This window comes from Lepeophtheirus salmonis, chromosome 1 (assembly GCF_016086655.4).
Source record: "Lepeophtheirus salmonis chromosome 1, UVic_Lsal_1.4, whole genome shotgun sequence".
Taxonomy (NCBI): domain Eukaryota; kingdom Metazoa; phylum Arthropoda; class Copepoda; order Siphonostomatoida; family Caligidae; genus Lepeophtheirus; species Lepeophtheirus salmonis.
Genome location: NC_052131.2, coordinates 9,540,643 through 9,684,821, shown reverse-complemented (window position 1 = coordinate 9,684,821; position 144,179 = coordinate 9,540,643). Strand labels below are relative to the sequence as shown.

At 31.3% G+C, this 144,179-nt stretch overlaps 10 protein-coding genes and 3 long non-coding RNA genes across 33 annotated transcripts; 4 read left to right on the top strand and 9 right to left on the bottom strand.

Moving 5' to 3' along the window:
- Positions 1-43,666: 43,666 nt before the first annotated feature.
- LOC121122351 (uncharacterized) lies at positions 43,667-48,602 on the bottom strand. 2 transcript variants are annotated; one of them, XR_005865789.2, is made up of 7 exons: positions 48,056-48,602; positions 46,232-48,000; positions 46,049-46,156; positions 45,763-45,992; positions 44,858-45,702; positions 44,666-44,803; positions 43,667-44,603 (listed from the first exon to the last, which is right to left on the bottom strand). It is a non-coding gene; the product is annotated as an uncharacterized lncRNA (long non-coding RNA). The 2 variants fall into 2 exon arrangements; XR_005865791.2 differs by having other exon boundaries at positions 44,858-45,586.
- A 13,193-nt stretch (positions 48,603-61,795) lies between these two features.
- On the bottom strand, positions 61,796-66,287 carry LOC121116615 (uncharacterized). 4 transcript variants are annotated; one of them, XM_040710887.2, is made up of 7 exons: positions 65,923-66,287; positions 63,608-63,896; positions 63,367-63,536; positions 63,251-63,304; positions 63,015-63,185; positions 62,645-62,949; positions 61,796-62,388 (listed from the first exon to the last, which is right to left on the bottom strand). In XM_040710887.2, the coding sequence occupies exons 1-7, from the start codon at positions 66,091-66,093 to the stop codon at positions 62,313-62,315; spliced, it is 1,236 nt and encodes a 411-aa protein (XP_040566821.1). In that variant the 5' UTR covers positions 66,094-66,287; the 3' UTR covers positions 61,796-62,312. The 4 variants fall into 4 exon arrangements, with proteins under 4 accessions (XP_040566821.1, XP_071743840.1, XP_040566829.1 ...); XM_071887739.1 differs by having other exon boundaries at positions 63,367-63,512; XM_040710895.2 differs by having other exon boundaries at positions 61,796-62,160; positions 63,367-63,512.
- Positions 66,288-67,259: 972 nt separating this feature from the next.
- LOC121116532 (maternal effect protein staufen) lies at positions 67,260-69,149 on the top strand. Of its 10 annotated transcripts, none has more exons than XM_040710831.1 (2): positions 67,260-67,402; positions 67,862-69,149. In XM_040710831.1, exon 2 carries the CDS (start codon positions 67,869-67,871, stop codon positions 68,922-68,924), a length of 1,056 nt encoding a protein of 351 aa, XP_040566765.1. In that variant the 5' UTR covers positions 67,260-67,402; positions 67,862-67,868; the 3' UTR covers positions 68,925-69,149. The 10 variants fall into 10 exon arrangements, with proteins under 10 accessions (XP_040566765.1, XP_040566746.1, XP_040566739.1 ...); XM_040710812.2 differs by having other exon boundaries at positions 67,267-67,434; XM_040710805.2 differs by having other exon boundaries at positions 67,267-67,434; positions 67,824-69,149.
- On the bottom strand, positions 69,077-74,387 carry LOC121116588 (cytidine deaminase). Of its 4 annotated transcripts, none has more exons than XM_040710855.2 (3): positions 74,249-74,387; positions 69,553-69,802; positions 69,077-69,406 (listed from the first exon to the last, which is right to left on the bottom strand). In XM_040710855.2, exons 2-3 carry the CDS (start codon positions 69,787-69,789, stop codon positions 69,194-69,196), a joined length of 450 nt encoding a protein of 149 aa, XP_040566789.1. In that variant the 5' UTR covers positions 69,790-69,802; positions 74,249-74,387; the 3' UTR covers positions 69,077-69,193. The 4 variants fall into 4 exon arrangements, with proteins under 4 accessions (XP_040566789.1, XP_040566793.1, XP_040566806.1 ...); XM_040710859.2 differs by lacking the exon at positions 74,249-74,387 and adding an exon at positions 71,189-71,338; XM_040710872.2 differs by lacking the exon at positions 74,249-74,387 and adding an exon at positions 70,100-70,230.
- Positions 74,388-78,888: 4,501 nt separating this feature from the next.
- Positions 78,889-82,510, bottom strand: LOC121116525 (bestrophin-4). The gene is made up of 8 exons (XM_040710783.2): positions 82,414-82,510; positions 82,238-82,348; positions 81,082-81,259; positions 80,863-81,018; positions 80,311-80,793; positions 79,550-79,750; positions 79,164-79,485; positions 78,889-79,103 (listed from the first exon to the last, which is right to left on the bottom strand). The coding sequence occupies exons 1-8, from the start codon at positions 82,479-82,481 to the stop codon at positions 79,021-79,023; spliced, it is 1,602 nt and encodes a 533-aa protein (XP_040566717.1). The 5' UTR covers positions 82,482-82,510; the 3' UTR covers positions 78,889-79,020.
- Positions 82,511-89,339: 6,829 nt separating this feature from the next.
- Positions 89,340-93,552, bottom strand: LOC121116516 (uncharacterized). The gene is made up of 3 exons (XM_040710774.2): positions 92,771-93,552; positions 90,827-92,699; positions 89,340-90,762 (listed from the first exon to the last, which is right to left on the bottom strand). The coding sequence occupies exons 1-3, from the start codon at positions 92,897-92,899 to the stop codon at positions 90,611-90,613; spliced, it is 2,154 nt and encodes a 717-aa protein (XP_040566708.1). The 5' UTR covers positions 92,900-93,552; the 3' UTR covers positions 89,340-90,610.
- Positions 93,553-94,085: 533 nt separating this feature from the next.
- On the top strand, positions 94,086-96,290 carry LOC121116510 (uncharacterized). The gene is made up of 3 exons (XR_005863887.2): positions 94,086-94,247; positions 95,822-96,088; positions 96,157-96,290. It is a non-coding gene; the product is annotated as an uncharacterized lncRNA (long non-coding RNA).
- On the bottom strand, positions 94,804-104,385 carry LOC121116499 (uncharacterized). Of its 4 annotated transcripts, XR_011779718.1 has the most exons (5): positions 103,916-104,338; positions 101,088-101,274; positions 96,903-97,053; positions 96,066-96,732; positions 94,804-96,000 (listed from the first exon to the last, which is right to left on the bottom strand). XR_011779718.1 is itself a non-coding variant. In XM_071887726.1 (3 exons), the coding sequence occupies exons 1-3, from the start codon at positions 104,174-104,176 to the stop codon at positions 96,989-96,991; spliced, it is 513 nt and encodes a 170-aa protein (XP_071743827.1). In that variant the 5' UTR covers positions 104,177-104,385; the 3' UTR covers positions 94,804-96,988. The 4 variants fall into 4 exon arrangements, 2 of the variants coding, with proteins under 2 accessions (XP_071743827.1, XP_040566682.1); XR_011779717.1 differs by having other exon boundaries at positions 94,804-96,732; XM_071887726.1 differs by having other exon boundaries at positions 94,804-97,053; positions 103,916-104,385.
- A 2,690-nt stretch (positions 104,386-107,075) lies between these two features.
- LOC121116483 (uncharacterized) lies at positions 107,076-107,508 on the top strand. The gene is made up of 2 exons (XR_005863876.2): positions 107,076-107,209; positions 107,393-107,508. It is a non-coding gene; the product is annotated as an uncharacterized lncRNA (long non-coding RNA).
- Positions 107,509-122,157: 14,649 nt separating this feature from the next.
- Positions 122,158-126,790, bottom strand: LOC121116431 (probable aconitate hydratase, mitochondrial). Its single transcript, XM_040710686.2, has 5 exons — positions 126,456-126,790; positions 123,972-124,873; positions 123,548-123,911; positions 122,573-123,484; positions 122,158-122,513 (listed from the first exon to the last, which is right to left on the bottom strand). Exons 1-5 carry the CDS (start codon positions 126,489-126,491, stop codon positions 122,373-122,375), a joined length of 2,355 nt encoding a protein of 784 aa, XP_040566620.1. The 5' UTR covers positions 126,492-126,790; the 3' UTR covers positions 122,158-122,372.
- A 7-nt stretch (positions 126,791-126,797) lies between these two features.
- Positions 126,798-129,934, bottom strand: LOC121116440 (KICSTOR complex protein ITFG2-like). Its single transcript, XM_040710698.2, has 3 exons — positions 128,817-129,934; positions 127,456-128,758; positions 126,798-127,397 (listed from the first exon to the last, which is right to left on the bottom strand). Exons 2-3 carry the CDS (start codon positions 128,509-128,511, stop codon positions 127,086-127,088), a joined length of 1,368 nt encoding a protein of 455 aa, XP_040566632.1. The 5' UTR covers positions 128,512-128,758; positions 128,817-129,934; the 3' UTR covers positions 126,798-127,085.
- LOC121132100 (mitochondrial inner membrane protease subunit 2) lies at positions 129,297-129,686 on the bottom strand. The gene has a single exon (XM_040727548.1). It carries the CDS (start codon positions 129,684-129,686, stop codon positions 129,297-129,299), a length of 390 nt encoding a protein of 129 aa, XP_040583482.1.
- Positions 129,935-130,333: 399 nt separating the features above from the next.
- ND-ACP (NADH dehydrogenase (ubiquinone) acyl carrier protein) lies at positions 130,334-131,876 on the top strand. Of its 2 annotated transcripts, none has more exons than XM_040710718.1 (3): positions 130,334-130,565; positions 130,911-131,024; positions 131,357-131,876. In XM_040710718.1, the coding sequence occupies exons 1-3, from the start codon at positions 130,359-130,361 to the stop codon at positions 131,534-131,536; spliced, it is 501 nt and encodes a 166-aa protein (XP_040566652.1). In that variant the 5' UTR covers positions 130,334-130,358; the 3' UTR covers positions 131,537-131,876. The 2 variants fall into 2 exon arrangements, with proteins under 2 accessions (XP_040566652.1, XP_040566657.1); XM_040710723.2 differs by lacking the exon at positions 130,911-131,024 and adding an exon at positions 130,772-130,864.
- The last annotated feature ends 12,303 nt before the right edge of the window (positions 131,877-144,179 follow it).

Here is a 144,179-nt window from a genome sequence, read left to right as displayed (position 1 = left end):
GCGCTACTCAATTTTAAACCGAGTCCATCAAGGACTTTTACATTTATAACTCCACATCAAATCTTCAATGTTACTCTTAGTCATTCACGCTCAAGTGATTACTCTATATTTATTGTTCTCTCTTCATATAGCTTAAATCAAAATAATTAATGTAGGTTTAAGCCGGTGGGCAAAAAATCCTGCTATATAGTGTAGCTAGACATAATGAAAGGTTAAATTTTTATTCTCTTTCTGGAGGAAAGGTTGAGAGATACAAATTACCAAAATAGGTATCGGTACTTTAATACTTTTTTTTTTCATTTTTTAAGGCACGGAGTTTTTTTTTTTTGCATAACTATTGTCCCCAATGAGGAATTATATGGCTCTACCAATTCAACCCCCTTCCCCCTCAAAAAGAAAGCAGGGCTCTCTTATGACATTGTTTTAGAAGACAAAAAAATATTCATATAAAATTATTTCTTTGTGAATGTTTTACTTTTAAAGTAAATTTCAAAGAATTTCACCTAATAACGTTGCTTTTTTTTAAATATTAATTTATATTTCTAAACTTAAAATGAGGCATTTTTGTCTTCTGTTCCCTATGACCTCATTTATACCATCTTGACGTAGAGTTTAAGTTGATGTGGATCTTTGCTGACTTACGTAAGGGAAAAGTATCATAGTTCCTCTTCAACATAACTTACATGATAAATTCCAGGGGGTTGCAATCAAGCGAATAAGGAAGCCAAAAAATCTTCAGGATAAAAATGTTCTAAGTTGAGCGCACACTCCAACCAGACAAATTTGAAATTTGTTAGGGAGTGCTCCTTCTTGTTGGAAGCAGAATATAGTTCTTGAAAGGTCCTATTAGATGAATTGCAGTACCTTTGTTTTCATTAAGTCCAGGCAGTTGACCTTGTGGGTCTTAACACTTTCAGGGACACAGAAAAGAGGTTATTTTTGCCCATTCGAGAGCATAGTTTAGGACATACAATGATGGAAGCTGAATTTCAAAGGTTGTTTAAAATTACAAAACTTCAAAAAGTGCATTTTTATCAACTTTTTCTAAAAGAGGAATAGATATGGTGAACAATTTTGCTGTCACGTCATATTTTCTATTTCTATCACAAAATTTAAGACAAAGTCAGTGGAAAGGCAAGATTCGATGTCTCCAACCTTTGAATAATAAGGAAAGAACTTCTCTGAGCGAAATCAAGAATATATTATTCGAGTAGGAGGAGAGGACGCCACACTCTTTCCAGTTATTTGGACAATGAAAATTGAATTCATACCTAGGTCGGGATTCATAGCTTGCAAATCCCTTCCCCATTTTGTGGTGCTAATTCTCCAAATAACTCGAAAGAGTCAAGACCTCACTCTTCCTGCTACAAAAGTATAGGATTTGCTTCGCCTCGCCTAGCAAAGTTATTGCCTTATTATTAAAAGGTGCAATCATTCAACATCAACATTTTGGGTACACTGCCTCGAATTTCGAGATAGAAAAAGAAAACATGACTTGTATGCCATACCAGGGGCGCCGGAACCATAGGGGTCAAAGGGTCATTAGCCCCCACTTTTTTAAACTAATATACATATATTACTCCTATATGAATAAGACTGTAAAGTTGTATAACTATGACGTCACTATTATATAATCCCCCCACCCCTTTTGAAATACATTCCGGTTTGCATATTGATTATACAGTCAATATTATTCTTTGTTTTTTTGCAATGGTATTTAAATAGTTTTAACTTATATGTAAGCTTCTAAAAGACATGATTATAATTAACTATAGTCATTAGTATCTTTGTACAATATTATATAGAGGGGAGTTGATTTTAATCCAGGTCCATTGAGGATTTTCTTTCTTTTTTCATATAAATATAATCATGGAGTGGTAATCCTTTTTCTTCCTTGATTTTAATCTATAAATAATCATTTTCTTATATTTTTCTTGTTCCTTTTGTATAATAGGTGAATTACCAAACGTATGACCCAACAATATTCATAAAATACATTTTGTATCGATATCGCTAGAACACTTAATTTATATAAACATAAAGGTGAATAACTTTTGTAATACTAATTTAATATCTTTTATATCATATATAACCTATTGAGTCAACTGAACACCTTTAAACATTTTATGTAAATTAATCAAGCAACGTTTATCTGTCTGTGTGAAACACAGGCACAGGGTGTACTGTATATGTACAGTGCCTCCTGGTGTATATGATGCATATATTATCATGAAAGAAATAACAATAAGTCGTATTTATAAATTATTTGCATAGATTACGACCCTGAACAATGTATGTATAATAGGCATTGCTGTTTCCTAAGGTTAAAGCTGTTTATCTATTTATAAACATATGCCTATGTATACAGTAATAAAATGAGGTATCATAAAACTTATAAAGGAACGCAGTCCTTTAATTCCTTCCCGCCCTTCCTTTGTATCAGTACCTCGGTTATAGACAGTTGTACTTGTCCAATAAATGAGATGCATCTCGACAGTCATAGATCCTTTTTAAAAGTGCAGTTGCTTTAAGAACAGGTATCTCTATTATTGATATTAAAAAACATTGACCATGCATGACCTTTAAAGCCTTAAATATCTATAGAAAAGATGTTGACAATGCTCTGTTTGATTACAAGTGTGGTCTGTCAACACAAACGTAAGCAATCTTTTTTCTTTTTCTTTTTTCAATGTTGAATGTGAATTATATTTGTATTCTGTAACTAATGATTGTCAATTTCTATCAACAAATTATTCTTATCAATTCTTTAGAGGCGTCGCAAATTGTACTACTTTGAGTAGCAAACGTTTATTGTACCAATGAAATCATTCAAAATTGATAGATTTTTATATTGACCAGGAATATATTTGATTACAGAGGGGGTTAACTTTGAAGTGAAGGTGGTAATTTTTAACCTGTCTCGAGGTTCTACGGTTATTCTATACTAATCAATTATGTGTGGGGTGTAATTTGTAGATTTATTAAAATTATTCAACATCTGCGAGTGGGAAAACTATCAACAGATCCTTAGATGGATCACACCCATCTGTAGATGGAACAAATTGGTAGATGAATCACTATAAATTTAGTATACATAATTGCAGTCAATTTTCTGGTACGAATTTATACTGGACTCATGAAAAGTCTTAAGACTTAAATCAACAAATAAATAATTATACGCCTTAAATAAGGTTTAAAGATATCACTCAACTCAAATACCATTCCTTACGTGAATTTTTTATGGAGTTTTAACCCGTCAGGAAATAACGATAACAAAAATTTGGATTTTACTCTGAATTGCAAAGTAGGGACTTTCACAAAAAAAACTGACCCTATTTTTTAATTGTTCTAAAAACAAATTCCCGAATTGTATTGCGTTTAATAATAATACTCAATATATTGCATAGTATTTTTCAACAAATTATCCGCTCACGGTTTAAATTAAGGACTAAACTATGTATTTTGTATAAAACTTTGATAAAATTTTGTGCTAGACAATGTCAGTTTTCACACAACCTCCAAAAGTGTCTTTTAAACATGGAATACACGAATACACAAGAAAAGGATAAGAACAAGTGGAAACATTTTCTTCATTCTATTCATTAATTGTATGTTCCTGACTCATTTTCTATAACTTAATATAATATTTAATGACTCCATTGATTTTTATATGAATGGATAATTAAAGACTATTTTTAACATTTGTTTAACTCATAAAACTTATCAAATTATATTTTTTTATTTTGTGAGAATGATAGATTATTGTATTGCTCTCGGATACAAAAAAAAACCATCAGAGCTGTAAAAAAAAAATAGAAAACATATTATGTCCACATAAGTTCCAATTAAATTTCAAGAAGAGATAATGATTTTCAAAAAAGTTAGGGCAGCTTAAAGTTATCCTTCAAAAATCAAAAAACCTTTGAATTTGAAAGAGAGTTTTGCACCATCAGAAATATAGTAGTTATATTTGTGAGCAATTTCTATGAAGACATATGGAACTTCCATAATCTCAAAAATTAATTATAAATTTAGAAAGCTATATTGGCGGCTGCCACTACTCAGCAAATGTAGATGAAAGATTTAATACATATAATATCAAAGAAGAATGAAGATTTGTTGATATTTTCTGTATCAAAGCAAACATGATTGCTTGGAAAATGCTCTCAGTATTCATAATACATTATATTATAGAAAATTTGGATCATATTCAGTAAAGTAATTAGCGAAAAAAAATTCGGAAGAAAGGCTACTGACCAAAAAAAATCCAGATTGAATTATGCATGGTAAATATTTCTAAGTAAATAATATATGAAATATAAGTCTTCTATTAATAAAATAAATTTTGTTTCCCAAGTTTTTTCAGTAATTATATTAGTTTTTATGTTAAAAAGTATTATCAACCGTATTATGGATGTCATTTCTCGAAAAGTGTTCAAGATAACCAAATTAAAAAAAATATTGTATGATCTACTTATGTTTAGACGACTAATGTATTTGTTTCTTCTTGTTTTCCAATCCTTGTTTTTGTATCCATTGGTTTTAAATAAGGAACATTAATAATAATATTCAGGAAGTGAAATCAATATCTTATCAAAGACGACAAAGGGACCTTTCCCAAATTTTTCAATTATTTATTTCCATTTTTTACTTATTCACTTGTGTATGTACTCTACAAGTGAGAACCAAGGTTGATAGCACCTATGTGCGTACTACTCCCTGCGGCTCGGCATGAAAGAAAATACTGACTATAATACATCCTAGTAATTGCTACAAAATAACAATAATACTAAGGTGGATTACATATGTATTATGTACATATAATATCCATATAACAACGAACCGACCCAAAGGAAGGTGTCGTCCATAATAGACGATAATAATAAATATAAAAAAGAGAGAGAAAATCAGCATGAGACTAATGTCACTGATTCATGTAGGAATTCTTTTTTTGTTATTTTATTTTCATTTAAGCGCATAGGTATCTCTACAACATGGATACATATTTCCCTTTCAACATGAATAACAACAAACATGGTACACCATTTTCTGGGTACCTACTAGTTTTGAGACTCGGTCCGAGACCGAATATAAATATATTTCTTTTAATTTGGTCTTAAAGGATTTTTTCCTGACAGATATTTCGTGTCAGATTCCAATCTCAAACCGTTTTACTAAAAATTATTAGGGTCTCAGACCGGTCAAAGATTTTCACACCGACAACCAACACTAGTATATAATAATTCCCTTCCAGAATGAAAACAATAAACATGGTACACCATTTGTAGATATATAAGAAAAGAGAGAGAAAGAGTGACGTGTGTCATTTTTTGGGATTTGATTTCGAGGTTCCATGTTTGTTCGTTTGTTTGTTTTGAAATCAGGATGTTCTCATCATTTTATATATTTATTCCTTGATTTTTGTGAAAGTATTCCATAATTAAGGAATGAAAATAACTAGAGATATGAATTTTGTCGAAATCCTTTAAGAACTTTGAGAAATGCCACTCTTTTCAGATATGTAAATCATAAGCATTTTTGGTATATAAAAAAACTGATTATGTTACTGAGCTGACAATTTAAAAAATGTTTGGGGTGAGAACCGCTTAGCTGTCATGACAATTCATTAAATTACCTCTGAGATGCAGAAAATAAAGATATGGCCAAATCTGTATCATGCAAGTACATAGGGAGGATTTTTTAATCCTCAATTCTACTTTTATTCCAACAAGGACTTATAGTTACTCTCCGTCATTAATGAGAAAAAACACTCGTGGTTACACTTCATACTTAAATTATTTATATTCAATAATAAAATCATAATGATAACAGTCTTAGAAATTAAAAAACATTGATCCGTTTGACAACCACAACAAAACTCGAACGTTAAAAAATGCTTAGAATTTCTAACTATTTTCATACCAAAGTGAGCTTAAGTAGATTCCTTAGTTTTATTGGAATATTGGATACTTGCAACATGTCATTTTTATGATACCACAGATGACCTTAGTCAATTGTATTCATTAATGACATATGCAATTTGTTCTTGGTCTGTTGTAGAGATTTGTTTCTAAAGAATTGTTTATTTTTATTGCTCACACAGTTGATATTATGAAAAAAAAGTAAATTATTTATTAAATCAATAAAGCCTTTCCAAAGTTTCATTTACGATTCCCTGAGACACGCTGTGTATAATTATAATAATTAACTAAGACTTATATTATGAAATAATTAAATACAGGATTACTAAGGAAATTTCCCGTAGATGTAAAACCCCAAGAAATATTAAGGAAACGAGATGCCAGAAAAGAAACCCTAGTACATACCTACATAAGTAGATAATTAATTGATGATTCTCAGAAAGGGTATACTCATTGCCCATATAATATGAAGGTACCTATAACTAAAATTAAATGATCCGTTGAAAATGCGTTATTATTACCAACTCAAAGGATCATATGGAGAAGTAAAATAAGAAAGGAAGACTAACACCAAAATTCCAAGTTGAATGTTTTATATCCCAAATCTAATTTGCTGTTGTCAATGAATAATAATAATAATACAAAAAAGTCCATGTGAATAACAATCAATTTATATCCGTTTAACGATGGAATTTCCGTCCTTGTGAGCTTTTTATAACTGAGGAACTTTGCAAATCGGTAGTTACTTTGTAAAAAAGCTACTACCTACATAGTTTGGAAAAAGTTGAGACTTTTACGTGTATGCATATAGTGTTAAAACTCGATCCGAAACATATATTTTTATCGGTTCAGTCTTAGTTCATTTTCCTATAACAATTTATACCAATATTTTGGTCGAGAATAATATTTTTCGGATCATACATCAAAATGTAATCGTTTTTAAATCATAAATCCATTTTTTCGGTATTACTCTATCAACCAATTTTCACCCCGTACCCGTTACAGGAGTTTTTAAGATATGAAACACTTCATATGACGTCATATAATCACACCTATACTATTTCCTTGAGAGATCTCCGTATTGAGGGATTAAAAATCAAGTCATTTAATCATTTAACGTATGGAAAGCATGCATGAATGAGGCTCATTTTCTTAATATCCAACCCTGATTTATTTTTTCTATCATGTAAGTATGTAGTAGATTGGAGACTCATTCCCCCCCCCCAAAAAAAATGGCTTTTTGGTTCGGTCAGTATTGCTTTTGAGATCAATTTGGACTAAAATTTCGGTCGAAACCGTCGAGCCTCAGGCCACATGAACCAACACTCAATATTTTTTCAATGATAGATGATTTTTTAAATCTCCCTCTAGGGACTGATATTCTCCCCCTTTTCAGTGAATCATGTTGTACACATATGAAACACTTAGTATGACGTCATTATACTAGCGATATTCACAATTTAAAAACACAGATAACGTCATAACAAATCCGTCTATAAAATGTGTATTAACATCATTTTAAATTAGACGGGTCTAGACAGACTTTTCTTACATATGAGACTGGTCCATACCAAATTTCTTTAAATACCTAATTATTTCAAAAATTATATAGGTCTCAGACCTGTTTAGGATTTATAGATAGAAGAACAATACTAATAAATATTCGCAGTCACATCTATAGATATTCTGCATTTAAAAAATATTTGCGAAATCAACTATCGAATGTTCGCATCTACTGTTCTCTGGACGACTAAGTTTTATTTTGTTTTGTTGTTGGATTAATATAATGTGCCTTCTATTGTTTTTACATCGATGAATATGAAATTACCGTCATAGCCCAAAAACATTTCTGATGTAGTCTACAAAGTGTTTTTAAACCATTTACATGATATAGTGTTCTAATTTGCATTGAAAATTCCTATAAAAGACAAAAACATAAACTATAGTTTATAAATAGATGTTCAAAAATATTTAATTATTTATGTATCTTGATTTGAATTGGAAAAAATGCCTTGCAAGTATTAAATAAATGTCAAAATTTAACCTCTTCTGTAATAGTCTAATAAATTTATCATTTTTGATCACAATGACAAAAAAGCATAGTATGTTATAAAGTAAAGAGATACAACTTCATTTTTTTTTAAAGAACACTGATATAATTTATTTTTTGTAAAGTGATTTAAGATTTACTGCTCGAAAAAATATTTTTATAAGTATTCAACTATCGAAGTTAATTGACAATTTATGAAATAACGCAATTTTTAGGACACAAAGTAGATTTTTTGTTAATTTTGAAGGTAATATTAATGGTTCGCTTGATATAAGCAATCAGGGGCATACATCTTAATTCAAGGATAAAAATTTTGTTGGCTAGTGTAATCTAAATTTTACAAATATTTATTAATGCAAATATTTGCAAAAGTGGATATTTCCCTCCACTTAAATAAGCGCATTTTTAATACCTCACTAGAAGCCATGTAGTTAATTGATTAAAGCAGTGATAATCATCAAATTATTTATATTTTAAACTACTGAATCATAAGGTGATTTAACCTGAATATGATCCACACAAGCACAGCAAAAAATAATAATAGTTGGCAATGAATAAAACAAAGAACTTTATTTGCAATGAATAAGAAAAAAATATAAGAACATTAATCATTCTGTGAATTAAAGAAACACAATTCAATTTTCTCCTCCTGCATTCTTCAAGACACAGCTATGTAGGTATTTAGGCATATACCTACAAGGTGCATGCATCTTCATAAATAAATACTTAAAATGATGACGATGTTAAAATCAATTTAATACACACATCTTCTTAAAATTGTGTGCTACGATAAAAAGAAAATCAAATCCTCTTTAATCAAACACCATGAGTGTATCTAAGTATTTTTGAATCATCTTTTATTTAATATATTCATCATTGTCATAGAAATATGTGAAAATAACATAACATCCCTACAACAATATATCTACATACATATTATTATGTGAGATATGTAGTCATGTTTGATGACAGACATGTCATTCATGATTCTGAAGAGTTTATTGTTCTTTATCAGCATTACAATATGTCAACCAGAATGAGCACTCGGATGAGCGCAAATCTTACCTTAAATATTTTTGAGTTTTGTATCTCAACTTGCTCAATAATTATGTAGATGTTCCCTAACTCTGTCTTGAATCTTCTTCCTGTTTTGCCTATATATTGGGCGCCATCATTGGGCTTTAAGCAAATAATACAATAGACTATTCCAGTTGTCTGACAGTCAACCAAATGACTAATATGTACAACAGCTTTTGATTTATAGTAGTACAGACTCCTTTGTTAATATTCAGAAATGGGCAGCAATTGTATTTGTCCTTTTTGAGCCCAATATTTGACCTGGTAGGTATATTACGTGAAGGTTCTGGAACTTTGGCATTAAATATCATAGCTTTAAGAATTCCTAGTTGTTTAAATACAACCATTAATAGAAATGGGAAGATATTTTTAATTGTAGGATACCTCACAATAATGTGTTCCAATGTTTCTAAATAATCTGGGAAACACTTGGTAACTGTGGGTAATAAATGATGGGAAATACAACCCCATTACACTACACTTTGACACTCAGTTTGACTGTTTTTTCTCTTGGTATGGTCATATCTATGTTCAAAGAGTCTTCAAAAGTTCTTCTAGAGTAACTTCTACTTATCACAATCTTCTTCAGTTCTACCATTTTTGGTTTTCTTTGTTCAAGGCCACAGCATATCCTAACAATTCTGAGGGTCAGACTGTAAGGAATGCTTTTAGTTTTTTTCAAAGGTCTTGAAATAATTTCTTCAAAAATAAAGTAATAATTTTTTTAAAAAGAATCCCAAATCTTCCTGCAAATTTTGTTTGCAAGTTCGGTTATAAAAGTGATTCAAAAAGTTCAAGAATATATACCATTTATAAAAATTTAAATTATATAAAAAATATCATCTCACACTAGTTTTCCTCTCTAAAAATATTTGTGACAACCCTGGTACCTCATAGAATTAAGAGTACTACTCCTTGGATATATGTCTGGTTACAGTGCTGGTCCAAAGTATGAAAAAAAAATATAGGACATACTAATAGTAAAGTTGACAGAGACTTGAGTTTTGACTGAAAGAAAGAAGAAGAACAGTTGGTACTAGTATCTTTATGAGTATCGTTAATTATTTATTGTCAATAACAAAAAGTTTATAGAATGAAACAGAGGAACCAAATAGCCGTTTCAGTCGTGTTCCCTCTCCACAACTAAAGGCGGAACCCTAATTATATGGTAATATCTTCAATGAAATTAATTTATAATTATGTATGCCCGGTGTCCATCGATCAAAGTGCAAGTTTACACACAAAAATACAAGTTTTGAGTCAGAAATGGCATATGTACGTACATTAGTATACTCAGTCATACATAACGCCTTTTTGGCACATATATTAAATTTTCATGCAGTTGAATAGAATTATATATGTGGATAGGTTGTAACTAAAAAATGAAATAAATTATGTTAAATGAATAACTTATAGTAATAATTATGATGTAATGATTGAAATTCCATTTGATTTTGATGTAATTTTTATCTTCTTTGATGAAAATGACTAATTAATCATTAGGAAGGAATGAAGTTAATTGGGTACAGTTCATTCAGTTGTAAATAAGTAATATTTTTTCTATCAAATTTAAATATTACCTTTAAATTAATAGTTGGTACAAATCCAACTTTCACACAGCGTAGGGGAGACCGTGGACATTGCAAAAATGCTTGCTTTTGCCTCAATTACTTGGAACCCACTCAATCAGAGGCTGCAAAATTTGCCATAACATACCAACGTATGTTTGAGCGGTCATGCATTTCCACGTTATTCTTTTCAGAAGTGATCTTTCTGGTAAATACAGAGCAGCTATATTTTTGCCAGTGGTACAAAGTGAGGAAGTACATAGAACATTCTTCATCTGAAGACTCCGAACTTATATATTAGCATGTCCATATTTATTGTTGTAATTGATTGTTCAAAACCAAAAAAGTATATAATCCAGGAAAATAAAGGTCCTTTGTGGCATTTAGATCTAACCGGTATTACCAGCGTTAAAGATACAAATATATATTTAAGGGACACCGAAGTGATACTGTACATATAAGAAACAAGTTGGAATGATTTTTGCCTGAAAGAGACCTTTAGAAAATAAGTACGCCAAAAAAAGCCTGCTTTAATGAGTGGACATATTGCAAATTTAATAAATAATTTATTAGCTACATTATGTAGAACCCTGCAGAAAAGAATCACACTGAAATTAATAACCACCAATTTGCAATATTAAGAAATTTGTTTGTAATTATCCTACTTTTCTCAAGCCAAATTGATCTAGAACAAAAATCAAGCAGTTTTATGGGATATTTAGTTCACATTAAATTGATATAATCCAAATATCCCTTTTTTTCTTTAGCATCAAATAGTATTCAATTCAGTTATTAAGTCTTTCTTAATATTTTTAAATAAATAAGTTTAAAATGAAGAAATTTCCCATAAATGTTGATTAAACTCCATCTAATGTCTTTAATAATTACAAAAAGACTTAACACCTTAATTGAATAAAACTGGATGCCAATGATAAACACTAATATTTGAATATAATCAAATTAATATGTACTAAAAATCCCAAGTCACTATAAAATGGTTGTGGTAAAAATGTTGGGAACAAAATTGTTGGGGTTATATCTTTGAGTGGTAAAATCGTAGGATACATTATCATTTTGAGACAAAATTGTTGATAGTCATTTCATTGCAAGACAACTTTATGGTATGCATTTGTATTACAATATTAGGACAATTAAAATAATCAATGATAAATAAAATCAACTGCAACCACTTCCCCGATCATCATGGATACCTGCTATTATCCAAAAATACACCCGGTTCTCAGGTTGTACATGTGAACTGCTAGTCTCTGAGGCAAATTAAACTCTACCACTGACATGCTTCTAAGCAACAAGAACCCTTTCTAATACACTACAAAACACCCCAGCCTAGGATTTGTGTTGGTGATCTGCTGGGTCCTGAGGCAGGTTAAACTCCACTGCTGCCGTTTCTATGAGTATCGAGAACACATTCTTATATCCTAAAATACACCCTGGCCCACAGTTAGTGTAGGGGAAATTGAAGATGATATTACCTACAACAATTTTGTCTCGTAATGATAATGCACACCACGATTTTACTACACATAGCAAATATCCCCACGATTTTGTCCGTAATCTTTTTACTACATAAAAATATATAATATAAAATAAAACTAGGCAAAAGACGGATACATTTTTAATAAAAAGTAAGGTATATGTCCTTTTATTTGTTGGTCTAAATCGAAATCCCATAGTTCACTAATTTCCTTAATATTACGAAGAAAGGGTTTTATTTATAAAACACTTGATTATTTAGGTCCCCAAAATAGCCGACATCAATTGACGTCACATGAATAAGCTCTTTTTTTTGTCGAAAGGAGAGGTTATGAAGATTTCATTGTGTGTTGGTCGTTAGATATCTTCCTTTACAAATAAAATAACTTATCAATCTGATCATATTTGTGGGTATCGTTTTTTTTTTTTTTGTTTTTTTTAACCAGACAAAAAAAACGAAAAAATTAAATGAATAGGATTTATATTACATACATATTATAATAACATTAAATAATATATATAAAAGATCCTCGAGATTCATTGCATTTGGCAACACAGTCCTCTTCATAATATGTACTCTCTGTGCTTTTCCAACGCCGTCCCTGTAATTAATTAATTAACCAAATCCATCTTATATTTGTTATTTTGTAAGTGTAGTTTGTTTTTCGTGAAAGAATGATTAAGGAGGAAAGTGAGAAAACATTTAATTTGAATGGAATTACAAAAAGAAACATTTAAGATTGCCAAGAGGAGGTTAGAAATTACTTAAATACATATAGTTATGAGTCCGTCAACACAAAAGTAATCTAGAATTATTTTTGTTCTTTTAAATTGAGTGTAATTACATTTTTATTATTCACCTATAACTATCGTCTATTTCTATTAAAAAATATCCTTATAAACCCTTTAAAGGGGTCACAAATTTCACACAAATTTTTCAAAATTGATCGTTACAACAACTAATGAGAATTTTATAGATTTTATTCGGAAAGCCATATTGGAGCAAATATAAGTTTTATTTTCAATTAAATGAAGGATTTAAACTATATTTAAAACTCTAGGGTATCTGAAATCGTCCCCAAAATTCAAATATAAAGCCTTAATTGTCCGAAATATTCCTTTAAAATATGGGACTGTATATAAGATATTTGATGGGAGAAAATAAATTGGACATTTCTCATTTTCTTGATTCTTATTCAATATTATTTTTATGTTGACCTACTGCACATTTGAATTTTTTAATAAAACCTACCCACCTATACATCATTCAAATTTGTTTTTAAATTATAGGACGTCTTGGGGACTTAGACTCAAGACTTGCAACTCTACTTGGACTCGAGTCCATTTTGTTTGAAAGTTTTGCAACTCAACTTCATCTCACAACGAGATCTTTCTGGCTTGACTTGCACTCCAAAACTAACACTGGACTTGTACTTCAGACTTTATTGGATTGCAGACCCTTTATAATAAATTCTTTTAAATACATTTTTCCATCTTTTTAAAGAAATTTTTTACATACCTCTTTAAAGTGCTATATAAAATAAGTGTCCGCTTTTTATATCAAAGATTTTTTTAAGCAAAGCATATCAAAGCCAGTCGTATATTATTTACTCAAAGGAGTTAAATTAAGTCCATGGCTTGTACAACTCATAATATGAAGCAATATTTCACGTAAAAAAAAACTTAAGTGAACTCATAACTTATGAGTACCAAACACCATCATCAATCCAAGAAGCTCACAAAGTCATTGACTGTTGTCTAACGAGTTAAGTATATTCTCGTAAGAATAAATATGACGTAACTGCTCATTCGACCATATTCATGATAGACTAATTATTTTCAAATTCCTATCTCTGACGTAACAACTAATTAGTAATAGAACGGTAAAGTTCAAAGCGACCACATAAAAGAAAAGTTTCTGTATGGAGTTTCACTAAAATTTCGATAAAAAAAAATCGCTATTCTGTATGGCAGCCCTCCTTGCTATATAGGGAGTGAGATTTGTGTTTATTTCCTTCCTGTCACTGCTCCTTTCAGCTGATCTAATAAAACGTCATAAGCCACTATCCTCCAAACATTCCTCTAATTCCCAGGATTACCACGATAATTTTCGGTTTATTTTAGTTTTATATAGCGGTAAGACATATTTTATACAGCCATGGCTCTGTACAAAGTACTCTTCATAGTACCTTATTCTTCGGAGTTGTTAATACTTTTCTATAATTTATACTGAGTTCAACAAAAGCCTTGATACAATGGACACTACATATATGAAATTTATAGGCTTGAAATGAACTGAGATGATATCTGAGGACTGGATCTAAATTTGATAAAAGTATTTATTGACTTAAACTTATGAGAAAATAATGATATGAATTAATTATTAAATAATAATGATTTACTATATAATTTGTTGTTGTTTTTTTGTCAGAAAGTGTTACTTAATAATAATGGATGATGATATACTTAAAAAATAGATATAAAGGTTAGAATTATATCACCTTATTCCTTTTATCATGATAGACTCTGTATTTGAATATTATTTGTTATTTTTCATTCATTTTTTGTTTATTACTAAGGTTAAAGTCTAAATAAAACCATAATGATAAAAATGAAAAACTTTGGGGTTGTGTAATGGATAATAGGTACACACTTGGATACATAAATATATTCATAAGTGTACATGGATATGAAGAAAAGCTCCGAAGAATAAAATAAAATAGAAAAACGTGCAGAACAGATAATGAATATATACTATAGGTATTATATTTATTTCTTATCAATAACAAAGGAATAAGAGATATATTTTAAGATGTTAGCATTCCTTCTATAATTACATACATTCATACTCGTATCTTACTCCTTTACCCATTTCATAAATAAGTTTTGAATCATTATGTTCGAAATTATGATTCCAATAAGTTCAATAATATATTATACATACCAATTGCTGTTATATCGAATGTACTTCGCAAGAAGTGTTCGGCATTTCATATGATTTTCTGCTCCATATAACATTTTGCCGTGAAATCATAATTCTACATAGATATTAGCTAAATAGGATACAAATTACACACTTTTATTGAATCTCCGAACCTTTCCTCTGAAAAGAAAAAGAAAATGTCCAATATCAGTTGGTAGTAGTTAGCCACAAACTTTTTGCAACTATAAAATTATTATTCTAATAGCCTGAGTACCCAGCATTGCTTGTTGTCATTCGGTACAAATGAACTATCCTATAATAATATAGATATTTAATCACCTTTTCTTGCTTCATTTGTATAGATAATTGTTTGAAATTATTTTATTCTTAAAAACAAGAGTGTATTTGAATTCAAGCAATCAACGTTCAAAACACTGATTTGAAGGAGAAAAATCAACAGCTGACGACAAAAGACAATATAATTTTTTGTGATAGTGAGGTATCACTTTACACAAGCAAATTCTATAAAGCGTTTTCATGTACTGGATATCGGCTATTTTTGGAGTCTAAACAATCCAATCTTATTAGTATAAAAACTCTTTTTCATTCAAATAAAAGAAAATGGTGGTGAACTATTGGAGAGTATTTGGATGTCAAAATGATACTGACAAATAAAAGGATTTACTTCATATCAGCATTCAAAAATATGTTGATCTCGATATTTGAAAATAGTGAAAGAAATTTGTTCTGAAAATCCCTATAAAATGTCTAAAATTGACCGATTCAGGACAAAAGAAAAAAAGGAAAATTAGATAAAAGTATCTTATTCTTTCCATTGCAATAGTTAATTTGTATCTACACTATGGAAATAAAATTGCATAACAATAAATTACGTATTTTTAATCAATATCGGGGCCTCAAACTAAACATAACAAGGATATATTTTTGATAGACTGTAAGATAGAAGCTTTTTTATTTCTTGGTCCCATTTTGACGATTGAAAGTTCACAATGTTCTTTAATATTAATGAAAAAGTATTTTTCTTGTTATAAAACTTGGTTGTTCAGGCCACAAAAATGGTCTACATCAACAATACTGGCGTCATATGAAAATGCTCCATCAACAGAAACCCCCTAACTCCTAAATAATATGCAACAGTCTAGGGTTCTATTTTTAAAGCCATTAAATAAACCTTCCTTTCCATTTTTTTAGAGGGGAAATTTGTCGCTTTTTATAACAACTACATATATACAGGGTTCGGAAGCAAAACGGGGACTGTTAATAAATGCTAATTATGTAATTAAAATAGAGAGGTTTTGTGATTTCCCCCCTGCATATTCATAATCTCCTGTCATTTCTGCATAAGTAAACAATAATAAACATTTATCAAATCTTTTATCATGAGTGAGCAAAAAGCTAAAAAGTAGATGATATCAAACCTTCTAGATGCCAAAATTGAGGTGGCAGAGATTATGGACATTGTGAAATTCTCCAGGAGCCTCATTTTCAAGGTGGCCAATATGAAAAAAGGTGGAAAAGACCTCACAAGGAAAGAAGAAAGTGGGTATTATTATTACTTGAAAAGGGATTCTGAGTTTCCGGGGCACCTGAAGAAGAAGATGAAGGAAGACCCTACAAAATCCATGAATCGCCTCTCTAACAAGTTTGACGTGGACGAGGGGACAATCAGGAGGGCTGCGAAGGAGGACTTGGGGTTGTCCTCTTACATAAGGACCCCACACCACCTATCAGATATTATATTATTAAGTTCGTGCGTAGATCAAAGCAAATGGATCCACAGTAAAAAAATTCTCCGACGAGAAGATTTTCACTGTCAACCAGATACTCAAACGTCCGGACGACCGTTGGCTTGGGGCATCACGAGAGGAGGTCAAGGAGGTGTTCTGTACAAAAAATACGGCCCAAACAATGGTTTTGGTGGGCGTGGCGTCCGACAGCAAGAAGATGTATCCTTTCGTTTTTAAGGCTTGGGAGAAAATCGGTCAGGAGGCCTACTACAAGGTGCTGAGTTTCACCATACTGTCATGGCTCAAGACCACCTACCCAGAGGACAAATATGTTTGAACCCCAGATGGTGCACCCTCATAAACATCACCCAAATGCCAGAAGTTATGTGCAGACAACATGGCTGATTTTTAGCCAAAGGACATGTGGCCATCATCTTCGCCTGATTTGACCTGTTAGACGTTTGTTGTGTGGGGTACTTTGGAAAGGGAGACTACGTGGTCATCTCATCCGAACGTGGACTCCCTGAAGGTCGCCATTGTGAAGGAGGGGAACTACTTGTCCGAGAAGTTCATCATCAACTCTTGCAAGGCTTTCCACCGCTGTGTGGAGGGTGTGATTCTGCTGAAGGCGGCCATATTGAGTGAACATGTTCACAAAAGTCGTGTCTCAAAGTTTTGTAAAAAAATTTCAAAATTATTTGTTAAAAAATGAAATTATGGACATTTTTCTAAAATCAGTCATTCAGTCCATGTTTTGCTATCCGAACCCTGTATATTATCAATTTATTACACAAGAGAATGATAGGAACAAGAGAAAATATTTTTCTGCGTGCTATCCATCAGTCTTCGTTTAGCCTTCTTCTTTTTTATAATTTAATATATTATCTCTCTTGAATGTACTATGAACGGATAGTATAATATAATATTTTTAGGAGCTGTTTCACTTTAGATTTTAATTTTTGTGAGAATACTACCCCGTATATTTCCTCAGGATGTTAAACAAATCATCTGGGTTTTATAACAATCTGAGAATATATTACTTTCACGTAAATTTTCTTCCAATTTCAAGGTGATAAATAAATGCATAAAGGCCATAAAAAAGTTAGGGTCGATTACACTTATCCTTTGAAATACCAATAGACCTACTTCGCTGAATTCCTTCAAATTTATAATAAAGCTCTGAACAATCATAAATGTTATATATACTAATTTTATTTGTAAACAATTTATCCTTCCAGAATTAGTTATAAATTCAAAAATAAATTAATCTTTATTTGCTGCTGCCATAGCTCAACAAATGGAAGTATAAGACTAATAAATATAATATCAAAGGAGAATTAAAAATTGGGCTTAGTTTACAACAAAAACAAATTTCATCGCTTGGAAAATGCTGTCTGTATTCATGACATGATATATAAAAGAAGGATCATATTCTACTAACTAGAAAAGAGAAAATGTTGATAATAAATATTGTAATACTGATCAAAGAATAATATCAAAATTGAATACTTCCTAGTTTAAATAAAATTATTCTAATATAAAGGGTTTTTTATTAGAGATACTTCAAATTTTTTTCCGCAAGGGAAAAAAACGACGCCATATTCCTTTTCTTCCTTTGACATTTAGAGACTTCATTAGTATATATTTCATCATGGAGCCATATACACTTGATTAGTGATTGCAAATTATCTAAACTTATTATCAAAATAACCTTTCAATGCTGACGCTGGTTCTTGCGTGAAGTAATTAGTTTATACCAATAAGCTGGCGGAAAAAAGCTCAGGGAAAATATCGTACACAATATTGCAGTAATATTGGTCAACTTATTGGAAAAAGTAGTAGAAAATTGGGTTCAGCTGTTGGACTTCTGTGAACGTAATCGTGGTCGTCACGCTAGAAAAATCGATTTTCATACATAAATCTTTAACCTTTTTTTTAATATAAATAGTGCTCTCAATGAAAAACCCTTTATGTAATTTAGTAAAATAATTTCTATCAATATTGTTTTCCAGTTTTTTTCCAGTCATTATATTTGTTACAAATCATTATGAACCTTATTATTGCTCTTGTTTTCAAAATTTTCAAATAATTTATACGATTTATTTAGTGCGCGTAGTTATGTTTCTTATACCAACTAATGTATTTGTTTATTTTTGTTGTTCCACCCCTTATATGATATTATTCTAAAGCAATCTTCTTTGTATCTCTTAAACTTTCCTCCTCCAAAAAGAGAAATATAATAATACCAAAAATCAGGTGGGGGGTTAGTCAATTATTCTCAACTGATGGGTTATTATTCTTAATTTGATGAATAATGAATTGTTCGATCACAGGAAAGCAACAGCTAATTATTGTGTATATTTATATTACAGTAATTGGCCCCTCTCAACTTTCAGAAATGATGCACGGAGACTGATTCAGAATCAATAGAAAAACATAACAAAAAAAACAGTCCATTGTTCTCAAAATATATTGATATTTAGACGTTGTTACCTCTCTTGTATCACCAACCTATAACTCGAAAAGAAACCTATATAAAGCCTAAAATCAGTCGGTAGTTAAGCAACTCTTTTTAACTATGGAACCATTATTCAATGACTGTAAGAATTGTTCGCAGCTTAACAAGAACTAATTTTAATTTTGCCCATCAACGTTCAGAACAAGGAAGCAGAAATATTGACAACAAAATACATTGTATATTGAACAAGGTAGGGCAGCAAATCTTTGAGTGTTAATTTTTCATTACTATGAAAAAAGTTTAGTGATTATTTGTTGGTATTCGGTTTCCGCCGTCCTTTTTAAATATAAATAGATGCTGGAGTCCGTGTGATGAAGATAACGGACATTCTTAAGTGTTCCAGGATCCTGGTTTTTAAGTTGGCCAAGATGGTCTTCAGGATATTAGGAAGGGGAGGTCATAATTTAAATAGAAGTAAGAAATTCTTGTTAAGTTTGGGGAAGGTAATAAATGAGGATCCCACTAAGTCGACGAATCGCCTCACCAACGACTTCTCTGTGGCTTCTAGGACCATCAGGAGAGATATAAAGCACAACTTGGGATTAGTTTCTTTAAAAAGGACCCCATGCCACCTTTTCACAGAGGGTATGATATCCAGGGCGCTCGAGAAGTGCAAGGTAATCCTTACATGGATCCAGGCAAATGGGTCAATTATGAAAATTTCTGGAAAAATAGAATTTTTACAGCTGATCAATTCCACCACCGCCAGAACACCCCTGGCTTTCATAAACAAAAGAAGAAGTCTAAGGGGTTTAATATAGCAAATATATGGCCCAAAAATGGTCCTCGGCGTTGTGGCCTCTGATGGAAAGAAGATGTCTCCGTTCTTTTTCAAGGCTGAACAGAAAATCGGCCAGGAGGCCTACAATAAGGTACTTAGGTACAACATCTTGCTAGGGCTGAAAACCAACTATGCAGGGGGTAACTACATAGTGACTCAGGAGTGTGCCCCCTCTTACGCGTCCACCAAGTGCAAAAAGTTCTACAGGGATAACATGGGCTTATTTTGATCCCAAAGAGATATGGCCTCCTTCCTACCCCGATTTGAACCCACTTGAATATATGGAGCACTTTGGAGAGGGAAACCAAGAGGACCTCAAACCCAAATGTGGACTCAGTGAAGTCTTCCATAGTAGTTACATGGGACAACTTGTGAGAGGAGTTTGTCATCAACTCCTGCATGGGCATTGTCTACATGTTTTGTTAACATTATTTTTTGCCTATTATTGAAAATATAAAATTATTGATGTATTTCTAAATCCATCTTTCGAGTCCACGTTTTGCTGCCCTGCCCTGGATATTTTTGTGTGGCCGAAGTAATGCTGTGTTAGAAAATTCCTCCCAAATGATTAAATATTCTTCATTAATTAAATAGAAAACTGTGCAAAGCAATCTCAAAACTCATATGCAACCAATAAAAGTTTAGAACACCAATAATGATTTTATGATATTTTTCTAAATATTTCGTGATTTTTAAAAAAATATACGTATATTTAGTAGTAACTCTAAGCTTTATTTGAGTCTATATTGTATATCTCTATTGTTTGATACCATTGAAGATATATTAACTGTGTACCTCCATGATGGCGTCGCCTTCGATTTATCATTACAAGATTGGCTAACAACATTTTTAATGCACACAAAAACATGCTAGAAACAATATGATATGTTTGATATCACAACTTTATTATTTTGGCCTTAAATTTCCATATAATTATATATATTTCAATTACAGAGAGATTGACTGACTCTAAATCTATATACGTGCATGAGTGAATTATAATTCATGGATTGGTATATATATTTTGACATATTACTAATATACATTAATATTTTCAATCTTTTAAATATTCTTAATGAGTTTTCAACAAGGAACTGCTAAGATAATACTTTGAGGCCTTATTTCTGTACATAATTAAAATACATCTTTTTATTTTTTGCAAACACGCAGCTGGAAAACGACACTCTTCTATAAAAATCATGCCATGTTCTAAATCATAACATAACATACTTAGAAAGGATAGGTTATACATATTTATGAACATACATAAATTGTTTCCAAATATGTATGTTCCTATTCTGATTGGTTTGTTCTCATTATCAACTAACAAACAGGAGTGGTTTCAGGACATAGGTACATATTAGGTATTATATCCCTTAACAACAAATTATCTACATAAATATGAGTAAAGCTAACTAATTTTGCCTATAAAAAGTGAGACATATGAGTTGCTAATATTCAGCTTTTGTTATTTGCAAAAATTGAAAAAATATGTTTAAATAAATGTAAAATCTATTATAGAATTACTTTAAATAATACACACCTGATTGTTGAATCCTTTTTTGTTAGTTTATTTATTATAGTTTTATAATTTATAGTTTTTTTTTATTATAGAATTTTGGCAAAAGTTACAAATCGGTTTTTATCTAACTGGGTACAAAGTTTATATATGGTCAAAGTAAGAGGCCATTAAATTATGAGAGGTCAGTGGCAAGGTAGTACAAAACGTTAAAATACATAATTGGCAATAACTTTGGAAGATTTTCAGTTAACATATGAAGAAAACTGCTGGAGAATTGCATTGAACGATTGTCAGAGTTAACTTCGTAAACCACAGTGATTTGAGTGGATTAAAAATTCTGAAGTGGTAATTTTGACGTTAGAAACGAAGAACGTGGAAAGCCATAAAAAAGTTTGAAGATAGTTAATTGTAAGCATTGTTGAGTGAAAAACTCGCGGATCAATTGAATGTGACATGAAAAGCCGTCTCCATGTGTGAAAAACGACTGGAATACAAAAAAAGTCAAGGCAAAATTATTTTTTTTCATGAAAATTCACCATCACACACAGTAAAACCGGTCATAGAAACGATTGAGATGTTTGGTTGAGAAATACTCTCACATGCGGCACGCTCACAACACTTGGCTCCGTCTGATTACAATCTGTTTGCATCGATGGGACTTCTTTCAAGATGTGCAAAATGGCAAGATGGCTGGTTAAGCTCGAAAAAGCAACGTTTTTTTAGCGTGGTATCGACAAACTGTCAAACCGATGAGGAAAATGTAAAGATACGAGGTCAATACTTCGAATAAAATGTTCTTTATCATTTCATGCAATAAATTTTCATATTTACACACTCAGTATAACTTCTCAAACTTTTAAACAATATAACTCATTCACATATTTAGAACTCTACACAAAATTCCATGAAAATTTACCCCTGAGCTTGAGCAAAACTTTGGAATCTGACCGAATTCCTGCGACTTTCTTATACAAAATAAAAATCGTGCTTTGGTTACATACTACTCGTTGGTTTTGTGGTTTTGCAGTTTTTAAACCATTGTTAGGCTGTGTTCTATTTGCTTGCTCTATTTCAGTTATTTTCGTGGCTTTACAACTGTTTCAAACGAAAAACATAGGGGTCCAAAAAATGAAATAGGAAAACAGGTGTATATTGTTTAATTAAGATTATCTATCTCTGGTTTCAGTTATTTCTTATGGATAAAATTGATTTGAAACTCGACTTCTTTCTTCTCTAGGCTCCTTCTTGAACAGATTTACATCGAGCTCTGGGATTATACTATAATAGGATATTTATAATTATACAAGATTTTGAAAGTTATGTAGAAAAGGATGCATCTATGTATTTAGAGGCAATTTATGTAATAATAATTTACCTCTTTAATGAATCTACATGAAGTGTCTCGCAACTATTGAAATAAGAAGCAAATCATTAGGTGCCCATGTTCCACAAAAGAAAAGGTTAAGTAGGCTTCATTTGATGTCGTTTACTGATGAGTGTTTTTCTTGTGAACACGTTTATACATGCACTAAATAGGTATATATCTTGGTTGTTGACTGATGACTTTAGATTCCAAAACGGCTGATTAGATTAAGATGTTTTTTTAGAATCTGAGTCCATTCGGGCATTAACACAGGCTATTTTTTTCTACACCAAGCGCCAGGACATCATTAGGGGCTCGTTAAATACAATTTATTTCAACTTTGGCATATTGGTGAAAACTTATTTTAGACATAAATGTCAGTCATTAAGCATTTTTCTAAAATATCTTAGTACCTAGCATAAAAAATGACTCGGACTTGACTTGGACTCAAAAATATATGAATTTAGAGTCAAAATTTCAGTAATTTGGGTGTAGTACTCTACTCTGGACTCGGAAGAATATAGACTCGGACCGGAAATGGACTCGGAACCAAGATGGTTTGAATTTTACTTGTACTCAGAACGCGGTGGACTCCAATAGAGCTCTATATTTCTAATAAATATATGCGTATTTGTCAAACATTACGAAACATATAGCAAGAGATCATGACAATCGTCCTTGAATTCAAGTAATAAATAAGTAAATAAACTACACTATGGTAATGAGTATTATACAGAGATGTTTTGGTATAATACCCAAAATATAACGCATAAAGAAGACGATGAAGAATGGGATAATAATGAACTCTGATATCGATTTCCTCAGGTTTGTGAATGCGTATCTATGATCATAGGTATAATTTATATACATATATATATTATGAAAAGATTGGAATAAGCTACAGAAGATGAAAAGGAAGGTTGTTCCCGTACATAGATATTCATAAGTACATGTGAGATACCCATAATCTTATCATTATTACATAATTCATGTAATCACGACTATTGTCAAAGGCATACTATGAATAAATAATGATTCATAGAGCTTAATAATAATTCTAATACTAATAAAACATTTTGACAAAATTAACAAGGGATTTTTTTTCAAAACAGGCAAAGTTTTATCTCTGTCATTTGTATGAAAATAATAAATTGCACAATGTTCATATAACATGTACCTATTCGGTCTTTGATTTATGTACAGTGGACTAGAGATATCAGGACCTATGTTGGATTACCTTTCATACATATATAGATACAATCCATCAAAATCTAATTGCAATTCTCTTATGACCTTATAAGATATACATATACTTCATACTTTGCTCTGTTAAAGAGATAAGTTTTGCTCAAAGAAGATGGATCTAAAAATAGATAGCTACCTAGGTAGGTTGAAGTATTGTTTATTATAAATGTGTTGCACTAGCTATGAATATCAATAGCGTCGGAAATTAAGGGATTGGGAACTATGAGCTATTAATGTTTATTTGGTTTCAATAGAAAATGGACAAACAAATTTGAAAATGAGCGAAATTTTATATAGTATGAACAAGATACTTCTAATGATAACATAATCCGGAGGTTATATATCCTAAATAAGTGTGAAAATGAGTCCTATTGGAGTCCAACCAAATCCTAATATAACAAAAATACACTTACTGTCAATGTTCTATCACTTGAAACATAAAGTTTTAAAAAAAAAACATAAAGACAACTTCTCCTTCCCTTTTTGGATATCAACTTCATAGGAATTCATGAGAATAAAGAAGTCCCATGAGGATTAATCCTTTTTATGGGTACAAATTATAAGCTGGTGCACTCATTTTAGCTCTGTATGTTTTTTATTAAATTCATTCAACATGTATTTTCAATCAATACGGATACATATCATAATTATAGAAATGTTGAGTTTCAAAAATTATTTATTAACACAAATTTCCAAAAAAGGTGGTTTTTATATCCTTTGTATATTAAAAAAATCATGATGTAGTCATCTTTTCAGAAGAATACGGCGAAGGGAAGTAAAGTAGCAAAATCCAAAATGAAAAAAAAAAAAATTAACAATTGCAATGTTTCCGTCTAAAATTTTCAAGAGCAAGATGTACACAACTACAAGTCTTTATTTGCCGATAATAAATTTCCAATTTATTGTCGGCATAATGTATATAAATAATATAGTTTTGATAAAATCTAATGAAAATTTGTGAAGTTGTTGCTAATGATCATTTGTTTTGATTCATTCTATTTAACATCCATCAGGATCAATAACTTTTGTGATAATTGCCCTGAATCGTGTTACAGCCTTGATTAAATGATCGGTTGGGATCACCCTGCAGTTCTGGGTGATGCTAACGTCTAGGCAGTTAACACTGCCGTAGGAGCGTTTGTTAATCTGTTCTTGAAGGATGACTCTTACATTGTGTCGATTAATGTCTACGCTCACCACAAACTTTTTCTCATGGACGTGCACAAAAACTTTTGAGCCCCGCTTGTGCTTCAAATAGTTCAAAAGCTTTGTACAGCAATCAGCTCTTATGGTATTATCCTTCTCTGTAAACAAAGTATCATATGAAATATAGAATGAAGCCAGTCACAAAAATTCAATTTTTAGCGCGAAATACAAAATGGGAGCCGAAATATACCAATTTGAAAAAATCCCAATTTATATTCAAAGCCCATTATAGGTAATGTGAAATATTTGTAACGCAGCAAATAGGTGCACTGTATCTAGTTGTCAACTGTTGGTGCTTCTGTTTCCTTTCCCCTAATCAGAGTTGAGAACGTTGATTGATTGAATCCAAATTAGTTTTTGTTAAGCTTTGAACAATTCCCAACATTTATAAAATATTAATTCCATAGTTGAGAATAATTGTCAAAGTAACAACTGATTTGGAGCCTTTTTCTCTGTTTCTTTTCGGAGGAAAGTTTGGAAGATACAATAAAAGTAATGAGGTAGTAGATTTACTTTGGATATTGGCGATTTAAGTATTTTGAAGTGTAAACAATTATTATAGATAGTAATAGTGTCGAAATGTGAACTAAAAGGGACTTAATACACTACTGCTCTGGACCCAACAATTTGTTCCATTCACATTTCCCCTAAATTTTCTATTGATCATAAGCAATAAACTTGAATGGGCACTCGGTATGGCGCAAAACTCCCCCTTCAAATCTTTTTTCCAAAAAAAAAAAAAAATATTATTCATCTGAGTTATGTATTTGTTCATAAGTTATGGTCAATTTTCTATTTCACACTTTTTGTAACTTTGACCTCTAAAAATTTAATTTGAGTTATTTATCTCAATTTTTTCAAAATTTCTGGACAATTTTGCATTTTTAACATTTTTGTAAACTTGTCATTTTTACTTATAGCATATATAACCTTCCTATAAGGTTTTCCGAAAATCGATTCGTAACTTTTTCTATAATCCTACTGGCACACAGACAAACAAACAAATCGAGGGGAAAACTTAAATTCCGTTTAACTTTGTTATTGAAAATATGGATCTTAAAACATATTTTCGAGTGGTAGCATAAAACACTCAAATTGATTGAATATTGCACCTAAAAGCTAATGGTAATATACATTAGACTTACTTTTTTGCTTAAACACAATGGATTGGTTGCACTTATCCCTCCATATTTATAGTTACTGTTAACAAACACACCTAAATATGATGCAATTTATGCAATTATGTACTCTTGTTGTTTTCCGAAAAAAAAATGTGTTTTTATTATGTTTAATCAAAAACAAAAAAACAATACAAAGCTCATTTTGTAGAATATCACTCTGCAAAAAAAAAAAAGTGGATGATATGTTTTGAAGCAAGTGATTAAGGCCTTCAAAAAGGGTACTGAAAATCCTTTATACTTTGATTTGTAGCATCAGATATGTCAATCTTGAACTTGATAGTTATGTCATTTTTTGCATCTTTATTAGTTAGAAGAAAAATAACCAACCCAAAAAGTAGAATATTTGATTTACCTCAAATAAGAACCCTAATGAGAGATCCAAATTTTATCACATCAATGAAAATGACAGAAGAAAAAGCTTGGAATGCATTTTGTAATGTGATGAAGAATTTTCTAGGGAATGTGTAAGCAGACAACTATGAAGAGATTGTGGAAAATATACAAATGCGTCTTCGAGATCTTGGATGTAGAATGATAATCTTGAGGATGTGAGTAAATAAGAAGTGGAGCGTTTTCGTCAAGACCAATGGAAGAACGGTATTGAGGTTTGTGGACTAACATATGAGGACGGTTTATTGCTGGAGCTTGATATGAGACAACCGTGAAGTTATACATCAGAAATCGGCCAAGAAAGAAAATCAAATAACTGTTATTTACCATTGCTCTGTGCAACATAAATATATTTATATTTTTGATTTTAATTATGCTACAATATTTTTTTTTTTCTATTACTATTTAAATAGAGAATATATAAAATGTAGTATGAAATTTTTTGGAAATTTTAATTTTAACCCTTTGATTGGCTGATGAGTCATTTTCAGAGTAAATTGAAAGATGCTATATCTCAACATCCTGATGTGATAGACAAAACTGAGTTCATATTTTTAATCAATAGCCAAAATTTAATTAGAATTTGTGTTGAAACCTTTTGCCAGAAATATCCTGTTGACCAGTATTATCAATACCTCCCCAATGGAAAAATTTGTTTCCAGTTTGTCAATTGTATCTCTCCTTTTACCAAGATAATCCGTGCTCTTAAAGTTAATAAGTTGAATTCGAATTAGCTCTTACTAAACCGTGAACAATTTAATCATTATTTAATGATAATTCCGTTGTCGGAAAAAGATTGGATAACTACCAACTGTTTTTGGACCTTTTTTGTGTTTTGGTTTTGGAAGAAAGATTGCACGATGTAATAAAGGTAAACACGTGGTATGAGGATCAGTATGTATAATAAATGGACAAAAGTTACCGAGAAAAAATAATAGCCGTATGTTATTATCTTATTGAATTAGTCTACTTTAATTGAAATGTGTGTCTTTAATATCCTCCACCACCCACTTGAATCCATTTTCCATAAAGAAAATATGAATAATAATTAATTTAGCAACACACACAGAGGCTAAATTGCATGCCTTTTTTCTTTATTAATATTGAAATAAATTCCCAGAAAATTTATTAATCCTATTTATATAAATAAAGAAAAACTAATTTTAGAGGCCAATAATTAATTTTCAAAAAAAAAATAATCCAATAAAAATTTAATTATAAATATGATAATTTATTTGATTTGATTCATTTACTCCTTGAGTATAGAAAAATAAACGGCACTCCTCTAATATGGACAAGTAATTTGAGATCTTAATCTACATAATATTAAATTTGAATTTTTGAAAGTACATAAAAGGATCATAACTTATGTTTTATTTCTTTGCCAAATTGAAGGTCACATATTATATACTACCCATATACAAATAGCAAGGATGTAGATAATTCAGGTCAATGGTTTTGGAATCTGTTTTTTCATTTTTACCGGAATATCTAACGATTTTGGTCGTATTTTAGCTAACAATTTAAACTAGGGCCGTAGAATACTACACCATACCCTTTCATATGCCCCAATTAGGCAATATATTTTAGTGGTGTTTTACTTAGCCATGATTACATCTAGATATAACTATAAATAGAAAGAGTTGTATAAAATATGACCTTAATGCGTGCGAGATTTTTTTTCAAGTTAGCATTCTGAATAGTGCTTTATACTGTTCCAATGCTTTCATCATTATTCCTTCATTCTTAACAAAGAGAAAATTTATAACAGTGATTTCTAACCTGGGTTTGATCGAACCCCAGGAGTTCGGCAAGCCCCCTCATCCACTGACGCGACTATCGACCGGGGCGACCTACTTTTTGTACGATTGTTCTGCAACAGCGTTATATCGCTCAATGAGGGGGATACTAACATGAAGTAAAAACGGGGGTGGATCCGCTGTGAGATTCAAAAAAGTTTCTTCTCCGTGTTAGATTACAAATATTTTGTTGTTTAGTTAAAACGTGTTACACAAAAGAAATACAGCCTATTGGTGTTATTTGTGACGTTACGCTCGGCTTGTCCATCACTGGCTACAGGTGATCAGGCCACATTGCTAAGCTTTGATATCCGTGCTGCAGGGAACTTGGTGCTCTTAGTAGCCATCTTGTGGCTGTAGTGATTGTACGTCATTTTATATTTTCTTTTAAAGTGTCAATTCTTCTAATTAACGATGTCAAGCAAAAAAAAAGTGATCTGACGAATACGGATAATATGGATTAACGTTTATAAAGGAACGTGATGGGAGTCAGCATCCTCAATGAATGATTCACCCAGCCTTTTTTAGCAATTCTAGTCCGGCACCGGCAAAACTGAAGCTGCATGGAGATGGGAAATAAAAGAACACAACGCTTGCTGAATTCTAGGTGAAGAGATCCAGCTTCAACAGCATCTCTCCAGAACAACAACTCTCAACATTTTGGTTTCAGCAAATTGTACCATACTCTCTTATTGCAAAGAAAGCCCTGGAGATACTCATACCGTTTGTAACAACATATTTTTGTAAGAAATCCTTTTGGAAGATGGTCGATATAAAAACGAAGAAAAGGAACAGACTCTGAAGCGAAAACGATATGAGAGTGGCACTTACCACTTCTGAACTTTTGTCTGAAAATCAACAGGAAAAGACACTGCAAATATTCATTGAGCTATATTTTTGTTTGAAATTCATGTTTTGTTGGTATTATTCTTTGAACACAGTGGTTTTTTGTTGCAACTGCTGCATGGTTCATTTTGTGCACTAATAAAATATATTTATACCTATGTTCAGAAGAAATTTATGTATATATATATATTATTTTTTGAATTCTCGAACGGGTTCGGTGAATGCACTGATGAAGCTCGCAGGCTTCGGTACCTACAATAAGGTTAAGAACCACTGATCTATAGGTAAAGTCATCGCTAAACGAAAAAAAAGAAGAGTACCAATGAGGAATTGTTGGGAAGCTATAAATGTAAATCCTTTTTGGATTCAAAGTAAAATAGAGGATTGGCATGCGTATCATTTCTGCCTATGTCCTGGTGAAATTTAATTCCTTTATTGAAAGCTTATCTAATAAAACGTAATGACAGCTAAGGTCTCCCAAATACTTTGAAAAATTTTGTCTATAAATCGAATTTGTATATTAAATATGCTTAAAATTGGAAATAATCTACAACTAAAAATTTATAGCCAATCAAAGAGGAGAAAAAAATTATGACTCTTCGTATTAACTTCATATCACTTTGTCCCTCTAGTTCTTTAACCATGATTATTTTTAAATAATATAATATATATACGACAATTTATGTAAGTATTCGGGTGTACTATTTAGTGATTAATATCCTAATTTATAGGATACTATTTACATTTTATTATTTAACCTTTTAGTCATCATTTTACATGCAAATTGTCACCTCCTTCATATAATATGCTATCCTTTTCAAACCAGCCTAAATTATGAAGTGGCAAACTGTAAATTTTTAATGGTGTGGCGAATACAAACCCAAATATAGACTTGAAAAGCAAATTTTAAGACTTTAAATTTATCAAAATATACTGCAAGTCAGCATTTATTGAAATAAATTGAACCAATTATTCTATTAAATGTCATAATTTATTCATTTACATTAATATTTCATCTCAAAATGATTATATCTCAATTTATCGAACTCATAACTGATATTATGAAGATATAATTATTAAAAAAATATATATTTAAGATATTATTATCTCGATTCAAGTTTATCTGTTCCAATTTTAGTATTTTCATAACTGGAATTATGTCAAATTCCTCCAACATCAGTGGTATGTAAATAAAATTGTTCCTTATTTGGTCATACACATTCTAGCAAACGAAAGAATCGAAAAAATTATGGCAAATAGGTTTAATCTTAAACTCTTTGAACCTGAAGACAAGCCCTCATCATCAAGAATGGACAATGACTTTGATGGTGAGGAATCAGAATTCAAATGAAAAAGTTAGCTCAAAGGTTAAAAATATTAAATTGTAATTTGTGTTGATTGTGGAATATAAAGAAATATATTTGTAATTTTTATTGATAATGATTGTAATAAAGAAAATTAGAATGATTATAATCATTTAATTGTTATTCTCAGAAAATTAGTACATGTATCTCTTAAAAGATACAAAGCTTCCTGCCTTAATTTCGGAAGTTCGTCAGAAAAGGATTTAAAACATTTCAAAATCACATAGACTCCTCATTTTGAAGATTCTGCAAAATTCCAGAAACAAAATTACCAGGGAAATTTTTTCGGAAACCTTCCATCCCTTTGCAACTCTAGGTACAACTAAAGATACTCTATGGAAAGAGGTGATAATTACATCAATGGGAAAAAAAAATTATATCCTTGAATTCTGATGGATTAAAAATTGTTTAAGGACGCTTTGTTCATGCTTGGACTTGCGTCATTGTAAGGTATGCTGGGTTTGTTGAGAAAATATACAGTTTCATTCTCCTTGCGCTCTTCAAATGTCACATTTACAGTCATCATTATTATATTTCATTTTAAGGTTGCGTGTATGGGTGAACATAATTTCGATAAATGTTTTTTTTAATTATTATTTCAATTATCTTCTTGCATTTCTTAACTGTCTCTTTAGATACAAACTTTACAAATATTAGAGGTTGAAAAAATATTTTAATATTTTCATCAATTACAGTTCAAGTCTTTTTTTTTTTTTTTTATAACAAATAAAACAATATTTTATTCAAAAACATAAGATAAATTAAATATATTAATTCATATTGACATATGAGATAAAATTATTGGGTTTCTGTACTTTTAAATTTGTAAAACATGCTCTGAATTTTAGCTACTAAATATTTACTTAATCTTTATTAGGACTAGTATAGATATTTATATCAATCTGTAATATTTTGCTTTTAAATAAAATTTTGATTCCGAATAGAATATTCTAGTCTAGTGATTCCGAATTTATTTTGGGAACCTATCATTTAAAACAAATAACACAAAGTATTTATTTTATTTCTACAAAAGTATCTGGTTCTTTTGTTTCGTGATCTACCAAATATGCTCCCGAAAATACGGGTGTTGGTTAAAATCCTGTATTTCATCCTATACAAAGAAAAGTTAAAATTCTTATTTTCTAAGCCTTTTAGTATTCTTTTAGCCGTATTTTACTTTAGTCCCAGTCTTTCTTTCTTTCAGTCTGCCTTAAAAAAAGTGTATTTTACTTTAATAGTAAAATCGACAAAAATCATTTTTCTCGACTAAGAGCTTTTTCAGGCAACTATTGCCCATTTTCTTTAAGTAATTATAAAAGCAATATCTAGGTCCAAATTCTCTCTCAGTTAAAATTTTCTCTTTTTCAAGTATCAGTTCGACTCCTTATATATTTCCATCGAGTCTTTCGGAAATAAAAAATACTTAAAGGAGTACTTTGTATCCAGTGAGTCCAATTCAAGTCTCGAGTCTTGGATTGTCCGATCAAGTTGTGTAGCAAGTACTCAAAATAAAGATTCAACTACCATTTGAGTCACAATGTATCGAGTCCAATTTCCCACCTCTGACAAATACTCAAAATGAGTCCATCCTTTCTCATTTATTATTTTTCAGGTAAAAGAGATACTTTGTAATATGACAACTAGTTCTACCACCATATTATATTATATTTTTTGTTTTCATGGCACAAAGAAATGTTTAGATGTAATAGAATAATCTAACTTTCTACAATTATTTTATTTTTTTTTTTGTATGGTTGAGATAATAACGATATTTCAATTTCTAAATGAAGATTGTCTTCTGCCCCTCTCTTGCTCAGTATTTCCCCCACTATTACTATGATTATGTATAACATATATTTAAGGAAATTATATTAAATTATGGATTTCAAATACAGTTATTAGTAGTAGTACTTTATATCCATTTGGATGTAAGAATATCTGGGGAAATATATACAGGGTGGTCCAGATAAATTGTAAAAATATTTAAAGGCCTTTTATCTAGAATTCATCATTATTATTATTGAAGAGAAAACAATAAGTATAAAATAATCACTAGTGTTTGAACGACAAAGAGTAACTGCAACCAATAACTGCTTGCACCTAATTTAATTAAATGTCATAAAAGCAATGATGTTCTTTTCTCCCTCCCCCCCAAAAAAAAAAAATAAGTTATTAGGTTGAGCACGTTTATTTTCGGGGTTTTTTTTTTACATACCGGTGGATAATATTATTATTACTATTTCTGGCTATGTGAACAAACTAATATTAAGTACACAACGCTCCTGCCCATTATTGAAAGAAAGTATAAAGTAATAACAAGAGGGTGTCATTATAAATGGCAGAACGTAAGATATGGGAATAATTGGAGAGTTATAAGGGTGAGTCCTTCTTGGACTCAAAGTTGAATTGAGGATTGACACCGGAGTAATTCCTACCTATGTCCTTACGAAATGGAGAGTTGGATTTGTTATTTATTTCCTTAATCTAATTGCTGCTTGCAGCTAATCTAATAACACGTCATGACAGGCTAAGCCGCCCAACTCTCACAGATTCTTCAAATTGTAGATTTACCATGTCATTTTTTGGGGTTTTTTTTTTACAACCCGCCTTATAATATATTTTATACAACTCTTTATATTAGTATTACTATTTTGAAAATAAAATATTATGAAGGTGTCCATTTAAGTAGTACAAAAACTTCACTTTAAATCTATTCAAAGTTACCGCGGAATCTTAAAAAAAAATTGGGTTAATTTTTGTATAAGTTTTTTGGGAATATATTGATTTTAGAAATACGCCAAACAATATTTCAATATGTTGATGTGAAAAGGTAAGTAATTCATTGTCAAATTGTCACATAAATCACAAAAAATAACTAATCATTTCTGAATGGTTTGATCACTCACTAATCTTATTTGGATTTCATTTGAAAGACACACGCGAAATGCTTTCCTCTTGGAAAATTTTCAAAGTTTTGTTTTATTTGTATCTCCACAAACATTTGTAATATCAGAAGCAGAAAAAGGCACATAATCAGTAGTTAATTAGGGACTCCTTTCGACTATGGAATTCTTATTCCATAATTGTTGAGAACTTTTCATAATTTAAAAAAAGTGGATTCTTATTCAACTAATTAACGATCGAAATAATCGTTTTGGAAAAAATGCGCAGAAACATCGACAGTTAACAATAAAATCCACTGTATATTTTTGTGTTAGTGAGGTAACGCCGTCTTGACTTTTCCTTAGTTTTTGAAAAGGGAATTTGTAAATGGCCTATCCAAAATCAATATATATATATTTTCTCAACCACTTAGTAAAATTAACCTAATGAGTTTTAAAAAAGACTTAAAATCCAGTCAAAACTATTTATTTTAACTTATAGACACACCACATTCATAATTTCAATTGGCGTTATCATAATATTTCATTTCTAAGTTGTGAGCAATTCAATGCATATACGTACAATAATAAAGAGGGAAAAAATGATTAAATCTTTGAACTTAATCCATTCTAGGTTTCGTGATTTACAAGTCTATATTTTCCGCAAATGTGACGTAAATAGTTTGTCCTGAAATGGTAAATACAGTGACGTACTCAGAATTGATTATATTGGTCAGTTTGGGGGTCTAAACAACTAAATTTTATAAGAATAACAACTTTTTTCGCATATACACTAATGAAAAGGGAGAACTACTTCTTCGTATATTCATCTAAATAGGTGACTGACAAAAAAAAAAATTCAACTAACATATAGCTTTATAATTCATCAGACGCTTATTTAGGTATTAAAAATATCTTATTACATCCTCAGAGATTTTTATTAAATTATTCTAATTTTATTATCTCTGATACTTTCAGAACAAAATTAATTGTAAAAATCTAGTCGTTTCAAAGATATCTAAGATTTAAATTTATTTGATTTAATTCAAATATCCATGTTTTCCTTTATTATCAAGTTGTATTTAATACAGGTGTAAAGTTTATTCGTATATTTAGCCATTTTATAAAGTTTTCAAGAAATTTAAAATTTGTCCATTTTATTAGGTAAATAAAAATATCTCTTATAAACTCGTAGTATGGCGTCCCTATCTATAATTATAATAAAATTTATTAGACAAGTCAAAACGCTCTGTTATTTATATTTGTAAGGCTTATATACGCTTTCGATTATTACATAATTTCCGCCCAAAGATCCAAAATAGGACTTTGATGAACGTAAGAAACTTTTTACTGTATTTTGTATGTAGCTATTGATTTTTTGTTTTCTTTTTTGCCTTATTAGTATTTTGAAGGTTGATTTGTTTAATTTGAATTAGCTCTTCTTAAGCTGTGAACAATCCCAACATTTAATTATTCAATAATAATTTCATTTTTGGGAATAATTAACTAACAGCCAGAGGTGTGAACTTGTACCCGAGACTTGCGACTCGACATAACAAAATAATGAAACACTCGATACCCTGCTTTGGACTTGAAAGATATTTCAATTTTTTCACTAGATATACATTGTCCTTTAGAGTATATTTTATTTGCTAAGGACTTCAACTAAACTCAATAAATACTTTAAGGACTGGAGTTGAACTCGTTGAAAATATTTAAAGACTTGGACTTAAGACTCGAATTGGACATAAAAATTTTCTATATCTGCAGTAACTATTAATTAATTTTGGACCTTAATTCTGTATATTTTATATGAAAAGTTGCGATATACAATAAAGGTAAAGAAGTGTGCTCTCTTTTTTGGAAGAGCTGAAAGATACAAACAATAAAATCACATCGTATTCTGAACATATCTCCTAGATGCTAATAATAGTTTGATGACACAGGGGAATACAAAATTTGTACAAATGAATTCAAGCCAAAAAATGAATTTATCTTTGAGCGCAGAATCCGAAACGGATCTCAGTTTTTCTCTCAGTCATCTGAATTCTGAAATATTCAGAATTATAGCAATTTGGGAATATTATCATTCAGAGTCATTTTTACTCTTAAATAATCCCCAAAATAAAAATAGGATAAATAAAACAAAAATCCTTGGAGACGCATATTTTTTAAATATTTATATTTTTTTAAATATTTTTCTATAATATAAGCTATAATATTCCTCATCCCTACGTATTATGAATAAGTTATAAGGGTCTAAAGAAAAGTGTCGTTTTTCATCCTTTTTCACCCTAAAAATTGAAATATATTGAGTTCAGAAATAGGTATAGAATCTGTAAAAACGCTTTTTAGTTATAAAAAACACTTTTACACAATTTTTATTATCCCAATTATAATTTTGGGGATTGTTTTAAGGGTAAGAATGACTCTGAACAATAATAGTCCCGAATTACTATAATCCCAGATATTTCAAAATTCAGATGACAGAGAGAAAAACTGAGATACGTTTTGGATTCTACACTTATAGATAAATTTGATTATTGCCTTCAATTCATCTGTAACAAATTTACCCCTACCCCTAATTGTGCCCCTGTGTTATTTGCAGGCTAGTTGATCGTAGTTTTTTCTGATCGGCGATCAATTGCAGTATTGCGATATTATATCGCTGATCCCAGCATCACAATTGGTCACACGATCTTTATATCGCAACAGAAATAGCAAAAAATTGCGATTTGATCAATTTCTACAAAATTACATATCATGTAATAGTGCTTTATCTTGAGACTGTTTTTTTTATGGTTTCGGTCTCGTCTCGGTCTTGACACATCAAAGTCTTGGTCTTGGTATTGAGTCTAATACACTCGGTCTTGATTTTTGTTTCAAATTTTAAACCTCAGGCTTGACTTTTTTTTTATCCCTATATATGTCGTGAGAACTGATTTTGGCCGAAATTTATAAATAGGAATTTTTGGCACTCAAATATTTAAGAGCCAATCAGGAAGTGGAAAGATGCCTAACTGATGACTCTGAAGGTCTGGAAATGATCTTGGCATACTGGAGGGTCAAAAAAGTATTTTAAAGATACAATGTCATGTTTCCCAGTAGTCCCAGCAGCGAGCGTTTGTTTTCCAAGGTCAAACAGATAATGAGGAAGACTAGACAGAGGCTGACAGACAACAACTTTGAGAAATAGCTCCTGTTAATGTCGAATAAAGAGGTAGAAGAGAAATAATTTTTGTAGATATTTTATTATTCGTCGCACACTATATTTTCGTTTTTTTCTGCATATATTTTATTAATCGCCTATATTTTAGTGTTTCCCACATATATTACATTTTATAATAATAATAAAATTTTGTTAATAAATACAATGAAAAAGGTGTATAAATCGATAATTTAAGTTAAAAAGGTATATATATAGTTTTAAAGAAATTGTATATTTGAATTTCATCGCAATTAAATTGATCGGATCGCTGATCACAAATCACAAAATATTGCAGTAAATTTCTGATCGCAATTTTTGATAGGATCGCAATTTTTTCCTTGATGGCACACAAGCCTAGTTATTTGTATTTTATGTCATTAATATTGTTTTTTGTAAGTCCCTTTAACATTTCTACAGGTAAATGAGATATGACGTAGGTATAATAATAAGTACTTAGTTGGAAAGAAAGAGAGAAATCACATCATTATATAAAAAGCCAGCTTCATAAATTGAAACATAATATCTACTATTAAGTCAGCAATAGACTTGTGAAGAAATAACAAACAAATAATGGATATATTTATTTTATATTCTTAATACTATGTTATTAAAGCTCATGGTTTCATACAAAAAAAAATGAAGAGAGAATAGAAACCCATAAAAACAACTACCTTAATTTACCTCAACACTTATTAAGCTCTATCATTGACGACCATTTAATGAATCAGAGGAAAATATTTATTTTCCTCCTTCATGACCTCTTTATGATTTAAGAGGCTCCAAAATGCGTGAGAAATTTATTAGTTGCTCAGTCATGTATGATAGAATAAATTCATGGTCGTTTTTACGTTGCCATCTTATTGCATCCCGCAACCTTTCCTTTGTAAAGTAAGGGGAGGAAAGGGGCAAAATTATTTAGCAGTTAGCAAATTCGTTTCAACTGTTTTGTAGTAGGTTGAGCTGTAAACTTAAATAAAAACAAATTTGGTATGCCCATCTACCAAGGCCTTATTTACTAAATGTTCATCTTGACTCTAGTTCCAAACTTTGAACTGGACAGAGCGATAACTTGGAGGAAGAAACTATTCAATATAATCTCCATCCATGTTTCCTAGGGTAACCCCATGGTCAAATCCATGTACTCTAGACATATGGGAATGATATGGTAATTAATATTAAATTGAGTCATTAATTAAAGTATATTCACCCGTGTGGGTAATATATGAAGGACTAAGCCAACGAGGAATCCTCCATATCCACGAACCCCAAGAGATTATTTGCTCCAATCCCGTATTTTAACCCTATTGGCTATCATTACAGATTTTTATTGTTCAGATTTCTCATTAAAAATCGTTTATTTACTTATAAACACCAGACAAACTTTTCTAAGTCGATTCAAACTTGAACATTGGATGTTAATACTGGAACTTTTTTTTAAATTATAATTGATTTTACTAAAATATTATGTACAGAAATTAGAAACAGAAAGACATAAAAAGAATTAGACAAATAAAATCCTGGATAAAAGCTAATAAATGTAACGTTCTTGCTATCACAATTATTTTTTTTCAAAAAATTAAATAGTTAATTGTTAAATTATAATTTCATAGTAGGTAAGAATTGGCCAAATACCAATTGATTTGGGGCTAAATTTTTTTTAGTTTTAGTTTTAAAGGAAAGGTGTCAGTTACAATAATGATGATGAAATATGAATCATTTTTTATTTGATATAAAATAATTGTTCACGGCCGAAAAATAAAATATACAAATTTATAATTTATTTTCAGTCAGCTGTGAATTTTCATCTTCTTTGTTAGTGCTTTAAACATTAATTAATTGGTTTAAGCCACGGATTTCCAAAGTAGTTTATAAAGACCCTTAGGGATTGGGGGTCATTTAAGAAAAATGAAAATTTGGAGGGTTATATATTTTTAGGCATGTTACGAAATTACACAAAATACAAATTTTCGCCAAATTGATGACGTTTTGGTCTACGTTCTACGTTCAATATTTAAATGTCCTTCATACAAATTGTAAAACCTGGTTTGGCCATGTCTTGACTATGGATGATCAACCCACACAATGAAATTGAAAATATAGATATTTTGCTACAAGAACAATTGATTGGAATATCTGAGAACTAGGAATTTAAGCTGTAGTTCAGTAAAGGGTATCAGCAGTCACTTATCTAACTTTATGGGCTCTTGAATGAAAATCATTGTTAGCTTTACCCTCTTAACCTAGTGGAAAGAGACTCAAGTGTGGTTGACAATCTTCTTACGAAATAATGAAATAGATTACAAAATGATTGAAAGTGGAGACTTGAGGTTTAAACTAACTAATTTAAAGGCAAATGGTAACAAATTGTTATCAGACCATCCAATTCACCCTTCCCATTAATGATTAAATTATTATTTTCCTGTAATTTCATGTATTTTATAATCTTTCCATTTTTTCATTTGTTTCGTGCCAATCTTATTATGTAATTGTGTTTTTTCAATAAAAAATGATTTCTTTTATATTTGATAGCAATTGTCCGATTTTAAAATAACCCTATCAAAGGATAATCCTTGTAGAAGCTGTAGGCCGTTAAAACTAATAAAGTTTAGAAAATTCAATAAGGGATTCTCAAAAAATTTGACAAGAGTTATATAGGCTAAAAAGGTTTGGGAGCCTCGGATTTAAACTGTGATCAATCATTATCTGTTATTGAACAATATTGACGTTTGGAATAAATGGACGAACTAATTTAATTATAAATAAGTGGTACAAGGTTGCGTTATAAAAATTCCAAAAACAAATATTACGAAGTCAATTATTGCAACAAATCTTCTGGGCAACCTCATTAGTGGCTTTAATAAGATTTTACTCGAAAAATAAAATCAGAGGTTCTTCTTAGTCAATACATACAACTTATTTTATTACTCAATACATAATTGTCTCTTCTTTATTTTTAAGTCACGTGACATAGTATGTATTTCAAATTTCAAAAATTCACAGTTTACGAAAGATTACATTTTTCGGAGAAAATGTCAAAAACAAATAGCTATTCTCAAAAAATTAAATTTATTGGAAAAAAATTTCAAAAAAGGAATTTTAAATATAAATTTTTTTGAAAAAAATAATTCAACTATTCAACTTTTTTTAGGAAAAATTCAAAAATCTATAACTATTTACAGAAAAAAAAACTTTTCTCATTCAAAAAAATTGTCAAGTGAAGACTTATTGTGTAAATCAAAAATTAAAAAAATATATTTGACAGCGGGTCGGATCTTATTTGAACTTTTGTTATTGTATGTAGGACGGGTTATCAAAAATACTTAACTCCACCACAATAATACAGGAATAGTTTGTCCCGACATTGCCCAGGAAATTAAAGAAATTTAAATTAATTTTAAACTCTTCTGCTTCGTATTAAACAAATAATATAGCCTGTTAAATTTTAAGAATTATTCTTGCTGCATGTTGGTATTTATTTTCAGACTTTTTTAACCCAGATTATAAGGCCTAGAGAAGAAAAAGTATTTAAGTTGAACTGTCGTTTGCTCAATTTTCATATTATTGTAAAAATAATTTCTCTTAATCTCTCTTTTCTTTTCTAAACCTCATTATCATTCGTAGAATTTTAAGGGCTTTGTTGTTGTTTTTTTGTATAAAATAGTCGTTTGTTCGTCAAAAAATGCTATTTTAAGCCTCCCATGGCCTCAAGGGTTAAAAAAATGTTATTTCCCTTAAAAATCTACATGAAAAATTACCGAAAAATTCATTCAATGGTTTGGCCGTGATTTCTAGACACACACTGACATTCATATTTAATTATACCGGGCTAACCATTATTATTTACCCATTTTAACACACAAAGTATTAAAGTCCATAGTAGGGTCCTGGGTGAATAAGGAAACAAGTTTATTTTAAGTATTACTTATAAATTAAACCATAGGAACATGTTTTAGTCAATGTATCCGCCCTCAGAACTGCTGATGAACTCCAAGCGGTGGCTGAAGCTTGTGCAGATCCACTGGATGAACTCGGCGCTCATGGAGGTCAGGCCTTGTTAAAGGAGGGCTTCAGGAGGGTGTGAGTGCTAATGTGGGGTCTTCTGCAGGCCTTGAACTACACGTGTGCCTAGATGGAATAGTCTAGAGGGTTGAGATCTGGGCTCTGCGGCGGCCAAAAGTCATTTTCCTAGAAGTGCATGTTGACTTAGAGCCACTCTTGGGTTTTCTTTGCAGTGTGGGCAGATGCTCCATATTGTTGGAGCACCTAGGGATAATTGCCTACGATTAATTTTACTAATGGTGAACTTAAGTGTCCAAAATTTTGACGTACTCATCAGCCTTCAGCCTGTATCCTAAAGGAAACCACACGGGATTCATGGCCTACCCGTTGGATTCAACCAAGCCTAACATCATCACTGAAGCAGGGTATTTGGTGGTAGAGACATATCGGTGCTCCTCTGCTATATCCTCAAATGTCACTACTCGATCATTCTGTCTGTTGAAGACAGGGTTAGCAGTGAAGGTCTTATGAACAGAAAAGATTGGAGTGAGTCCACAGGTTCCCTTGAATTTGTCTATAATATTTTTTTGCACACTCCAGACTGACTTTTCTCTGCTTTTCTGTCAACAAAGACCTCAGAATACTCCAAAGAGACTTTTCTCCTACCCTTTTAAGAGTACTGGACACTACTGATTGGGATTTGTTCATCTTCTTGGCTATGTCAGTAATTGAGGAATTCGACTTTTTCTTGAAGGCTGGCGAGTTTTCGGCCTGCTCTTGGAGAGTGTTTGAGGTCCTCCCCGATCTTTAACCATATGGAGACATTGCGGATTGTCTTTCTTGAGACCCCAGTCTGCTCCCAAATGGTATTCTATGACAATACTACAGGTAGGAGTGCTGCAATCTCAATCCTCTTCTCGTACTGTGTGCTCATAGTCAAAGTATCAAAATAATGTAATTTTAAGAAATTATATAAAATTGAGGCGGAAGTAAGTAAAATCGCATGTATACAATACGTACTAAGTTAAATGGATTTGGAATTAGAATAAGTTGTTTGCCAATAATATGAAATAATCCCCCATTACGGTTGCTTTAATAATGTAATTAATTCATTGTGATGAACAAGATTATTATATTTGGTTCCGAAATAGAACCAATCGGAAATATCAGTCAGACTATATCGATTTTTATATCCCCGTTCATGAGCTGAAAAAGATCAAAATAATGTTCTCTTTAGTAACTAGGTACATCTCATTCCCATGAAGTAATAATTATGGCTGATGAGTGAGCTAAGAGTCAGCAGTCACATGTATTTACTCACGAAGTCGGTTTAGAACACAGAGAATGCGTAAATTTATTTATGATTTGGAATCGTAAATTTTAAAATAGCTACAGATTCGGGGCTGGATCTCTAAATAATTATAAATCCAACCTCAAGAAACTATTTGAATCATACTCTATAAATTAAATTTAAACTTTCAGTCCCTAAAATAATATATGAATAAAAATAATTTCATGAAAACTACACTCATCTAAGAATCAATTATTCTTTATAGTTTCGCAATAATATTTTGCCATCTTGGGTCTAAATCCAAACATTCAAATTATGTAACTCCAAATCCATTTTACTCATTGTACAAATACACTTGACTCTGCCGACTTTATGAATTAACCACATTAGTATTGAAAGATTAATCGAGGAATAATATTTCATATTAATTAATTATTCGAATGAAATTTATTGCATAAGGATATTTTACAAACCCTAACTGAAGTTGATGCTATATTTTTGAAGGATAAATTCATGGGTTTAAATAATTAATTTAAATTTTTTGTTTTATTTACGTTAGAAACCCTTTAATATCAATCTACTTTGATAGAGATATATCTATCCTGTGCACAATTGTATATACCAACTTCCACATGAAGAAGATGATTATCTTTTTGATTAAACTCCACGTCTCGCTTGTGTTTTGCAACCTAAAGTTATGACATGTTTAACTGGATTCCGGTGTCAGAACAAGGAAATATTATTTGGATCAATCTATTATTTCAATATTCTGTATATATAATTTATTGTTATTAGTTATATGATTCCAATTGTTTAATTTTGTATATTTAACATAAATGTATGATGGTATATTTTTTATTATGTAGATTATATTTAATTAAAGCCTTCTTTTTTAAACTTGGAACTTCAAATATATTCCGAAATACTCTACTTTGTCGTTTCATTAGCTATTATTTTGAGAATAAGGTTCATAATGAATTACTATTTGATGGAGTGTGACGTTTTCAAATCTACCGTTACGGATAAAAAACGTCTAAGTCAATTATATGTATTATATCTTTATTAAACATTTTGCTAATAAATACTTTCATTATACCCTCAAAATCATAATAAAGCAGGCAGCTTATAATCAAATCAGTATTTTAAACAATGATACCATATGTCTCCCTCCCCCCTTCTCCTTGCACGCGTTTTTCTCTACAATATTATCAACTTTAGATATAATTATAGTTGATAATATTGTAGAGAAAAACGCGTGCGAGGAGGAGGGGGGGAAAAAGACATATGGTATCATTGTTTAAAATACTGATGTGATTATCATCTGCCTGCTTTATTATGATTTTTGAGGGTATAACTAATGTATTTATTAGCAAAATGTTTAATGAAGATATACTACGTATAATTGACTTCGACGTTTTTTATCCGTTACAGTAGATTTGAAAACGTCACACTCCATGAAATTGTAATTCATTATGAACCTTATTCTCAGAATAATAGCTAATGAAACGACAAAGTAGAGTATTTGAAATATATTTGAAGCTCAAAGTTTAAAAAAGAAGGCTTTAATTAAATATAATCTACATACTAAAAAATAAACCATTAAACATTTAAGTTAAATATACAAAATTAAACAATTAAAATCATATAACTATTAATAATAATAAATTATAAATACAGAATATTGAAATAATAGATTGATCCAGATAATTTTTTCTTGTTTTAACATCAGAATTCAGTTAAATATGTCATAACTTTAGGTTGCAATACACAAGCGAGACGTGGAGTTTAATCAAAAAGATAATCACCCCTCTTCTTCATGTGGAAGTTGCTATATACAATTGTGCACAGATAGATATATCTCTACCGATGAGATTTAACTAATTATTAATAATAAAGTAAATGTCAAAATCATAAAATTAGACAATAAATATACTAATAAAAAAATGTTATAAATAAATTCATCGTAAAGATTTAGAGCAAAAGCTAATTATGTAGTAATGTCCGGCGATATTACTCCCTATTAAGAGCATCAAAAAAGATTTTCCCCCGTTATTTAGGTATGCTTATATAACAACATACTATTATCATGATGGATATACACAATTGTTAATTATAATGCAACACCCAATGTAACTACCCTCGTTGTTGTGACCATTTAAACAGTTGTTTTTGCCTTTTACGAGTTTTCTGAACACCATTTCTTGGAGCCCATCAACCATAGCTAAGCCTTTAGTGATAAAAAAGTAATATTTATTGACTATGTAATATTGGAAAACCTAATTATCATACCCAAGTCTTAAAGTGAAGTAAGTAGTCTCAGACAAACTAGTAGCAAACCATCCAAAGCTACTACCCCGTGTTGTGACCATTTAAGCAGTTGTTTTTGCCCTTTACTGAGTTGTGTATCATAATTCTTGATATGTTTAGCTAGAATAGAATCATATTTTATGGTTAGATTTTTAAAAAAAATTGAATACTTACTGTGAGATAGTACAAAATTCAGAGTTCCATTTCGATATTCGTAAATACTTTTTACTGATAACTTGATCATCATTTGGTGTGGATGACTCAAAACATTTTTATATGTATTTCTATATATGTCATCAGTACCAACATCCTCCATTAATTTAATGATGGTTCCTCGGGAACCAATATGTTTACCCTTGTATTTCTCCATAAATTTTTTGAACGTAGATGATTAGCAATGGATAAGGTTATATTACATGCAATAAGCATCGTTGTTAGATCAAAGTTAAAGTCTGACTTGATGTATTCATCGTCAAATTGATTTTATAGATGAATATCCATACTCTTGTTATGAGATGAGGATAATGAGTGGCGTGTAATTCTAGACAGGGGACTAAAGGCACATTTATATCGACAAATCCGACAAACCATCTGTTTCTCATCCGGTAAGTATTTTCCAAATTCCTGGGCCTCCATTTTCATAAATCCAGACAGAAGGCGACGTCATTTTGGGGATTTTATTCAGTTCTCTATCGACTATCACCATCTCATATTATATTAATATTGAATAATAAAGGCGGGAATGATAACGTTCATGATTGATAGAAGAAGATGTATATTATTTAATCAATGATGCCATCAGTAATTCTTCTTTTCTCCTCGCACGCTTTTCTATTCTTACCAAAATTACCACCCTTAGATATAATATTATAGTACGTCTATGTTTGTATGTCCGTCCGTCCGCTAATAAAAACAAACGGGAAAGTTTATTTATTTCAAAAACAGAACAAACGTTCAAACAGGTTTTTAATATAATTGAATCTATTTAGGAAAGGATGTTCACTACTCAGAAATTGCAACTGCAAAGGAAAATAAAATTCCCAAGGTAACTAAAAATACAAGGTATGTCAAACACTTACATCGGGTCAGCCCTCCTTTTCAAGTTGTTGTACCGCACCGACCGCTGGTCAACCTAAATAGAAAGTTTGTTTTTGTGACGTCAGAGTCGATGTGAAGAGTTCATAGTATAATATTGTTCATTCATCGTTTTAATAGTAATTAGTGATAAATTACTATTATATTAAATTCATAAATTTTCCTAGTATACTTCTATTTATATTGTGACTGGAGATGGAGTCCTGGAATAAAACTTAGATTTGTGGAATTGCCATTTGTGTTAATTTATACATTAATATATTATCATACTTCAAACTACGTCAAGCTTATATATCCATGATTATGTCAATGAATAAGAAGTTCCATTTTATAACTCTAGGGACTCATTGAGTATCAGTATGATTCAATCATCAACTCCTGAACATGTAATATAAAAAAAAAAACAGTTATCATTCCATGAAATATATTTAAAAAAAAAAAGAAACAGCTTACTTTTACATTTAAAATGATTTATTTGGTATACCCCTTTGTATAAATATGATATTCTAATCAGTTAGATCTATGTATAAATAATATTGAAGGCCTTGGATCAAATTGGTTGATAAAGTCATATGTCTTAGCATTATTTTAATATATATACTTAAAAAAATATTTCATATAACTAGTTGCAAACCATCCAAAGCTAATACCCCCGTTGTTGTGACCATTTTAGCACTTGTTTTTGCCATTTAATGAGTTGTGTATCTTAATTCTTGATAACTTGAGCTAAAATAGGATCATATTTTATGATTAGATGTGTTAAAAAAATACTTACTGTTAGATGGTACAAAATTTAGAGTTCAATTTCGTAATTTGGTATGGATGACTCTAAACATGCTAAAAATTATCTTAACCTCCCAATTTACAATGGGGGTATATCTATAAATGACATAATTACTAACGTCCTCCATTAATGAAAGAAGGTTCCTGGGGAAGGGAAGAATTTACCCGTGTATTTCTCTATAAATTTTTTGAACGTAGGATGATTAGCAATGGATAAGGTTATATTACATGCAATAAGCATCTTTGTGAGATCAAAGTTAAAGTCTGACTTGATGTATTCATCATTAACTTGATTTTATAGATGAATATGCATACTCTTGTTATGAGATGAGGATAATGAGTGACACGTAATTCTAGACAGGTGACCAAAGGCACATTTATATTGACATGTCATCTGTTTCTCATCCGGTAAGTATTTTCCAAATTCCTGGGCCTCCATTTTCATAAATCCAGACAGAAGGCGACGTTATTTTAGGCATTTTATTCAGTTCTCTATCGGCTATCAGCATCTAATATTATATTAATATTGAATAATAACGGCGGGAATGATAACGTTCTTGATAGTAGAAGATGTATATTATTTAATCAATGATGCCATAAGTATTTCTTCTCTTCTCCTCGCACGCTTTTGTATTCTTACCAAAATTATCAACCTTACATATATGGAATGTCTCTCTTAAAGTGTTTTGCTACTAAATAAAGAGTTTTTAAAATTATTTTGCTAGGGAAAATCATCATAATAATAAAAATGAGGCTATATATTTCTAATAGAAGTAGTATTTATTAGTACTTTAATGAAAATAAACATTGAAAAATATAAAAAAGAAAAGGCACTATCAAAAAGTACAAAGTTGGTCCAAGTCTACAAGTCAGAAGATTTTGTTTGAAATTTAGCTTTTTTTCTATTAGCTTCTGAATTCTTAGCTGCCATTTTCTTTTTTGTTAAAAATCGGATTTCATCATTCAGTTTAGCACTTAAATTTGCACCAATGACATTAAACAAAGTGAATGAAATTCTTTGAAGAAAAGCTGACTAGGATTGTCCGTCCTCGCATTTTACTCCCACAACGATGATAATTTCAGAGTTTAAACTGTACTGCATCCTGTCAATTAATGTGGCAACAAATGAAGCTCTAGGATTTGGGGTGCCAAGTAAGTAAACTGTCTTTCTTTTCAGGAATAGCTGTGATGTAAGAGAACATGGAGTAAGCATAAAGACAGGAGAGGTAGAGAAGGTTGGATGGAGTCGAGAACCCCTTCTGCTCAATATGTCAATGAACTCTTTCGGGTCTACCATGCTGATTGGTTGTCGTATATCGAAGGTTTTTGAGTCCAGAGGTGTTTCTCTGATGACCATTGACCTTGATGACGCTTTAGGAGTTGAGAGGTAGCTAGGACAGTTTGCCCATAGGGATGGTACTACATCTGGTTTGAGGTACCTGTAAAAGAAGAACAGTTATAAGCATACGCATGAAAAGTGAGCAGCTGTCTTACCTCTTCTTTAGAGCCTTGCCAAGGACCTGACTTCTTTCAGACTAACAGATAAAATCAGAGTCGTTGAAATGCAGGGAACACAGCTTTGTACTTTTGGATGGTGCCTAATGTATCTTCTTCAGACTTTTTCAATTGGAATGGCTCTCAACCAGGCGGTATCAAGTCCGGGGTGTCTCTCTTTGTTTAGCCACAGATGGATTGTAATACCAGACTGTTGTTGCTCGTTGTCATATCCCGTTCTAAACCCTGGAGTACAACACTTAGTGGCCATGATTGGAATTACAAAACACAATAAAGATGGAGTCCACAAAGTAACTAATAGTTATTAGTTATTACTTATTATCTTACCAACCACGTTGCATTGTTTTTTTTCAATGGACCCATGTTGCACGCGTATTTGAATTCATGTTTGCGCGTGCCTGGTCCTGCTTACAGGAGCCCTTGACTAGATATACCCAGATATGAATATTATATGTCCTCAAAAGCGGGAGCGGATTTTTGCAGTTGGTAATCCTTATAATACTAGAAACTGTCATCATTATTTTTTCATTCTTGAGGCGAAAACATATCAAATTCATTATCATTAATCATGTATAAATAAGTATCCTGTAACTAAGAACAACGTATTGATTATTTTCATAAGTTTTAGAAACGTGTAAAGTTGCTTCGTAATGAAGTTTGAGATCAAGTAATGACTTGAGATTTGGTTTTGTAAGTATAATAATTCATTACGTTTCTTGTGTTGTGTTGGTTGGTCCTTTAGATGGTTATTTTTTGGGTCGTCTTTATCTCATTAATTTGGAAGATGTTACCAAAGCCGACAATGAGACTATTACAAGTGTTCTCATAAAAAGTATCAGCAACGTCCTTGGCTCAGATTTCAGAGGCGAAAGACTGAAGGTTTTCATTAATGACGGAGCTTCATATTGTATTAGAGCAGCTGAAAACCTTAAACAACATTTTCCAATGATGTTGCATATCACTTGTCTAGCTCATGGTCTGAACAGAATAGCAACGCTCTGTCCTGATTATTTCGGAAATACAAAGACTCTCATCTCTGAAGTGAAGAAAGCATTTTTTAATTCAGGTGATAGAAAACGTAAATTTACTGCTTTATGCCAAGTTCCCCTCCCACCAGCACCTATAAAAAAAGTAGAAGATGTTTTGAAGAATGAGTCCCTTCGGTCAAAAATATTGTTTATTCAAAAAAAATTGAATCCAATACAAGTAGCCATTAAAGTATTGGAAAAGAGATTGCCGCTACTCACAAGTGTAACTATCGTTGAAAATCTATGCCAAGATATTACACTTGAACCTTTCAAAACTAAATGCCTGAAGGTGATAGAGAAAAACAAAGGATACATCGAATTGAGAGAATTGGCACCTGAAACCATCAATCACGGTAGCGATTTTCTTAAATACAAAAACACTCCTATTGTTATTTGTGATTGTGAGAGAGCTTTCAGTGTGATGTCCGACATAGATATACCGAAAAGGTCCTGTTTGATGGAGGGTCATATCGAGAATACTATGATAGTGAAATGGAACATTGATTTATGAAGATAGGTAAATGTTGTCATAAATCATACAAGTTTTATTACTATTATTTACTTCGTTTTAATCTAATTAATTTCTTTTATTTTAAGGTAGTTAAATTTCATATTGGAATCGTTGTAAAATGATAGATTAAAATGTAATAGGTATGTATTATTTAAACTTAAAGTAACAATTTTTAATTATTTATTAATATTATTATATTTAGAAATTATTAAATCATTCAACTATCCTCATAGTAATACCAATGTTCCATTTGATTATCATATTCTTGACGTGAGCCTTCGTCAGACGTGATTATTTTGGTACATTTATGTATGACAACACGTTTGAAACCCTCTCAGAATGAAATTTAACGCTATAATTGTTTTTGTTTGTTAAAAATTATATATCGTGATTGATAGTTTATGGTACCAATTCTCCAAATTTGATGTATCCCTATCACCTACAGACATTATTTTTGAAAGGTTCAAGCGTAATATCTTGGCATAGATTTTCCACGATAGTCACACTCGAGAGTAGCGATAATTTCTCTTTCAAAGCTTTATTGGTTACCTGGATTGGATTTAAATTTTTTTGAATAAACATCATTTCATACAAAAGTAGATCATTCTTCAAAACATCTTTTGTTTCATAGATTGCATCTTAGTTTCCATACATAACGTTCATATACTCTTTGACTGAATTGAAGTGGTTGGCGTAGTAGTCAATTGTTTTAGATATCCAGAATTTAAAAAAATATATATTCCCTTCATAGGTGATAGTGTTTTTATTTTAAAAGAAATCAGGTCAGAGCGTTGCCATTCTGTTCACCCTATGAGCAAGACAAGTGATATGCAACATCATTGGAAAATGTTGTTTAAGGTTTTCGGCTGCTCTAATACAATATGAAGCTCCGTCGGTAATGAAAACCTTCAGTCTTTCTACTCTGAAATAAGAGACAAGAACGTTGCTGATACTTTTTACGGTAAACTTGTAATAGTTTTATTGTCGACTTTTGTAATATTGTAATGTTCTACGAACACCACCACACAGACGGAAGCAACGGACCGGAGTAAAGTCAATAAGAACACCTTTGGATTGGGGGTACAATCATACACTAAAACCAGGGCCGTACGTCAGTATTGCACTTTGTCCGCTTCAGCGGACCAAAAAAAAACAACCTTACTCAACCATCCACCAATCATATAGGTGTGTAAATATAAATGAATTAAGTCAGAATTAATTATTAAAATCTATTATATATATGACTTATGACCAACTCATAATAGTACTGAGTCATTATAATAAAATTACATATTTGTAGCACGTCCACTTAAATTTTTAGATAATTTTTCTCAAAATTGAACATGGAATACATTTTCAAACAAATTATAGTTCATTGAAATGAAAAAATGATTCTGATTAATCCTTTGGAGGCACCACAAATTGTACTTAAAGTAGCCAAAATTCACCGGCACATTTATAGAATTAGTAAATTAATAAATTATATCTCTAAGACAATATTGGGGCCAAATTAAGTCAGATAGATAAAACGGAGGTTTTAAACTACAGTTAACACTCTCGGGTATCTCAATTCATCACAGAAATTTGAATTCAAATCCTGTAATTTACCGTAATATCTCTTTCAAATATTGCCTGTCATTTTATAAATATAAATGATTGAACCTTTGAATATAAAACGCGTTTTCCGCTTCCCGTGATACATTTCTGATAATTAATAAATTACTGCAATTATTTCAAGAGTAATTTACAGCCAAAAATAAAAAACAAAGACACACACAACATTTTTCGTATGGATTTAAAGTACTTCACATTGAGTGGATATTTGAGTTAGATATTACGTTTAACGTTACTGGTTGCAAATGTGAAGTACTTTACAGCCCAAAAAAAAAAAGACGCACACAACATTTTTCGTATGGAGTACTCTTGAAATATTTAAGAGCGTGAGAATTAGTTTCATTGAATACAAGATAAATTAAATTATTACTGATTAAAAGGGACATAAATAATAGTTATGTACTTTTTAAAGTGGATTGTTGCAGTAATTTATTAATTATCAGAAATGTATCACGGGAAGCGGAAAACGCATTTTAACAGAGAGTTGGTGATTTGTTCTATCTGTCAGAAGGAAATACAGAAGGACAACTTTAATGATCACAAAGTTAAACTCCATAAGAATGACCCCAGCTGCAAGTATCAAGTGAAAATTGATCATAAGAAGCAGAAAACATTGAACTTTGCTGTTAAGAAAACTTCCTCTGCTACATCCTCATCCTCAGTCACTGCCTCCTCCTGTCCCGAGGACCCTGCTCCAGTTGAGGCCTTACTGCCTGAACCAAGATCTGAAAAGTCCGTTTCTGCTGAAGAGAAAGTTACTGCAGACACAGAAAATAATGGCGACTCATCAAATTACCCCAGCAGACGGATTTCTCATGGAATAAGACTTCCTAATCTCGATATCGGACCAATCTTCTCTCCCGAGCAGCTCTCTGTAGTCAACAACAACAATATTCCCTCTGCAGAGGACTCTGAGACTAGCGACAATGTCCAGGGAGGTGAGAAGAGCAAGACTGAGGAGATTGAGTTTGTGGACGGAGTACCCTGTCGTCTTCACGAGCCAGCTGGGTGACCCGATACTTACCGGGCGGGAGCCAAAGCGGAAGGACATCCAGACCAGAACCAGAGTGGAGACTGAGCGGGAAACTGTGCCTAAAGTCGAGAGAGATCATCCTCTACAGCCCAAGTTACAAAAATACAGTCCTCAGATAGATGACAAATACTCCAGAGACTTTCAATATGATTGGTTCCGTAAGTTCCCGTGGCTAGAATATGACGAGGTTGAAAAGTCAGCCAAGTGTTTCGCCTGTTCCAAATTTTCCATTTCCAACCTTGGGAAATTAGAGTTCAAAACATGGAAAAACAGTTCCTCGTTGAAAGTTCATTCTAACAACAAAAAACACAAACTGTCGATGGAAAAGTGGATCAATTTCCTCACATCAAAGAGAAAGAATACCTCGGTTCTCGGCCATGTTCAGTCTCAACATGCTGAGGAAGTCGTGAAGTGGCGAGCTTATTTGAGGTATCTTTTCCAAACTGTTGGGTTCCTCGCAAAGCAAGGATTGGCTTTTAGGGGCGATTCCGAAACAAGAGAAAAGTTGACGGAATCTAATGAAAACAATCGAGGAAACTTCTTGGAGCTTTTGTCCCTGCGTTCACACGACAATCATATTCTCAAAGATAAACTGGAGGCCGAAGTCAAAAAATTTGGTTCAGCTGGGGCAGGTTTTGCCAAATGGACTTCACCTGACATCCAAAATGAGCTGATAGAGATTATAGCATCCAAAGTGACGGAAAATATAATTGAAGATGTCAAGACTTGTGCCGGCGATGATGACTACTGGTTCTCTGTGATTGTTGATGAGACATCAGATATGTCAAACACGGAGCAGTTCAGTCTGTCACTGGGATATCTGACGAGTGAAGGCATAAAAAAAGAGAGCTTCCTCAAGTTTGTAAAAGTTACCCAGACTGACGGCAAATATTTGTTTGAGAAGCTTCACGAGGCTGTCAAGGATCTCGGCCTTAACCCCGCCCGCACTGCCTCCCTGGCCGCGGACGGTGCCTCCAACATATCTGGCATCAAGAAGGGTCTTGCCGCCAGGTGGAAGGAAGCAGCCCCACTGTGTGTCTACATCCACTGCTACGCCCATGTCCTCAATCTTGTAGTCAAGGATCTTCTCTCAGATATAACCCTGTTGAGAAATACAATGGGGACAGTACAAATTTTATACAACTTCATTGAAGGGTCACCAAAGAGGTCAGCAATGTACAAGTCGGTGAAGATAACAAGTAAAGATGAGGAGCATGCCAAGGTGATGACCCTGAAGAACCAGTCTGCTACCCGCTGGAGTCTCCGCTACGATGCTGTACACGCTGTATCTCTAGGGATGGTCAGAATCATGAAGACCCTCATAATAATGAGAAAAGATAAAGATACATTGTCGAGTTCAACAGCAACTTCTCTGCTCAACAGCATCTTTAGTCACGAATTTGTTTTCGGCATTGAACTGTTGAAGTCACTCCTCAGACACACATCTAGCAAGGCAGAAAAGGTTGACCTAACAAAGGCCCGGAAACACGTCAACCTAGTGATTAGGACTCTTGAAGATCTTAAGAATGAGAAAATCTTTGAATCAATCTGGAAACTTGCTGAGTTGAAGTCGTCTGAGATGAAATCAGTATTTGACCAGGAGGACTCAATTGATTTGGAATTCAAGGAGGCGAAGATTCCAAGGAGAATAAAGTGGAAAGGAACAACTGAATCCTACTTCCGTGACACACATTTCGATGTTGCAATCAATAAGATTGTATTAGAGCTTGAGAGCAGATTTGCCACCGACGATACAAACATCACAATGGATCTCATTGCAATCGTCAATGACAGTGAAGTGGAGACTTGTGTCATTGAGCGTGTCGCCAAGCACTACAGACTTGAACTCGAGCAGCTCCAGTCAGACCATGCAATCTTCCAGCAATTCAAGGTTAATATTATAATGTTTCATTTTGCATTATATGTTTAAAATTTATGTTTCTCTAGGCAGATATTGACACAGAAGACATGGTTTCGTCACAAATTGCTGCGGAGTTAATAAGCTCGGGAGTGTTCCGCCTGATGCCGGAGCTATACAAGGTGATCGTTATCCTAGCCTCAATGCCCATCAGCAGCTGTGAGGCGGAGCGGTCATTCTCCTGTCTCAGAAGGCTCAAGAACCACATGAGGACCACCATGGACCAGAAGAGGCTCTCCTCCCTCACCCTCTTGAACATGGACAGGGTGATGGTGGACAAGGTGCTCCATGAAGACATGGACAGTTTGATTGACACCTTTGCGTCAAGGAAAGAGAGGAAAAACTTCTTCTTCTAATCATGATAAAGAACACATGCATTTTTTCTTCATTTTTTCAAACACATCACCACGTATACATGCGAGTTAAGAACATCAAGACTTGTGAACATAATTTATTTTCTGTCGATGTAACCGTTTCATGGTATATTATAATCTCGTTCATTATCTTCATCCGTTATTATTTTAAAAATATTTAAGGAGGTTTAAATTGTTTGACTTAATTGTATAGTTCAAAAATTTTCTCTCATTCTTGCACCGTGCATTTTATACTCCATTATACTCCTTCCTTTATAAAAATAATGGTCAGACAGTCCATTGGACGATATTCTTGCAAGATTTAATCTATACTGTAGCATTTGCCCTGTCTAAATATCCCACGTTCATCACTGAAAATCAACCGTTCACCCTTGTAAAGCGGACCGAAAAATCTTCCTGACATACGGCACTGACTAAAACATATATTATGTAAGGGATTACATTTAAAAGGATGTACATACATTTGACTATTAAAATATACAAACTCGTAAAAACACAAGGTACCTACCTATCTATTTAAAACAAATGTCATGATTTAAAAGTAAATAAAAGACAATACATAACACCACCCCTCATTCAACTTGTACTCGAGGACGAAGTTGATTAATGTGTCTTAACAATTCCTTGAGGGGTCTGAACAGACCACCGCACATCTCCAATCTTCTTTTGTAACACTCCAGCTACCCACTTGGGCTGGCGAAGGCCGTACCAACGGCACCACACGGTCATTTTGATTTTAAATTCTTTAGTTCGTAATAAAGGAGGAGAAGAAGAAGAAGGATGAGGAGGAGACGGAAGGTATCAATCCAATTGCGTGCGAATACGGCCTGCGCCCAACATCTGAGCCGGCGTGCTCCCACATTCTAACGGCGTTGAAGAGTATGAGCTAGAGAAAGCTCTACATTGTAATAATTCCGTGGGATCATCCAGAAACGGAGGATCGTCGACTGGTACGCGGGAAAAAGCACCGCGTAAAAATGGTCGATGCCTCTCACATGTTCGATTGAGTAATCAAACGTCGACAACAACATTGAAAATCTAGCCAGACGGGCGGAGACGACCCTTGGCAAGTCTTTACATGGGTTGAGAATATATTGGAGTGGTTTGTGGTCCGTCTTGATCTTGAAATGACGACCAATCAAATATTTTTCAAATTTCTTCAACCCATAAATAATTCCTGTTGCTTCTTTGTCAATTTGCGAGTAGTTAGCTTCGCTCTTTGATAGCTTTCTTGAAGCAAACGCCACCGGGCGCTCCATACCATTTTCCAACTGTGCTGGAACGGCACCAAGGCCAATAGCGGAGGCATCCGCAGACAATCCCACAGCAGGGAGGTCACGTGATCATGATCCCATCCTCGTCGCCAATGTTGCGTCTTGACGAAAGTGACGAGGTTCCAATTGTTTAAACCAATGAACCCAGGATGACCGAGAGAGATAAAATGAAGGAATGCGTGGAGGAGAATGACACTTTTTACAGGAACATCTGTATTATTTATTTTAATACAATACCCTACTCGTAATTTATTTACAAAATAAGAGACTATTTATAATATGTAAAACACAGTACTTTAATACACTAAAGAACATACAAGAAAATAAGAACAAGAAAGGAAGTATGAAATACATAACAAATATTTTACATATTAATAAGATAAGGACAACCCAAAAATTAACCATATGAAGGACCAAGTAAAACTGCAGTCATGGATTGCTGTCGAGTGTCAGTAGTTTCGTCCAATGCAAGAAATATATCCTTCCCCTCAAGTTTTTTTTTTTTTATAAATCTTGGTCAACACTACTTTACTTTGAGATTCCATTGGCTTGGTAATGGAGAAGCAAGAGGGAATTACTTTTCCAGTGTAAATTTCCATAAACTTAACAAAATTTGGATGATTAACGATATGGAGTGGAATATTGCAGGAGACAAGCATTTTGGTTATATCTCTGTAAAATTGGAATGTTCATAATTGGAATTAATTATGTGACATGTATACAGTTTCAAATTCCTTTCATGAATTTGGCTTTTACTGTGTTCATCTACTTTAAACATCATTTGGACTATAGTTCCATAATTACAAAGATGGCATGCCAAAAATATAGAATCCTTGTCGTAACTCCATATATTTTTACATAAATTATCAGCGATCAAATAATATTTATCAATTAATTTACCCTTTAAAAGATATTATATAAATATTAAATAATTTTGAAATACAATATTCTTAATTAATTTTACATTTATTTTTATTTTAAACAAATTATAATTTCTTCAATGGAAAAATAACTAATATTGGACTTTTAAGTACAATGAAAAGTCCATTTGAATACAGACAATTGATTTTTTAATTTTTTTGAAAACATATGTATTAGCGGCATTATATGATAACAATTTTTTTTATTTTAACATGCGTAAAGGAAGATTAGAAACTATCAAATTAACATAAGATCTATTTTTAACTAGATCAGTAAACAATTTCATTTATGTTTATATGAAACTCAAGTAAATATGTTACATGAATAAAATTTTCAATAACGTTCTTACAATTTTGTTTGTCTCAACGATGACAATGGAAATTATTTCTTCATAATATTCAATCCGATTCTTGGCAATAACGATTTTGCAATTACGAAGAACTAAATTATTAATGGTATCAACGCAAATTATGTAATAAAAACCTGTCGATGACTTAGGAATCGATAGATAAACTGTAAACAGCAGTTTCTTGTGCATAAGATCTACTCCCTCCATACTTTTGTTGAGAGCATTGCCATTATACATGAATTACTAGATATATGGATGAGTGGGAATTTTATAAGTCAACAAAATCTCAGAACCTCGCCTTTTTCTATTAATAATAACAAAGGAAAAATATGTCAACTCTTTAGTAATCCTTCATAAATACATTGAATGATGACATAAATAAATAGTTGTAATTGAATTTTTAACCAGGGAGTGAGCTACAAGTCTTACATTGGAATATTTTGGATTTAAAAAATTTATATAAATATTTATAAACAATATAAATATAACAGACTATAATTATTCGTATAAATCTTCTAAATTCATTTTATACTAAATTTTATAACCGTATTTTTTATTTTTTTTGAATAGATATCATCTACATGAATAGTTCATGTAAAAGCTTGTAAAACTGAAAAACTTTCTTGAAAAGATGTTAAAAAGCATAAAAAGCTTATTTTCATCAATTTCCTAGCAAAAATGGAGAGCTTTGAAAGTAGCAATTTATGTATTGTTTCATATAATAATATTAAAAATTAAATTATTAAAAAAAACTTTATGATACAATAAATATCAAACACAACCAACAAGGAATTTTAAAAATGTATTTCAGTTTTTAAAAATTGTATTATAAAAGTATAAAAAATAGTCATCACTCTAAACTTCCTTATTTGGTTAGGTTTTGCGGGATAAAATCAAATAGTTAGATACTATTTAGAACAGACTATGTAAATAGTAGGTTTATAGTTGAATTAATATAATATTAACGTTTTTAAAATGACAATACGCTATGACTTAGGAAGAGTCATTGACATGCTTATTTCATTTTTGGCTCCTAACGGAAAAAATAATTTTATAACGCTATATAGGAATAGAACTCTTCCTCAAAAACCCCAACGTGTTTGATCATTTACAAAGATATTGTAGATATAATCATATATGCTGACGTTGTATCTTCAAATTAGGAAAACTTAAAAATTTTGCTAATAAATATTTTATCCCTCCTCGATTAATTTTAAGGTCGTTATACCCTCCAAAAATGAGGGATCAGATTGGTGTGTTTCCATCTTCCTCTCATTTAAGTCCTTCTCTAAGGAGGGGGATATTCTCCGCCACTATAACTAAGGAAATACACTTGCAGTCCCGTAGTAAAATTTGACATCTTGAATCCCATATGACGATAATGAAGTTGATACTTATCCGCCTCGTGATTTAAAGAAGAAATTAGGACTTCCGAAGACTTGCTGCTGTTCAAAAACTGATTCCTTTACTTTTTACGAGTCCTACACATGTAATTAATGGCATTATTAAAAGTCCTAAGTATCACAACAGTAATAAACAATTTTTGCAAACAACTGAATAGGTGAGCTTCAGAGGATATACGGAGTATTTTGTGTTTCCCCTCTCAGGGCTTCTCACAGCTAATGGCATGACAGCGAAACTTCTCTACTCTCACACATTCTTCAAATTGTGAGGGTTACCACGTTAATTTTCGGTTTCTTTTTTATTAGAATATTCATCACTCGATATACCCGTGTTATATATTTTTAATCGAATTATTTATAAATTATGATATATATTGGAGAAAAGGAAAAGAATGAGTGAGGAATGAGGATCTATAGAGAAAAGAGCAAACACGGCTTCAAAAAAAGATGTATACTGTTTTTAGGTTGACACGTGTGCAATATTGTTTTTTTTTTATTCATTTTTAAAATACTGCTATGTTACTTCTAATTTATTCTATGTACCGGCATTTTAGGTGAAATTTTCAATAATGTAATAATTACGATATTGGACTGAATGAATCAATATTCACTCTAAAAAAAATAGGCCTTTTTCCAACCGAATGTATATTACTATTTTTAATTAATGAATAATTCTTCGTTCAGATATTAAATATTTTATATGCTGTTTCCATAGGAAATTTTAATTTGTTACATGACATACAAACTATATTAATAATTTTGGACCATTTTATGAATTTTTATCACTACATTTAACTTGTAAATATTTAATTGATATTTTTAGAAAAAGTAGTATTGATGGACAAGATTTTAAAATGATGTTTTTACAAATCGAGTTATTCATTATTTTTTTGAATAATACTTCCAATCTTGCTACCAGCTCTAAAAAAATCCGAGGGGTAAGTACCTCGAAAATCTTGTAGAATGTAGTCTTCAATTTCTGATTTATTTTCAATCTCTTCAGAATTTTATGACTTAGAATTATCAAATAGACACAAATCCATTTGTTTTGTACCAAATTCTTGTTTGCAATTAGTACAATTTATTCTACTTTTTAAACTAAAAATAACATAGCCTCCAATGTAACAGATTAACCTTTTTTCAGTTTTTTGTATGGTTACTTAGTCACTTTTTATTAATTTTAAAACTCTTATGGAATCGGTGTATACATTGAAATCTCTCATTGTATTTAATTTGATGGATATATTTTAAATTTATTCTAGATTAGATTTTCTAAGTAATTTTTTTAATCTTATGACTTTTTTTGATTCTAGAATTTGACGCACAGAAGTAAAATAATTTAATACAGGTAGCCCCCTATATTCACGAAAGCGAAATTAAACGCCATCACATTCTAATTTACTTGTGGTGTTCTTTACTAAACTCGTTGCCAGGCCAGGAAGATAAGAACGTCGGGAAGAAAGAATGAGGCTGGATCGAGATTTAACAAAAGGGGTAATATATTCTATATAATGATATAATAGACAAAAGGGATGGCCACATCCTCGTGGAGGTTCACAAAATGAAATTGCATATGTAAATTAAGATAAAAGTAAGATAAGGTACACCTAATCAAATAAATAAAAGGGAGATTTATATTAAGGGGTCAAGCGGGTTGAGTGAGTAGACACTACAAAAAATCCACAAAGATCAGCATTAGAAGCAGTAGTCACTTAGGGCCAAACAAGTTTCTTTTAAAAATGAATTATTTGGGAAATCATATTTTTTTTACTTTTTAATACAGTTTGAAAATATTTTGAGATAAATAAGATTTCCTTGACAAATATTACTTATTGGAAATCTCGACTCCTCCCGTTTTTATTCCTAAAAAAACTTATCTTTGGCATTACATATATCAAAAACCTTTCTAATTATGGACAAAAAATTCAATGTATCAATCAGTCATTTATATACATATATAAATTAAAACATTGACTGTAGATTCATGGAAAAAATTATCTGCATGTTGTACAGATGCTTTTTCCATATTTGATGGATGGAGAGATTTTTGAGTAAATTTGTGAGCAAATCTTATGTTTTCATTGATTTCGTTGTTATATAAATATTTCAAATATTTTGTTGTCAGCTGTCCTTTCTATCGTCTAGCCAGCAAGCTCTAAATACCCCCATGGTCATTTCATAATCAATTATTTTAAATTAAATAAACGAAGTAATCAGTTATACGCAGAGGTGCATAAAATACAAGCTGTTATCATCCAACACCTTGCTAAAATAGGTATTGGAAAGTGGGGCAGCTTTTTCTAGTTGGATATTTCAACAGGTTTTTTTTATTTTCCAAAGCTATCATTATTATTTAATTCTTGAGAAGAGAACATCTAAATATAAAGTAGTAACTCCTCATAAAAGACGGAGATTCACAATGACGAGTTAAAAAAGTAAGTATAATTGAGGATCGATATTGGAATTTGGAGTAGTTCCACCTTATATACGTAGTGGGATTTGTGGTAATTTTTTTCCTGTCACATGGCTATGATTATGACTATCTCTCCTTGTCTTTTACACTTACGGGTTTATACATCCTACGGTGTCTTATTTCGTCATCTCTATGCATGTGATTGTTGTTGTGGCTATGATTATGAATCTCTCCTTGTCTCATCAAAGTCATATCTATTTCTTCTAGATGAATTGAATTGAGTTGGATTTTCATTTTGATTTTCTTATTCACCGGCAAGACAAAATATTTTTTCATATCAGATCGGAAAATATTTTGATATCATTCTATGTCTAATATATACATACAGCTCAATATTTCATAGACTTATTTAAGTCAATTATGGGTTTCTTATTAAATTTTTTGAGATGAGTAGAGAAATTCAGAAAATATTTGCTATTGTTTAAAACTTTCATTCGACTTTAGATAATTAATTCGACGCTGATATACCCTTTTAAATAGAATTGATCAGTCTTTAATTATTTAATTGTGACAATTCATTTTTGCTAATTTTAAGTTTTGGGGCCTCCAAAGGATTAATTGGAATAATTTTTTGATGAAAAACTACTTCTATTTCGTTGAAGAATACTAATGTAACCCATACACGATTTGTAGAAAAATCAATAAGCCTACTTTAGTGCTGAGGGGCCAAATATTATCTTTTATTAATGACGAAAAAGTATAGAATATTTATCTCCACTATAAACATGTATTAACTTAAAAGTAACCTTCGACAGTACGGATCACATAAATAAATATTCCACATGAATTCATTAAATAAAAATTAATGAACGCGATTAAAATTGTCATTTTTAGAAATATATTTTTATTACAGTTAAATAAAAAGAACTCATTGATAACTAATTACAATATTTATAAAGAAAACTTAGAAACTGCGATACGACACTCAAAGATAACATAATGAATGGGTAATGGATTTACAAAAAAATTATTATACATATAAGTCTTTCCATGTTCGTAATCTTCTCTTATTTTCATATATAATAGTAATTTTAATTATAAGTAGTGCGACAACTAATGGTATGAAGAGTAAAAGTTTCGTTGTATTTATTTTCTATTATCAAAAAGAGCTCCATAAGTTGCTCCCATCTCGGGCAGAATTGGTATCTTAGAAGAGCGCTCATCTCCATAATTACCAGTTAAACCACTAATAGAGTTGATAAAAGTTATTTAATTTCTTTTGTTGCACTTTCGATAAAGAGATGATACTTTAATTTTCAAGTTTTTGTCTTTAAAAAAGAAAAAGAGTCGGGGGGGAAAAATATATATATAAATATACATATATTTTTTTTAAAGTAACTAATTGAAATGCCCCATACGAAGAACATTCCTACGATAGTTATCCTTCACAACGGTCGCATAATCCATATTTGGTCTACATAAATAAAATTAAAGACCATGAATGACACTTAGATAATACATAGTTAATTAATTAAATCTTATGTAAAATCAAACCAGTTGAGTCTTAAGTGTGGAGAACAAAAAAAAATTGAGCACACATTTGATCTTTTTATAAAAGAAAGGTGTCTTTTTTATTATATTTCACTTAAGATGTTGGTATTAATTAAATTTATCAACTCAATTTATCGGAGAGAAAGAGATAAGTTATTTATTAATTGTCTAAAACTCACTTAGATCCAATAAGCTGACACTTCATTGCCTTTCCATCCAACTGACGATTGTGGTAAGTTTCAACAGCTTTCATAGCATCCTCCTTATTGACAAACACTACTTCAGCAGCACCAGGACTCGACACTTTAACTCTTTTTAAAGGTCCGACATCCCCAAATAGCTCTACAATATCCTCTTGAGTAACAGCGTTGTGAAGATTAGAAACAATGACCTTTGCTCCCTGAAGAGGAGAAACGTAGTTATTCGACATATTGTCGTTCACTTGTCTTCCTCCACTCCCTGGATAAATTCGGTTATTGTCTTCCTATAATATTATAAACGAGATTATTTATAACTCCATAATGAAGATTTTTTTTCTTTTACACTTACGGGTTTATACATCCTACGGTGTCTTATTTCGTCATCTCTATGCATGTGATTGTTGTTGTGGCTATGATTATGACTATCTCTCCTTGTCTCATCAAAGTCATATCTATTTCTTCTAGATGAATTGAATTGAGTTGGAACATATTCATAAGGTGATCTTGAGCGATCGTGTCTCTAAAAATACAGAAAGAAATAAATAAGCATACTATACATAATTAATGACACAAGTCAACCAGTACCTCCATTGGAAGACGAGATGATGCATATCGGCCACTTCTAGTGGTTAAGGGGCTCTGAAAATTATTTAATTAATATGATTATTTTTTTTTAAATAATATATTTGTTAATTATTTACCCTTAATCTACTTTGTCTTGACCGTGAATCATAATAATCCATTTCAGGAGATCTACGAGACATTGGACGGTAAAAACGCGCTTCATCAATGGGAGATCTTTCTCTAGCTATATTTTGCCGTACAGTTCTTTTGAGGATGACGGGATCTACACGAGTAGTCATTAATTCATCTTAAATGTTCAAAATATTAATTATATATATACATTTATCATAAATGTAATATGTAACTCAATACACTTACAATCAAGACGAGCAGATTCAGTCATGTGGCCACGAATAGTGCGTGTTAGGGGAACCTGCTTGGCAGGACGCTGCTGCTGTTGCTGCTTAGGTTTGACAGTTGGTCTAACTCTGACATTATTCGTCAAGTTTTTGATGGGCCTTACTTCTTTTTTCTTCTTTAAAATGGTTTTAGCAACACCATTACCTTGTGGAGCTGGATTCTTCTTTTTGGAGGTTGTAAGAAGGATTTTGCCAGTTTTGGTTGTTGTTATCGTAATTCCTCCATTTGCACTTTTCTTCACATCAAGCTAATAATAGGAATCGTAATAACGTTAAATATAAGTAATTTCGGAATCCAGTCATAATAAAAAAAGAAGTAACTTGAATATGAAACATATTCAAAGAAAAGGAATCCTAAGATCACGAATTCCAACAGCAGAAGGGAATGCTTATATATACTAATTTAAAACTTCATAACATTTCATTTACTAATGACAGATTTTTAAAAGAAAATAATGATACCACAAGAACGTTGTTGGAATCAAAATGCTCCCCAGATTGGTGAATTCCAAATAAGAGCTACAACTTTCAAGGAATCGTCTTAGCCAGAAGACATAATTTGCCTTTCATTCCAGAGTAGACAGCGTAAATAAGAAACTAAGTACAAGCAAAAACTCTAAGCAAGAATTTAGTTTGGTTACGTGAGGATCCACTTTAAAAATATACAGATACATATTGATCATTCCATCAAAAAAAAAAAAAGTTAAAACGAAACGATCCTTAATGAGCTATCGAATATGAGCATCAAGAGAAACGTTACCGAAAAATAACTAAGAATTGAAGCATTTTTACTTATACAAGAGTAAGAATTAAACTTCAGTGAAGATGGATCGGATCGATTAATCAAGATAAAACTACAAAAATAGCTCTAATGCCACAACACATTGCTTTGGATATAACATAGATGTCTAGAAGTAGATTCTATTGATAAAAAGAGACATTCTCTCCAACCACGAAACAAAACGTCGTAATTCCGCACCAATTATCCAAAATTAGATCAACGAAGACGATGAGTAAAAACTGCAGGTAGTTGTATCCGCTTTAAGAAACTTTTCGGGTCAGGGGGTTCCTTATGACGATTACGATCCATTCTTTATGCTATTAGATCCCATTATAATATAAGTTTTAAACGTTAGTAGATATACCACTTTACATTCCAATTCATGAAATTAAGATTCTCCACGATTTCCAGACTATAAAAGGCTTTAAGTTGAATTTGAATAAGGTTATTCATGCAACACCATTCATAACCAGATATTCAACTAATGGATGGAAGAACATGAATGAGATGATAAATATAATAATACCATTCATAATCAGATGTTGTCAAGTAGCAATGATGATATTCGAATTATATGATGCTATAATTTGGACTTTCTCATCTGATCGGTTAATAATTTATAGCGATAAGGTAAAATTTTGAAAGAGATGACATAGGCAAAAAAATTGTTCTCGTCCTATTTCTCATAGAATCATCATCCTTTTGATCATCGTTCCATTCATCCATGCCTCTCTCTTTCTCTTTTTATGCGTCATTATTGATCCAGTTCTGTTGTTAGAAGACAACTACTCACAGAAGAAAAAATCGTCGATGTAGTTATAATTGGTTGAGGTAGGAATTGTTGCTTGCGCGTTTGTTCGAGAAATGAAATGTCAAAGCAAAATATTAAGAAATATACATACGGTATGACTTGGCTCACATTTTCAGTGAAAATGTAGCACCGCTTCAGTTAGTGATTATTATATTAATCAATCCTAATTGATTCAACAACTTGTTGTAAATAATAATTATTTCTTATAGAAAAACAAGTGCGAGATCATTATAAGAGTCTAAGTGATACTCTACATAATTTAAGATCCGTTAAAAATACTCGTTGAATGGAAAGGCAAAATATCAGAGTGACTAGCAAGATGAAATATCAAAGATCTTCGGCTGCATCATGTTGAACGTCATGCTCATCGTAGGGAAAACACCAATTTCGGGAGCATTTATAGATAGAGTACCAATTAAACCATATTTATAAAAGAAGTTATGAAATGAGCGATTCAAATTTGTATCATGTACAATGTACAGCCTCCCCTCGCCAAAGGGAGCTTTTGCCTTTTCAATCAAAGCCGGCGTGTCAATGCCATATCCACAGTGTACATGCACTCACACCGCGCTATTCAAGACACGGATTATCCTGAGTAATCCTTCATTAACAATTAAGACGCCTCATGGATCTTAGGACAGGGATTTAAGTATCATAAAAACCATGGGAGAGGGATCCGTACTTTTCCTTTTTTCAAATTGCGAATCTTCTCCAATTTCTCTCTTGCATCCGTAGTTTTGGCCTTTTTGACCAGGGCATCCCGAGCATCCTTGATATGAAGTCGGTTCTTTGATATAATTCGATTACGAGCGTCTCCAGCAGAGACTTTCTTATTTCCTTTGACAATCTTCATTTCTCACTCACAACAGGTGACACCTCAACAGAACAGGAACTCGATGGAATGATGGATTCTTTCGCGGATGGTCTCTTTTGTCGTTGAGCAGAGCTAATAAAATACAAACAAGCTATGAATTGCTGCCTCTAAGACTCACTCTTTTCTGTAGAGTGTAGCCAGTAGTAGTCTTCCTTCACTCACGGCCCACGGCAGATTCTTTCTTCCCTTCTTTTTCTCTCTCTCTCTCTTTTCACCTTAAAGGGCTTAGGAATACTTTTTGAATTCATTCACATACATATCAACCACATCCCCTTATCCACCTACACTACAGCAAACAACAACTTTAGCTAACGTCTAAAAAAAATTTACTAATACTAACTTTACTAAATTTATACATTATTTCTGAATAAGAAGTAAAGTTTGTAAAATTAACATTCCGTAGTTCTTTTTATTAATTCTCGTGGCAGATAAACTAGCCTCCATTTCCCATACATCTGCTAGCAATATTCTATATTTTTTACTACCGCCCACACGACGCCTATTTTTATTTATTATTTTTTTTTCTTTGTGACTGCCTATAGCATTAAACCATGACTGCCCTACTAGTTGACTCATTTTGACGCGTACATGCAATTGGCCAAATTATGTTGTTTTTTTGGATTATTTTTAGATATTTTGCGAAATGAGTAATTTTCTTAGTTTAATCAAAAATTAATTACATTTCCTTAATATTGTGATTTGTGACATTTCGAATGAATTTAGTTAGTATCTTTAATAAAATATTATGTAAAAATGGAAAAGAAAAAATATGATGTTTTTAGGAAGGAGAGGATTTTATAATATAATATAATTAGCAAAATGTTGTTAATTTTCCAAAAAATATCTTAAAGATATTCATTTAATCATCTAAGTATTGTTTTTTAGATGAGTTCAATTTGATGTTCTATAAATAGCTTATGCTATTGGATTAAATAAATACGTCAAATAATGATGCTATAAAGGGAATATATTTTTAAAGAGGACTCAGTACTTTGTATTTCTTCTAAATACCATCTGAAAGCATATAATTATAATTAATCCAGGTTTTTTAAATATTTTAATTATAAATATGTAAGATTCTTATCTTTGATAATGGCTATTAAAAATGAATGTAAGTCACTTGGCTCCCATGTTCTATTCTTTCTCTCTCTTTCTGTGATTTTTCTCTTTCTATCCAACTACTAACTACTTAGGGATTCTTCCAGGAAGGCTCTCGAAAGTCGAAGACTCCTTGAAATTGTCAAAGGTTGTAGGATGACTCTCGTCCCTTTCACCGTCAATATTTGCAGTCCTCATTAGTCGCATATTATTTATTACATAGTATTAAAAAAATCTGATTTTCTAATTAAAATTTTAAAGATAATAAGGTAAATGTTTTAGAGATCTGTCAAAGGTTAAAAAAACTCATTTGAATTTGTGGACTCTTAAGGCTTTCATAAATGACCTGTATTTGTTGCTAAGTAGTTTCACTGACTCATTTCCTACTCCCTTATAAGTACATCTTCTTTGATGAACTGAAGGGGTTCTGGTTGTAATTTTTGATGAATCATTTATGACAGTCTCCAGATGTGATTATAACCAAAAAGTACGAATAATTATATAATAGCATTGCTTATATTTTATTAAATTTAATTACTCTATTAATGAGACATGAATTCAGTTTTTATATTGGTGTTGTTGCTTCAAACACGATTTTTCAATTTTCCCAGTGAAATTGAAGCTATAACATTAAGAGCCATTGTTTAAGACACAATATGAATAATAAGCGCCGTGACAGGAACAACTACGGTGTCGGCGGAGGCGGTGGCGGTGGATACAACTTTCCGTCATGGAACTATGGTTGCACACTTGAAAACAACACTCAAACAGGAGCATTCGAAACATTTTATAATGGAGTAAGGGAATCCAAGCGGCATGAAGTTCCTATTGCATCCCCAGTCCCTCCACCTTCACTCTCTCTACCATCAGCGACAACATCATCTCAGAAATCTGGCTCAACTCCCTCGCAAAATGAAGATTCACAAAAAAAGGTGCTGGAAGAGGCACCTAACGAACAACAACAAGAAGATGCTTCTCCAGAAAAGCCCATTCAAGAGATTTTAGAGGGTCGCAACGCCATAGTTTTTTGTAACGAACAATCAAAATTGCGAAATTGGAGCATGGAATGGGAACAGGTCTCGGAGGAAGGTCCTCCACATATGAAGGTGTTCACTTGGTGCTTAAAAATAGGAGATATTTCGGTGGTAGCATCTGCTAATAGCAAGAAAGGAGCTAAGAATAAAGCCGCTGAAGACATGGCACGGAAGTTGGACAAATTACCTAAGGCAAAGAAACGAGCGCATCCCTTTCAAATGATGGGGTATCCTCCTCCCATGATGTATGGAATGAATCCTATGATGTATCCTCCACACATGGTTCGATCTCCATGGCAAAATCATCCACGACCTGCCAAAAAAAAGAAACCTAACAGAAACAATAAGGAAGGAAATGCGAGCTCGTCATCTGTGGAAAATAAACCAAAATTACCTAATCCCTCACAAGATAATCCCATATCTCAATTGTACGAATATTGCAAAAGGATCAAAGGGCCTGAACCTGTCTTTACGACTATTTCTGAAAAACCTATCGAGTCTTGTGTAACGGATCGAGGTTTTTATCGAAAAAAGGTGGAATTTACATTACAGGTTGAGGTGGCTGGAAAAAAGTATGAAGGAACAGCTATGACAAAGAAAGACGCGAAGCATAAAGCTGCTGGAACTGCATGGGCTTCTATTGAGAATGAGATGAAGTCTAATAACAACAGTAATTAGCCTTTTGTTTCGGTCATTGTGCAATATTTCTTTATAGAAACTTTGTTTCTTTATTCAAAAGTTTCTCTAATTATAGAATTTATCCCCCATAGTGGGATTTATGTTTAATTGTATGTATAGCAGTTTATTGAATTATAAATAATGATTATTGATTGTTCTAGTATACGTTTTATATTTTGCAATTTTGTTAAATTAAGTAAAATGAATACAAGGAGTTAACATTTATGCATTTAGATACATCATAGTTAATTATATATATGGTCTATTCATTAAAACGGTAAATCAGTGTTCTGTGGGCTGAAGGCGTTAGGAAGCAATCTCTCCAAATTAGTTATTAAAACCTTGCTATCATGACGAACAAGGAATATGGGTAACTTTGGGTCAAATTCTGCCATAAATTGCCGACATGCACCACAAGGTGAAGCAAATTCATCGTTTTGAAGATCTGCTGAGATCGCGATACTTGTGAATTCCTTTTTTCCCTGAGGAAATTAATTGGTAATTAAAAAAGACATAAATATTTAACAACTTCTTAATATAACTTATAATCTATATTTATTATACAATTATTGTTTTATTTATATTTATTAATCCAACTAGGAAGATAAATGTCTTTTTATATACGTACAGATGCCACTGCGCTAACGATTGCGGTTCTTTCGGCGCAAATACTCAATCCATATGATGCATTCTCAACATTACATCCCGCTACGATAGATTCATCGGCACATCTCAAAGCAGCACCCACAGAGAATTTGCTATATGGACAGTATGCTTCACTCCTCATCTCCATACTTTTCAAACAAAGTTCTTTATCCTTTTGGGATAATACTGATAGTTCGACAATCACTTCTTCTGACGACATATTATTGGTAAATCTGTAATAAAAAATGACAGAAATGAATTATTTATATATCCAAATTCCATCTGTTAATAGTACTACTTTTTAGAGTATCTTTATTCTGGGAATATTAATAAGAATACTCAATATACATATAATCTATTGGGTGATGTCAGTATATATTTATCTACAATATATATATATGCATAAAAAATTGAAGCGGCCTTGCTCTTTTTGAAATAGCTAGTTTAAGCTAAGCGGTACACACCGTAGTACCTACAATATATCATATGTATTTTTTTCTTAAAACACGGAACCTATTTTGTATACTTACATACAGGTAAATTACAGATTATATATAATTTAGATGTGGAAATATATAACTTGGTTAATTGACATTGATATACATTTTTTAATATCCTTATGTAAAATCAAACTCACACATTTAATCTTATTGAGACTCTCAGACTTAATGGAAAAAACTCTAATATAGCAAATTAGCATGTAATGCGTTTTTCGTGTTTAAAATAAAACTTGTCTTGAGTTATATTTAGTAATAATTTAAAAATTTAACTTTTTGGAAAAGTTAGGCGGGTATAAAGAATTAAAATAATTTAACGAAACGCGAATGTGAGGAACTAGATACAATACAATGGTGGAGCATTTTAACATTTTTCGGAAGATGTCGCTTTTCATATGAAGTCACTCTGTTATTTTTCTTACTTCCTAAGGAGTCATTGACTGCAATTTATATAAGACTATTATAATTAAGAGGGATGAATGATGAAGCACGCCTCACACTTAAGAATTGCTGAGGAGAAAGAATAAATTAATTTATTCTTTGATTTTTCCTATTTTGAATTTCCCACCAAAGAGAAATATACATTTTTACGTATTCATTGTTATTAGAATAATAATAAATGTATTATTTAAGAAACAATGGTCATTTATTGTCAGAGATGGGAAATTGGACTCCATAGATTAATAATAAAATATATATTCTTACATTAATGATAAATGAAAAAATAATGGAGAATAAACATCATCATCTATGAACTCGAATAAACAAAATAGTGGGTTAAAAAAACCTCCATATTGAAAAATCTTCACTACCTCAGCTTATTCCGTCTTCCGGACTCGAATGAACAACTTCTAAAAAGTATAAGATATTAGATAACCTGATAATTCCTATCCTATAATAATTAAACAGTGCCTCTAGTGCACAAAAAAAGTTTTTGTGCACCAGGTCATTTTTCAGCTATTGATTATGTGGGTCCTCGTTTCGTTACTTGGTTTAAAGCTTTAAATGGGCAATTAGATATAATTAATGTATAAGAGGACTACTATTACTTAAATTAATCATTCGTTAAAGCAAACATTAAAAAAAAATTTATTTTAAAATGTATATTTGAACTGATCTTACCGGTAAATATTATAGAGTACAAAAATCAATAGGAATGGTAGAAGATCTTGACTCTAACTATTAATTAATTGATTATCAATACAACAGTTAATAAATATGGTTGGTATAAGAAAATATCAAACTTTTAACGCACTGTAACGCAGAAAGCAAATAACTGAATTATGAAATGATTTTTAGGAATAAAAACCGAAAATGAAAATTGTATCCAAAAATATAAAGCATGTGCGCCTTAATCATCGATCTTTTTATTATAGTTGAATATAATTATATGAATTAATAAGTAAGGTAGTATATACATTCTACTAGGTACAGTAACTATGAGTATGTACAAATAATTTCCAATGCTACAAAAATTATACTACTAACACGTCGTTATCTTTATTGTATAAGCAACCTTTCCTCCAAAAAGAAACAGAAAAAAGGCCCGAAATCATCTGGTAGTTAGCTAAATAAGTTAATCATACCAACCGCTATTTATATTTTATATATTCGCAAACCATCACTTTTGTATTATTTATTTACCCTGTTTAAAATAAATTACATATTATTAAAATCTACATAGTATTTGATTTGATACTGTATTATAATGTTGCTTAGTAATATTTCATTAAAAGAATAGTTATGATAAGTTATTATATTATTTCTCTGAAGAAATAGCCAAAAAAATTTCATAGAAATAATAAAATGGCCAATATATATACTATATAAACGACGAGGGATCAACAAGAAATTGTATTCCTGTTTTTTTGGAAACGGAGCATAAGGGTAAAATAACTTTTTACTGTGTGTATTTATGAAAAAGAATAAATTATGATATGGGCGTGACATATAAACGGAGAAGAGGGAATCGACAGCTGACAATAAAATACATAGGGTTTTTTTGTGTTAGCGGGATACCTTGCTAACAAAAAAGATCCTCAAATTTATGTATATGTACAACCAATAATAATAATAGAATAGTTAACTAAATGGCGTCTAGACAAGCTCTAACTTGTTCAGCTGCATTTTCAAATTATAGCCATTTTCTAATATAACAAAGACGTGTTATTAAACATAGCAATGCCAGAGGTGTCCGTAGGGGGTGGGCTGGAGGGACTGTAACTGGATTAGATAATATCTACAGTGCTATGAGCTACCAATCTATTATAAGTTTTGCATGTAATTGGTTAATTCTTATTTTTCTTAAAGGGTGTTGATATCGAAAACTATAATATTAAGTAAAATCCAGATTCAGACTAAACAAGGTATTTTTTGTAAACATATATTTTGTGGACTTTTATACGATATGATTGCAATTGCATTTACCAAGTGGTGTATAATTATCTTCAGATTTTCGAGTCTGGCTTAATGAAGCTTAATGATATTTTATAAATTATGATAGAAAATATTTTATAGGTAATCATAAATATCAATTGATATAATATGAAAAATAGATTTAATTCAGTCAATGAAATGACGATCAGGTGACCAATTTTTGTTTGAATTTAGTTGGCTACGAAAAAAAAAAATTCCCGCAGTGAGAGTTCACTTTTTAAGAAATGCAGATGACGTTATTTTATCATTTTTCTTCGTGAAGTATCCAATTTTTATCCGTAATTGATTATCTTTCCGTTACCTTACTAACACATTTTTTTTTTTGGTCAGCTGTCGATGTTTCTGTTTCTTTTCCTTTAATCTGTGCTCTGAACGGTTTGGTTGAATAATATTTATGTCTTGTAAATCTGTGAACACCCTTCCAAAATTTATTAAATTATAATTCCATAGTTTTGAAGAATTGTCTAATTACTAACTGATTTTGGGGCTTTTTCTGTCCCCCCCCCGTATAAAAGGGTGCGTGATTTGATCAAGGTAACGAAGTGTTAAAGAGTAGTTCACGATACCCTCAGCGCCCCTTATGTACAAAAAGTATTATCGTAGCCAACTAAATTAGGAAATAAAGTTAGCAACGTGGTCGTCATTTCCCTACTTAGTTTTAGATTTGCTCCTGGAGTATTAATGTATTTCGACAACAATAGGAAAGTGATAAAAAAATAAACGGAACGCATGAACAGGGCTCATTTTCCACTCAATCTCCTAGCCTGATTATGATTAAAATGATCCCATGCTATATGGATTTATATATTTTTATAATTATTATAACACATAACTCCATCAAGTTTTACCTTCACTGTGTTAATAAAATCCAGTTATGGATTCAGTGTTCCATTAAAACTTATCAGCTATAAATGTACTATATATAACAATCAATCAAATAATGAAAGTTTGGGAAGTTATAACATTTGGCCCATGTAAAAGATCTCGTGGTTTCCCAACATACTGTCCAGAGAGCAAAAAAAAAAGTGGGTGGAAAAAGCCTTGTGAGGTTGGAGAGCATTTTCATGTCACGTCAGCATTGTTGATGCCCGCCATTTTGGGGACCTAAACAACCAAGTTATATAACAATAAAACCTATTTTTCATTAATATTAAGGAAAATAGTAAACTACTGGATTTGAAAGTTGTATCTAGTAGTGTCTAGATAAACAAATTGTTTTAGTATTCATTGCACCAAAAAATAAAACGACTTAAACCTTATTGTCTATCAAAAATGTTTACATCTCATGCCTAATTTGATTATATAATATATAACCCTAATATCTATTAAAAATATGTTATTACATCGTTATACAATTTTATTTATGTATTTTAGATAATAAATTAAGAATTAAAATGGAAAGAATAACATATTTTTCTGTAATTATCTAGTCTTACTTAATCGACCACCTTTTTTTTCCCTTACAAATTTAGACATTTTAAAGGAATTTTCAGTACTTATTAATTTGATTTAATTCAAATATCACTGTTTATCATAGGTATCAAGTAGAGTTCAATCAAGGTATTAGTTGTTTTTTTAATACTTAAAGTCATTTGATGAAGTTTTCTTACAATTTGTTGGAAATTTGTTCATTTTGTGTAGTAAAAATAACAACTATGAGTCCCAAGAAGGGCTCTCCTTCAATTATTATGAAATTTAAGAAATAATTGAAAACGCTCCATGAATATTAATATAATTTATACTTACAATTAATATAATTTATAACTCAACCATAAAAATAAGTATAAAACAACAGACACTTAGTTACATAATTTTATTAAATACTGTCTTTTTTCTGGGACTTTATAATAGACCATCATGACTCGCTTTTTTATCCGCTCTCAACCTCGACTGTCAAAAAGGAAAGGAACAATTTAAAAAAAAACATATGTTAGCTAGTGTTTTGCCAATAGTTAACTATTATTTAGAAAATAGTTATTAACTATTATTTACATTGAAGTAATAATTTTATCAAAATTAGTATGAATGACAGAGTATGAAATGACACAAATTATAAAGGAGGGCTTGATTGATTTAAGTTAATATAAAAATCCAAATCCTATGTAATACTTTTTTTTATTTCATAATGCGCAGTGTTAGCTGCTACTAAATCATACAAGAGTCAACTTATGAAAATTAATGAAAACAGCTGAAAATAAAATACAATGGTTCTAGGACAATTTGCCAAAAACTTTATTGTAGAAAGCCACTTTGCCGAATTACAACATAGCCAAAAAATATAACATAAATATATTTGATGTTGATTCATTTTGCAATACTATGTAATAATCTATTAGGCTACACCAATGGCAAACACATTATGTTAATTATATAGTCAGATACAACTTGGGATAATCAGGACTTTACCAAAAAAATAAGACCTCCAATAGATAAAAAATGGGTGAACATCTATCTACGTTTATGAAAATTATAGGGTAGACTACTATTACTATTAGTTGCCTTGTAGTTGTAAGTTTGAGCTAATTCATTTGTGAATATTTTTCAATTTTCTCTAGATGGGGGATATACACCATTATCTTAATATTTGGTATACATAGTTTTATAATAAAAAAAACAATCATTATACCGAAGAAATCAGTTATATATTAAAAATAAGTGGATATTATTTTTTCTTAACATGAAGCGCTCATGTGAAAAAAAATAAACTTACAACTAGATCTTAATTTGTTATTTATTTTGATATAGAGTTGATCTTGCTTACAGAACTGAAGATGATGCATTGAATAAGCCTCTGTTGCCTTGTGATTTTTACTTATTTCTCCAGAAAGAGATATATATCATAGTATTAATTTGAATAATACTCGGGAAATCAAATTTTCTAAAGATTTTCCACTTACATAGTGATTGCAGTAGTTTGTAATACAGACCAATAATAGTTCTACAACTAATAATTAATAGGAAGGATTTTGAAATTTCTACTCGATGACAACAATACCAAAATAACATTTGCATGTCCAAAATAAGACTGAATAAATCAATAAGATAAAAAAATAAAATAACGGAGAACTTATAAATAGGGAATGTAAATTTTGAAGAATATCATTGACACTTTATTATTTTTTCAATTAATACTAAAACAATCGTATTATTATATTATTACATTTAACTACTGTGTTCAGTAAAACAGGTTATAATTACCTAGTATGGAAAACATTTAATAATTTATTTATTTGTGTTGAGATCCTAGATCTTTGCAAGAGCAATATTCAAATATGGTGACAAGCAATTTCGCTGTTTAGAGAAAGATTCCCGACTCAATAAGTATGGGAATCTCAATGACATTAAGATGTTTCAACATAATTCTACAGAAGTTAAGAGGTGTGTTATATATTTTGTAAAACACATAATCTTAACTGCTCCGAATAACTATTTATATGTAATAGCAGAATAGAATATACTTTGTAGGCCAAAATATCGGGAAAAGAGAAGCACATTCTGTTTACTAGCTTAGAATCACGTTCCCCTTGTTTTCCAATGCCAAGTGACTCAGTAGGAATAAATTAATCAGTCATGAGCTTGAAGTGTCGGGCTTATATAATTATCCGTATAGACCGTATATTTCGAAGCAAAACTTATATATGGAATTGATATTAAAGTGATGGAGATGAGTGATTTCTGTGTTATATACATCCAGGAACCCGGAGGACTCTTATTAATAGAATAGTTTTTTTAGAGCAGGAGACGAAGCATAGTTGACTTTTAATAATTTCAAAGAAGGAGCTGTGGATGGAGGATGAGAATTCTCTTTGCTCTTCACTGGGTATCTCTGTCGATTATTCTGTCGTTTTATTGAGCTCCTTAGTTCTTATACGTAAAAGTATACGATGATTCTGTGAAAGATCTGAAGGAATTTATGTAAAGGGACAATTATTAACGAGATCAGAAGTCACTTGTCACAACTCACCTTGATATGATGAGGTACCTGCACAATGAACGCTCTTTCCATTAAAGGACATGAGATCCACCAAATGAAACACTTGTTCATTGGATCTTGCCTTAAGAGTCAAGATCCCTTGACCAGACCATTACATTGAAGAGAGTTATATCATCAACCACCTTAATAAATTTTCAATTATTTACATTTTTATTTCTTGGCGGAGGTTCTTGGTTTGTTTTTTTTCTTTTACATTTCTTGAAATTTTTTTAAATTTTACTCACCTCCTTAAATTGATCGAATGACACTTCCTCTTGTTTTTTCATTAGAATTTTTTCTGTCAGTGCAATAATTTTTCAAAAAATTCCTACATTTGGGGGAGGATGTAGCCAGTCTCCCAGTCTCTTTGTAAGAGGTTAGACGACTAAGCGGTATATATACTAATTACGTCTTATCAGCTGTTCCATTGTATTCAGTTATTAACTTTGGTATCCCTAAGGATCTTTGTCAAGAAAAAACTAAGTTTAGCGATAATAAAATTAAAAACGGTTGTTGAGTGTCCTCTTTCTCTTTTTTTGTTCATTATTTAATAGGTAAAAAAGGGGCCTGTGTGAAGAAAAAACTAAGTGTACTAATTAAAAAAGGAAAAATGGTTGTCCTCTGTGCTCCTAATTTTTTGTTCCTAGTTGAATAGGTCGTGTGGTTTTAACAGCTCTTTCTAAAAGAAGAATTCTCACCTAACTTTCCTGTAAATTCATTTAAAAATACATAAAAAAATTAATATATATGAATTTAAATATTTGCCCTGCACTAACGCTATTTTAAATCTGGAAGGTTCTTCTCTTTCAATCAGTAATTCATTTCCTCCCGTCAAAATCATATAAGAGGCAGCTGATTTTAACGATGACCTTAATTCACATAGACGAAGGTTAACAGAAAAACACTGTTATACCATAGTCCATAACGCTTGTACGACTGCTGCTTGACTTCCACCACACTTTTTAATATTTTTTATTTTACATTTTATTACTCTAAACAAGAAAAAGGGCATTAAATGTCCAAAAAATGGTTTTCATGTACGCGTTTTCATATGAAAATCTGTAAAATGTTGAAAAAAGGAAATTTTGATGTTGTTTCTTTAAAATTATCGATTTGATCCCGCTATATTATTTTTTATTTATTAAGTATTATAGATGAAGCATATATGTTACAACAGTTTTTACAATTTTTCTCTAACTTGTCTCATTGTACGAGTATTTAAGTTCTAAACATGCTGCCAATAAAAAAATACAATTTTCTGGTACCGCGTATTGCAAGCATTTATTTTGATGTTTGTCTTCCTTTTTATTACTAAAATATCCTTTTTTGATATAAAGTGTCAAATATATTATTATCAACGCTGAACGATTGCTTATTATTAAATAGATTTGGTGATAAGATGGATATAATATATTTTTGAGTATCCGAGTATTTTTCACTTTATAATTCATGGCACCTTTCCTCTACTCTTCCCCTTCCAATACTCACAGTTCAAACTCAATCCTCGCTTTATTCTAATAATTGAATATTTGTTTACCTAAAAATGGCGGAAAAAATTCAAATAAAGGTTGAAAATGCAAAAAATAAAAATAAGATCCTTAAATGCAAATACATCTTATTTGCATAATTTGGATATCATTAGTAATGAGTCATTACTCATACAAGCATTAGTTATATGATATTATCTACATCGAATAAAATAATATTATAATGTATGGCTTGTAGTTGCTACCTGGATATAGTTTCATTTTCTTTTACATTCAGGATAATCTTCTTGTTTTCTCTAATTTAAAATATGTAAAACCTCACTGTCTTCAAAATATTTTAAGACTTAATGGAATACTATTATGATGAATAAAGAATGTATTATTAATCAATTCTGAAAGATAAACTCAACAAAATGACTCTATGAAGAGTATGGTTGACCGGAGAAATTTGAAACACGTCTTCTGAATTACTTAGGTAAAATTGAAATTAAACAAACAAAAGCTTTACACAACAGACATACATCTATTTACTCATTCTGAAACTAGTTAAAATACAATTACGATAACTACTTTTGGTGTAATCTTTACTTGAATGCAAATTTCCCAATCCACCCTACAATCAAGTTATCGAATTAACTTTAAGCTCTTGTAGGCACCTGTTATTGTTGTCCTACATATTTATTTTTTCATATTTGAGTAGTATATTTGAAGGGTATGCATGCCAAATTTTTGAGAAAAAAATGGTATATTATATGTCTTGGGACACCCTAATATATATATATTGAATTAAATGGGTTATTAAATTATTTTTTGAATAAAATACCCACTCCAGATAAAAAAACGCTGAGCTCTCCTTATTCAAATAACACTATTTTAGTCAAAAATACAAAAACGGATTTTGAATCAACTCAAAAATTGTTAACAGATGCTTTTATAACTTTATGAATACATGCTTTATTGTGGTTAAGTATAATAGTAGTTAAGAGTTAGTTTAAAAATAATAAATAGATACATTAAAATAACATCAGCAATTATATAGAAATTGTGAATCCATGGTCCTAGTTTTCATTCGGTTCAGAAATAATGATTTCTATATTAGGGTTTTGCCGAATATCATCATTTACAAGAGATATTTCCTTGCCTATAAAATAATTTAGATACTATATCATATTATGACTAAATAAATTGAATTAGTGCCCACCTTCCAAAACCGTTTCCAAGCCACTCCCGGTAGTTATTGTACTCAGTTTCCTAGATTCTATTATGGATTTCTTTCTACTTGATGTCGGTGATACATTTGGAGTGTTAACAAAACTGTCGAAAGACTTTAAACTCACTGATCGAAAGGATGAAAGGTGATTATTATTGATCGATGAATTTCTTCGCCTCCTTGAAAGAAAACTTGTTCCACTTCTTTGACTGTTGTTGCGTTTTAGACCATGGACACATTTACGATCAGTTAGGGGAGTACTTGCCCAGCTCAAAACTTCGTCCATTACGCATGATATGCGTCGTTGTAATTTCTTAAAGTTAAATTGAGAGAGAATGTATTAATCTTTATATTTTAAAATAGTTTTAGAACATTACATTTCCACTGAAGGAGATATCAGGAAGATTTGCTGGATCCACTGTTTCTTGAAGATCAAGAGGGACATTTAATTTATGGGCTCCTGTTTCTAATTGTTTAGCTCCTCGTACATCTAATGAAGCCACTGTGTAAGGAAGTTCTGGAGGAATCCCTACATCCCAATATGGGTCCTTTTCAACGTCTGGTGGGTTTCTTCCAATCTATATAATAAATTATTAAAAAATTAGTTAACCCAACAGACTTAAATATTGAGCGCAAAATTAGCACCGTTCATAATTTCCGTTCATTAACGGAAAACATCTTTGAACGGTGTTAATTTCTTTGCTCCTTTTTTAGTGTTCTCTAAATAGGTATATCTCTTTCCCACGACAATATATAAAAACAAGTGACAAAAAAGACAAAAATGTGATCAATTTATGTCCCGATTTAGTTGACTACGAGAATACGTATTAGCTCGCTGGAGTTGTTAATATAATCATGAGTTACTATATAAGCAATCTTCATAAATTCACAAAGTGAATTTTGCAGAAAAATGAACGTCATCTGTGGGTCCTCAAAACAGAAATCAAGTGAGTAAAAAGTTTTTTCGTAGACAGATAAACTTGAGCATGAATTGATCATGGGGTCGTTATTTCGTTTTAAAAAAATGAACGGAAATAATCGAAAGAATAAATTCCTGAACGGTTTTTTTCAAAAATGAACGAGAAAAGGTTGAATGGGTCCAAGCCCTGTACAATACCATTTTTAACTACATAATCACCTCATCCACCATCACATAGGCTAATTGAATATTACGGTCAACCATCCAATTGGTGTCAAAATCCTCATCATCTTCTCCAAAGGGATTTAAAAGCGCCTCTGCAACTTTACACCATCCATTGTAAAAAAAGAATTCAAATGAAGTAAAGAAAGGAAAAATAAAATCAGGTCCAACTCCATCCAAATTTTTATTCGGATCCAGATACTGTCTTCCAACCAAAGTGGCACCAAAGTAAAGGTTTAAGGCTAAGGTAACCACTTGAGTATATACAAGTGGGAAACTGATCCAATCATATGATAGAATCAATCCACATTCAGTTCGAATTTTGGTGAGTTCCCCATGTATATCCATAACGTATTTAGATTGCTGTATGTAACCCTTTTGATAAGCCTGGTTTATCAATTCCGAGGCCCAATATAAAGGAACCCAATAGCTATATTCCAAATACGTTGTTTTTTTATGTGCATTTTCTATCATTTTGACCTGTTTATTAATTGTTTTATATCAATTATATTAAATTAGAAATAGGTAAAAATAAATTAGGATATTCACCTCTTTATCAGTCAGAATTCCTGCCTCAACTAAGTGATTCATTGTAGGAAACCTTTTTTTAACTTTGCAACTCACCATTCGGAGAGTTTCAATAATGGCTGCACAGGTATATCTCACTACATTTCGACGAATGGACCTGATTTCATCGTTTTGATGCTAATTTTTAATAAATATAATAGGAATGTAATTAACATTTTATAATACTGAGATCCATCAAACCTTATTCTTTCCACGACAGTAAGCATTCACTTTGAAGGCGACACCATCTGGCCACGGAATTGTTTTGTATTGATCCCACCATCGACTTACAACATGTGATACATAAAATGCTAGTACAAACGTCAAGGGAATCAAAGTGGTGTGCGTATTACAAAATATACTTAACGTCTCGAATATTCTGGAATGAATTTAATCAGATATTAGATAATTTATTCTTTTAATGTCAACGATTGAGAACATTTTTTTAAATCTGGGATTCAAAATTTAATTTATCATTAAATACAACAACGCATTGTGCATTTCCACATTCATCAAAGTTACCAATGAGGAATACCTACATTCACTTATAATGTTGAATTTCTGTGAATTTTACATGTTCCAACAATTAGTATGGTACAGATGACACTTGCTCCAAGCCCTGCTTTTGATTAGGACCCTGCACTTGATATATATTTTTAAATTTCAATATATGCAATGAGAAGCCACTTATGTAAAAAAAAAAATATGGATCTTTTTGAAAAAGTGTCATTCAAGTAAATATGCAAGTAATTTAAAAAAAATAACAACCTTTATGTTTAAAAAAAGGTTTAGTGAAAAAGGGAAGTCTCACTATTTCTTTTCTTCAATACATTTATATTTGCCCCCTGCCCTAATTATAAGGAAACTATTCAAGGTATATCAGGTCAAAAGCCCCTTCCCCCTAACAAATTAATTCTTTTGGCAGAATTAATTCTAAAATTTTTGAAGATAAGGCTTCAAAGTCTCTAGTTATTAGTATGATATTGAATTGAGATATTTACTCGAACTGTTAATGTGATCTATAAATTAAAACCCAACATATATGCATATAGGCAAAATTGATTTATTTTTGAAAGTGTTCATTCTCTCTCAGCCTTAATTAGCCAGAGTGTTTTAGGACATAAATGTCTTGAAGTGAAACATTTTCCAAAAAAAGAAAATTATGTCATTTGATCATTTACTGTAATAAAATTTTAAAATAAAAATTATGAGGATATTTTTTTGTAACTTAGAAAAATAATCAATCGGTTCTCCGTATTATATTCCCTACAAATTTAGTCCGTATTGGCCCCAAAAACCATGTCGATTGAATCCTACTACTATAAAAGCTATTTCAGGCTTTCATAATACTACATACTTTTTCCCATCTTCACCAAGTCCAAAACGATAGAGGATCGAAATACTAAAATATAGGACTAGATAGGCCATAAATTCAAACCATATCAATTTGTAGACACTGCCCGTCCAACTACATAAAATCAAAATTAGAAAATAAAGGATACAAAATTACGTTTTAAATAATTTTCAACTTACGTGAAGAGTAGTTTAAAGAATACACCGACCTTAACAGTGCTGATTTTAGCAGCATATGACACAGTCATGCTGACTCTTTAGTCAACTCTCAAAGACTGAAACCAGATATAAGAATTATTTTCCAGGAAATTTAAAAACAATTTGTCAAGGGAAAATCACAATCATTTAAATTGATCATCTCTAAGAATTTTCATGGAGGGCGTGGTGCCATTTTCATGTTATCTGATCTATACTATCATTTGAGCCCCAAAAGGAATAAGTAATATCCTGTCTCTATAGAAAAGTGTTTTGAGAAGCATTCAAAGATGATACATTATTACTAATTGTTTTATAAGTTTCTCTCTTGAATATAGATCCATCCATAAATCACTCGATTACCAAAAAAGAATAAAGAAACTAACTTTTTACATTAAACTTTGTTAATTCAAATTACTCAACCAAAAACCTGCTATAATAATGATTTGACAGCCATGTTTCTAATATAGAATAGAATTACAGATTGGTTCAATTTATATTTCTTATTTATAAAAAGTTCTACATTGATATTATAATATATATTTATATAAGGGTACTCTCTTTGGATTGCTTGGGGTTTTATACTACGAAAAATCAACCAAAGATCTTACATTTAATTATTTCATACAAATACTTCATCTATGTAATTCATTAAATAAAAAGTAGAAAACATATTGAAAATTCACATTTTATAACGATTTTTGCTTCAGTTAGTGTAAGATCTTTTTAGTATATTGCAGTCCAATAAGTCCAGTCTTGATATATTTTATTATTCCTAGGAACAACTGAACTCCTTGGCTCAGTTTATCAATGGCCATTCTTTCTTACTCTAACACTATCATATCATGCACCATGAAGTTACACCACTATCACTATGTCGAGGGTGTGGTTTAAGAGATGAAGAACCCCTTCATGTTGTTTATGAATGCCTTAAATTTATGATTGAGAGGACACAACTTTTAGACAATATTCAACCTTTTGAAGGACATTCCGTCTCCAGCCTCTCCATTTTTTTAATGAATTCTGATATTAATGGTTGGCTGAACAATACACCATTCCTAGAACTCGTTCAGGACGGACTGCAGAAGGATACCTAATCCGGCAAACTATTGCGAGGGCAACAAAAGTTAAAGTTATTTTTACATGTGTCCGTAATGATTGTATGGTTTATTTGAAGTGTAGCAATAAATGTTTTTTTATTATTATTAGTCCTAGGAACGATTCATATCGGTCTTTTAGTCATTTCAGGTGTTGAAGTTTTATGATTATCTCTTTCAAAGAGAATATATATCTGAAGTTTAAAGTAGGTGTGTGGTAGTGTTTGATTTCGGCCTGAAAGTCCTAGACTGGTCTGAGACTGTTATGATTGAGGGTGGACCAAACTAATTCCCCTGCCCCTTTAAAGAAGCTCGGTATGGACCGGTCTCAAAGAAAAATAGGCCTAAAGCACGGTGTTACCCTGCTGATACAAAAATAAAACAAAAAGTTTTTTGTTAGCAGTCGATTTTTTAGCTTATTTTCTCCTGATTAGTTTTCTGATTCTTAATTAGTTATTATTAAGCTGTGAACACTTTGTAAAATCATTGAACAATAGTTCCGTAGTTGGGAAGAATTGTCTAACTAGTAACTACCAACTGATTTAGGGACTTTTTTTTTGTTTCGTTTTGAAGGAAAGGTTGCATGATACAATAAAGTTATCGACGTAAGATGGGTCCCAAAGAGAAATTCGATAAGTATCAGTCCCATTTAAAATTCAGTGACCAATTCTATAGATGAATTGTTGATGACTTAATTTTTATTGCAAAATTGTGTAAATCGGCTCAATATGGTCACAAGAAGTTAAATATGTTGCATAAAACTCATAAATCAGGATTGGGAAAAAATTAGTTTAATATTGAGACCGAAAAAATCAGTTCACGATTTGAAAACAATTCAATTGTGGGCTACGGTATGGACCGAAATAGCGGTCCAAATTAGTCTAGAAAAAAATAACTTAAGACCGAACTGGAAAAAAATCTGGGACTTAGTCTCAACATTAGTGTATGGCTACAATGTATTATAGGTATAGTTGATAATATTGTAGAGAAAACGCGTGCGAGGAGACAGGGGGGAGAAAGACACATGGTATCATTGTTTAAAATACTGATGTGATTATCACTGATAATCACATCAGTATTTATCAGTTGCCTGCTTTATTATGATTTTTGAGGGTGTAACGAAAGTATTTATTAGCAAAATGTTTAATAAAGATATAATACATATAATTGACTTAGACGATTTTTATCCGTTAAAGTAGATTTGGAAACGTCACACTCCATGAAATAGTAATTTATTGTGAACCATATTCTCAGAAAAATAACTAATAAAACGACAAAATAAGAGTATTTCGAAATATATTTGAAGTTCCAAATTTAAAATAGAAGGCTTAAATTAAATATAATCTACATACTAAAAAAGAAACCATCATACATTTAAGTTAAATATACAAAATTAAACAATTAGAATCATATAACTAATAATAACGATAAATTATAAACACAGAATATTGAAATAATAGATTGATCCAAATAATATCTTCTTGTTCTAACATCGGAATTCAGTTCAATATGTCATAACTTGAGGTTGCAAAATACAAGCCAGACGTGGAGTTTAATCAAAAAGATCATCACCTTTTTTCCTTATGTGCAAGTTGAATATACAATTGTGCACAGGATAGATATATTTCTACCGATGAGATTTTAATAATTATTAATAATAAAGTAAATCATAAAATAATGTTAGATTTCAATCCATATCTTCTTCCAATCTTAGTAAGAACAGCTTTTAGAATCCCACTTTCATTTATTTCATATTTATCTTTAAAAAAAAAAGTTAATCCATGCAGTCAAATTTAACTGATAAGACAATTTAGGCAACTATTCTTGACTTATTGTAGTTTTCTAACATGACATCGTAAAGATTTAGACCAAAATTATCACCCTTAATTATAGGTAAGGGTGATAATTTTGGTAAGAATAGAAAAGCGTGCGAGGAGAAAAGAAGAATTACTTATGGCATCATTGATTAAATAATATACATCTTCTTCTATCAATCAAGAACGTCATCATTCCCGCCTTTATTATTCAATATTAATATAATATGAGATGGTGATAGTCGATAGAGAACTGAATAAAATCCCCAAAATGACGTCGCCTTCTGTCTGGATTTATGAAAATGGAGGCCCAGGAATTTGGAAAATACTTACCGGATGAGAAACAGATGGTTTGTCGGATTTGTCTATATAAATGTGCCTTTAGTCCCCTGTCTAGAATTACACGCCACTCATTATCCTCATCTCATAACAAGAGTATGGATATTCATCTATAAAATCAATTTGACGAGGAATACATCAAGTCAGACTTTAACTTTGATCTCACAACGATGCTTATTGCATGTAATATAACCTTATCCATTGCTAATCATCTACGTTCAAAAAATTTATGGAGAAATACAAGGGTAAACATATCCCTTCCCGAGGAACCATCATTAAATTAATGGAGGATGTTGGTACTGATGTCATATATAGAAATACATATAAAAATGTTTTGAGTCGTCCACACCAAATGACGATCAAGTTATCAGTAAAATACCTATAAAATATTTACTAATTTCGAAATGGAACTCTGAATTTTGTACTATCTAACAGTAAGTATTCACATTTTTTTTAATCTATTTATTGTCATAAAATATGATTTATTTTAGCATTTACATTATTAATATGATACACAACTCAAGAGAAAAACAACTATCTTGGTCACAACAATGAAGGTTTGCAATGAGAAGAGGGAGACTATTATCTTTTTGATTAAGCTCCACGTCTCAATTGTGTAACATATTTAACTGAATTCCGATGTTAAAACAAGAAAAAATTATCTAAATCAATCTATTATTTCAATATTCTGTATTTATAATTTATTATTATTAATAGTTATATGATTTTAATTGTTTAATTTTATATATTTAACTTAAATGTTTAATGGTTTATTTTTTAGTATGTAGATTATATTTAATTAAAGCCTTCTTTTTTAAACTTTGAGCTTCAAATATATTTCAAATACTCTACTTTGTCGTTTCATTAGCTATTATTCTGAGAATAAGGTTCATAATGAATTACAATTTCATGGAGTATGACGTTTTCAAATCTACTGTAACGGATAAAAAACGTCGAAGTCAATTATACGTAGTATATCTTCATTAAACATTTTGCTAATAAATACATTCGTTATACCCTCAAAAATCATAATAAAGTAGGCAGATGATAATCACATCAGTATTTTAAACAATGATACCATATGTCTTTTTTTCCCCCTCCTCCTTGCACGCGTTTTTCTCTACAATATTATCAACTATAATTATAGGTAAAGTTTATAATATTGGAGAGAAAAACCCGTGCTAGGAGAAGGGGGGGGGGAAATACATATGGTATCATTGTTTAAAATACTGATGTGATTATCATCTGCCTGCTTTATTATGATTTTTGAGGGAATAACGAAAGTACTTATTAGCAAAATGTTTAATGAAGATATACTACGTATAATTGACTTAGACGTTTTTTATCCGTTACAATAGATTTAATAACGTCAGACTCCATGAAATTGTAATTCATTATGAATCTTATTCTCAGAATAATAGCTAATGAAACGAAAAAGAAGAGTACATATTTCGAAATATATTTGAAGGTCCAAGTTTAAAAAAGAAGGCTTTAATTAAATATAATCTACATACTAAAATATATACCATCATACGTTTATGTTAAATATACAAAATTAAACAATTGGAATCATATAACTAATAACAATTAATTAAATATATAGAATATTGAAATAATAGATTGATCCAAATAATATTTTCTTGTTCTGACACCGGAATCCAGTTAAATATGTCATAACTTTAGGTTGCAAAACACAAGCGAGACGTGGAGTTTAATCAAAAAGATAACCACCCCTCTTCTTCATGTGGAAGTTGCTATATACAATTGTGCACAAGGATAGATATATCTGTATCGATGAGATCTAACTAATTATTAGTAATAAAGTAAATGTCAAAATCATAAAATTAGACAATAAATATACTAATAAAAAAAATGTTAAAATAAATCCATCTTAAAGATTTAGAGCAAAAGCTAATTATGTAGTAATGTCCGGCAATATTACTCCTTATTAAGAGCATCAAAAAAGATATTTTCCCCGTTATTTATGCTTATATAACAACATACTATTATCATGAAGGATATACACAATTGCTAATTATAATGCTACACCCGATGTAACTACTCCCGTTGTTGTGACCATTTAAGTAGTGGTTTTTGCCTTTTATGAGTTTCTGAACACCATTTCGTGGAGCCTATCAACCAAAGCTAAGCCTTAAGTGATAAAAAAGTAATATTGGAAAACCTAATTATCATACCCAAGTCTTTAAGTGAAGGAACTAGTCTCAGACAAACTAGTTGCGAATCATCCAAAGCTACTACCCCCGTTGTTGTAACCATTTAAGCAGTTGTTTTTGCTATTTAATGAGTTGTGTATTATAATTCTTGATATGTTTAGCTAAAATAGAATCGTATTTTAGGGTTAGATTTAAAAAAATCGAATACTTACTGTTAAATAGTACATCATTTAGAGTTCCATTTCGAAATTAGTAAATATTTTATACTTTTTACTGATAACTTGATCGTCATTTGGTGTGGATGACTCAAAATATTTTTATATGTATTTCTATAAATGACATCAGTACCAACATCCTCAATTAATTTAATGATGGTTCCTCGGGAAGGGATAGGTTTACCCGTATATTTCTCCATAAATTTTTTGAACATAGATGATTAGCAATGGATAAGGGTATATACATGCAATACGCATCTTTGTGAAATCAGAGTTAAAGTCTGACTTGATGTATTCATCATTAACTTGATTTTTTAGATGAATATCCATGCTCTTGATATGAGATGAGGATAATGAGTGGCATGTAATTCTAGACTGGCGACTAAAGGCACATTTATATCGACAAATCTGACAAGCCATCTGTTTCTCATCCGGTAAGTGTTTTCCAAATTCCTGGGCCTCCATTTTCAGAAATTCAGACAGAAGGCGACGTTATTTTAGGAATTTTATTAAGTTCTCTATCGACTATCAGCATGTAATATTATATTAATATTGAATAATAAAGGCGGGAATGATAACGTTCTTGATTGATAGAAGAAGATGTATATTATTTAATCAATGATGCCATAAGTATTTCTTCTCTTCTCCTCGCACGCTTTTCTATTCTTACCAAAATTATCACCCTTAATTATAGGTGGAGATGGTTTTTTATAAGAGGGCGAGGAGAATGCGAGAGTAAGACATATGGTACACCTGAATTAAGACCCATGTTAGTATTAGATGCCCGTTTTATGATTTTGGAGGAAAAAAATGAATTACTGGTATAAAGAGGAGAACTTTTCCCTTAAAATAGCATTAGTGCTGGGAAATATTATGATTATATTTATTTTATTATGCCTTTTAAATCAATTTACACCAAAGATATACGATAATTCTTATTTTAGAGAGAGATTTTAACCCGCCACGAACTCAAATAATGAACATAAAAGATGAAAAAGCATACATATAAACTGTTTTTCGTTTTCTAATTGGAACAATTATTTTTTTCTTTACACATATCCCCTCTTTACTTATAAGTTATATAAGAAGGAGAAACTGAATGTGAAACCAGTACACTAGTTACAAATAAGCGTGAAGGTATTTTTTAAACCACACTACTAATTATGTTATTAGTATATAGAGCAAAATTAATTAATAATAATTGGGGAATAAATGAAAATGGAACGCACACAATATTGTCAACTTTCAAGGGCGTCCACAGGAATATTATTATTTTTATTATTTATTTTAAAAAATCAAAAATTCTATGCACAAAAAATTACAAAAATCTAAAGTTATTCAATATTAAGTTCATAAATGGAATAAAGTTTGTGGAAATTTGTAAGGAAATTCGTTTGCATATAAATTTGACACATAATTGAAATTTACCAACCTGAAATATCTGCCATTTTATTAATCGTTTTTCAATTTGTAACAATTTTTCGAGGACATTTTTGTCCATACCTTTTTTTTTTGAAAAAATATTTTTAGCTTTCTGTTTTTCTTTACAATGTCAAAAAATACTTTTAACTATTTTATTTTGCAAAATTAGTGGGTTTTTTTCTTCTCGAATTTCGATTTGGTAATTTTTTTACAAAATAAAAATTGACGTCTCACCTAGACAAATTTTTTCATGGATATATCATATGTAATACGTTATTTGAAGTTTATAACATATTGTTGTTTTTTTTAAATTCATAATAATACATATATATACTATTTATTATAATACTCGACCGCACCGAAGGGCTCTAAACATTAAGAAGAAATGCCATTTATATTGTCTATATGATGTAAATCCGGTGAATTTTTAGTTGGCCCGTTTTTCTTGGAATTTTTAATATGAAGAATTAATTTTCTTTTCCATAGCAGTTGTCATAATTTTTAATCCCTGATTTAGAGAAGTGAATATCCTTTCCTAAATAGATTCAACTGTTTATTTCCTTCTCCCCCTCCTCCTTTGTTACAGCGGATTGTAGCTGATCTAATGAAAGGCCATGAGCATTATTCTTTCTCTCCTCCAAAACATTATTAAAATTTCAGGGTTACCAAGCTGACTTTCGTTTTCTTTTTTTAACATGCCCATCGTATACTGGATTTTCATCACTATGTGATTTTTTGCTCCCTCCATGGCCCAAGCAACGACTGGTATTCCTTTACTGGTAATATATATTAAATACAGGCGCCATATTGTCATTATTATAATACTCGCCCACAACCAAGGGGTCTAAAAATTGAGAAGAAATAACATTGACCATTGTCAATGTGATTTCCTCCTGGACCAAAGCAACGCCGTGTAACCCTTTTGCTATTATATTCATATTTCATAATAAACAGATTCCATTTTTTACATTTAAATTTATTTAACTTTTATCAGATCTTTTTATACATTAACATGGAAGTATCCTTGTTTCCTTAAGTTGTTTAAGACTCAAAATGTATTATCACTAAAGCATTTTCGAACGAATTATACCGACAACTTTGCCATTCTTGTATCATCATCATCATCCAATGTGAATTAAAAGATTCATAAATTGATATAAGACTTGCTGAAAAAGTCGATAGTTTATGTCCAATTGTGGATGAGCTTCTATCTCGCGCTCGATTTGAGCTTGCTCTCTTCGTACATCCTGAGGAAGAACTCCAGGAAAATGATCTGGAATGATTTTTTTTTAAATTTTCAAAAAAAGTTGTGTAAGTTACAAAGATGAAGATTTTACCTTGAATTAAATTCGGATGATGTGCTAAATTTGGATCATCGTCTTTATATACGGTTTTGCTAACTCCGATGGTCGGATCGTGTTTCAATACTACATCTGGTTGATCTTCTTCAGCCTCTTTGATACCTTCAGCTGCACCACGAGCTACATCATTTTCCATTAATTTTTCATTATTGGAAAATAAGGGACACATCCCAGGCTGGGCATCCGCTCCTTGACCATAAAAATGTTTATATCCTGTCTTAATAACTTTTCGACATAAATAACAAATATTAGTACCACATGTACATGTTATTTTGTTGCAACCATCTTCCTTAAAGAATTTATTCTGACACTTTGGGCATGTACGAATGAGGGCTTCAGTCATTTTATTCTCTATAAAGGTTCGTTTCCGTACCTCATCATTCTTTTCCACCTCATCACAGTGAAGAGGGATATGAGATAATTCTTTACATAGTCTACAGCTCTCTTTGCCACATTGTGGATTCATACAAATCAAAAGTTTATTTTCCTCCGGAGATGTATCCATGATTGTCATATAAGGACAAAAAGGGCATTCTGCAATTCCATCCAGAGATGCATCTTTTACTTCTACATTTTGAATTCGAGGCAACCACTTTGAGAAGATATTTGCGGGTAAAGCCTCTTGAAGAACAGATAATTGAAAGGCTGTATGACATTCCATTAGGCAATTTAATCCAGGTTTTCCCTCACCAAGAGCAATCTCTGATGCACGTAATATACATTCCTTACAGAATTTATGTTTTTCTGGACACAACACCATGTCTCTATCCAATAACTCATCATCGAAGCAACATTGACAACTATTCAGTGAATTAGTTTTCTTTGCCTCTTCTACTTTATGCTTTCTTTCAAGAGTTAAATCATTTAAAAATTTTGTGATTTCATCAACCTTTTTGGCTACTTGATATTCCTTCAAAAAAGCAATGTCCAGTTCTTTGGGGATAGTACATTCAAAAAGAAGTCGCTTGGTCTTTCGTGTCCTTTCCTTTGTATTTTTAAGGAATAGAAAAGCCCCTAAGAATATTTCTTTATGACTTATAAATGTAGACTCGATAAACTTCTTTCGGTGATATCGAAATTCCAATGATAAATAAGCCAAAGATAACTTTCGATATGCCATAGTTACTTCACCTCTTCTTTGTGTAAAATGTTGAATGGGATTACCATAGAGCTCCACTAATTCTCGAACATCTCCTTCGGAAGAAAACTTTTGAATAAGCTCCTCTTGTTGGAGACGTTTTTCGTAGTCAGCAAAAGATGGAAGAGAACCAGAACTATTTCCTTCTAATATTTGAGATATCCATCCTTGAAACTCAGAGTCCCGTCCGTGGTATTCTAGCACCTTTTCATAAAGAAACTGTGGATCAACCTTAGGAAATATTTTCATTACAGTTTGATGCTGCAATTGTCGGGACTGTTCCACTTCCTTTTCTTTGGCTGTCTCTTCATCTTGAGAAGATTCTGATGGAGTTGTAGAGCTAGCGACAGGCTCAAAAGAAGAAGAGCTTGTAGATGGCAATGGAGAGGTTATATTAATAGCAGTCTTTGTCTGTTCTTCAATGAACTCTGAAATTTTAAACGGATTTCCAACAAGTTCACAAGACTTGGAATGTAAGAGGCTTTTGTCAAGAGAAGGGAAAATTTCTTGCAGATAGGAATGAAGCTCTATTATCTCAGAGCGAGTAGAAGATGTGAGATCAATCACTTCTGGAGATCGAGTACTATTAAGTATTTTTGGAGGAACTGAGGGTAACAACAAACAATCATTGGAAGATCTTTTTAAAGAGTTTTTAGCAATAAGGCCGTTCCCAATCTTCCCTTTGGACCGAAGGAACTCTTCCTTAACCAACTGCAAAAAGATGATGATACAATAAGTAAACCACAGATATCCATTGTTTAATAATAATTTTATAAACATACCTTGACTCGTTCATCTTTATCTTCGTAATGAAGCAATCTCTGTCTTATATCTCTATATGTCGCAGGTTCCTTGAGCTCCTTAAAAACAATCAAAATTTCGAAATCCAAAGAATCCACATTGCTAGACATTTTTAAGGTTGTAATTATTGATTAAATTATGAATATTGTATCTAATAGTAATTATATCTTAGACAAAAAAAATATTTATTCATTATTATTCAATATTGTCGTGAGAAAATAACTAATTTGCGTCAATACTAAAATTACGTCATAATATCAATAACACAAAAAATTAAACAATAGGAAGAGTTTTAACCAATGACAATGAGTTCTACTAATATGTGAAGTGGAAGAAGGCAAGGTTAGTAAGTACTGATTCTATCTGGACGAGCACAAGCTCTAATCACGCAACCTGTTGCGGTGAAAAATATAATTTTGTATGATAAATGGTGAGCTTATATGAGCCTTGTACATTTATAAGATAATAATATTTGTCGTAGTTGTAATTTTATCTAAACATCACGTGGTATTTTAATCAACTCTTCCACTTTGGGATAATATTTGAAATCCCAAAAATATTTTCTTATGCAAAAAATGATAGTTTGTCTTCTGTATACAATTTACAATTAAAAAGGTTCTTTTTAACGTAAATATCAAAATATTATCAAAATGATGGTCTTGTTCTTCCAAAATAAAGTATCATTCCAATATATATGGAATAAACCCATACTTCCCCTTCCTAGAAACTCATATTTTCCATTAGTATATTCAATATTCAGTCCTCTCTTCAACTTCATGTTCAAGGTATCTCGCCTCTCTATGCCTCACTCGGTGGGTCTCCGTATCTTCGTTCATACTACAACGGTATAGTTTGAAAATATGATGTAAGCCCCCGTTAAAACATTAAAAGATGTTTAATGCTTTATTCCTCCTAAAGCTTTAAAGCAAGTAGCGAAACGAGGACAAAAGTGTTGGGTAAGTTTGAACTGAATAAGCCGGACCGACTATCCATCGGTCGAAACTGAGTGAGTCAATGGACCGCGGCCTGGACCGATAAAAATTAGGAAAGTGTAATGTGACAAACCTTTTTTAAAATAATATATATGAATTATGATAATTTATTTCGCTGCTATTTTCAAATACGGCATTCCTATGTCTACGCAGGCCGGTTATATATTTTTAAAAGCTTCTTTCTTTGTGGTCTATCGCTACGTCTTCAATCTGTAAACCAATGCCTAACGGAGTGACGAGACTATGAATTTATTATTGGTTAATTTTTTAGACCCACCGACTGAGTTGATCTCGTGATCTACTCAGAACGGTAATGGACCGACCCAACACGAGAAGAAAATTATCATTAAGGACTACTATAAGTTCTTCTAGTTGTCATTAATGCGATATTTAATCCATTATTTCTATAGAAATAATAATGGTATCTCTTAATTCAAACAAATCATAAATTTTTGTTGAGGAATAGGTAAAAATATTTTTGTTTATTTTAAACTGTAGTTTAATGTATGTGCTACAACTTCCATTAATTAGTTTTTTTTTAATTTTCAACGTTTTTTTTAAATAAAAAAATAAATAACATTAAGTATATATTAATCAATTCTCGAATGACCGTATTCATTATAGAAACGGTACTTTTGGCACTTGTTTGAAATGTAAACTATTCAATCAAAATGTGTCATCTATCATCTGACAAAATTACATAAGCATGGCATTAACCATCCATGCGATATTAAAGCATTTTAGTTGTTACTAGTGATAACTAATAGCCGATAAGTATTAATAGCTAACAAGATTCAATTCATAACATAACTATGCCCCCGACAACAGCTGACTCATATAATCCACCTATGCATCGCCATCAACTATAATTTCGTCTCTCTATATATTCTCTGATTCACACACAGAGGCCTGTTTTTTTCTTTCCTTATTAGTTATTGCTTATGAAATGAGAAATGACGAGGATGAACATTGGTTAATAAATGTTATATGACTCCTAAAAATGTAGAACGATATTAAATTAATTGATTTCTTAACTTATTCTAATTTATTTTTTAACGTAATTTAATATTTACATTTTATACCCAGACAAATTATGACATTATTAATATTACTTTCGATAATCATTTAACATATTTACTTTTTATATACATTAGTTTTAATAATAGTTTTTATTCCGTTTGCAATTATAAAAAATATAATATTTCAATAATAATAATCTGTTAAATTTTATGTTTATTTAAGCTGTTTCTTTTGGTTTCTTGATTATGGCAAATATATCATCCTATCTAAGCAATGCAAAAATATTCATACCAACGTTGCAAAGTTTAATAACGATTTTAGAAATATAATTAGAGAAACAGTGGCGAGATTTGCAAGTTGTTGATATTTTTTCAAGGATATTATGCAATATAAAATACTTTTCCACGCTATTGTTGACTTTCTTCTAAAGGAAGTGATATAGCAGGGATAATTTTTCTATAATAGTCTAAATTTGTATATCATATTGATTTGCTATCAGGGATACAATTTTAGATATTATCCGTTTTCCAGCATTAAATATAGATTGACTTGAAGAAGTGAATTATGACAATTAAGGAAAATATGTATCTGGATATTTAATAAATACAAAGTTTTTTACTGCTCTACAACTGAGTACATTTACAAATTTATATTGTTAATATGGCATTACAGATTGATAAAAAGATGAACAATTCACTTTTAGTTTTTTGTAGAAGGTATAATCATTTTTTTTATAGAGGTAGATTTCTTTAAATTAATGCATGAACTATGGCAACTTTTCTTGGTAACTACAGGCAATTCCTGTTATTATAATTCATAGAACCAATAGAATTTCCCATTGAAGAATTAAGAATGATTGTAATATATATCTAGCAATAGTAAATACTAATCCTTGCTATTGTTGAATATCCCAAAAAGACAATTTTATAGTAAGTAGATTTTCATAATGGTCTTACATAACATACAATTTTTATATCATATTGATAATTTTAACTAAGGATCTCAATTTATCTTTTTTAGGCGAACTTTAAGAAGTGAATGGTGCTGCTGTAATAATTCTTTTGCACTTATCGATATTAAAAAAACAAAACATGATGATACTTCCAATATTTCTAAATACCCTTTATGATACTTGGAAGGATGTCTAGGTGATACTCTATATCCAGTAAAGGGGTAAACCTCTAGTTGAAAGTTCAAAGCTATAATTATACAATGAAAAAAATTAATATATAGGTATATATTATTTCATGAATTCGAATCATACTCTTATGACTTATTTCGTATAATGTAAGCTCAATATCTTCAATCTATAGAGGAGCAAAATCCTAAATAATATAATCTCGGGTTCCTTCCAGATATCATCATCCTAATTAGAACAACGCTGGAGAAAATGAATGCCATTTTTCATCTTCTCCAAGAGTCATATTCACATTTTGTTGCCGAAGCAGACATAAAGACATAGGTTGTTTGAAGTGATGAGACATTTGCTCCATTATGAATGACAGCTTAGAAGATTGAACCTGGTCCATTTCTGCCGACTTGAAGATATGTCTATTTGCAAGAAAAGCTGCAATTCATGGCTTCAGTGACAAAAGTTAATTTTAGTGGCTGAATTTATGCAGTGGTATACAAGGCTCTTATTTAGTTCGATGCGGTTACATAAGATTGTGATGGAGAGGAATAATTTCACCTCCACTACACCATTCTTATCTGATTTTATGATTTTGAAAAATGCAATTTTTGGAATTTTAAGCACCTAGAACTCTCTCTTCCATGAATATTGCATACCCCAGACCCAACTTTATTTTCTCTCATTCTCCAATTGCAATATTTTGGTGCTCGTTGATACCTGTGTTGGTCTTGAAGGTACTGAGCTGAGGTAGCTCACCTGATTTGGTCACTTTGAAGGGATGGCATCGTCTTTCAACCGTCTGTGGATTTATAACTACATTATTAAGTCTTGACAAGAAAGATGTATGTTTAATATATTAAAGGAACAGAAGTTTTATTTATGTCTTAAATGGAGATGGGAAATAAGGAAAAAACAAGCGGTCTTAGTGATACACAAACAATATTTATAGTATTGGGGAGCATTGCTTACCTAAGTTGGCAGTTGGAGGGATTTTTCTATTTATTACAGCATTCATCTTCTGGTTTTTTGGACTTTTATGGAAAATCTGCGGAGGGTCACATCCGGATCCTTTGAAATGAAGGCATGACCCTGATTGCATCCAGGAACAGAACACTTTGCACTATGATAAATTATTTATTATTATTAGGTTATAACGAAACAAATTAATATAAAATTAATTAACTATTGTAAACTAATTTTTTTGCACGTTTGTAATAAAAAAGAATAAGAATGATGGCCTATGTGTGTGGAAAAAAAGTGAGTGGGATTTTAAGATGCACTTCCACTTGATTTGAAGTAAATAAAAAGTTCTTTTATAATGAAGATATAAGTACATGAAATCCCCTGGCTATCCAGGGATTTCGCTTCTGTCTATATCATCCATTTTAACTTAGTTATAATCTTTTCGAAGTGACTCTTAGTTCATTGATATATTTTCAATAATGAGTAACTCAATTCAGGCTCAATTAATGGTATGTTTCAAAAAGTTATCAAAAATGTGGTGTTGACAACCAATATATTGTGGCCTCTGAAAACTTTTGAATATGATATTGTCTTATATACGCATTACAATCTCATTTATATACCCAGTATTTACTGCTGTCGTGTTGCAGATAATCATGTGAATATTTTTCCGGGCATCGTAATCATCAATTGATTTATGCAATTCTTTGTGTATCCCCATTTTTCTATTTTAAGACACCAAGTTTGATTTCCAAAGTGGCGTTTTTTAGCATAACTACATTATATTCTTCTCTGCTTCTGTCTTGTATCCTCGAAATGAATACAATAAGGATCCCCACTCTGTAATTTTGGAAAAATCTTGGCTTCCATTTTCTGGCATTCTCTTACAACTCGTTTTTAAGATATCTGACTGACTTGGAGCAAATACATTATATCTCCGTTCAAATATAGTTGCAAGAACACCATATGTCTTTTGGGTTGAAATATTGTTTCTTTAAGGTTACTGCTCTTCCTTTACTTGGCAAATTTATTGATTTGGACTGAGGCAAAGAATCATTGCGAGACTCAAAGACAGTTAGCTCTGAAGACTGAGTTTGTATTATTGGTTTGGGTCGTTTTCTTGGGAGCATTGATTTTAAAGATTCCTCTTTTGCCGTAGAATAAAATTAAAATTGACGTCATCAAATATCTGAGTTAGAATTCCTTTAATTAAAATCCTGTAGGCACTCTGTTAAAAGTGCCAGGGACATTCACTAGGAGTTTAACTTGGGGGTGGGGGTGTTTTTTTTTTTGCCAAAGTGACTATTTTGAAAGAATGTGTTTTTTTGGAAAAATAAATTTTAAAACAATAAATATTAATTTTAAATTTCACTTTGTCACAAAAAATAAATAAAATTTTGAAAACGTATACTTAATGTTTGGCAATAACCATTGTCTTATCGACAAATTTGGAAACAAGATTTGAGTCAACTGGAGATGGGGGTGTAGCATCCCACATACCCATGTTGCACATGGTAAGTGCGGTAATAGGTAATTTCTTATAAAACATATTCGTAAGGACAATTCGTATAAACCATTTTTGTATAAGTACATTTCGTATAAAACCATATTATAAAAAATTATGAGAAAACGGGGCATATACGTTATGTATTTCATTTTATAGCCCAAATGTTTGGGGTGTTTTCGAGTACCGGTAATACATAAGTAACTACTAAGAGCCCCTTATAACCCCCCAATTGTACCCCGAATGTCGGGGACGTTTTCGGATACTGTTGGGTCCCAAAAAGGAATGCAACCACTGCCGATACATGAAGAAACTACTGAGAGTCCCTTACAACTCCCAATCGTATCCCGAATGTCAGGGGTGTTTTCGGGTACCGCCAAGTGCCAAGTTTTGGTGGTAAGGTGCATCCCGTTTTGGTACCCGGCAGAATCAAAAAATACTCCTAACATTCGGGGTACAATTGAGGGGGGGGGGGTTGTGAGGGGTTCTTAGTAGTTATTTAAGTATTGCCGGTACCTGAAAACACCCCCAACATTTGGATTACAAAATGACAATTCATAAAGTCTATTAAAGTTTCCTCATAAATTTATACAAAATGGTTTTATACGAAATTGTTTTTATACGAAATATCCTTATATAGAAATGTTTTATACGAATTGTCCTTATACGAATGTGTTTTATACGAAGTTACCGTACACCGGTAAGTGCATGTCCTTAAAGAAAATTTAATCGAAAAATTACAGGAACCCTATACAAGCAACACTCATTATTAACTAAGTCTTATTAAACGATAGCTCTGCATTAAATTTTAAAATTATATAATATAAGCTATACTTTTTTTTTGAAAATATATTTACAATTTAAAAGACTATAATAGACTGTAAGTAAGGTGATGTGTACATGATTCTGTTCAAAATAATAATAACATGTCCTCTCATTTTTGTCATTATTTCGTCACTCAAAATGCTTACCAAAATTAGCACAAATATACAAAAATAGAGACATATGAATATTTCCTACTCAAAGTGCTAATATTTGATATATGTACATACTGTTTGCAAAAATCAATGATAATCAATTGTGAGCTTTCTCTTTTTTTGAGTAGTGAATAATTCTATGGTCTATGAGTCATGTCTCATTAGAAGGTGTATGTGGTATTAATAATTATTATTGTATATTCATAAAAATGGGCTTGGCTTATTACACACAATATTTGAATGACTTAATGTATTAATAAATAGATTTAGACCAATGTATATTTTTTTTAACTGACACTAATATCGATTTTTGTAAACAACATATTTTCCAGTGCTGAAAGGCGTACATCCGCTATTCTTAGATAAAGGTACCTGCTAAGCAATTATAAAAATTATAGACGCCTAGGTGCTTATAAGATTTTATAGGTGCCTATGGGCTATATCTTATAACTATAGTGTATCTGATAATTATTTCTCTAAATTTATATAACATACAGCTAATTTAAATAAGGGTATTATTTACTAATGATTAAATGCATATCAGTGACGCCCAAATTTTTGGAATATGAAAGATTTTTTAGATTTAATATTAAATCACAAATAGTTTATTGATTACCCATTATTCTCAAAAAGTCAAAAATCGATCGATTAATCTATCGATCTATGCTTCACTGTGCTATTTAAGCATAATTATTGAGTAGATTTTTTCCCATAAAATATGTATATATTTATATATATGAATAAAGCATAATTTATTTGTATGTCTGTCAATAACTCATTTTTAACAACAAGTATGTGTAGCTGTAGCTCAGTGCAACATATTAAAAAAGAAAAAAAGTAACACTTATATGACATAATAAATGTGAATTTAGATGAGATTCCGCAACGAGTGGGTTAGCTATAGCTCAGGGTGTCGAATTAAAAAAGAATAGGATCTGCACATATGTACATTATTATAGCAAGGGTTGAACTGAAGGGGCGCTAGCCACCCTTATATAAAGATTTTTTTTTGTTTTGGAGTATGAAAAATTATCGCTCTGTTAGGAAAAAATTAACAAAAAACCGGGATAGAAATTATATCTTTTTTTGAAATAAATACTCTTTTTAAACTCATACATGTGGATCGTCAACATGAAAACAATGTGATACTATACAAACAAACAGATATTATGGAAATTTTTTCCTATTTTTTTACCAACCTATTTCTGCTTAAAAAATACCTTGGCTTTATTATAAGATATGGAACAAAATATGCAATAATCTATTTCAATGGACTTTTAATGATTGATTTTGTTCAGGAAAATTAAATATAAAGATATATTTATATATATATATGTCTTAAATAATGTATAAAAACGAGTAAATATTTTTATAGATTGATTATAATAATAATAATAATATATGTATAATTATAATTAATTATACTGTCTATAAATATGTATTTTGAGATCATAAATTTCCGGTTGTGTGTTTCACAGTTTCTCAATTTCTTCTACTATAGCTAGTAGGAGAAGGTCAGCTGTTTTCAAAGGAACAATTAATAAAAGAGATACAAAAAAATAAATAACAGAAACGAGAGTGTTTTCAATTAGACATGATCTATTTTGGGACACCCACTGTCCTCATCCTCATCAGATATTTTGACATTTGATTCAAATGCTAAAAGTTTATATTTCTTTTGAAGGTTTTCCTCTGTTTCAGAGGGCATACCATTCAGGGTTAGAGGATGCATATCACCCGGCACATAATCTCCATCGGATCCCCAACTTGCATCCCCGGAGCAGGTGTCATAAAGTGGACAACTTGAGACAAAGCAGCAAATGATGATGGTAATGCCTGATATGATGCAGAGAGTTATGACTGCCAAGGATATAAACATGGCGATGCGAATGTCGATCTGGAAGAGAGACGAAAAAGAATTAGTAAAAACTATATGTGAGGAATGACATATATATGTATATATGTGGCGTGTCAACACAAAACAATCTGAAATAAAAATTAAACAAAGGAGAAATTCTTCATATTGTTTTACTTCAAGCTCCATTATTTCTTTGACAATTATGGGATTTATATAATACTTAATGGGGTGGGTTAATATTACTAGGAATATTATCTATAGTTTGGAGCCTTCATTTGATGTATGAGACTCTGTTAGACCTGACATGGTCCCTCCAATATAATCTATTTTATCTTATTTATATAACGGATCAAGGATTTTTGTGATATTTACGTAGAATTTGGGGTGTCTCCGAATCATTTTCCAAAATAACTTATAAGTATAACTATTCGATAATAAGATTAAGAATACAAATGTAATCCGGGTTCATTATTAAGGAAATCCTCCCAGAGCTCTTTTGTGTTGACGGGCCAGCAACATAAATGTTTTAAATAACAAAAATATTTAGGATTCTTTTGAGGAAATTTATGATAGGGGTAATACCTGGAAAAATAAAAAGATAAAAACAGCTCAGACACCAAACGGAAATGTTTTTTTTTTTTTTTTTTAAAGAATGTTCACATTTCATTTATTTATCTTGAGCAGATTTAGGTACGACTCTATAATCTAATAATCTAGTTTATAAGAATTTTTTTAGAATAATCTTCCATTTTTGTAAACCGAAATTTCCTTTCATAAAAGTAAAAAGTGTCAGATATTATTTACAGATAAAAACGACATTTTTTCTACTCAAATATATATTTCTAACGAAAAAAAGAGTGATGTCGGACTAGATCAAAGACAATTTTTTTATACCAACACTAGATAATCCTTAGGGTGACTAATCGAACCCTTTTTACATTCTGTGAGGGGCGTTCGTGTACTTTAAAAAAAATATAAATTCAAAAAATGACTGTTGTATTGTGGGACATATAGCTCAAGATTACTTTTGGAAAAATGTAAAACTAGATTTATAAAAAGACTAAAAAAAAAAAAGTTATAAAATATATTTTATAAAAAAAATCAAGAATCAAATTGTACAATTCATATTTTATTATGGGGTTTTAATAATTTCAAAATATTATAAAAAAAAAACTGAAACCCGACACGGATCAGTCCCCTTGTCCTTCTTTTGGAAATCAAAATATGGTCACCCTATTTGAATACACAAATAATGTATTAAAAAGGGCTAAACCTTATTATACTAACTTTTCCATAAGTTATCCATTTAAAGTGTCTAATAAAATGTTAATTTCGTCTTCATTCATCACATTTCGTCCCGTTTTTCCTACATTACAAATCGTTTTTATTTCGTCAAGAAAAGAAAATATTCCTCCTTAGTCATACAAAACATTAAAAATAAATGTTTTTGTTCCGTTTTAGTCTCATAATCATCATAAAAAAACTTTTGTTGATGAATACATTTTGTCTAGTCATAGAGGAAAAAAATAAGACTGGTTATATTGCATTTAAATAAGACTAAAATAATACAATAGAAAGAAAAAAATGGCCCCAAAATCAGTTGTCTAATTCTTGCTAGATGAAAATATTCTCCATTTAATAGTAGATAATTGTTTACAGACCAAATAAATCTAATCCACCCTTACAAATCATCGTTCAGAAGGGCAATAAGTGCAAGAGTAATATAAAATCAACAGCTGACTACAAATAAAATTTTAATGTTTGTGGAATAAAGGACTTGCTTATGATTACATAAGTAATAAGTTGATTCGAGGAATCAAGTTCCTTTAACAGACCTATATTTAAGAAGGGGACTTCAAATTCAATTGAGGGGGAGGATGACTTTTTATTGTAATTACGGGACTGGTTTTAATATAAGTGGTCCTTTGATTTTTCCAAATGTCTTTTTGCTTTGCATCTCTAAAGGATTGCGAGCTACGACACTTTAGTCACTCACAAAAAAATATATTGTTTGTATTCTGGCAATAAAGTAAAACCTTTAAGTCAAAGATAATTTCAATCAAAAATTCTTTAAACAAAAGAGTAATCAAAACTTATGCTTTATAGAATAATTTTTAAAGCAAATTAATTTGATCATGCAATATTCATTAATGAAAGTGTACAATTTTGTATGTTAAATATAGTGCTATTTATTTTGTTCTAAAATAATTAGATATTAATTTCTTTTGACTCTTAAGCAATTCTTAGTTTGAATTGATTTATGTTCATTTCAAATAATATAGTTAGTTATGATGTCAGTGTAGTAACTCATATTTAAGCCGGAAGGGGAGCTTAAAGTTGTATCATAAATGAATAAATTATAATCATTGAAAATTAATCTTGACAAATAATGATTAATGAGGCTTTGTCAATGTAAATATTAAATACATACATTTTCATGTTTTCATAGCAAGTATATTGAATATTAGACTTTTGCAAATTGAGTCGTGTAAAAGAAAACAAGTATTGAATGCATCATGTCCTCATAAGATACCGCATTTTAACACATCGAACGATTGTAACTTATTCTACATTAAAATTATTACAAAGTACACACTTACTTGTGTGATCAAATAAAAAAATAAGGTCAATAACTAATTAAATAAATCGTGAATGCAACAAGCTATTAATTCATTATTACTTGTAGAATGGAGTCCACGTTGGTGTAGGGACAACATTTTTCCTCACAGCAGGATTTATAGTCCTTTGGATCATCTAGTCCCGGGCATTGAAAATACTCTTGAACATTCTCTCCATTAGCATCCGTATACTGAGCAAGGGGACAGAGAATAGCGTCCTCAGGTGGCCCATCCACGTAGCTTGGGTAAGCAGTCGTTGTAGTTATAAGCAATCCATGGATTGCGTATAAGAAAATAATGTTGATTAAATGTAACTTTGTCATGATCACGGAAGTCCCAAGGATTTTTTCCTTTTCATCACTTTCACTCACTTGGAATTGTGAACTTTGTTGTTCAAATGAAGCACTCTATATCTTGTATACAAAAATGTGTGCCTTTTTGAAAAAGATGTTGAGTCTAGTATTTTCCTACACAAAAACTTGAATGAAACGTAAATCAATTTTGCTCTGTTAGTGACTACACTTGGAGTAATAAATAGTATACAACTATATTGAGGGAGTTAGATAGAGAGAGAGAGAGAGAGGAAATGTGAAAGCAGTCAGCTCCTGCTCCCTTCACTCCTTGCTGTCTATCATTAGTATTAAGTGAATGAGGGTGTGGAGTTCTATCTGAACACTCTTCCTACTTTCTTATGGAGCATACACGCCTGCCTTACCTTCTCAGCCACAGTATAACGTACATACGTGTTGTTATTGTTGTTAATCTAATAGAAAGCCAGGAAATTATATTTGTTTTTTTTAACCGGAAAAAGAGGGCCACCATAGACGAAGAAAAAGACCCTGGCACTCCTTTTGTCCCCTCCTTAATATTATTATAGTATGATATTCGCTACTCTTCCTTCAATATATTATGAGAGGAAATCATGCAACGTTTTAACGATTTTTTTTTATAAATAAAAATGATCTACATATCCTGACAAAATTAAAAATGTATATATATTTTAGAAAGAGTACAGAAATAGACTCGTCTTTTCTACTTCCTCAAGATCTATTTCACATTTGTAAAGCCTACTTCTACCATCTACATCTAATAAAAGATGTAATACATATGGGAGAAGCAAACATTCACAAAATTATAAGTCAACAAAAATGACGAAAAAAAGTTTATTTTCTGTTGGTTTTTTTTTTTTTTTTTGTAATTCATAAAAACTCAGCCCGGGAATAAGCAAATACAAATCTTAGCTTATTCTTAGATCAAATTTAAAAAAAAAAAACCCTAAAGATAAATTAAATAAAAAACAATACTTTATTTTGAATCCCATTAAGCAGTAACACCCCGAAAATGGACTCTAATTCGTTACAGAAAGAGCATCAAGAAGCGATGCAATCGAGTTCTAAATAAATTCTCATCATAAGAATTAACTGAAAAGAGATTAATCAATCATCAAGTGTTTTTTTCTGTTTTTTAATTTGGTCTTATTATATTAAAATAATTCTGCTATTTATTTAATGGGACCTATTTTTTTTGTCTAAAACAATACATATAACCACAAAAATAACTAAAATACAGTCATAGTTTGCAACACAGTCAACTTAGAATGGTAAAAACCCTCTAAATAATAATGTCAACATGTGACTGAAGTACAAACTCTAATTGGTGTAGAAAGGCACGTGAGTCGGGTCAGATTCTGAAGTTTTGTTCAAACTCAAATGCAAAAATGTTTTAGCTATTTGGCGTGGAACTTCGAATATGTCGAGTTCTGAGACGATTGAATTCCAGGGTTCTATTGTTATTTGATGCAATCCCTAATGTGTAATTTGGTTTTAAATGTGACTGTGTGGTGACGTCATATGTCCTCCCATTGAGAGGTTGTGGGGTATCTTATTATGTTGGGTTAGACCTATTAAAAAAAATAATTTTTTGAAATTTGATATGTTTCCCAAATTTTTCCCATGCTTTAAGATGTGAGAAGCTCAAAAATCAGTTTTTAGGGATCTAAATATTTCCTATACCCTGCCTTATCGGCCATAAAATTTGTTCAAAATGCATTTTTTTGATGATTTTGCATAGTTTTTGTACAAAAAGTATAGGTAAAACCAAATGAATACCAAAAAGGACATTTAACTAAAATATAACTCTTTTTGAATAATACATTTTATTATCAAAGTATCATGATTGCCCTGTACAATTAAGGTAAAGAGAAACATCTTGGGGCACAGACCACATTACTAAAATTGTATACTCACATCTATCAATGTTATTGTTTCTTATATTTAGCCATTTTTTGCAGAAAATATATTAATACTTTCGAAAGATTATGCACTTACCTCCATTTCTTATTTGAGAATATTTTTTTAAAAACCAATTTCAAAATCAGAATGATGTACTTCTTAAATTATTTTACATATTTTCTTAGAGTTATATTATTAAAAACGTAAAAATCAGCAAAAAGTGATTATTTTTATTATCCATCTATTTATTGAAGACATTCATTTTCCAACAAATCAAATCATTGCCTATTATATGCTACGGCTTGAAGGAGAGACTCTCCTTAAAAGTATAAACTTAAGTTGTCCATCTATCAATTTATGGAAGAATGGAGGAAAGGATCATGAGATCCCAAACGCATTATCAAGGGCACCTGTGTCATTTCCAGAAATTAATGGACATCTTCAAGAAGAAGTTGGCTACTACAGAGATGAAGTAATACGGATTGTTATGATTAGAATGAGTAAATCGGAAGAAGAAGAGAAAATAATTCATCCTTTAGTAGAGGATATTCGGGATGACACTTTAAGAAATCAAAATTATTTCGACCTAGTAAATGCAATTTAAAATAATTTTTATTGGAGATGGAGTGAAACCTTAAATGAAAATTTTACCTGAATTGAGCAATGAGGGAGGCCTTGTTGAACAAATTGAACTCTTTGTTCAAGATTGATCTCTCCATGGGGAAATGAATGCAAGATCATGAGGGAATTAAGAAGGTTGGTCTTCTTCTTTGGGACTTCCTTCAGTGCCAGCGAAGGGTTGAAACCAGCTTTAGGATCAATAAAATCCGGGCTCTTCTCTATCCCATGAAAGACTCCTTGAAAAAGAGTATAATGTTTGATATCATGACGTGGATCTAAAACTCCTGCTGTCCAAGGATTATGTGAAGGCCATTTTAGAGGTGGCTAAGGTGGAAAGGCCCTTAATAACGTCATTAAAGGGATTAAGTTCCGAAAAAGAAAATTTTCGGAACATGAACCACCAGCCAAAAAAAAGAATAATTGATAAGAAGAAAGACCCAAAGGACCGGGAAACTAACTTCCAAGGAACTGGTCGGCCTCCTTATCAGGAAAAAAAGAGAGGAGGTATGTTTTTATAGATACTTTGGTATCAAAAAACTTGCTGCACCTCTGATCTAAAGAATAACTCCTTTACTCTGATCCATTAACATTTAAAAAATGTGTCTATTGGAGGAGGAATTTGATTTAGCAGAGGAGGTGGCGGTTGATTCAACTTTTTTTAATTTCCCTTTTCTCTCCAATTAATAGGTTTTTAATGGTTAAATGGTCAAAATACAAAAAGTAATCAAAGAATCTAAAGAAAAGCAATTTAATATATAAATATATTTAGAGAAACATTATTATACAATAGAGAATTTTATATATGTAAAGTTTACCTTTTCTGAAGGGTTCTTACACATGGATGAGGTAAATATTCTCTTAATAATTCATAACCAGATTTACCATTCTTAATTTGAGGGCGTCTTTAATTGACTCATTAGTAAATTTTCTATTTTTCGAGTTGTATACACTGAGATTTTTTAGGATATCATCATGAAATATTTTTACCCGCGATATACTTCCCTTCTGTAAATTACTTACCTCTTTTTTCATTAGTTCAATAGTGTTTTAAAGTGAAGTTATTATGCTGTCTTGCTCTTTAATCTTGTGTAAGTAATTATGATAATCATGACACAAAGACTCAACTCTCATCATATCCAAATCCAAGTGTGTCATTGTTGATACTTCCTGTATCATATCATCAGAAGAGGCTAAGAAATCCATTTCTTCTTCCAAAGCAAATTGAGCTTTCATACCATAGGTGTGATCAGTTTTAAACCCATAGGTTATGGTTGGAACATCATCGGGCTTTATGTCCTTTGGTGATGTCATGTTCAACATGATTTTCACATATATAATGGTCAGCAGGTTTCCAATTAGGAATATATTTAAGATTTGATATCTATTTATTTCTTCATGCGACTTCTTTTGGATTTTTTGGAATGGCAAATATAAAAAGCGAACGTTTCCATGAAGCTTTAGGAATTTTAAGTCAGTTCTATTTTGGCATCCTCGGACGCTACAATGACCCATTATTTGGGAGTAATTTGGTTCAAATTTGCTTTATAATATGTAAATATAATATATTTAAGACTAGAATAAATTACATACGTATTATTACTTATTCAAACTTATTAATACTAAGTAGTAATAACAAGAAATAAATGAGTGACGTCATAGAAAGCGATATCTTACGAAATATTATGGCAACAATAGACCATACTATTTTCTCAGGCTAACAGTGCTAGATGCGCTACTTGGTTAAATGCTTTACTGCTGATGAATGATACACAAACCTATCCCTAGAATGGATATTATTTTTTCTTCTTCTGTAGTCTGAGATATTTTAGATCCGTTGTAAATTACATTGAATTCACTCGAATCTGTTTAAAAATAATGAAATTTTAATGAAACAGTATTGACACCAGGTTAATAAGAATTATTGCATCAACTCTTTCAAAAAGTTATACACAAATTTGGCATTGTAATCCTAGTAGGATTTGCCAACAAGGTAAGTAAAATACAAAAAATGTTTCATTTAGTGTTTTTCCCACCTCATTTCTAGTCCTAACTAAACGATTATTTTCCGTTGTATGATGCCATAGTCTATAATAAATAACTCGATTCTTTAATCTTTTTATCATAAATTAATGTCATTCTCGAAAAATGAAAGAAGTTATGAATGAGCTCCATCTATGAACAAATAACTAATCTATATATATAGATATTTCAAAAGTCTTTCTTTTTTTCAAAAAATGATCTTTTTTGAATCAGTCAGAAAAGAACACGTTTTTTTCTATTAACAATGAGAAAATAATATTGGAAACGCATCCCATTTGGGAGAGAGATGCAAGCATTATTTCCTATTTAGCATAGTATGGCATATAAACACAATAAATGAGCAAAATATAAATTGAAAAATGGGCAAGATGTAAGTGTTTAAAGAAATAAGAATTTTTCGAAAAACATATTGATAGAGGTCACTTTTGTTTAAATATTTTCCTTATTTTTGTAATTTGATAAATGCACCTTTAAATTCTTGGACTCTTGCCAAAACATATTGTCCATTGGAAAAAACAATGTACAATGTTTGTAAAAGATTGAAAAAATAGTATCTCTATGTATTTAATAGAGTTTGTGAGCGTGTCCTTTATAGGTATCCACGCCGTTGGGCGTAGAAGCCTGAAATTTTTCAAAGGTGGCTCTTCTGAGAATGTATTTATATAAACTTGCAAGTGTTAAAATGCTGAGCAAAAATTAATAACGATAATATTCTAGCGTAATAAAGGAAGAAAGTATAGAAACAATAAGCTGTGGGAAGGACTGTCCTGATGTCTATAGCTGTTAATTTTGGTGTGCTTAAGGGATAGTATTTTATAAAAACAGCCATCAATTTAATTGGTTGAATTATTCCCTCTGCATTTTAACACAATATCTACTAGTAGACTAAACACAACAGCTGCATCAAAATTTATCCAGATCAAAGTCTAGAGGCCAAGTAAAAATCCTTGCCGCCTCTAAATTTTCTTTCTCCATTGCTAGTGTTTAAATACGAAGCAAGAAACAACAAGCTATATTCTAACAATTTAACACTGAACATTTACAAAAATAATATTTAACCCATAACCAAATAATGTTAGCTGTAAAAACGGAGTATAAATATGCTAACACATAGCCGACAACGCGTTGTTCTTTACTTGCATATAGTTTGCAATATGCCAAGTAATTGTTTTCTGTTAGGATTACATAAATTCAACACAAAGCCTTCCTCATTGAATCTAACAACATTTCCTTTTCCAAAAAAAACTTATAATTAAAGACCCAAAATCAGTTGGTATTTGGTTCATTATTCCCAAAAATTGTGTGACTACATATTCTTCAATAATTAATCAATAGACTTATTCACTACTTAATTATGAGCTAATTCGAGTTTTACCAATTACTATTGTCCAGAGCACTAATATGGGATAAAAAGGGTACAAAATTGACAATTTACAAGCAAACACATTGAAATAGGATACAAAAAAACCAAAGTGCTCTATAATTTATATCAAAGACTTAAATGAATAAAGTTTCTTTAAACTTTAGTTTACTCTCAGAAGGCATACATAATGTTAGCTTTCATGTAATACCTAATGTTAGATTGCATGTAAATATGCAAAGCTTAGTTTTTATTTCCTGCATCTCTTTTTACTAGTGTTGGATCGGCCTTAGGACTGCATTTCTAATCATTCTCTCCCTTCCAACGATTATTCGGTCCAACGATCATAGCTATCTTTATATTTTCTTTACTCTTAGCTAGGATTGAAGAAAATACAAACGAAGTAAATAAAGAATGATACCAACTGACTTTATTTTGTCTTTTTGAAAGAGTTTATGATAAAACTTCAACAGCTGAGATGATGTACTTCAAAAAAAATTGAGGGCAAATGTTAATTCACCAACAATGAAAAAAAAAGAAGGTATTTTTATATTTATCACTCCCGATCCAGTTCTATAAAGATAAATATAATCAAATGTAAGATACAGTGAGAAACATAAAATTATTTGAAGGGCCCTCTAGCATATCTCGTAACTAGTACAATTAGTATGTTTTGCTAAACTACATTCTATTTTTTTTTTTTTTACGAAGTCAACTTCATCTTCACATCATCACTCTATGTTTTTATCTGTATGGTAAAAAAATAATATAATATCAGTTTGTAGCCTGCTTAATCTATGTAGAGGAGCAGGGGTAGGTAACCTTTGAGACAGGGATTGCCAACTTCAACATTTATAATCAATGAGTGTCCCACTACCAACAATAACGGTAAAAAAACACCCAAACTAAATATAAATATGTTCTAATTTGCCCATGCCAGTAAATATGCCTCTGCGTGCCAGCAGTGGCACGTGTGCCATAGATTGCCGACCCCTGATGTAGAGTAATGTTATCATATATATATTCTCTGTGTCTCGATCCTTCACCAATACTTCCATATAAACTCAAAAACTCAATTTTTGTTGAATGAGAAAAGGAGAGCAGAAGAACAATAGTATTTTTAATACAACTTTATTCGAGTTCTCCACAAAGACTAGAAAAAGTAGAAAAATAAACGATACTTGCTGGTTTAATTAAAATTAGCTCAAAAAAAGAAGAATCAGCATATGGGTAAATCATATAATGAAGCCTGGCTGCATGGAGTCTTTTATAGTCAATCTCAGCACAGTTTTAATCCTCCTAAGACCCAAAAAGCCATATTGTTGCAGGTTGATGTCACAGTTCGAGTAGGTAGATATGAGGTAGAAGAATAAAACTAAAGTAGTAGGGTCACAAGTTATTTGCTTGCTAATAAATAACTCTTCGACAGCTGTCTCTTTAGAACGAAATGTTACAACTATTATTGTACACGTCTATGAAGAAAAAGGGGGGGGGGGAAACAATATATCATGGAGGGGGAGCACTAAGATATCCAAGGAACACGATCTACGGCAGTACTTACTTTTTTTATTTCAAGGGTGCGGATTTAAAATAATCTGTATACTCGTATATATAAAATAGAGTTTTTGTCTGTGGTTCCTTCATGAGTGCCCACACCATTGAACCTAGGAGGATGAAACTTTGCATGGGTGTCTCTTTTGGCTTCTGGTTAGTCCAAGATGGGGGTAGCAATTTTTTGGGGGAAGGGAGATTATTAAAAAAAAACACAAAACCCGTTTTTTAGAGCTCAAGGAGACTAGATAGGGGGATAAGTTATACATTAAAAAGTGACCGGCGTCTCAAAAAACAACTATAAGTATCAACTATGTTTTCTCAAGTAACTAGAAATACAAGGTATGCCAATTACGCATATTTTGGACAGATGTGTGTCTTTCGCCCATAGATAACTATAGATTGCTTAAGGGCGCTGTCCTCGCAGCATTTCATTTCAGCTATTGTCGGGGGCAGAAAATCAATCAAATTTATTATTATAAGGGGAAAAAACATGAAGTGATCATTCAATGCTTTTTACTTTTATAGTAATACAATAACTTTATTTATGACGTACATATGAGGTATGACTTAATATAATTTTGAATGAAGAGGTCGTGGAGGCAATTATCATTATTTTACTATTATGATCTATTAAATATTAAAACAAAGTATTCCATCTATCATTTGACGAATTTTATAAAGCTAGCATTAACCATCTATGCGATATTTAATCCTTTATTTCTATTAACATAATAATAGCCTCTTTTTTCATTCCAACAAATCCTAAACTTTTGTCTAGCTTTGGATAAAAATATTTTTGTTTATTTTAAATTATAGTTTTATGTATGTGCTACAACTTCTATTAATTAATTTTTTTGTTTTTTTTTATTTTCTACGTTTTTTTAATACAAAAATAAATAAAATTAAGTACATATATATTAATCAATTCTCGAATAACCGTATTCATTATCGAAACGGTACTTCTAGCACTTGTTTGAAACGTAAATTATTCAACTAAAATATTTCATCTATCATATGACAAAATTACATAAGCATGGCATTAACCATCTATGCGATATTTAAAAATTTTAGTTGTTACTGATAACTAATAAGCAATAAGTATTAATAGCTAACCAGATTCAATTCATAACATAACTATGCCCCCGGACAACAGCTGACTCATAATCCACTACTGCAGCCCCATCAACTTAAACTTTGTCACTCTATACTCTATGCTTCCACCAAGAGTTTTCCTTTCTTGATAGAGCATGAGGTAATAGTCGATATACTATTAAATTCACTGATTGAATTCACGCATAATTATGAAGTGCTTTTCAGTTTTAAAACTAAATATATTTTAAAAATAAAATATTATAAATGGAAATTATCTATAATTCAAAAACATAAAAAAATACATTAATTACTTCAAGTCTTGCAATAAAAATAAACTAGAATAGGGGGAAAAATTGATATTTAATTAATTTTTAAGACAAAATCTTTCCTATTTTCCTAGCTAATTTATTTTTTATATAGCTCATATTTAATTTATTAGTATATTTTAGTCGAATAAATGTTCAAGTACGTATTTATATTTTGATAACTTCACGAGGTTCATCATGGTATTTCCAATAAATAATTTTTATCCGTCTATCCATTACAAATGGTTTAGTATCTACATTGTTGCTGGGGAATGGATTAAATTCGTCTTTCTTACTTTTTTGAAAAGCATATAAATTATGTAGATGGTTGAATCAATCCCTCTCTTGATATAGCTTGTTGCCATGGACTAGGCAGAACATTAAGATTTGAGGTTTGTATTCCTAATGATGGGAATTTAGGGAGGAGATTTTTGGCTATTTACCCCACAACATATATAAATCCCTCTTCCTGACAGTTGATTTTATTGGGAATACTTGCAAAATCTCTTACATTGTAGTTTCTATTTCCATCTTCACTATCAGATTGTGTGTTTTTGTGTTCTTCTTATTCTTGAAAAAAAAAATAATAATAATAAAATTGTAAAAATCAAAATCTTCAATATCATCGAACGTTTCTTCTGTTATAGATTCATCATTTTCTCTTGAATCTTTTTCATCCAATATACTCCCTGTGACTTGTTGAATCATGGAATGAGAGTGATCGTCATTTTGAAAATTAACTGGAGCGTTTTTAACAATAATCTTTTCAAAGCAACTGGTTACAATAATACGAAATTGATTTGGTTCTACAACATTAAGATGAGTTAGTTCGTCCAATGTATATAATTCTAGAAAAAAAAGTTTTCATTGCAATCCTGATTTATGCAAGATGTCAATACATAAGGAAGCTTAATTTCATTTTTTAAATCTTCATATAACAACATTATCGACTTTCTTTAAATAATTATGCCTTTTCGGGAAGACTTTAACATAGATGATTTGGATAGGATAATTTCGTTATTGTGATTCCTTTTAATTTGTTTCATTTTTCCAACCACATTTATCTTTGCTCCTCCGAATTAACCCAATAACTACATCCAAAACTTTTATTTATTATAGGTTGCAAACTGTTCATAACATCCAACCATTTATCTACAAGTTCAATAAAATCAGCAAATTTATGTTTAAATTGATCCTGCTTATCGAATGGCACTAGCTATAGTATGACCAAATAATTCAGCGGCTGGCCTAACCCCTTTTCTGGCATTTCAAACTACATTTAAATAATCCGAACTCAATTTAGGACATATTCGAAGCTCCTCATTATTCTTATCTAATAGTTTTCTAATTGTCTCGATTAAAATGAGAGTTTTATCCTCTAATTGAAGGCCCTGATCAATGAAATCAGTAAGTGAGGGACATCTAAAAACGGAAATATACGTTTACCTTTGTTGAAAGGATTGGAAAAGTATCAATAAATAATCCTAATTCTGTCCAAAAGCAGATATTTTTAGATCCAATTGCAGAAACCATTCCAATAATACGAATTATATTATTTTCTAATTCTAAAATAACATTGAAAAGTAGCTCCTTTGTTACCGGGCAATCATAGTCGCAGAAAATGGGTTGCTTCCCAGGATTTATCAATCCACGAATGAATATAATCTGAATTCGAGAATAAAATAATAGTATGATTATTTATCTGCGAAAAATAAAATATTGTATTGAAATAGTATCAAAATAAATTTTCGTGATATCTGGAAAATCGTCGGATTTTTCCAATTAATGGACGATTGAATTTATAACTAATTATGGTAAAAATAATTTATTTCTTAAATGGTCGTAATATTAACAAATATATTATAGTACTTGACTCTACTTCTTATTCATTAATTCTTACTGAACGTCATTCAAGCAAATGTTTAAAAAAACAAAAACTGGTGCATCCTTTTCTATTGTAATTTAATGTCAAGTCATGGATTTCCTTAGTAATTCATCGTTAAGTATACACGATAGAAAAATGCAAAAATAACCGATAACTAAGCTCAACTTGTGTTCCATTATGAAGAGTTTCACATACATTCTGCCACGATCTGAAATATTTTTTTTAATTCAACATATTAAAATACAACTTTATTAACTAGCAAGATTTATGAATTTAATGTAATAGTTATTTATTACTAATTACTATTAAAACTCTTCACATCGACTCTGACGTCACAAAAGCAAACGTTCTATTTAGGTTGACAAGTGGTCTGTACGGTACGACAATTTAAAAAGGAGGGCCCGCAGAAATTTTATTACATACCTCGTAATAGTAGTTACCTTGGGGTTTCTAAATTTATTCAAAATCAAAAAAGTTATGGGCAAAAAAAGAAATCGGTGAAAAGTGCAATTTTGTTTTTTTAGGTCCAAAAAAATGAACTTTTAATTAAATATTGAGTTCGTAAATGAAATAAAGTTTGTAGAAATTTGTTAGGAGATTTGTTTACCTATAAATTTGACATATAAAAATTGTTGTTTAACTAGAATATCTGTCATTTATGTCGGAATATTTTTTCATTTTTTGTCTCTTTTTTTCATCAAACGTCAATTTTTAAGAAAGAACTCCACAAAACGATGCATTTTGTACATATAATTTTAGATTCTAACATTAATTAGTATGGTATTTTTAAATTTCCGTAATCAATTAACTTAATTTTTGCAATATTTGCAAAAATGAACCAGTTATCGCTGTTTATTATTTAGAAAATACTATTCCCCATAACTTTTTGTAGGTACGAATAAAATATTAATAGGTTTTTGTTTCCCTTTACAATGTCAATAAATGTTATTTATTACTTTTTTGCAAAATTAGGACAAAAAGTTTTTGCTAATTTTCTTCACAAATTTCGTTTTGACAATCTTTTGACAAAAATAAAAAATAGACTTATCATCTAGACAACTTTTTCATGCATATTTGTTGGTATGTTATTTGAAGTTTATAGCACAATGTTTTTTTTTAATTCATTAGAATAAATTTCATATAATATACAACCGCTCCATTTTAATGATCGCCCGAACTGAAGGGGTCGAAGCATTGAGAAGAAATGGAGCGACGCTGTTCAATGGACAACGCGCTTGGGATAAATTATTCTATTGAACACAATGTGCGTAGATTCGTGTCCTGGTCATTCGTATAGAAGAAGATATACATTATTTATTGTATATGGACTTCAAAGAAGCTTCCGAGGTCAGATGGAGTAAATGTAATACTATATATAATGTTTTAGATGAAGATCGTAAAGAAGCTCAACCCTCGGAGTATTCCTCTTTAGTAACCATGGATATACTCACAAAGAAATAGAAGAGCTCATATTGTTTTGTATCGTGATCTTTCAAGTCTCAAGTGAATGAATATAACATAGACTTTAATCTATTCATGAATTAATTCTCGACCTTACCTTAGTGTGCTACTGATGGATGATGAATTAATGGGATGTTCGATATAGTCCCAACTGCATAATAATTGTTTCCTCTTTGTAAGGATTTGTGTGAGGATTATGCACTTAATATTATTAAAAAAGAATACATTTATAATTTTACAGACCTATTCAATTAGAGAATACAAAAAATTGTAGTCATTATGTGAATTTCTAAATACTAACCCATTTTAAAACATACTTAAATATTCACTGTTAATTTGATTATAGCTGTTTCATTTTTTGGCATTTTTTTTAACGATTCTTTTCTTTTCTTTGAAAAATGCACTTTGCTGTTAATTTCCTATGTATGATTTTTCGCAAACAAGTTAAACATTTTATAGGATATAATATCCAAGAAATTCTGTAAATAGTGACCGTTTTCACATTTCGATTCTACTATCCAAGTTAAATTAACTTGTTCTTTGATAATTCTATCCATTGTAGCAGACAAAAAGTGTCTCGGGGTACTGAAACCAAATAATTTTTCCATGATCACTCTTGATCAGAAAATTAATATGCACTACCTTCCACATTTTCCAATCTCATGTCTTTGTAAAAAACCACTAAAACGACTTTCTTTTTATAGAATTCCGTTCATTTATAAAAAAAGATATGACTTTTGTGATGATTTTTGGGCAATTAAACATTCTAAACCAAAAAAATTATTTATATTTCCTCTTAAAGAAAAATTTTAAATTTTTCCGAAGTTTTTAATATTTTAGCGTTTTTGAGCCACAACTTATACCAACAAAACTTTGACAATATACAAGAATCTCTTTTAGATACATTAAATGAATATTTGAATAAATATACGCCGAATATTCATTTATAATTTTTAAGAGAGCAAATAGGGCTTAGTTCGAAGCAAAAAATACAAGGGGATACTCTACTCAAGTGTCGGGCATTACTACATTGTGGCAAACAACAAGTCCAGTTTTATATGAGGAAATAGTTTCTTCTGGATTAATGATTTTGCCAACTACTAAAAATTTGAAAAGAATCTCTAGTTCTTTTCAATTTGGTTCAAATATCGACAATTCAACTTATGATTAGCAATAGAATATCGAAATTAAAACCCAATGATAAAATAATATAAATTCTTATCCACGAAGTGTATTCCTCTCAGCGTGCTGAGTATTCAAATGAGAAATTGTATGGTTGTGCAAATAATGGAACTCCAACAAAAACAATATGATGTTAATTTTAAATTAACCAATCAACGTGCATAACACTGATTCGGAGAAGAAAAAAAAACCCCAGAAACATTGAGAACTGACGTCCAAATAGAAGGTATATTTTTGTGTTTGAGAGGTAACACCGTGTGTACCTGAAAGACTAAGAGTACTCTGAAGATTTGTTGTGGTATTGTAAGTTTAAGTCCTTGTTGGACTCGGAGAAGAATTGAGGATCGACATTGGAGTAATTCCTGTCTATATCATTGCTAGATACAGAGTGACCTTTTTGTTTACTTATTTCCTCTCATAGCTTCTCGCAGCTACTTTAGCGAAACGTCATGACAGCTTAGCTGATCTCCTCTCAAACATTCATTTTCAATTTTAAATGTTCAAACAGGTTTTTGACAATAACGGAATGTATTAATAAAGGGAGTTCACTACTCAGGAGTTAAATTACAACAGCTTCATTTTCAGACAATCTGACGAATAAATTTTCTTTTTACTTCCTGCCTCATTTTGTTTGTTTGTTAGTCACCAGGATTAAGGCAAAAGCTATATATCGACTTTGATCAAACTTGTTAGGAATATTATACCTGTTCACAGTGAGAGGCCAATAAATTTTGAGAGGTAAAAGTAACACAAAAACGTAAAAAATGTATAATCTACCATAACTTTGGGACATAACTCAATTTCTTTTGATTAAGATATTGCTTTTTCTTCAATGTAAAATAAATCATGGGAAATTCTTCATATTATAAAACTGACAATAATTCCTTTTTTGAAATAGAATTCTACACAAAACAGTAAGCTTAATCATAATTAACTTTAGTATCAAAATGTAGGTAAAAGTATTCAGATAAAAATAAGCTTTCTTGTTTTTGTTTGTTTTTTTCTAAAGGGAATGTTTTTTTTGTTTTTTTAGTTATGCACGAAAAAGCATGATATACCCATTTAAGCCTACCTATACAGTCAAATTTGTGTACCTCACTTTTTTCTTAAATTGAAATTTTCTTAATTACTTTTCAATTACAAATTAATCCTGCCTTGGTGAAATTGATAGCTAAGACATGTAGTGCTATCGTGGAAATATGAAACATTTGAAAAGGTCACCCAATTTCTTAGGACAAACCTCCAAACGCAAAAATACACCTAATAGACTCCACCCCGACATACATAATGCATATAATAGTAATGCTAGAAACCTGTAAGTGAAAGTTCATGCGCGCCCACTACAAATGGGCAGAAGAACTGAGAAATTACAGCAATTACATATTTTTATGGGAAAAAAAGTATTTATAAGTTTTAAATGGTCAAACATATACCTATTTCAAAAATCAGGTTTATGAAATTCATAAATCAGAGTTCTTATAAGATTATTTAATTCCAATATCAAGCCTATGACAGGGCTGTTTTTAAGTATAGATATACATTCGACTATTTAAATCTAATAAACGAGTTTTTTTTCATAAAAATATCCAATTGGTTGAAAAATGGACTTATCAACTTATGTTATGTCACTGTGTAATTTTTCAGTTCTTCTGCCCCCTTCATAGCGGGCGCGATTAAGCCTTCGCTTACAGGTTTCTAGTATTATTTGTATAGTGTATATTTCCTTCTCCAGAAGTGACCGTAAATCGAACCTACACATATTCAGTTCATAGAAATAATTTCTCCCGAGCCCGTTGTACACTGAACTACGTCCCTCAGTAGATCCCCATTTTACCTTTGCTCACTGTAAAACCGGTGCTGACTAGATTCTGACTTTAACGTAAAAAAACAAACAAAACTAGAATGGGCACTCGCTAGAGCCCAAAATCTCCGTAAAAAATCAAATTGAGTGATGTATCTCAATTTATTACAAAGTTATGGTCGATTAAGCATTTTTTACGTTTTGAATTACCATGACCTCTCAAAATTTAATGGGCTCTTACCGTCACCATGTATAATCTTCGTACCAAATTTCATCAAAATCTTACTAACTTTTTCCGGAATCCTGTTGACTAACAAACAAACCGGGGGGGATCATAACCTCCTTTCAAGTTCGTTGGTGAAGGTAATTATAACAAAACTAACAAAAACAAGGATACGAGATTTCTTTTCGAAAAAAAAAATTCGAAATTAAATTATAATAAGAAACCGCAACTTAGAGTCTCTTTGCATTTACTCATATAAGTACTCATTTTTTAAAGAAGAGGGGGGAAAAGCTGATCATGCAAATTACAGATATATCTTATAAGAAATTGAAGCATAGGTTGTATTTTGATTTTAAGATATGTCTGATAAGACCTATGAGTGGATAAAAGATTTACATTTTTAGACACCTGAAGTGTCTCTCATAAACTAAATATACTGCATATAAGAAATAAATAATATAAAACAATGTAATGAAATAGGGGGGAATTTCATATTTGAATAAAAGCAGGCCACAAACTTCATTTTTATATACGGAGCCAGTCCAAAAGGAACCATTATAATAACTGATATATGATTCCATGTCCTTGTCGCAAAAAAATATAGATAAACACCCAAAACCTCAAATGACCAAGAATTTACGAATACTATCAAATCTCAATGTAGGTAGCATTTCTATATTAAATTTAATGGATCCATCAAGTGTAAGTGTCTCCATCTGATGTTACAAACTTAATTATCATATGGTGCCTTAAAAATTAACTTTACCTGGATGTCACACATCAAGACTATTTGTAGGCAAAAATCTTAATCATTGAGTGGGTGTTATAGTTATGTACCTGTTCTTGTTTATTCAAGTATCTATTTGGATGAAATTGTCAACTTTCAAATTATTTATGAACCTTTGGGAAAGATTAAGAAAAAAAAAAGTCTTACAAATAGCTTAATATTTAATTAATATCATAATTAACACTTCTAATTTGCATCACTCATTTTCTTTATTGCCAACAAGATTATTTCAAGGACACAAGGCGTGTTAAACTCAAAAACAATCTTGAACAAATATCAAGAAAAGGGAAAATTATTTCTTTAATTTTACATCATATATACATACATCCCAATGTTTTAAGGACATATTTTGGTCAATCATTGACTTTGCATTGAAAATTCTTGGGTGTCTTGAGATATTTAAGAATATTAGCTATAGTTTAAACCTTCATTTGATTTATGAAAAATATTTTGGCCCCGATATGAATCCTTTTAAATAAATTCAATCAATTTATAATTTTTGCATTTTGACAAAGAATTTTTGCTTACTTTCAGGGCTATTTGTGGCACCTCCAAAGGATTAATCAGAATAATTTGGTGATGGATATTAATGATAATTTGTCAAAAAAAAAAACACAAATGTAATTCAGAATTAATAGAAAAATATCATTCTACCTTGTTTCTATGTTTACGAACCACATGAATACTAATGTTAATTCATAGACTAAATCAATTATATCTTAAAGTTATATGCAATTATACTTTAAGATGGAATAAGTTTTTGCTCTAAATTTTTTTATATTCCTTCGATCACAAAGTAATTTTGGTACAGGACAATTTGAGAGGAAAAAAGGCTTTAAATTAATTTTATGAGTAGGACATCAAATTAACTTGAGTGTAAATGATGTCATACCTAATATTTAAAACAGCCTGTTTTATGTACCAATTTGTTTTTTTTTAAATCTTAGAGCAACTGAATATTAAATAAGCGCAAATTGGTCATGTCTATTATTCTATTCATTGACAGATTTTCTTCAAATATATGATTTTGTAACACTATCAGTGGATGATAATAATTATTTCTGTTTAAAAAATGTTACCCATACAATAAAATTCACAACCGCCTCAGGGTTAGATTAACAACAAAGTAATAGGTAATATAAATTTTCACCTACTTGCCTTTAAGCAATTATATAAATGCATGCAGTACTTACCCAAGCATAGAGGACTTATAGGCAGGACAAGCGAGAGAAATACTAAGCTCTAAAAGGAAAAAATAAATCAGATCTTAACTATTAATCTTTAGCTAAATTCACGCTTAGTGCTCTGTAGTGTCATATAAAATGAATGCTAATCATCTAGCCTAAAAACTGAGAGACGGAACTCATTTTCATTCAAACTTGGAAGAAACCTATTTTCTACCAAAGGTGAGGAAAAGTCTTTATACTGCAAGGCCAAGTCGAGTTTCAAATCTTTGATTACAAATCCTATTCCTTGAATATGTTTATGAAGTCCGGTTCGAATCTTCAGATTTCTTTTTAAGTCCATAATTATAATATAGGGTCCAGAATAAATTAGCTTTCGAGCTCAAGTCAAGTCGCATGTACCCGCCTCTGCTAAAAACCTATTCCAAATTGCGCATGTTCGTTATGGATTCTTAATTTAGTATGTGTCAATTGTGTCTTTTTTGGATTCAAATTTTAACTAATTGTAAAGCAAGCTAGCCAAAATACAAATTTGTCGGACCACAAGAAAATTGTACAAAAGAATTGTTAAAAATAACTCAATATAAATTAAAATGTATTTGCATATTTTTTAAAATAAAAAGATTAATTTGAGGAAGATGAAATATTATCATTATAAGACATGATTTCCCTTCGTTTAGCTATAAATCAAACTCCGACGTAAGACTAGAACTTTGAAGTCACAAAGAGTTTTTTTTTCTATGATAATTATCAAAATAACATTCTGGTAGAAGGAAGTAAAGACATTGCATTCTTAATTGGCGGCTGCTACTTCTTTCATACGGTTAAGTGCAGATCCTGCTTTAAACCAATCGATTTGTTGTTCATTGAAAGAATGATTCAAGGAGATATTCTCAGAGGAGCCATCTGAATGTTTGATAGTAGCAACAACAGGCTAAAAAGGAAATAAACTTATGAATATGAAGACTTCAATATTTCAAATTTATATCTTACTCTTCCAGGAGCGAAATTTACGAGGTCATTGAGTGTAATCAAATCGTCAGGGCGAATTTTATCATAGTCAGCCTTATCAGAGAATATAAGAGGCAACATTCCTTGTTTTTTTAAATTAGTTTCATGAATGCGGGCAAATGATTTAACAATAATGGCACGTCCACCAAGAAAGCGGGGCTCCAATGCAGCATGTTCTCTGGATGAACCCTCACCATAATTCTCATCGCCAACTACAACCCACTTAATACCAGATTTCTTGTATTCCGCGGCAACATCAGGAACACCCTTGTAATTACCAGTTACATAATTTTTAACTGAGTTAACTTCGTCGTTCTCAGAGTTTACAGCACCAATTAACATGTTGTTGGAAATATTTTCTAAATGTCCACGAAATTTTAACCATGGACCAGCAGCAGAAATATGATCCGTTGTGCACTTTCCTTTGACCTTAATTAAAACTCTCATTTCTTTATGATCTTTGCCATCCCATTTATCAAAGGGAGTCAAAAGCTGAAGACGATTAGAATCGGAATCGACAGTAACAGAAACTGAGCTTCCATCCGCTGGAGGGTGTTGATAGGTATCTTCACCAGCATCGAATCCTTGAGATGGAAGTTCATCTCCGAATGGAGCATTTAACTTAAGCTCACTACCATCAGGGGCTTTAATTGCATCAGATCTAGGGTCAAAATCTAGAGATCCTGCCAGAGAGAGCGCGACAGTCATTTCAGGAGATGTCACAAATCCATGAGTAGCAGGGTTAGCATCGTTTCTTCCCGTAAAGTTGCGATTATATGACGTCACAATTGTGTTTTTCTCGCCTTTTGTAATATTTTGTCTATCCCATTGACCGATGCAAGGTCCACAAGCATTAGCCAAAACTACACCCCCAAATTCTCTCATAGTATCGGCCTAGAAAATAATAGAACCACGTTAAACTTCAAACCATAAAGTATTCATTTAGTAATTGATTACCAGTCCATCGCGTTCAATTGTTGCACGAATTTGTTCCGATCCAGGAGTAATATAAAAATTAGATTTTGATTTCATTCCTTTTGCAAGAGCCTGCTTAATAATAGCAGTTACTCTGGCCATATCTTCATATGAGGAGTTAGTACAAGATCCAATGAGACCGTCTTTTACTTCTAAGGGCCAACCATTCTTTTTGGCCTTTTCTCCAAGTTCACCAATAGGAGTAGCCAAGTCAGGTGTAAATGGTCCATTAACATGTGGTTCAAGAGTATTAAGATCAATTTCAACAACTTGGTCATATTTGCAACCTCCATCAGGACTCAAAAGAACTTCTCTATATTTGTCAGCTAAATTAGCAATATCAGACCTGTAGTAAATACAAATAATCTTAAGTTTGCACATTAAATATAAACTGAATCAACTTTACCTATTAGTTGAATCAAGATAAGCCTTCATTCTGTGGTTATAAGGGAAAACAGATGTGGTTGCTCCAATTTCAGCACCCATATTGCAAATAGTTCCCATCCCAGTACATGATATAGAATCAACACCTTCACCAAAATACTCAACAATAGCTCCAGTACCTCCTTTAACAGTGAGGATTCCCGCAACTTTAAGGATAACGTCTTTAGGAGAAGTCCATCCACTCAATTTACCAGTAAGTTTGACTCCAATGACCTTAGGACATTTAAGCTCCCATGGAATGTCAGCCATGACATCAACTGCATCAGCTCCACCAACACCAATACAGAGTCCACCAAGACCTCCACCATTAGGTGTATGAGAGTCTGTGCCGACCATAAGCAGTCCTGGAAATGCATAGTTTTCAAGAATAATTTGATGAATAATTCCAGAACCAGGTTTCCAAAATCCAACACCGTATTTAGCTCCAGAAGTGGATAAAAAGTTATATACTTCGGCATTCAAATCCTTGGCACGAGCCAAATCCTTTTTTCCTTCAATTTGAGCTTGAATAAGATGGTCACAATGAATTGTAGATGGCACAGCAACTTTAGGGAGACCAGAGGAAATGAATTGAAGCATAGCCATTTGAGCAGTGGCATCTTGCATAGCAACACGATCAGGTCGAAGGCGAAGGTAGCTCTCACCTCTCACAATATCCTGATTCTTAGGATCATCCAAATGAGAGTATAATACCTTCTCACTGAGTGTTAATGGTCTATTTAAGCGATCCTTAACAATTTCCAACTTCTGTACTAGCTTTTCATATGGCATAGGACTGCTTTGATCGAATTTGCTCATAGCTGTTGAAGCTACTCTTGTGGTATGCAAGAAACATTTTGAACCTTGAGTCGAAAGCCGAAGTGTCTATAAGAAATAAGCAAATTATACTCATGTGATCTACGAGTCATAGCATGAATTTAAACATTTGGTCTAAAGAAGATTAGGTTTATTGATCATATGCGCAATATCAACAAAATGGGTTTATTACACACAATAGACCAGACATTATTTGTGTATCCTCTCGAAGTAAGCTCATTAAATTTAAAGTCCCAATTCAATGTGCACAAAGCAATCGAGACCAATCAACCTGCAGCGACGAAATGTGAACTATTTTTTCATGATAATTTTGTTATCTACAGATATTTAAATTTATGAAGATAAAAACAGTTATAAACCATATAATTTTTGTTACCATTATTGATATCTACAAATCTGTTCAATGGAAAAAGTAATTCTATTGTAATAATTAGCGCTAAAGGAAAAACTTTTCACAGTAACATTCTAACTGATGGTCATATAATTTTAATTAAGTATAATACAAATGTACTTATTTGTATAATTTGTTATAGAGGTAATCGGTTCCGGAGATATCCCAGTCTGTTGAATACTTTTAATTCTACGAACTAATTTATCCTTTTGCAAGTAGTGGGTCTTATTATTAAAGAGTCTTCAAATCAACAACTGTACTATAGCAAAACCCAGACTGCTTGGATCTGGACTATTGAACTACTTATATCTTAAATAGTTTAAGATTAAAAAGAAGCGTATTAAAATTAAAGCAACCACATAAATAAAAGTGGGACAATCCTCTCATTGTCAATCTTATTCAATTTTTTACTTCAAAGTAAATATATCATATGTTTATCACGTCATGTGACGATGATTCTTGGCAATAAAATAAGCATCTTATGTTCATAGAAGAAAAAAAATATCAGAGATTATTTTTTAAAACTAACCCATAATTTTCTGAAAATATCGAAGACATTGATAACAATGTTAAACTCAATATGTGGCTCGTCAATACAAAAACAAGCTAGAATGATTTTTCTCAAATTCGAGTGGGAATTAATTTGTACCACCAACAGCACTTGAGGTAGTCAAAATTGATCGTCACAATAAAAGAACGGGAAATTAACACATCACATATTTTATTTGAATATCCATATCGGGGCCTCATAAGTCTCAAAAATTAAATAAAGGTTCTAAACTATAGCTAAATTTCTTGGTTACAAAATCTATAATTGACTCAAATAAGTCTATATGCATACATGAAGTAAAAAAATTAATTGGGATTATTTCCATTCCTTGATTTAAGCTCAAGATTGTTTTTATATTGACGCAATACATACGTTTAAATTTAGCAAAAATTAATTTCAATGAAAAAAATATTGAAATTAGGTCAAAAATCAAAAATCTCTGAAGTTGAGTACATAGAATACAATCTAGCCAATGAGATACTGACAAATATAATAACGAAAGGACATTAACAATGATCACAACCATTATTAAGTCAAATATAAAATGGACGTTTCCCATAATTCAATTCTTATTTCTTTGAATTTGGCATATTTATATTTTGTTTGGTCTCGTTACAGCGAAACATGGAGCTTAATTAGCAATTACATTGAAGTGAGTAGAAGAATAACAATTACTTGCATAGAAATACCTGATTTAATCGGAGAATTCCAGTTAAAGTCGCCATTTTTGTCTCAAATATCCTTCCAAGAGACTGAGAGAAAACAGTCTCTTACTTTCTTCCTCGGATAGAATGAAAAGCCGATGAGTAAAAAAAACGAAAGAAAGAAGGAAAAGAAACAGAAAATCAAATATGTCCACGTTCAGAATATAAAAAAGAGAGGTTGCGATACTCTTATGTGCTAAACATATTTGTTTTCTGTGATGTTATTTTGTTTCCTGTATATTTATTACGTATGGTATGAATTAGAATACATTAATCAAACATAGTGGAATATATCCGGGCCAATTTTAAGAACTAAACTGTACGCAATGCTGTTTGAAATATTTATAGGTATCTTATCTATGACAATCATATAAAAGTTATCTATTTATTTAATTTCTAGTAATTTTCCCCCTCTCAAACTCATTTGATAGATTTTGACTTATAATGTTAAGCTATATACTTAATAAACAAAAGAAAAAAAACATTCCATTAAAAAATTATCAAATAAGCTAAGCACCAACAATTTTAAATATAAAAAAACACCATAGATCATTAATTAATTAACATGTACTAAATAATATCAACTTCTAATCATAGCATAATAATTCATATCTACTATAATTTATTTGCATTGAATGATCCATAGGCCAAGAAGCTAAATAATTCCGATAAATCTTCAATCTCGCTTGTGTTCTTCAACATGTTTTTTATATCTTGATATTGAGGCACATAGTCTTGGCAGCTTTTAAGTCCGATACCTTTGGATAAATCTATGTCATGATATACGTAGACCTTGTCCGAAAATGTGACAAAGGCAAATGCTGGCACATATCGACCATTAAGAGTCAAATGTCCTGTTTTAAAAGCAGCAATACTTTCGCCTAAATGAAATTCTAAAATGCGGAAATCCTGAGAAATAATATATGTCTGAAAATGAAACGATTAAGTTATAAAAATAGCTTCATCACAAATTTAGAATACTCACATGTCCATCCCAGGATGATACAATCAGTTCTTCTAGACCATTCGGTGATAATGATAGTCGATTCAAGCAAAATAGCTGATGATTTAACTTGATCTTCTTTACAATTTTACCATTATCCATAACGATAATGGATCCATCTAAAGTGGCCATGGCGTAGTATGATCCAAAATTTCCTATGATCTCTGATGATACATTGAGATTTCTAATTGAGTGCTTAGGTTCATTATCTTCTGAAAGGATCTTTTTTAAATCACCCTCAGTGGACTCACGTTCTTCTTTTGCACAATGTATTCTCATGCAGGATCCTCCTGGCTGAGTAACTAAAATCGTGGGTACACTATCGTGTATATTATGAAGCGCAACAGATCCTATTTGACCAGCAAAGTCCCATTTGTTAAGAGAATGAAGACGGCCTCTCAATTTATATCCATTATACTTAGTATTGAACTCCCATCTATAAGTTCTTATAACTCTATCTGTCAATACTACTAATAATTCGATTTTTCCGTCACCATCAACATCGTCCAAAATAATGTCTTTTACATTTGCTGGAACCCGTTGCTTATAAATGTACTTAATAACATCTTCTTCCTCTTTAAGGCGATATGACTCTGTTGAAGGTTGTTTAATTTCACCAAAAGTAGATACAGAGATACCATCAGTATCCGACTTATTTGAATCTAATTCCGAGTCATCGTCCTCTACATAATCTCCATTGGTGTCTTCCAAACTTTCGATATCACAATTATCATCACTTTCTACTTCGAAAAAACTAAAGACATAACACCACCCATCCACGGATATAACCAAAAGAACATTCAACCCATTGTTAAGAAGGCAGCCTATACGTACGGCAGTAATATGTCCAAGATTTTGACATTTTTTCCAATGCCTTGAAGTTGATCCACCCTTGAATATTGCAACTTCCCCACTCGAATTCCCCAACACCAATTCATTTGCCCCATCATTGTCAATATCCCCGAAACAAATTGCGTTTTGAGAGACATTTCCAGGAAAGTCAAGGGCAATATTTTCAACAAAGGTAGCAGTGTTCATTTTGATATGATATTAGATTTGAAAAGTATACAAGTTCCAATACTATCCTTTGTAATATCAATTCCTTTAAAAGGAGGAATTTCAATATTAAGGGTTCTAAATTTATTAGGAGGCCAAAGGACACGAGTAGCCTTTCCAAAGATGAGTCCTACCGGAATTTGTCCGTATTTGGTAGAGTCTATCGAATTTAAAGAATTGTCGCCTTCCACCCAACAATAACCTCGTTCTATTTTGATGGGATCTTGGCCTAATAACCATAAAATTATTGTATATAATGAATATATTTCTATAAAACAATAAGTTACCTTCAATTAGAACAGTATCTCCCTGAAGTGCAATGATTCTCTTGATGACAATATCTTTTGGATTCCTTGGAGAAACGAATATCACTATCTCTCCTCTTTTAAATTCTTTGTCTTTAGCACGCCAGCAATTTACGAAGACCCACTCGTTATGTTTCTTAAACCACGCATCCTCTTCGGTACACTTTTTATTGAGACTTGGGCACATGGAAATCCCTTGAACACGAGCAGGATATCCGAATAGAGAAGTAGTTGTTTGGAGAACAGTAAATGTGATAAAAGAGCTTGAACACGTTTTCAAAAGGATCCCAATGTATTTGTACTGTTGAATAACTTTTCTATAAGAGTCTAAAATGAGTCGAAATGTATTCATTGTTAAGACATTGCATCCTTAATTGGTATTTCCCTGTATTTCAGATTTCCTGTAACAAGAGTACGTCTACTGTTCTGGAATAGTTCGATATTATTCGATCAATTCAACAATCAGAGGCCTTTCATCCTTTTAGGAGGCCACAAAAGTGCCACAGCAACTCCTCGTATATGATCCTTAGTAACAGGGCCAAAAAAAGACGAGTCTCTATATCCAGAGCCTGCGTCACTCTCCACAGAAATGCTATCTTGTTGAATGGACTTGATTCTTTTGATGAGGAGAGAGGAGTCTCCTCTCTTCTTAGGTTCTTTTAGGACCACAACGTCTTTAAGCCCAAGGTCTCTTGTATTTCGATGAACAAGAACAATGTCAGAGTCTTGAAGAGTCGGGAGCATGGAAGGCCCTGATACTCTGTGTATTGACCAAAAACGATTAATAACCTCCTTGTACAAAATAACACCACCAAAGATTGAGCCGAGAAAAAGAGTCCAACCTGATCTCATTCTCTCTTCAGAACTAACTCATGGGAAGGGAAATCTTAATATACCTCGCATACTACTTTATAGTTTATAGCGTTTACAATCTGTTTAGATGCAATACAAAGACAATCTGAATCTCCCTAGCTATGAAGTTGTAGGATGATTGATAAAATTAACAATAATGGTTAATATAAAATGTACAGCTATGTCTAAGTTTATGTTATTGATGTACTTTTATCATGTATGATACTTTCATCCCAAGATACAGAACAACTCTATCTTTAGCTACCTAATAATAAATCACTTTACATTGCTTTATTGATGGTTTTTAATTCTTATGTTCATAACAAATTTTAAATGATACCTTTTTAATAGCGTAATTTTATTTGAATAATTAGCTATTAATTATTTAAAAAATTAGTAAATAATAATTTATTTCTATAAAATTTCCAAATAATGTAAAGCTCGAAACCGAATGGGAAAGAACGCTCTATCCCTATACTCAGCTTACTTAAGAAAACACATGATGAGGCTCATAATTAAGACCAACAACCAATCAATCTGCTCCCTTTGCCTCTCTTTCTCCGTTCTTCCACCAATAAAAATCGGAAAATGTGATTCTTCAGCTTTTTATTAATTAAACATATTTTTTATATAATTTTTGATAATAGTCTAAGAAAGGTGAAACGAGAAAACATGTCCGCCGCCGTGAGATCCTCGACTCTAATGAACCGCATTTTCTTTGGATCCAGATGCTTGGGTGCTTCATGCAGCCGAGGATTCGGAATCTGGAACAACTCCTCTGTGGGTCCATCCTTGGCTCTGGGTCTCTTAAATCAGAAAAGGACCTTTATTCATTTTGTTGAACCCGTAGCTCCTAAAAATTTGATTCAACCTTTCCAGGTATGTTGATTCCTTCTAGTATTAGTTTAGTATTCAATCCCTTTAGGTTCATCTCCATACTCCATTTTAAGCTACAATGTTTTTACGTAGGGGAGTCAGTATCACTACTCATAGCCCTAATCAGTTCTCTTTATATTTTTTAACTAAACTTTTATTTAATTCGAATCAGGATTTGATTAATTATTTCATTCTTTCAATTGATTTAGGTAAGGCTTAACTCCTCAAAACCAAGTTTTAAAGAGTTGGAAGAGCGGGTCGTTCATGTCTGCAAAGCTTTCGATAAAATATCTGCTGAGAAGGTGCGTAACGACTCACACCTATTAACTCTTTTGTTTTATTTTATAGTTTCAAGCTCAAATATTGAGAAAATACAGTGCTACAGTCGAAATGTCCATTAAAAAGATTGAGGAAAGAATTCTCCTTGTTCTTAACTTATACGACAAAGTTGACAATAGCAAGGTGGGTTTTTAATCATGGGTATACAACGTCTTTCTAAACACTTTTCACGAATCAATTAGACACATATGAAAACAATATTTCGTCTATAACGCTTTTTTGGATCGTGGAAATTGTTTGCTAAATAATTAATAAACATCCCATTTCCACATTTTATTGTCTATTAGTAAAATTGTCTGCATAATATTCTGATTACTCAAATATTGAAGTTTCAAATATTTAAAAAAAAAACCTTTAAAAATTCATGTTTGAGCTTGTAAAACAATTTCAACATTTATTATATATGTATATAAGACTTGATATACTTTTATTAACTTACTCATATTTATTTACAGCTTACTCTAGACTCCCACTTCATCAATGATCTTGGACTTGACTCCCTTGATCATGTCGAAGTTATCATGGCGGTAGAAGACGAATTTGGATTCGAGATTCCTGATGATCACGCAGATAAATTACTAACTCCCAGGAAATTGGTTCGATATATTGCAGATCACGAAGATATTTACGAATAAATTAATACTTTTTTATTAACAAGATCTCTTAATTAATGATTGGACTTTATGTATTATATAAATCACTCTGTTAAGTCAACTATTTTATTCAATCTGTTAAATATATATTGAGATGGCGTGTATGCAAGTCTGAATAAAATGTATGGAAAGAAAAAGATTGGTTTTCTTTCCAAGTCGGAGAGTGTCTTGAAAGAGATAAGTGATTTCTTGTTGCCCTTAGATGGGTTAGACAATAAATACGCTTATTGCCATTCTTCATTACATCGCATAAGAAAATATTTTATTCCGTTTATATACTTAGTTTTATTTTATTATATGAATTATAGGATCCATTCTCAAATTACTCGTTTATTATCATTTCAACTTTTAGTTTGTCATTGTTGTATTTTGTAAAAATACTAAAAAGAAACTAAATTTGTCGGCGTAGTTAGATTTTCAGACCTGTGAGGGGGACAAATATTAATGGTTTTCCTTATTTTTAAGATTGTTATAAAACCTTGGACCTTTAGAATCCCCATCTCCGCATTTTCCCAAGCCTTTAATATCTATGGGGATCGCCTTCGAAGTATCAAGGAGTGTGAAATTAAGTACTACTTAGAATTATGTGCGTAAGTTTGTTTGGTAATTTTTGCTGTCTATAATTGTGCATGGCTTAGACTTTGAACTGTGCCCATGACAAGCTGCTGAAAGAATGATTCAAATCAAGTGAAAATGTCTGTACTCTACTTATATGTCATTTGAATTTGTAAATAAAGACTTAATTAAGAACCGTCCATTTATTACATAAAATAGAAATGTTATTTTTGATTTTCTTAGTATTATATTTAATAAATGTAAATCAACTTGTCTTCGTGTTCTGTCCGATCTATTCCAAATTTTATTAAATTTTCTGTACATTTAATTTTGTAATTATATTACGAACATCTTTCTTACCCCAGAAACGAGATGATTCCTGGATTACTTAACATCTATGGATAATTATGATCAAATCTACTATTAACATTTATTTTGTGGTTATTAATTAATGAGAAAAGATATGAAGCTCTGGATGTTAGTGGATTTAAAAAAATTTAAACTCTGCAGTTACACTTAAATAGAGGAAGGCTTTTCGTTCATTTTGAGATCCTGAACAAGGGCAAGTTGAACTATTAGCGGGAAAAAATCCATGAACGCCGTTTGGTTATTATCTTTTATTTATGGTTCTTTGAAGACATCTTTAATCTTAAAAACAAAGCTAAAACCAAGTCATGAAATTAAGCCCATTTTATCAATTTTTATCCAAACATACTTGGTTACCAGAATACACTTATCTGTTGGGTGTTCTGAGGTTATCATGTTGATTTATTTCTTTAACAAAAATTACCACACTAACTTTTTAATGCTTATTACCACTTCGCATCTGTTATTTTTAATTGTATAAATATACACCCAGGGATCGAGGATCGGGATGACTACTAAATATACGATTTCCTGAAAATATTATACAAATTTAATGTAATATTGATTAATTAAAGCCAATAATTGTATTAGTAATACTAATATATACTTTATTGAAATAGTATGTAAGTAAGAGTGTTTATAAAGCGTCACGAGACTTCTTACGACCAAAAAGCATCATGGGGTAAAGTACGAATTGATAAACTGATTTATTACTTTTCTGTGCAAATAGTTCGTGTCTTAATAAACTTAATTAAGAATAGTGATGTATATATATCAAATCAATGACTTCAAAGACAATGAGGATGATTTGGATGTATCTTTTTTTGTGGAGCATCCAAATATATATGGATCCACGTCCACTCATGATTCCATTGAATTAATATCTGTTATGTATTTCTGTCTATGACATGGGGATATCCATGATGTTCAGGGATCTCATCTCTTTAAAGAGTTTATTGTGCTTCCCTTGGTGTATCTCATAGTCATCTCCATTAATGGAAGTATCATTCATTGTGCATATGTACATTATTTATAGACAAAAAACTAATTGCTATAAATCTAAATAGCTGCGGTGGCAAGATGCTTTTTAATATATTTTTGAAGATCAGAGTACTTTTCTCTTTGTAATTCATGCTGCGAATGAATTAATTCTTTCCTCTTCTTCTTGTTCTCTTCCTCCTCCAATTCTCGTACTCTATAAAGCATGAAACCAAGTAGCGCATCAAAGGCTAACTTCGTTATACTTATTGGAAAAAAAAATATCTTGGTCAAAGTTTACTTTTTTAGCCGCTAGAGTTATTATTATTTCAAGCATTAATTCCTGTTCTCTCGTGAATGAGTCAAGTACTGCTCTATTTCTACTTTTATTTACTTCATTCTTAATATACTTTTTGCTTGAACAATTACGGAAAGATAATTATGATTCTAAATGATTTTCACATACAAAATGGTCGGCAGGTTTCTAATTAGGAAGATATTTAAGATTTGATATCCTTTTTTTTCTTTTTGCGACTTCTTTGGATTTTTGAGAATGGGAAATTTAAAAAAGCGAACGTTTCCTTGAAGCTTTTGGAAATTTGACTCAGTTCTATTTTTGCATCCTGAAACACAACAATGCCCCATTATTTTGTAGTAATTTGTTTCAAATTTGCTTTAAAATAATATGTAAATACTACTATGTATTAATACTACCTAGTACGCAAGGTTAATAGAAATACAAGGTTAGACCATCGTACATCATGTAATCGGTCTTGCTAGAATTTTCAATTTGATGTATTGTTCCGACTGCTGGGCAAAATAGGCATATTTTTATAAAATACGCAACCACTCATTGTCAATGACGTCACTATAGCTAGAATTTTCAATTTCATTTATTGTACTGCTTACTGGGTAAGGAAAACAAATTTTGAGAAAACACGCAAAGCGTAGTGGAAGTCAAACATCAGTTGTAAACGCGTTATTGTATAACTTCGTATTTCTATTAACCTTGTTAGTACGTACAATAAATAAATGAGTAACGTCATAGAAAAACCGACATCTTGCGAAAATATCATAACAAATATTGACCATACTATTTCCTCAGGCTAACGGTACTGGATGTGCTATTTGGTTTAATGCTTTAGTACTCAATCCTACATTTACTCTAATAACTAGGCAGTGAGCGCTCTAGAGTACTAAAGTAATAACTGACTCTTTTGTACCTAAAAATGGCGGTAAAAATATAAATAAAGTTCGAAAATGCAAATAAATCTTATTTTTATAATTTGAATATCACTAAGGTACAAAGGTACACAAAAAGATTGTCGCTGGAGAAACTACCGTGTATTTCATTGAAAAAAAGGACTGTGAATACAAAAATCTCCCGAATAATGTCTCCTTTTTTTTCTTCATGACTTATCTGATTTTTCTAGGCATGCCTACAAACAGATTCTCAAAGATTTCGGGATCCAGAGTTTGCCAGACTGTTTTGACTTGTTGTATGATCTTCTCTTTGGATGTGCAAGTGATCAGGCTCTTGCACTTCTCCTTCATAATTGCCACATATTTTCAATCAGATTCAAGTCAGGACCGTTTCCTGTAGGTCTTTCATCCAGAAACAAAGAAAGATGATCAGAACACAATTTCTCAGTTGATTTGGATGCATGTGATGGAGCATTGTCTTGCATCAAGATGGATTCCGATATCAGGGGAACAATTTTACAGCTGCTAATGGTTCCCTCAGAGCTGTTGGGAGTGAGTGCAGACAGAGAAAACTTTTCCAGAATCTCAGTCTGATAGTACTCACTATTGATCCTCTTTTTGCAGTCCACCACATGAAGCTCACTGACTGCCAGAGCCCCAAATGCACCTTGCACCATTATTTTCAGCGGATGCTTGACAACTGAATCAGGGGGGCATTTTGCTTTTTATTGGGCATAACCCTGTCATAGCCAGCGTATGTTTATAGTTGTCAATTTTTTTTGGATGATTTGAATATCAGCCCATGAAAAAAATATTGCAGTTTGGTCTGTAGGATCAATTGATGACCTTTATTTTGTTATAAAATACTTTCTTGCTAGGTAAATTTGTTCTTGAAGTTACATATCAACATTGAATTTTGAGGATTTTATCATATTTGCCCAAAAATAGTATAAAATCAATTTTAGATGTTATATGTCCCATGTATAATAATTTATTGTAATACATGTAATAAAATCATGAGCTACCATGCACTAAAGTTTTAAACTAGCGATACGAGGACCTACGTTATCAATAGCTAAAAAATGTATTGGTGCACTGAAACTTTTTTGTGTGGACTTGAGGTAATATTTAGTTATTATTTGCAGATATAATCATGATTTATTATTCAATCTATTTTATAAATATTTTACTTTTTAGAAAATTATCATTGGAGATCCGGAAGACGGACTAACCTTAGCTAGAGAAGATTTTTATAACATTTGAGTTTTGTTAACCCACTAGTTTGTTTATTTTGTGTTGTGTTTTGAGTTATCCACAGACTGCAAAACTACTCTGCTCCTACAGTGTGTGGCACTGAAGTCCAAGAGTGGAGAAATACCCTGAAGGTCACGGCAATGGAAGATGATAATTCATACAAAACTCTTGTGCTATCGATGAATGATGTCTTTTGTCCATCCGAGTCCATCCGGTTTAAAAGATTCCGGCTCAACGAATTCAAACCAATTGACAATTATGTATCACGTCTGTGACTGTAATCCCGCTTCTGTAAGCTCATTTGCTAAGCCTGCAATGATTTGGTCGTCATTTTGGGAACAATCCTGAGGAACACTACTTCTCAACGCTCTCCCTTATGGCTTATTCTCTGCGCCTGCTATCGATCAATCCACTCAAGAAAGATTGTTGCATGGTTTACCCAATATGAAGGTCTAAATAAATGATCTTCTTATATTCTCTAAGTCCAAATCTGAGCATTTAGTGACTCTCAAGCCTGTTTATGAACGTATACGAGCAACTGGAGCTCCTTTGAAGCAAAGTAAGTTTATTTTTCCAAGCAAGTATAGCTGGGCTTCAAGGTATCTGAAAACGGCCGATAATTGGATACCAAGTTAAATCACCCTATTTTAAACTTCCCAACGCCTACATTTGCAACTGAAGTGAAGTCGTTCCTTGGTCTTGTCCAAATTTACAGTCAGTTCCTCAAGGAACTCTCTGTCGTCGCGGCTCCTCTCCATGAAGTTACAAGGACGGGTATCCATTTGTTCTGGTCTAATGAGACAGAGATAAGGTTTAGTAACATTAAGCAAACTGTCACTAACTCTACTCGTCTTATGCATTATGACTCCACCTTGCCGTTGTTCCTCGCCAGGGATGTTTCTCTCTATGGTACAGAGGAAGTACTCTCTCAAATGGATGAAGGATTTGAACGCTCTCTAGCTTTCCTATCTCGAAAACTCTCTAAAGCTTAGAAGAACTACTTCCAGATTGACAAAGAAGCTACCAACATACTCATATTAGTCCTCCATTTTCTTTGTGTGTTTGTTTCATATACAATATTTTCAAAAATTGAAAACAGCATCCCTATATTCATCAAAAGGATATCTTCAACAAAGAAAAATCAAAAAAAATATTTCCATCAATTATATTTATAAACTAAAAGCAGAAAACCTATACTAACTTGAAATTATTTACGTTGAATACAATTAAGAGCCGTTTTGATTTGTTTATAGCATTGATATCCAGTCGAATTTTTAACTGTATGGCAAAAATTTAGTTTTTGAAGTTAATGATAATACTTGCGAAAAAATAAATAGAACTTCTATTAAGATGAAAACTAAAGAGTCAAAAAAGGATTCACAAATTGAATGGTTTATATTAAAATGAAGATTAGGAAAATAGATCATGTTTTTAAACATATATAAAATTTTACTTGTCTAGTTATAGTTTTTAATATTATTAATAAATTTACTACGATCTACTCTCATTTAGCTATTAATTAAGTAAAAAAATAAGATCGCCCATATTGTATCTCATCTCACACGCCTCCTCTTCCTCTTAGTTTTTGTATTCATTGCTACAACATATTCATATTCATTTCAGTCAACATTCATTAAATTGCATGGCATAACTACGCAGTAAAGTATTTTCAAATTTGGAACTTTCAAACTTTGTGGTTAATGTTAAGCATAAAATCCAGGCTGAGTTTCAGATGTTCAAATCCTAGCTGTGAACCAAATTAAACCTCGAAGCATATGCTAATTAGATATTATTAATGTCAGGCTTCTAAGCGTTTAGCCATTATTTAGTTCCGTTCAGCGTTCCAATTATGAGGTTGTACCAGGCATGTACAGTGTGCATACATACACTACGGCGCTCGTTAAATGAAGCTTTACAGTTTTTGAGGCATAAAAAAGTTGGATACTCCAAATGAGATTGCTAAATTAAATTGAATTTAGAAAAACGAGAACACTTTCATGTATGTCTAGAGCGCCGTAACTTTTTGTGTACAAAATGTCTATGGGAATCATAAAAAAAATTAATCAAACTCAAGTTCAAAACACTAATAGCCCACTAAAAATTACAATATTTGGGTTCGTTTACTAAAATCTACCAACACCACTTTCTCTTTCTAATTATTTTTCCTTTTTTTTCATCTCTCCCTTTCTATACCAATAACTTTTTTTCCGTAGACTCAACTAGATATTAATCCTACAGCAACCTAATATATTAAAATGCATCATACAATTCATAAATACATCGCCATGATAATTATGGTGATTGAAGAGAAAACACAGATTAGTAACTATTGCTTCTCTGAACCTCTGATCATCAGAAAAAAAAATAAGGAGTTGAATACTGGATAATTAGAAGGTAAGAACAAATCAAGTTATTGTTTTACAAAGATTTTATATTTTTTTTATCTCAATAGGTGAAGTATATTGGATGTTCATCCGAATTGGACGTAAGGATATTATAGAAAAAAATATGCTTGTTATTATGGATATATGTTTTAAACGTCTATTTTTCTTTACTTATTTAATTTAAATATTATGATATAAATAAAACTTTAATATATATATCAAAAATTGTTATTTTATTTATATCAGGGTGGTGGAAGTGGTGGTTATAAAATATCTTGGGTTTATATTGAAAACGTATAAATTAGTATAATTCATTCTTAGCTACTTCATTGATTTATACTCATTCAAATTAATATCGGAAAAATAAAAATTTGTAGTATCTAATTCATTAATTTCCTATATATGTGCTTTTCTATGTTACAGCATATTATATATCTAGTTGAATCTAAGGAAAAAAAGTTCTTGGTATAGAAAGAGAGAGAGAGAGAAAAGGAAGAATAATTAGAAAAAGAAAGTGGCGATGGTAGATTTTAGTTAGCGTGCCCCAATATTTTATTTTCATAGAAGTAGGATAGCTATGTCCGTTGTGATTCACTCATATCGATCTTCTCTTAATCCCATATGTACATAAATATAAATGAATTGAGCCATAATTAATTATTACAATCTATTATATATAACTTAAGACCAACTCTTAAAAATACTGAGTCATTGTAATAAAATTGCATATTTGTAGCACGTCAACCCAGAATGAAGCTAGAATAATTTTTCTCAAAATTGAACATAAAATACATTTCCACAAATTATAGTAAATTTAAATGAACAAATGATTCTGATTCATCCTTTGGAGTTACCCCTAATTGTATTTAAAGTAGCCAAAATTCACTGCCACATTTTTAAAATTAGGATATTAATAAATTATATTTCTTAGACAATATTGGGCCTATCCGATAAATAAAACGGAGTTTTTAAACTACAATTAACACTCTCGGGTATTTCAATTAATGCCAGAAATTTGAATTCGATGCCTCTAAATTGACCGTAAAATCTCTTTGAAATATTACCTGTCATTGTATAAATATAAATGATTGAACCTTTATATATGATTCGTGTATTTTTCATAAAAATAAATATTTTTTTTAACTAAACCCCGGCATCTAGGCGACATTGAAAAAGTACAGAAATAGAAATACTATTTACTTTGATTGCAACTTGTAACGTTAAACATATTTTCTAACTCAAATATCCCCTCAATGTGAAGGACGTAGGCTGCTATATATATTTCTGGCCTAGACTACACTAAGTGTTGCCAGGTGCAATTTGACATTTCCTTTGGTAAGATTGACATTTTTGTAGCATAATCGTACTCAGAATGTTTTGACGTACGACACTCATTTGTGTTGTTTACTGTGACTTGAAAAATTAATTGGTCAAAAAAATTGAATTTAATCGCAAACATTTTCGTGCGATCATTTTTCACAACTTTCGACGTGGATTATCACAACAAAAGTGCATTGATGAACTTAAATCTTTGTATGACGATGAAGCACCATCCTATAGCACTGTGAAAAACTAGTTTAATGAATTCAATCGTGGCCGACGCTCACTCAAAGACAAATTCCGTGAAGGTAGTCCAAAAACGGCCGTTGCACCAGATAACATTGATGCCGTGCGTGAAGTGATAATGCAAGATCGTCATGTGACAAATTGTGAGATAGAGGCATCATTGGGTATTTCTTCCACTAGCATACATTTTATATTGCATTTATATCTGGCTGTAAAAAGATTTATTCTCGTTGGATCTCGCAAAATTTGACAATCGCTCAAAAGAAGACTCGTGTCGATTGGTGCAAAGAAATGTTGAAAAAATACGCTGGCAGTGATTCAAAAGACGTTTATAAGATCGTCAAAGCCGACGAATCATGGATCTATGCGTAAAAAATAAACAATGGATTGTGTGGGTCATCAAAGACGAGCCAAATCCAACAAAAGTTGTTCGTGGAAGAAGCACTTCGATAATATATGTTTTTATTCATCAAAGCTCTAATCATTATTCTTTTTTGTCCTCACTATGTCATCACAAAGTCAATAGAGTCCTAAAGTAAAATTTTGTTGTCAAAAATGAAGAAAGAACTTGTAGGAAAGGATAGTTTACCTTAGACAAGAGTACAGTTAGATCCAAACATCACTTATTTTCCCATGGACTCGAAGCATGAGGACTCGACAACAAAAGACCCAATAGCAAAAGGACTCGGACTTGATCTGAACACTGAAAAGATGGACTCGAATACAGCTCTAAATATGGGATATAATGGATCTTTACTCTTTTCCTTAATTATATTTAGTAATTACTATTATGATTGATTATTTATAGAATATGAAGAGGTTCTTTAATGAATATACAAAATAGTTAATGAGAAATATGAATATAGGTATAATGAGTATAATATTAAAAATATATCTTAATATTTGGTTTCTTAAATTGATTCTCCTATGTAGGCTTTATTGATGATAACATCGACCAAAATGTGTCTGCGGCCTCAATCATCAGTACACAGTTTAGTTGTGGGTACAAATTTTCCTATAGCAAAGGTGTTATATGTAATGAATGGATAACGTTATCACTATTCATTTATGGGTTACATAACTTTTTTCATCCATACTATTGAGACTAAATTGAAGTGCCCGGAGTATTATTCAATTTTTTTTCTATTATCAGACATTGGCAGGGGACATGCATTCTGTTCATATCTGATATAAAATTAATATTATATTTATAAATTATAAAAAGAAATATTATTGTTATGATTATTTGATCTTGTTATATGTATAATATTTTATTAAAAACAAGTTAAAACTATTCATAAGTAAAATTAGTTATAATAAAACTGTAGGTAAATTGTGTATTATAATAAAAAAAAACACCCTATAATATACACATTATATATTTTTGATACAAATGGAACTATTTTTTTATTTTATCTTACAGTAAGGAAGACTACAAGCAATGAAATTAATTAAGTTTTAATTTCTAAATCGGACATCCTTTTATTTAATTTTTAATAAAACTTCGGTAATATCCATCACAATTATACATTTAAACAATTTGGGGTGTTTTTTTTTTTGGGGGGTTATGATAATGCCAATGGAATTGGTCTTTGACAAGATAATTTGTAATCCGATAGTTTGTAATATTAATTTTGTAATTAAGAAGCTAATATGATTTTTATTACATTTGCATGTCCTAATTATACAACTAATTATATTAGACCCTTTTATTTAAACACTCCTTTATTTTATCCACGTACATCCTTAATTTTTTTTAATATTTACTGGTATTAATCACAAATGTACGTTCTTTTATCCCTACCTTTTTATTCTTCTATTTAAAATAACATATTTGAAGCTTTTTTCGAGAAATTAGACCGAAATAGGGATTAAAATGAGCATATTTTTTTCTCTTATTTGGCCTTCTTTTATCCTTTAACTAATAAACTGTATATCTGTGTTCATTCCCCGTCTACAACTCATTCCTCGACATTCAGTGAATCTCATTTACTCGATTACTTATTGATGTTTTGGCGACGAGAATAGAATATCTCTTTAACAGTCTTTAATTACATTTAGGGAAACACCACAATATTTAAAGGACATGGCAGTTTAATATTGTAATATCAAGGATCCATATCTTCCATCCCTTTATTGAGAGCTTTACCATTTTAGGAATATGTAGCAATATTTTATGATTACTTCCTTTCCAACGCTCTCAGGCCTGATCACAGATAATCTATTGTAACGTCATGACAGCTAAGCTGTTCTTCTCCAAAAAAATCTTCAAATTGTCAGGGTTACCGTGTTGATTTTCGTATTTTATGCATACTGGTGCATATCATTATTTTCATCTCTGATAATAAGTTAACTTGTGAGTGTGCTCATGAAAGGCAAAGGGTGTGTGTAAGTTTGTGTAAGTCTTTGTTGCACTCAAAGTAGAATTGAAGATCGAAATCCCAGTAATTCCAGCTAAGTCCTTGCTATAATATAAATAATGGTATTTGTGTTTAGTTCCTTTTTTTCACGACTGCTTGCAGCTGATTTAATAAAACATAACGGCTGCTCTCCGCCAAAACATTTTTCAAATTGTCAGAATTACCACATTCATTTTCGGTTTCCTTTATTTTTATAAAGTGGCAGGTCATATTTTATGCAACTCTGTGAATATTACTCTATTAAACAAGAACTAACTATGCTATTTCCACGAATTAACCGTTTGACAATGTTAATTCTGGTTAAAGAAGAAAAAGTGTGATGCAGTGACAGAAAATGATGAAGTAGTATCATAAAAGTGATCTCTTACATAAGAAAAAGGTTTCATATAGACCCTGAATCTGCTCAATCTAACACACGCCTTTTGCCACTTGGTTTATAGCTTTGGTCCTCCTTATTTTGAAAATTCAAATACAAGCAAGGATCAATATAAGTTTATAGTGATCTCTGTTAGCAGATATTTAGTATCTCAAAGTTACTTTATTTTTTATGACATTATTTATGTCGTGGTCTTTACAATCGCAGGGATTCTGACAACGAGCGTATGTAGCCATTGTCAGTGATGCATAAAACATATCCTGGCGGTATGTAAAAATAAAAGAAACCGAAAATGAATATGGTCACCCTGAAAATTTGAATTTTTTTTTGGAAGAAGAGTAGCTTAGATGTAAGCAGTCGTAAGTTGTAGAAAATAAACACAAATCCCGCTCCATAAACATCAAGGACTTACAGGCTAGAATGACTCAGATAATGATACTCAATTCTACTCCGAGTCCAGCAAGTACTTATACTTATAATTCCCGAACAAACTCTCAATGATACTCTCTGTCTTTCATGAGTACACGCTCTAGTGAGTGCTTAACACTTAGTTGTCAAGAATTATACAAATAATGAAGCAGAAAATAAAAAAGACTGGATAAGTTGTCCACTTGAAAAACCACTCCTTCTATTTAAGACATATTTTAGATATCTCTGATAATTGTTCATTGCGTCGCATTCAGAAATAACAGTAAAGGGAAATGTATATTCAGGAAGCAATGTATATTGTGCTTCCTGATATACATACTAATTCATATCAAATTTTTAATTAGTGATGAAAATCTTGTGTACGATGAGCATGTTTAAGAAAATAAACCGAAAATAAACATGGTAACCCTGACAATTCGAAAAATATTTTGGTAGAGAGAAAGAATAACGTGTATGACATTTCATTATATCAGCTAGAATTCGTTAAGACAAGGTCGGAAGGAAATAAAGATGGACATTTGCTAGAATTACTCCGATGTTGATCTCCAATTCTACTCTGAGTATAACAAGGACTCACAACTATATCTCAGGGTTACGCTCCGTCTTTTATGAGTACACACAAATGTTCAATAAGGGTTGGAATATAATTGAACTTATTTAGGAAACGATGTTCACTACTCAGGAATTAAATAATCATTACAACTGCTAAGGGCTGTGCACTCGGACTTGTTGAATCACGGATTTGCTATGTTTTTGTTAGGACTCGGGACTTGCACTAAATTTAGTTGAGTCCGAGTTTCTTTTTTTTTTCTATTATGAATAAAAAAATATTTCAACGTTATGGCTGTTATTTGAAAGAAGACAAATAAAATACCAATCTGAAATTGTGTGACGAGATGTGGGAGCGCAAAGCTTATGCTGGATAGGTTTATTGAGCTCCGAGGAATTGTGGATGATTTAGAAGCGGTTTCCAAGAAATTTAACATGTCAGAATCATGTCCTTGAACTGCCGTGGGAGTTTTTGAAAAAGAAGCTCTCTTCTGTAAAATGTATATGTATAGAAGGGATTCTAAAGTCCATGATAAAACCAGAAT

Excerpts from the sequence above, each read along its gene's own strand:
- LOC121116499 (XM_040710748.2), bottom strand. The coding sequence starts at position 104,176 with ATGACAAAGTTACATTTAATCAACATTATTTTCTTATACGCAATCCAT. Across the intron at positions 101,275-103,915 it reads ACGTGGACTCCATTCTACAA|ATCGACATTCGCATCGCCAT; the intron begins GTAATAATGAAT and ends TCTCTCTTCCAG.
- LOC121132100 (XM_040727548.1), bottom strand. The coding sequence starts at position 129,686 with ATGAGATCAGGTTGGACTCTTTTTCTCGGCTCAATCTTTGGTGGTGTT.
- LOC121116588 (XM_040710855.2), bottom strand. The coding sequence starts at position 69,789 with ATGTCGTCAGAAGAAGTGATTGTCGAACTATCAGTATTATCCCAAAAG. Across the intron at positions 69,407-69,552 it reads TCGTTAGCGCAGTGGCATCT|GGAAAAAAGGAATTCACAAG; the intron begins GTACGTATATAA and ends TAATTTCCTCAG.
- LOC121116532 (XM_040710831.1), top strand. The coding sequence starts at position 67,869 with ATGAATAATAAGCGCCGTGACAGGAACAACTACGGTGTCGGCGGAGGC.
- LOC121116516 (XM_040710774.2), bottom strand. The coding sequence starts at position 92,899 with ATGTCTAGCAATGTGGATTCTTTGGATTTCGAAATTTTGATTGTTTTT. Across the intron at positions 92,700-92,770 it reads ATAAAGATGAACGAGTCAAG|TTGGTTAAGGAAGAGTTCCT; the intron begins GTATGTTTATAA and ends ATCTTTTTGCAG. Across the intron at positions 90,763-90,826 it reads TCATCCGAATTTAATTCAAG|ATCATTTTCCTGGAGTTCTT; the intron begins GTAAAATCTTCA and ends AAATCATTCCAG.
- LOC121116440 (XM_040710698.2), bottom strand. The coding sequence starts at position 128,511 with ATGAACACTGCTACCTTTGTTGAAAATATTGCCCTTGACTTTCCTGGA. Across the intron at positions 127,398-127,455 it reads TATCATCCTGGGATGGACAT|ACATATATTATTTCTCAGGA; the intron begins GTGAGTATTCTA and ends TTTCATTTTCAG.
- LOC121116525 (XM_040710783.2), bottom strand. The coding sequence starts at position 82,481 with ATGACTGTGTCATATGCTGCTAAAATCAGCACTGTTAAGGTCGGTGTA. Across the intron at positions 79,486-79,549 it reads ATATCTCCTTCAGTGGAAAT|AAATTACAACGACGCATATC; the intron begins GTAATGTTCTAA and ends TTTAACTTTAAG. Across the intron at positions 79,104-79,163 it reads CTTGGAAACGGTTTTGGAAG|GCAAGGAAATATCTCTTGTA; the intron begins GTGGGCACTAAT and ends ATTATTTTATAG.
- LOC121116431 (XM_040710686.2), bottom strand. The coding sequence starts at position 126,491 with ATGGCGACTTTAACTGGAATTCTCCGATTAAATCAG. Across the intron at positions 124,874-126,455 it reads GAATTCTCCGATTAAATCAG|ACACTTCGGCTTTCGACTCA; the intron begins GTATTTCTATGC and ends TATTTCTTATAG. Across the intron at positions 122,514-122,572 it reads TAAATTTCGCTCCTGGAAGA|CCTGTTGTTGCTACTATCAA; the intron begins GTAAGATATAAA and ends TTTCCTTTTTAG.
- LOC121116615 (XM_040710881.2), bottom strand. The coding sequence starts at position 66,093 with ATGAAGATTGTCAAAGGAAATAAGAAAGTCTCTGCTGGAGACGCTCGT. Across the intron at positions 63,897-65,922 it reads GCAATTTGAAAAAAGGAAAA|CTTGATGTGAAGAAAAGTGC; the intron begins GTACGGATCCCT and ends TCCTATTATTAG. Across the intron at positions 62,950-63,014 it reads ACCGTAGGATGTATAAACCC|GAAGACAATAACCGAATTTA; the intron begins GTAAGTGTAAAA and ends ATAATATTATAG.
- ND-ACP (XM_040710718.1), top strand. The coding sequence starts at position 130,359 with ATGTCCGCCGCCGTGAGATCCTCGACTCTAATGAACCGCATTTTCTTT. Across the intron at positions 130,566-130,910 it reads ATTTGATTCAACCTTTCCAG|TTTCAAGCTCAAATATTGAG; the intron begins GTATGTTGATTC and ends TTTATTTTATAG. Across the intron at positions 131,025-131,356 it reads ACAAAGTTGACAATAGCAAG|CTTACTCTAGACTCCCACTT; the intron begins GTGGGTTTTTAA and ends ATTTATTTACAG.